This window comes from Lepidochelys olivacea, assembly GCF_965140295.1.
Source record: "Lepidochelys olivacea isolate rLepOli2 genome assembly, chromosome: 1".
NCBI lineage: Eukaryota > Metazoa > Chordata > Testudines > Cheloniidae > Lepidochelys > Lepidochelys olivacea.
The window spans coordinates 176528021-176672199 of record NC_140411.1 but is presented as its reverse complement, the minus strand read 5'-3'; the positions used below and the strand labels follow the sequence as shown (position 1 = coordinate 176672199).

Below are 144179 nucleotides of genomic sequence, written 5' to 3'. Positions count from 1 at the left end.
AAAAGCAAATTTGATTCCAGATCTTCAGAGATAAAAAGCTAGATCAGCAAATCACTATGATACATTATGATCTGCAACCTCCCCAACATAAAGTTTTCTAAGGCATTTTTGCTGCAACCAGAAGACAAGATATTTTTAAACATCTTGCTAAGCTCCAAAATGTCACTATTTTTGTGCCTTAAATTAATTATTTTTAAAAGGATAATAAAAGATACATGCTGCAGCACTTCTTTGTGTAGGATATCTTTATCTGTTCATCTGTCTATAGTTATATAGGATTGTTTCTTCTTTTTACAGTTTTAGTTTAGAAAAAACTAAAAAGAAAACAGCATAAGCTTTTTTCTATTGTGTATGTATCTTCATTTGCATTGTCTTTTGTGCTACCCCAAAAGGAAGAGGACGAAAGCATAACTGAAATGTGAGTTCAACTACAGTTCAAAAGGTTTATGACTCAGTTCTGCATTCCTGGCACACTCAGAATCTGATCCAAAGTCCACTGAATTCAATGAAAAGATTAACATGGTCTTCAATGGGTTTTGGATCTGAAAGCTGAAGGCAATGGAAATCTTGGATGCACAAGGAATACAGAACTGAGTCCACAGATTGATCCTGATGATTTACACTTTTGACTACACTTAAGCACATAAGAACGGCCACATTGGGTCAGAACAAAGGTCCATTTAGCCCAGTACAGTGTCTTCCGACAGTGGCCAATGCCAGGTGCCCCAGAGGGAATGAACAGAAGACGTAATCATCAAGTGATCCATTCCCTGTTGCTCATTCCCAGCGTCTGGCAAATAGAGGCTAAGGACACCATCCTTGCCCATCCTGGCTAATAGCCATTGATGGACCTATTCTCCATGAATTTATCTAGTTCTGTTTTGAACCCTGTTATAGTCTTGACCTTCACAACATCCTCTGGCAAAGAGTTCTAAAGGTTGACTGTGCATTGTGTGAAGAAATACTTCCTTTTGTTTGTTTTAAACAAACAAATGATGTTGAAGGTTTTGCTTTTATATATAGACATAGATATAGATGGAGGGAGTGAAGATGTGAATTTACTGATAGACTTGAGAAAATCAGACTAGAAGTGCTCATTAAAGTTGGATGTATTGTAGCCAAGCTGTTGTGCAATTTTCCCATGCGCAAGTCTGAAATTTACCTCATGTCCACCAACTGTGCATCTTTTGAGAAGAGATTTGAGAAGAAAACTTTTTAAGTTCTTAGTTATAGGAGTTATGTATCTAAATCTTTGTGCATGCAGATGAGGATATGCCGCTATACACAGATAGCAGAATGATAGAAATGGTTTCCATATAAGATGTTACAAAAGGAGTAATAGTATAATGATGGCATGTTTATAGAAAACATTGATTCATTTTTAGTTTTTATTTATTTTGGGCACGCTTATCTTGGAGCTGAAAAGTTCAGAATCTCTTTTATCTTATCATGGTGCTAAGTACAGATGCTGTGTGCTGATACTTGCTGCGAGTCAACTGGTACCTATTTGAAGCAAGATGATGAAAGTAACTGTAGCATGCTTTCATTTTTTTACACCATTAAAGTTTTTTTTTTTCCAGGAAACAAGGCCCAAGATGCCATACTTTGGAAGTTCTTGTTATTTGAAAAGTCACACCCAGCTAAAGGGCATTCTAAGATGCACTACTTAAATTTGCATTGCAATCAGAAAGTTGAACTAGTAGCTTTTGTGTATAGATATGAATAAATGACCATGTGTTCTATCATAGGTGCCATCTGGAAACTGAATAATTATAACTGCATTTAGTTTCCATGAGTGTTTCTTTTGTGTTATTTTTTTTTCTAAGGATGTATGTCCCGGACAAGATTTGAGCACATAATCTTCAACAGAACTATATCTTTTAATGAAATTTGTGACTATAATTCATAAAAGACCATCTGTGTCAATAATGTTTTTAAAACCAGGCTACAGTACCTATATTTTTTCAAACTGTGGTTCAAACCATTGTTAGATTCCTATTGAAAGGCACACTTACAACACACTATTTGTCAAACATAAAATTAATCTCTTACGTGATTACACTATATGGGGTTATTTGTGTAACAAATACATAAGAAGATTTGAAGCCAGCTGCAGAAAATAAAAACATTAAGGGTTGTACTGGGGTTTCAGTAGTCAAAGCTAGCTCAAGTGTGCAGGCAAGCACTATACCAATCAGCAGTGGCCAGAACATAGAGGCAGACAAAGTGCCTCTGGGGTGCTGAAGGGAGACTCCTCCTTTCTGAACAGGGGCCTGCCCTGCCACATACACTAGAACTGTCTAGTCCTATTGGCAGTGTTAATACTCCTTGACACTCAGGAAACAGAAGCACCAGCAGAGGTGTGTAGGGTGACTGTACCATCCTCCCCACTTCCATCTTGCATATCTGCCTATGAGCAGCAACAATTTGGTCTAAGACATATATATGCATTAGTCTAAACTATCACAGAAACAGAACTTCAGATGGCAATGACAAGAGGAACTGGAAAGTTATTAACTTTCGTTTTAATACATCACCTTCTTTAGGAATTGTGAATTTCCCCTCCTTCTCATTCCCTCCCTACATCAGTTACATTTTTCCAAGAACTAGAATAGAGAACATGCTTCATTATGGGTTTCATGCAATGCTTACTCAAGTCCATGGAAAGACTCCCACTGAGTTCAATAGGTTTTGGATCAGGCCTAGTAATAACAGTTACATATCCACAAAGGGGCTATGATAAATGGCAAAGACTGTGAGATATAATGACCCTTGCTGTATTAGCATAAATGGTAGGGATCACAAAAAAGAATGCTCTGCTTTTTAAAATGGCTTTCAGATTTATGGCTAATGTAGTTCTGTAATGGTTTTCCATTTTTTATCCTTTTCCGCTTTAAGTTAATGTCTCTTATCCACTCGTTAACATATTGTTTTGTGAATAAAATCTAACTAGCTAGAGAAAAGCAATTGGCTTATTACTGTTTTCAGCAGATTCTTCACATTATGATGGCACATTAGCCATAATTATTTTTGATGTGCAAGTTGTTAAAGAAAAAAAATGTAAGTGGTCTTTACTTTTTAGTATAGATATATGGAGATTTTTTGTGCGCTATTCTTACATCCTCATATGTCAGAATGTCTGCAGTTGGCAGAAAAAGAGGTTTTAAAGAAAAGTAACAAAGTAGGGGTAGGAAAAACTGCTGACTGTTACAGGGCCTGCATTGCTGTCCCATGACATCATAAAGCACATGAAGTGATGATAATGCAGTTTGCAAAGATGCAATTACTTTAAGTATCTATTGGGCAGGAAAGAAGCAAACTAATCTTATTACTAACCATTTAACAACCAATGTATTAATCATAGTCATTATACCTTAATGACTGATGTTTGCTGTCCTTTTATCTTTGCTTTTTTAAATTATGACATTTTTCTTTACTATGGCAAGGCATGTGACAGTAGATTTAATATTAACATTTTAAAGCAATAAATATATTTATTTGAATGGGGAAGTATTTGGATGTATAAAATATTCCTAAGGTGAGAAAAATTAACATGCACCAGATAAAGAAACAACATAGTTGCTCTTAAAGTCTAGGGCTATTTACTTCATATGTCTTTAAGAATAGTTTTTGTTTATTTATGTAGTTTATGGTCTGATTTGCTGAAATACTACATTCTATGTGTGATGCTCAAAGAGGTTAGATGTTAAAGATGTATATTTTTGAACAGGATAACAAAATGAATAGACATAAAGCTGATCCTTGTGTAAATAGACACAATTTCATTGACTTCAAGGACTTGCTTGCACCATCTCTGAAATTGGCTCACAGGGTTTTAATCAAGATATTTTTGAAATGACAATATCCATTGCTTTTTAATTATCTGCGGTTTTTTTAAGATAATTTTTTGCAAGACTGTTGGGTTTAAAAGAAATTTGAAACAGTGTGTAAAACAGTTTAAAAAAAAAAAGGCTAGTATCCTAGTCGAGGAAAGATATCCTATCATGTCTTTGGTATTTTTCATATTGGTGAAACGATGGTAGCTTCAGGGCCTGGCCCATGGGAGATATCACTAGCAGTACTGGATGGTCTTCCAGGGAGAGCTGAGTGATTTTCACCTGTAGCGGAAGAACCCACCCTATTCTATGCAGTGGCATGGCTGTTCCTATTGAATAGTGCCCACCCGTGCTTCACCAATTAACAACACAAACTGCAGCTTTCTTGTTGCAGGTACCTATTCAACTAATTGCTTAAACTGGAATTTTCAAAGGGGTGTAAGGGAATGAGGTGCCCAACTCCCACTCAAAGGTGGGCACCTAACTCCCTTAGGCCCTATTGGAAATCTTAGCCTTAAACACATACTTCAAACATTGACTTCATTGGGACTATTGACATGCTTAAGTATTTTGCTGAAACAGGGCAAAGACTGGCGAATCATTTAGTAAACAAAAATACTTCTCATAAGTATAACCAAGGAATAAGGCAACATTATTTGGCAAGGAAGCTTATGCTAAGTGCACTGGAAATGTCTGTACTTTCTTCCTGCAAAATATGTGGAGTATATGGATACTATACCAAAATACATAGCTTGTATAACCTGAGATGCTTTGATGAGGGGGTTACGTTCTGGTTGGGCAAGTTAGAAGTAGGGTGACCAGATAGCAACTGGGATAAAATGGGACAGGGGTGAGGGGTAATAGGCGCCTATATAAGAAAAAGCCCCCCCCAAAAGGACTGTCCATTTAAAAACGGGACATCTGGTCACCCTAGTTAGAAGTATCCTCCTCAGGGAGTTTTTTGATGCTTGGTGCAATCTGTTCTATTCCCAAAGTGAACAGATAAAGTATTTTAAAGCGATATTTACGTGAGTTTCAGGGATCAGTCATCTTTGTCAGGGATGGTTTTGCAGTATCAGGACTAAAGGTGAACCCCATCAGAGGATGGGAAGTCAGCTTAAATGCTTACTCCAGTTTAGTGGCAGAGACTTGAACAGGAGCTCCCAAAAGTCATTTCCAGTTCTTCATGGCACAGTAATAGTTAAAGCATGTAAAGATGAACCTGGCTATGTGGGATACTTGTGTATGTGTTGGTCATTTTACAGCAGCTATGCTCTGGGGGTGAGGTAAAATGCATATAATTTGACTCAAATGAGAAAGTCACATCTCTAGAACAACTTTCCCTTTTGAATAATCTCTCCTCACTCTCCCTTGGATGAACTACATTGCACACTAAGGCTGGGAGGGAGGGATAGCTCAGTGGTTTGAGCATTGGCCTGCTAAATCCAGGTTTGTGAGTTCAATCCTTGAGGGGGCATTTAGGGATGGGGCAAAAATTGGGGATTGGTCCTGCTTTGAGCAGGGGGTTGGACTACATGACGTCCTGAGGTCCCTTCCAACCCTGATATTCTATGACCCAAGCTAGTGGACTTGGTGTTTCCAAGCCCATACCTGAACAGCAGCACTGCACTGTAAACCTGTTTACAATTGCTGGACCTGGGTGTCACAGCTGCTCTGAGCTGACCATACTGCATTATGCAGATCTTCTGGCTTGGGTCTGTGACTTGAGCTGCATCCACCCTACAAAGTAACAGGGCTTAGACCTGAATCACAGCAGGAACTGTGCTCTGACCCACCCCTCAGCAGAGTCCTAGGACCATGTCCTGAGTGCTTGCTGACCCAAGTTAAACTGATTTACGTGTGGGCAGAATAGGGGCTTGGGTTGAAACCTGAGTCAAAGCCTGGGCTTAGTGTGCAGTGTAGACATACGCTAAGGCGGGGTGCCCAGCCTTATTACACAGCCACATAAGCCTAAGCACAACCTTGCGTCAGCCAAACAGAGTCTACATATTTTAATAAGATTTAAAGTCACCTGTATTGATTTATATTTTAAGTTCAGCTTGTTTCATATGTATGTAGATAGGTTGTTTCTATGTATGGTATTGTCTATTTACACACTTGTGTAAACTAAAATGATGTAAACATGACAACAAAAGGCTAATGAATCGGCCAATAGTTTTTTGTATTGAAGCAGGCAGCGGGCCTTATGAAATACTCTGGTGGGCCTTGTAGGGCACCCCTGCCCGAAGGGGTTAGCAGCAACTTCACCTCAAGTGTTTCTGCAGGGTCCAACAATCTTCCCCAGAGCTCGTTAGATTTAAATGAATGCTTAATATTCCCTTGCTTGTAGAAAAGTCATACCCTATTGCCACTGACAAAAAAAGTAGGAACTTTTAGCTCTACACAACAGTTACTGTAAACTGAAGGAGTCGCTGCCTTACTATCATAAAAGGCCATATACACATTGTTTTAGGTTAAAAGTTACCCCCCTACCTGAGTTTTGGCTTTATTACTAAGGGTAACTCAAACAAAACATAACAATATAAACTCCAATCTATGCCTTCTCCCCAGATATGACTTCACCAACATTCCTACCTTGGGCCCCATCTGCCTGAGGCTCTAGCTTCCCCTCTAAAGGGCTATTTCCACCTCTCTTATGTACACTGTGGAGTTTAACAAGCCACACCTGCATCATTGAGTGAGCAGGGATTAAGTAACAGGGCTCAGAACCTCAAAGGTATGCAGACATCTGACTCCAATTGATTTCACTGGAAGTTAGAAACCTAAATAACTTTGAAGCTCTGGGTCCAGCTACCAGGGTAGAGTCACAGTAGAATCCAGCCAACCTGTCACACTCCAGGATCATAGTATATTCCATATTCTTGCTGGATAAAGCCAAACCCATGCCCCTGCTCGCATGCACAGTCAGTGTGGAGCTGACTGTGTATGACATTTCACACATCTTTCAGATAACACAAATATGCAAATGAAAATGCTAGTATTTGGGGCTTCATGCTAGTTTATGTTATGCCCTGGAGAATGTTAGGTTCATAAACCCTGGAAGAGATTGTACTAATCCTCATATATTTTACATGCATGTGCGCCTACACACTCACACAATATTATTATTTTATCTGACAGACATAATGTAGATAACATTTATTTAATAAATAATCCAGATTAATTGAACTCAAATTGTTAATAAGTGGAAAAATCATTTCTATTTCAGTGAAACGAAACCATGCACAAGGCAACTCAACAGAATGGATGGTTCTCATCTGAAATACGACATATATTGAAAAATGTTTGATCACCTACATTAAAGATAATGGCTGGGATTTTAAGTACTATTTGCTTGTAAAAAGCAGAAAGAGGGAATAAGAAACAGGTTTTGATACTGCAAAAATGTACACAAGTACCTACATTTATGCATGTGACACGTCCTATTGAGTGAGATTACGCAGCCATGTAAAATTAAACATGTAGGTAAGTGTTTGCAGGATTGGGGCCAGGGGAATAAATATATTCACTGCTCCCCTGAGTGTCACACATATGTTGTTTAAGCTATTTAGATCCTGCAGTTTCTGCCAGTGGCTTCTCCCATAATGCTTACCACAAGCTATTATGCAGGCATGCTATGTCTGGCTAAAAAATGTCTCGGAAGTTGGTTCTGGAATGAATTGCTACACTGAGATGTAAGAGATGGAAAAAGACCTATTTTGTCAGTCTCTCTGTCAAAGCAAGACATTTCCATGAGAGTTTTTAAGTGTTTTCTCCAGGCTTTAGTGTTAAATGGCTCAAATTATGGGGGCTTCCATAGCTTGTCTTTGAAATTTATATCATGGCCTAATTCATCATTTCCCAAACTTTTGAAAGCCGAGACTCCTTCAGGAAAACAAAATGAATCGCATTTCTGTTGAACCCTGCCATGTGTTGCTAAAGGCCTACCCAAAATGAGCAGTCATTAAGGAGAGATCATATCGATGTTCATATCTTATGATTTTACCTCTTATTTCTTATATGCTTTGATAATTAAAAGATTATCATTAGCATCTGGGCTAGTACCCATTGAAATGAATGGGGCAGTTCACACCTCAGTTGTATAGTTTCAGGCTCTCCGTAAACTTTGGCAGACATTGCTGCATCGGTGAGACTTTGGGAAAAAATTGTCAATGCTTTCCTCCCAAATGTAATTTTTTAAAAAGGGAAAGCTGAGATACTGGAAAACAATTTAGAGAGGAGTCTACACCACATGCCCACACCTTTAACTAGTCCTTCCCATCCCTCTTGGGGTGTCGGGAGGAATGAGCAGGACTCATTGAGCACAAGGCTATGCAAGGCAAGCATCTACAGTGGCACTTTTCTCTTCCAAGGGGGCAGGGAAATTATAAGGTATGAGACTATGGGATATGAGTGTATAAGGGTTTATGAAATTATGAAGGCATGAGACTCATTTTCTCTACAGGATGCAGGAGAGCTGGACCTGCACATGATGGTGGAGAGCACACGCTACAGTTTGCACCAGGCTGGTGTAGCCACTGTGCTCCCAGAACTCTGGGAGGTGTTTTGACTGCGTGAGGCACAAGAATCTCAGGGTTCCCCCCCCAACAGGGATGGTGCTGCTGCACACTGGCCCTTTATGTGGTGGGTGTCTGTCATGATCAGTCCTATGATTTATAATCACAAGGCCCATTTGGTCAGAAGGCAGTAAAATGTATTTATTACAGCTAAAGCTAAATGGGTCTCACATTTCTAATTCATGCAATGTTAAATATATGGAGCAGAACAAATGCCAAAAAAATAGACATTTTCCACTTAGATGAAAAAGCAAAAGTGTCACATTTTAATAGATATGGCAAAAAAAATGCTATCAGGAAATACCTCATGGATTCTTTTTCTTCATAAAGCATACCTCTTACACCAATGAATAAAAACCATGTTTAATTTGTTCTTTCAAAATAGATATCCATTTCTTAGTTGAGGCAGCATTTACCTTGTATTGATTCAGGTAACTGTAATGGTATGCTTTTTCTGCAGGAGAACGCTGAAATATTGATTAGCTTGTTCTAATAAGAATTAGACATCAAGTCACTTCCTTCCATCTCCTCTAGATGTAGGTTTAGACTTGCACAACATGTCTCTGTATTGAGAGTTTAAGGTGCAAATGAAGTGGTCTAGTCTTCCCTTTGATCAGCGTGCATAGCTCCCATTAGTACTGAGGGGAGATCATTATAAATAGGGCCCTACCAAATTCACAGCTATGAAAAATGCATTGTGGACTGTGAAATTTGGTCTTTTGTGTACTTTTACCATATACAGCATTTCTCAAACTGGGCCTCCCAACCCAAAGGCTATTGTAAAGGAGTTGCAGTATTGTCATCCTTACTTCTGTGCTGCCTTCCGAGCCGCATGGCCAGAAAGCAGCAGCAGCAGCTGCTGGCCGGCTGGCCAGTTCTGCAAGCAGTGACACTGCCAGCCGCAGCACAGAAGTAAGGGAGGCATGGTATGGAGGGGTGTTGTCACCTTTTTTGGGGAGTGCTATCGAATGTTTATATTTTGCCATTTAAAAATACATATTCATGCTTTGTTAAGATTTAAATATCTGAAGCCGTGAAATTCAAGATTTAAAAAATGTTGACTGAAATTTACGAAAATGGACCATGAATTTGGTAGGGACATGATTATAAGGTTTGATATTACTCCTTTCAGCATGTGGTGTGCGTGTGTGTGTGTGCACAATGCCCTGTATCTTGGGAAATTACATACTGCATATCTTCATGCACAAAGACCAGCTAGTGCTGGAATCAAACCCTCCCAAACTTTGAGAGTTCAGATAAAGTGGAATCTGGATTGGATCCAAATCTTTTTTGTTCAGCAAAACAAAAACCAACCCACAAACCACTGAACTTTTGCAAAATGAGACAAACCTTATCCTTGGCTAGCTTCTCTCTGATATACACAGTAAATGATTTCTCAAGATCTATACCAATGCACATTGCAGACAAAGATCTGTTTTGTTTTAATATAACATGGCAAATGCATTTTTAGGATGAAAGTTCCTCAGTAGCATTCAGAAGTATGTTCCTTGCTGAATCTAGCCTGTACGCATGCAATCTTATTCAGTAATCCTAATGGGTTTCGAACTAAGCGGGGCTGGATGAGGCCAGTATGGGGATGGCAGAATCCGTGGAACAGCTAGGTGCTGACGAAAGTGGTGTTGGTGACTACAGAACACACTCTGACACCTGAGTCAGTACTACCCCAGTGCCCCAGGCAGTGAGCACTAGTGTTAGAGGACACTGTACAGATGGAAAGTTCATCTTTCAGATTCTTTTACATTGATCACCCCATCATATGCTAGGAGCCTCACAACAATGAGTAAGGACAGCTGCCTGTCCCTTGACATAATAAGTGAGGATCACAGATAAAAAGGGGAGAGAATAAGGATGTGGGTGACAAAAACCGATTGGGGTGATAATATGAAATTCAAGTCTTGATCCATTTGGGGGGTATTAAAAATTCCATGGTATGTTTCATAAAAGGAGGAGGTGTTGATCTGACCTCCTGACCACATTGCCTCTTGTGAAGGTATACTTTCTGCCTATCAAAAACTAAATCCCCTCTGCAGTGTCAATGGGACACAGTACTGTTTTTCTACCTGCTATCTTTAGCCTTTGTATAGAGTATTGCTCCGCAAGACTAAACACTTGGAGTGGCACCTAGAGTTGGCTGCGTTTCACTGGTGCTAGGTGATTTTTACTACCTATCTCCCTTTCCTAATGCACAGGGGTATCATGAGGATTAATTGACTATATTCAGATTGTGGCTGGACCTTGCACTGGGGAAGAGAACAAGAAGACTTACCCTTCTGTATTAATCATTTTATTTATGGTGGTATCTAGGGTCAATCAAGAACAGGGCCCAGTTGTGCTAGGTACTTTACAAACACAGAACAGTGACCACTTTCTAGCCTGAAGACCATACAATGCGCAGGTACTATTATAGACTTTGTTCTTTCCTTAGCTTAGTGACTGTTATTTACTAGTAGCCCTGAGGTACAAGCTACCTCAACAGTTGTTGAGGGGAAGTGACACCATGGTCCTGCCCCTTCTCAACGCAAGCCATCTGCAGTGGCTACCCATGGAAGGTAGCTCACACTGTAACCTCTTAAGGGGGTGGGTTGTAGCACCCCCTTCCAGGAGCTGCAGGAGGCATTGTGCCTCCCTGAGACACAGAGCCTCCCAGAGCTCCTGCACGATTGCCCCAAAAGAGGCCTGTACTTTTCAGCCAGATTCTGATCCCCAATATATGTGCAAAACACTTTGAGATCCTCTGATGAAAAGTTTGTACAGAAATAACAACTATTATTATTATTTTAAAGCAACTTTACTGAGATCAACATGGTGACAATTTGTGTTATTCCCTGGACCAGAAACCACATGAGCCCCTAGTGATTCATCTACCTTAGCAAACCCAAATAGTAAAAGATGCTTCTCTCCCCACCTCCCTGGGGACAGGAAGTTTGCTGTTAAAATACTAACAATGACATTGACTACTGTGGTATTAAAATCTATTTACCAGTTTGCAGCTGTGTGTCAAAATGAGTGACACTGATTTTCTTACATTTGTCAGGAGCATAAACTAGGCAGCATTTGTGAATTGGACATTGTGACTTAATAACAAAGGGGAGATATGTCTTTGGAGACCTATAAACCTTGGCAGTCGAGATGGGATTAGTCTCCATTTGTTTCCATTGCAAATGACGACAGAATGCAATTATGAAATCTTATTTCAGTAGTAATATTATTTTAAAAAGTAGTAATGCAATATGATTCATCATAAAATCCAAATTAAATTCAGTATACTGGCTAGCCGAGAACATGATACAGTAAAACATCAACAGTAGTAATGCAGTATATCAAAACAAGACCCAAATTAAAGTGTGAGAGGATGATACAAAGATCAGTTAACATATGATGCATCAGAGTTGGATCATAATGTGATCAGAAAGATTTATTACTTTTTATCAGCTTAGTGGCTACATTCTAAAGTGAATTATTAGGACTCAGCTTGGGACTGAGTACGACACATGAAAAGGTGGGGAAAAAACGTGGGCCAAATTTTTACTCGGTGAAAATCGGCATAATGCCACTGAAGTCAATGACGTTATACCGATTGATACCAGCTGAGGGTCTAGCCCAACAATAAGTCATCAGACAGTGAGGGCAGCAAGATCTATGCACTATGTAGTCTTTTGTTTGTATGCAGTTCTGTCTAGGTTAGGTTTTCATACTGGTACTTCAGCCAAATATAATTAATTATCCCCCTGTCCCTGTGTGTGTTCTTATTTACATTATTTTAAAAAGTCTACCATGTGCCTCTGTCTGGTCCTTGTACCTGCAGTTTTTCAGAGAGAGAAAAAGAGTGATCTACCATGTCCAGAATGGACAGGAAATTACCATACAAATCATATCGAGGATGGTGGGATTAGAATTGGGTAGGTCATTTTTTCCCCCATGTGTGTGCGAGCTGGTTCTCCTGGCTGGGGAGGCTTTGGGGGTGAAAAACCTTGTAGGGCTTGGGGGTGGGGCATTGCTGGTGTGGTTATGTTAGGGGGTTTTGAGGAGTGGGAGGCTAGTGCTTCTTTCTTCTGTCCACAAAGCACTCAGGTGCTTCTTCAGGCTGTGACTCAAGAAGCAACTCTGACTGAAGAAGCAACTCTTCCCCTGCCTAGAGCTGAGCTCTCTATAAGCCAGGGGAGGGGAGATCTCCAGTGTGATTGGCTTAGGCCAGGGACGGAAAAGATGAGGCACTGGGTGGCAGAAGGGGTGGAGTGGAGATGGTGGGAGCTGTTTTCTCCTCCCCATCTTTGCGTTCTAGCTGGTCTTAATGCTGCAGGACTTGGCCAGAGGTTTTTTTAGCCATTGTCAGCCACCTGCTGGTGACTCTTTTCCAGGTCCTACCAGATGGGCGGTAGGGATCTATACCAGTGACAGAGCAGTGGGCCTGGGGAGGACATGCGCCATTCCCATTCCAATCTACACATTTTTTCAGATGGTTTTGACTAAAACATTCAGGCCACGAGAACTAAGTGAACAATCCGTAATAACTAATATTCCAAACAGATTTAACCTTTTTCTGGTCACAAACTGTCTCCAAACATTTTCCCCACACTGAACTTCCCACAAGTCCATGGTCATTTGCTGTCTGCTCATAGCCCTTACTGACCTCTGTTTCTCCCCTCTTTGCTACTTCTTGGCCTCTTTCAGCTCTTGGTCCTGTTTTCTCTCCTGAAAGACTGCAGCCAGCTCCCCATTTCTTGCCTCCCTCTTTGTCATTTCCCAGTGCCCCTGCTCCTCCCTTCTCCATGTAGGTCCTGATCCTGCAAACTGTGGACATTGGGATCCACCTCTGTAGGTCATTTTGTAGGGACTTAGTTCTTCCACTTTTGCATGGTCCTCTCTCCCCATCTGGATTCCTCATCTTGAGTCTCTCCAGTTGCCCAGACTCTTGCTTCCTTGGTCTGTTTTCCCCATTCCTTTTAGCCCATGACTCCACCCGTCCCAACACTAGTTCTTTCAGATGGTCCTTCTTCCTTTGTGATGGGCTGTGACTCACCACTGTGGTGCCTTCTGCTGGCTGATTTGGGAATTAGCTCTGGCTCACCTTCATTTAGTGGCATCTCACTGTCACTTCTGTCATTAGGACCCATGTCGCTCTCAGGACCGCGGTGTCCTCTTATGGACACAGCCCTCCGCTGTGCCCCACTCAGTTCTCTTCCCCCACTTCCGAGGGCCCACCAGTCCTCTCTCCAGCTACTTGTCTCAGTGGCAGGCTGCAGTCCAGGGTCTAGCTACCTGTGTCAGTGGCAAACTGCAGCCTGTACTCTAGCCACTCCCCTCAGTGGCAAGTAGGGCCAAAGGAAGGGAGGGGACCCGGGTCCACCTGCTACTCCAGGTCCCGGCCCAGGGACCCTCTAGCCGGCAGCCACATGCTGTGTCACTTCCAACCCCCAGCATCTGTTTCCCTAGGCCACTTCCCTGCAGCCCTACCACCTTCTCCACCCTTGTATCGGGCCTCAGTCTGGCAGTGGTCAGCCGGGAGCTCACTCATGCTCCCCTGGCCCCTCCCAGCACTGCTCAGACCATGGTGCTATCTCTTCTCCCTCCTTCAGTGCAACCAGTTCTCCCTCCTTGAAGTCCAGGGAGTGACTGCCACTGCTCTGTTCAGCAGCAATTTCTTATATGGCCCATCTTTGCCCTGATTGGCTGTCTCTCTAAACCTTCCTAATTGGCTGTCTCCTGTGCAGCCTCCCTGGAGCTGCTTTACCTCCCCTTCTGCCAGTGTGGGGCAGATGCCCTATCACACACCCTTCCCCCTTAAGACCACACACCCGGGAGGGGAGGTGTCTCTACTTTCCCAGCTTCCCTCGCAGCTGGGCCTGCAGGCTGTCCCTCTCCTGCCCTCTCTACCAAGAAGAACAACCTGCTTCCCTCTTCCAGGGTCTGGGTCCCCACTGTAGCCTGTCTTGCTCCTGTGTGGGTTCCTCTGTTTGTCTGGATCTCTTTTGTCCGAGACATCCTATCCATCTCCTCACTACCTCCCCCTGCTGAGTATGGGAAACGGCTTTCTGCCAGGTACTCAGTCCTCACTACCCCCTTGCTCTGGGCAGTCTCCAACTGAGCCTGGCTCTCAGGCATCCCCTTCCTTCTCTTCAGGGGGCAATGCCTTTTTATATCACCGTCCTTATGGCACTGGAAGCATGTCCTTTGCCTCCCTTCGGCCATGGCCTTCCTATAGTTCTTCTCTGGCTCAGCCCCATACTCTGGGCTAGCCTGGGCCCTGCAGTTTTAGGTCGGGCACTCCCTCTTCAGGTGCCCCTGTTGCCCACAGTCCCAACATGCCCATTGCCTCCCTATTCGCCTCACAGGGGGGACTCTCCTGGGCTCTTTCTCCCTTCCATTCCCCAGATGATGTTTCTGTTCCTCTCTCTGGTAGGGGCACTCCCTCTTAAAGTGTCCCTGCTGCCCACAGTGTCTGCCGGCGTCCTGGTCCTGGTGCCTGAATTCCCCTCTTGCTCCGTGCGATTCTTTTGGACTCCCCCTCCCAGTGACTTAGTTTGGCCATACAGGTCTGCAGGTACTCATGTGCTTCCCATTGTCTCTGCTGGGCTCTGAGCACCTGCTGTAGCAGGATCTGAAGTTGCCCTTGCTGCTTGTTGGCCCCTTTCCACAGGGGTACCGACTTTGGAGTCCAGTTCGAGAAGGCCGCAAAGCCCTCCACAAAGCAGGCCTCTGATTCCATTTTCTCCACCTTATGTGTTCCTTAGTCTCTCAAACGTCTATACCAGGCAACAGTTCCCACAGTCTTCTAACTTCCCCTTGTATCGGGGATAAATGTTTGCCGTATTCTCCACTGCATGTGACGGGGCACGACTCACCACTGCTGTGGCTCCTGCTGGCCGTCCTGGGAATTAGCTCTGGTTCGCCGGTGCGCCTTCATTTAGTGGCATCTCGCCACCATTGCTTCTGTCATCAGGACCCGTGTTGCTCTCAGGACTGTGGTGTCCTCTGCTGGACACAGCCCTCTGGCTGTGCCCCACTCCATTCTCTCCCCCTACTTCCGAGGGCCTGCCAGTCCTCTCTCCAGCCACTTGTCTCAGTGGCAGGCTGCAGTCCAGGGTCTAGCCACTCCCCGCATGGCAAGTAGGGCCAAAAGTGGGGGGCCGAACTGGCCCCGCCCACTACTCTGGGTCCTAGCCAAGGTATCCTCTAGCTGGCAGCCACATGCTGCATCACCTCCAACCCCCACCATCTGTTTCCCTGGGCCACTTTCCCGCAGCCCTAGCAACGTCTCCGCCCTCGTTATCAGGGCCTCAGTCTGGTAGTAGTTGGCCAGGAGCTCACTCATGCTCCACTGACCCCGCCCAGCACTGATTGGACCATGGTGCTGTCTCTTCTCCCTCCTTCAGGGCAGCAAGTCCTCCCTTCTCAAACTCCAGGGAGTGACTGCCACTGCTCTGTTCAGCAGCCCTTCTTACATGGCCCAGCCTGGGCCTGTCTCTCTAAACCTTCCTAATTGGCTGTCTCCTGAGCAGCCTCCCTGGGGCTGCTTTAACTCCTGTTCTGCCAGTGTGGGGCACACACCCCACCACATCCCTCTATCCCATTCCCTTGATCCCTCCTCCTGCCCTCTTGCTCTTCTGGATCCTCATCCCTTTTCTGCCCAGTGTCCTCACCTCCTCTGACCAGTTGCTGTACTGAAGAACTGGGGAGTTTTAATTAATGGATTATGGACACAGTAGGCCCATTTAGATCTGAAGGAACATGGTGATCTTGACTTAAGGCTCAAGTGGGGAAAGGCTGGCTTTAGGCCACCTTTGTGCCTCCCGAATCCCTGGGCCTGCTGCAGGCTGGTTCAGCCCCCAGTGGAAGCCAGAGCGCTGCCAACAGTCACAATTCTGTCCCGTGTCTCATGATATTTGTGTTTTATTTCTTAAAGCCCTCGTTCCTGGAGTCATGTTATTACATGGGAATCAGAGATTTCAGTATTTGTAAGTAAGTTTTTAGGTGTCATGGTAGCAGAGAAAACCATGAAAAAGTAACCCCTTAAGTCTCAACAAACAGAAGGCAAAGAATTTTGAGCCAATCTCAAGATTTTTGGGGCCAGACTTATGATTATTGAATGTTTGGGGGTGGGCAATACTGAGTAGCCTAAGGGCTGCTTTAACTACTGGTAGCTGTGGTAGTTCTCAAGGGGTTATAGCATCTGAGGATTGCAAGGTCACAATATGCCCAAGCCATGCCTTCCCCCAATCCCCTACATAAGGTATTGTAGAGGAGTGACATAAAGCTGGCTATGCTAAGACAGGGGAAAGCTCTGCTGCTGATTCAGAGGAGATACTTTGCACCACCAAACCAGTGGAAAACAACCTCACTGCAGAGGGGGATGTAGTCCTGATGTATTAATATGCTTGATCTATAATATTTAATACAATAATGCATGTGTTCTAAAAATCCTTCAGAAAGACTGGTCATTGCATACGTCTTTGAAAACTCAGTTACTTAGCTGTTTGTGTGATGCATTTTGTAAAATGACACCTCCCTGCCCCCCCATCCCAAATGCACTAAATCACATGGACTGATGGATTAGATAAATTGTGTGCTTTAAACTGGAGCCATTGTTGACTTCTGCGAGTTGAAAATAAAATAAAAGAAAAAGAATCTGAAGCCACAAATATTTTTCATTCATCTTTAAACGTAGCCAAACTAATTTGAGATCCCTATGCCAAGTTTCAGTCAAAAAGAAGCCTTTATATTCATGTTATTAATAGGTGGGGAAACTAGCCTATTATGGAAACTCTTGCACCATGCCAATTGCATCAGCAACAGTTGATGCAAGTTTCACGTTAGGGCATATGTCATAAATATAAAGGCAAGGGTAACCACCTTTCTGTATACAGAACTATAAAATCCCTCCTGGACAGAGGCAAAATCCTTTCACCTGTAAAGGCTTAAGAAGCTCAGATAACCTGGCTGGCACCTGACCCAAAATGATCAATGAGGGGACAAGATACTTTCAAACCTGGAGAGGGGGGAAAGACTTTTGTCTGTCTGTGTGATACCTTTGCCAGGAACAGATCAAGGATGCAAGCCCTGTGAAGTTAGTAAGTAACCTAGCTAGAAAATGCATTAGGTTTTCTTTGTTTTGGCTTGTGAAATTTGCTGTGCTGGAGGAAATGTGTATTTTTGTGTCTTTTTGTAACTTAAGGTTTTGCCTGGACGGATTCTCTATGTTTTGAATCTGACTGTCTGTAAGATTATCTTCCATTCTGATCTTACGGAGTTGTTCTTTTATCTTGTTTTGTTCTTCTAATAAAGTTCTGTTTTTTAAGAATCCGGTTGGGTTTTTAGGGTCTTAAAAATCCAAGGCTGGTCTGTACTCATCTTGTTTATTCTCAAGGCTCCCCAGGAAAGGGGCTGTGAGGACTTGGGATATTTTGGGGTAATAGAAACTCCAAGTGATCCTTTTCCTGATTGTTTGTTAAATCACTTGGTGGTGGCAGTGTTTTACCAAATCCAAGGGCAAAGAGTTTGTGTCTTGGGGAAGTTTTAACCTAAGCTGGTAGAAATAAGCTTAGGGGGTCTTTCATGCGGGTCCCCACATCTAAACCCTAGAATTCAGAGTGAGGAAGGAACCCTGACATATACGGCAACTGCTGAAAAATACTAGCAGTATGGGATCTCATACTGGGGCACATTACGTAGTGGAACCCTTCTATCATGAATGCTCTGACTTAGGGTCTTATCCTGCAATCACTTTCTTGTAAGCAACTGGGACTTCTTCTGATAGTAAAAAGAAAAGGAGTACTTGTGGCACCTTAGAGACTAACCTTAGAGACTCTCCTTCTGATAGTAATCACAACACTTAATAGTAAGTGTTTGTAAGACTGGAAACAGTGGATGAAATTCATCTCTGTGCAGAAAGCCAGCATGAGGCCTATGCATGACTAAGTTCCACTTAAACCTGTATTGGCTCCCTGTACAGGGGTAAATTTCATGATCATTTTAATATTTCCCCTTCACATGATTTAGTGCATCAGAATCTCTGCTGGTCAACATGTTTTCTGCTCTAATAAACCAATGTCATAATAATATAAGATATCTCAATGGCACAAGATTTTAAATGAAAGTGTCACTAATTATTAGGCAAGGAAAAACATATGAAAGTCCTATGAGAAGTTATCACATTAAGTCATCTTTCCACAGTAGTACAGCTACAAATGTTTTTTTAATTTGAAATTCAACAAGAAGGTACTTTGATTAACATTATTAAATAAAGAAATATTTATATGTGTGTCTCTATACTTCATTCCACGCTATATGCCTATGTTACAATATTTTCTGACATTTCATACCTAAATTAGTGGACCAAATTTCTTTGATCTAATGAATATTTCATGGGAAAAAATTCATGCTAGAGAGGAAGTATGGTCTGTGGTTAAGGCAGTGGTTAAGTGCATTCAGTTCCAGGCTCTGACATAGTTTCCCTACGATACCTTGGACAAGCCATTTAAATTGTCCATGCCCCAATTTCCCATCTGGAAAACAATACTTCCTCCTCCTTTCACTGTCTTGGCTATTTAGATTGTAAAGTCTTTGGGAGCAGGGACCATCTCCGAATACATGTATGTACAGTACCTATCACAATGGAGCTTTGATTTTGGTTAGAGAGTCTAGGTCAGTGGTTTTCAAGCTGTGGCCCGCGGGCCACATGCGGCCCAATTAGCACACATCTGCGGCCCAGCTCAGCTGTGTGCTAAAGGCTGGGGTCAGGGCTCTCAGCTGGTCTCGTGGAGTCAGAGGTCTGGAGCTCCTAGGGTGACCAGACAGCAAATGTGAAAAATCGGGACGGGGGTATGGGGTAATAGGAGCTTATACAAGAAAAAGACCCCAAAATCGGGACTGTGCCTATAAAATCAGGACATCTGGTCACCCTAGAAGCTCCCAACCAGCCTCGCGGAGTCGGAGCTCCAGGGATCCTAGCTGGCCCCAAGGGGTCAGGGGTCTGGGACTCCCAGCTGGCTCTGGGGAGTCGGGGGCCCAGGGTCTGGGGCAGCTGCCCAGCCCTATGAGTTGCAGGGTCTGAGGCAGCTGCGTGGTGGGGGCCTGGGGTCAGGGCAGCTGGCTGGCCCCATACAACAGCGGTCCAGGGCTCCTGGATGGCCCCTCAAGCTCTGGGGTCCGGGGATGGGGCAGCGAGCCCACCATGCATGGTGGGGTCCAGGGCCCAGGGCAGGCAGCCGGCTGGACCCGTGTGGTGGGGTTCGGGGTTGGGGTCTGGGTTGCCACTGCACATGCGACCCACAGTGTGTAATAAGTTGAGAACCACTGGTCTAGGTGCTAATATAATATAAATAATAATATGATTTCACAGTATTATCATGCAAATTTCCTTATTTTCTCCTCAATCCTTCTGTACAGGGTTGTATTTGTTAATGTCCAATTCATGCTAAATTCACTATCCTACTCAGTAGTACATCAGCTGCAAAATGTCTGAGATGCTTGAAAATGATGTACCGGCATTTCTGGTCCTCTCCATAGACTGATATTTGGGTGGTATATGTATCTTAATCTTTCAAGTTAAAGCCTATTAATAATGGTCTATATTTTTTATCTTTTTCATACAACGTCTATATTTCCCACATCTTATCACATGCGATAGTACCACAAAAGCAGGCCTTTTTTTTTTAAAGGATATAAAGAAGTATTAGCCTATGGCTAGTCAAGTGGACAGTTGCCTTAATACATACAATGTACATCCTTCAAAGTGCTAAAGTGCTTAAATTCTGACCAAAACTGTCATGTGCTGTTTTAAGTGATCAGACCATGAATTCTGCCACATGGCTAATTCCGTGGGATCCCACCAATAAACCATAAAAAAGGGTTAAAACTTTCAAAAATTACTAATGCAAACTAACTTTTCACTACTCATATAGGGACGGATTTTGAAGATATGATAGTATTTAACAGTTGCAAAGAAAGCATTTTTCCTTGTCGGTAAGCAAAGGTACTTATTTTATAGTACAGTAGCCCCATTATGCTAGGTGCTGTACAAACAGGTGCTATACCACCCTGCCCCTAGGAGTTTACACTGTAATGAGATAGGATCTTAAGGACATTGGAGAATACTAGGGGTAGTTTCTATTAAAATGCTATTTCTTTTGGTGTAGTAAATTAATATACTAGCCTCTCACTTTTGAAGACCTCTAGGGGAATCCTATTTTGGTGATAATTCAGAGCATTGTTGGGATAGCTTTCACAAAATCTGACTTAGTTATGCCTAGTAAGCTCTAGGCAATACAATTACTCATTCACTTTAATAATAATTGCATTGCCCACAATTTTTAAAAGAAAAACCACTCTCTTATTTTGTTTTTTTCCAATAGATAATATAGCTGAGGTAAATGAAATTCACTGTCAGTAGAAAGAAAAGGAGGACTTGTGGCACCTTAGAGACTAACCAATTTATTAGAGCATAAGCTTTCGTGAGCTAGCTGTAGCTCACGAAAGCTTATGCTCTAATAAATTGGTTAGTCTCTAAGGTGCCACAAGTCCTCCTTTTCTTTTTGCGAATACAGACTAACACGGCTGTTACTCTGAAAACTGTCAGTAGAGAAAATTTATGCCTTTCATATGAACTTAATTAAAGTCTTCCACTCAAACATATGTGCTGGGTTTTAATTTGAAAATTAAAAACCTGTAAAGCCAGAATAACTTCTCAAATGATTTAGATGAATGCTTTCTCTTTCCTGACTTTTAGTGACTAGCTATCCATCTGTATATTTGAAATACACTCCACATTATTTATTGGTTTGGGATCACAAAGGTCTCATGAATGCTTTCAAAGTAAAAAATAAGATTCATATACCCATTCTGTCCAGGAACCATATTTTAGGGCAGAGATACTATAATTCATTTTAAAGTGTGCAAATAGTCTCCCTGATTGTGATGTTTTATCTGCAACAAAATTAGTCCCTGAATTAATTTTAAGGGAGCAATTATGAATTTTATAGTAGTCTTTTTCCAGCATTTGTATAGAATATGGAGGGGTTCAGTGGAATTAAAATAGAATATTTTAGCTCCTTTGCGCCTCGCCACATTCAGTGGTTGGCAAAAGAATTAAAATGAAGTGGTTACAGGGAAAAAGTGCAAGAGGACCCATACCCTTGAGGGTTAAAAGCTCTGAATTGCAACTCAAGAAATCTGGGTTTAATTCCCAGGTCTGCCACAGACTTCCTGTGTCATCTTGGATAAGTCACTTAATCTCTCTGTGCTTCAGTTTCACAGTTGTCAACTAGGGGTAATAATGTTGACTTGTCTATTTAGATTGTAAACACTTTGAGGCAGGGATTATCCTTCACTAAGTGGATGTACACTGTCTGGTACAATGGGGCCCTGGTCTCAGATGGGACCTGTAACAGATTCTTACCTTTCTGACATCAGTTTGTATATTCTTACCTCAGTTTCCCTGCTATGCCTCTGGTTCCCTTCTGATAATATAGGCTCCCTCTGACCGTAAAATAATTCATGTTTCAGTTTCCCTGTGACTTTTGGTGTTTTTGTTCCTCCAACCAAGCAAAATTCCTCCTGTTCCAGGGTAAACAAAATAACCTTCAGCCCCTCTTCCCTGGATCTCCCCTGGCTCAGTAACCCTCCACCCTTCCCCAAGTCTTCACTCTGATGCAGAGCTGGTGGGGGAGTTTTCTTCCATCCTAGTTAGACGCCCCAGCCTGGAGCTTTTTAAACAAGGACTGGTGCCAGCTTCATCCCTCTCTGGAGTCTTCTGTCCCCTGACTCTCGTTAGGCTCCCTCCCATTGCCTTTCTGGTAGCCAGCCTCTCCTTGCTCTTTCTCCAGCCCTCTTGATGAAGAGGAACCTCCCCTCACAGGTCTTACCTTGACCCTAATCTTCCACTCCTGAATAGAGAGACCCAGAATAATTCTGACAGCTCCTTGAAGTATCTTCTTCCTGTGGCTTTATATAGACCGGCTTCCAAACTATAGTCACATGATCCCTGGAGCCTGGGGTTACATCCTCCATAGTTACCTTCTGGGGAGAGTGAAAAGGGCATGTGCTTTTGTTTAAAGCTAGCACATAATTTCCCATGACAGATGCACTGTGGCATATTTACAAATGGCATAACTATTGTATTGTATAACCAAATATCTTCAAGCTGCCCAGAGCATGTACTGCTTATTATGGACTATACGTATGTAGGGCTTTTGTCTGTTTGTTTCGTTTTTTATGATGTAAGGTTTAGATATTACAATTTCAGTCCCAAAGATGGAGGGAAGGTAGAGAGAGATGCAAATGGAGGTTGGGAAAGAGAAGGACCAAAGTCTTTGCAAACAATGGCAACTTTGCTCACCAAACACCAGTTAAAGTGATAAGAGGCGAAATGTAATGACGATGTGGAAGAAGTTGGGTGGTTGAGGGGGCAAAGGATGAAGCAAAATGCTTATGTGAATACCTACAGCAATTAGGTTTCAGAGTAGCAGCCGTGTTAGTCTGTATTCGCAAAAAGAAAAGGAGTACTTGTGGCACCTTAGAGACTAACCAATTTATTTGAGCATGAGCTTTCGTGAGCTACAGCTCACTTCATCGGATGCATAAAGTAGAAAGTACAGTGAGGAGATTTTATATATACACACAGACCATGAAAAAATACACATTGTAAGGAGAGTGATCACTTAAGATGAGCTATTACCAGCAGGAGAGTGGGGTGGGGGGAGAGAAAACCTTTTGATTTGTGCTAGAAATGGCCCACCTTGATTATCGTGCACATTGTGGGGAGAATGGTCGCTTTGGATGGGCTGTTACCAGCAGGAGAGTGAGTTTGTGTGTGTATGGGGGTGGGGGGGTGAGAAAACCTGGATTTGTGCTGGAAATGGCCCACCTTGATTTTCATATACATTGTAAGGAGAGTGGTCACTTTGGATGGGCTATTACCAGCAGGAGAGTGAGTTTGTGTGTGTGGGGGTGGAGGGTGAGAAAACCTGGATTTGTGCTGGAAATAGCCCAACTTGATTATCATACACATTGTAAGGAGAGTGATCACTTTAGATAAGCTATTACCAGCAGGAAAGTGGGGTGGGAGGAGGTATTGTTTCATGGTCTCTGTGTATATAATGTCTTCTGCAGTTTCCACAGTATGCATCCGATGAAGTGAGCTGTAGCTCACGAAAGCTTATGCTCAAATAAATTGGTTAGTCTCTAAGGTGCCACAAGTACTCCTTTTCTTTTTACAGCAATTAAGCCTTGGATAAAAGACTGCAAATAGCCCAGCTTGAAAGGATGATAAGGCAGTTTTAACCACATGTTAGTCAACTTGCTAGGTTTTTAACCCAGGGTGTTCACTCAGGAAGATCAGCTCACTGAATTTAACAACAGAGGTAATACAGAGCCAATGGACAGAAGAAAGTAAGAATTCAGATATAAGAGGAGCACTAGAGCCAATGGAAAATATCAGGGCTCAATGAAATTGAGAGGGAGAGGGAATATTGGGAGGGAGAGGGAATTCAAACACTGCTTCCTGCTAATACTCCTGTGAGTGCTAATGGGGGAAGGGAGGGTGAAGTGAGGGATGGGCTCAAAGGAAAGGGAGCACACCATTCTTTGAAATGGTATCAGAGCTTCTGGTGTAGCGTGCATTTCCTGGGAGGACTTGTGTGAGCCAGTATTCTTCATTGCTGCAGCAGGATCCCTCTGAACATCCATGGCCACAGGCAGTGGATTAGTAAATAGTGTGAGTCCAAGCAAAGACTGTCCACGATTTCCAAAAGTGACTAGTAATTTTGGGTAATTTTGAAACATCTAAAAGGTACCTTGTTTCAGAAACCGCTGAGTCCCCACCCTCTAGAAATCAGGCCATTTAAGGTGTCATAAGTTAAGCATCTACAAATTAAATGCACCTCAAATCACTGAACACTTCTGAAAGCCTTGGTTACAATTCCTAGAGCGGTGCAGTTCTTATTGATGACCCTGGTTCTCAGCAAGATTTTGGCAGAAGTTACTTATAAGTGCAGACTTAAAAGCATTTAGTATTCCCATTTAATAATGCATTACTATGCCAATATGAAATTAATTGACCTCCTGGAACTTAAATATATAAAAGCAGTACTGAATTATTTTCTTTGTTTCCTGTTTTTTTTTTTCTTTCAGGGAATTGCTTTGCTGACATTAGTACTGGTAGAATTTTTTAAATTAAATTTAAAATATTCAGATGACAATTGCTTTTTTTTTTCTGATTGGTGTTTGTCTTAAAAATATCACATCATTGTGCTGGTACAAGAGTGCCAGGACAGGAAACTGACTAGCTTTTTTGCAATAGTTCAGTTTGAATAAAGTACAAAGAGTGAATAATGTAAGTGTTGGAAATATAAATTGGATGTTTTTCAAAGGGTTCCAGTTTTAGGAAAGGAAGGTGTTAATAATAGGGGTAAGAGCATTTTGATTTGTAAAGCAAGTTTCAGTAGGACAATGTCTGTTTCACAAGCATGTAGGATGAAAAAAAATTATTCTTGGGGGAAAAAAATAAGGGCAAAATCCAGTGCTTGCTTCTCCCAATGGTGCAGGGTTAGTAAGAATGGAATGTTTTGAGCTATTCTGTCTGCACAAGGTAGGATAGCTCAGGGAGCGGGGTGGGGTGGGCGCGATGTAACCCACTCCAATAAAAGGAACTGTATACGTTTCTGTTCGTCTGCCCACAGTACCTGCTGCCTGATGGGAAGAAGCCAGGGGCCTGTCTATAACCTCAAGATGGCTGAACATGTCATATGATAATAAAAAGAATACATATTTGGATCTTAGCTGGTTCATTAGCCAGCCTAGTGTTCAAGGGAATACAAGATCTGCATACTGCCCTATCCCTGCCCAGGCGCCCAGTTGGGGATGGAAGAGATTTCTTGTGTCCTCTTCCATCATTCATTCAACACAGTCTAGAATTTTGCCCTAAGGTAGTAAGGGCCTGATCCTGCTACCTTTACTCAGATTGAGTAGTATGTTACTTTGCAGTAGCCCCCTTCATTCCAATGAAACTACTGCAAAATTAGGGATGAATTATAATGGTGGGAGAATCTGATTCTAAATGTATGATAGAATTATCCGATACATTACTTTAAATTAATTGTGGGTAGTTACCTATTTTAAAGTTTTTGTTAGGAAAAGGTTAAACAGCTCATAGTCAATGTTTTACTACCCATTTCGTCTGCATCCCTGTGTGCGGTACATTCTACCATTTTTCACTGTCAGATCATTTCTGCTTTGTAGATGATGAATAACAGAGAGACAAAATTGTTAAAAATGAAACTCAAGCAGCTGACATCGCAGCGTGCTCCGAGAAGGGCACTAAAATGTCAGCTGATTTACTGGCCATTAATACACAATTCCAGATTTCCATTAGCACATTGAATGACTTCTGATGCAGCAGAAATGATGATGAAACTCTTCTTCAGAAGCAAAAAAGAAGAGGATTCAGAGTAGGTCACTGCTTGAACATCAGGAACTAATTTAGCTAGAGCACAGAGAACTTCACAACTGTCTCTGAAGAATCTAACATCTGATTTCAGGTGTTTCATTTGCATATGAGGGGTTGGATCCCAAAACATGCCACTTACAGCCATTCACAGACTTTTTCCTCTGTGATGTTCTATAGATATTGTGCCTCGGGAATAGCTATTAGCCTGATATTCTAAGGAACAAAACCTATGCCTTTTGCCACAGTTGTGGAAGCTACCAGATGAAGTAGAGGTCACTTTAAAAATTGACTGAGTTAAACCAGTGCATACTCCAGTGTGGACACACATATTGACTAAAGTAATACAAACTGGGTTTAAAATTGGCCTAAGTGTGTCCACGCACAAGGTTGCATGGGTTTAACTAAATGGGTTTAAAAATCTCATGTTTAGTTAAACCTGTGCAACTTTGTGTGTAGAAAAGGTCTGAAGAGCCTGCACATTCCTTTATATTTTGCACACCAGCTCCAAGGGGGTCACTCTGCAACACAGTACAATAGCCTCTGCGGAAGGAGAGGTTCAGTTTATCCATCTGGATATGGATCCACTTAGGTTTCACAAACTGGGGACACAGCAATAAGGGCTGCAGTAGCATCTCCAGAGAGTCTCCACTGTTGTTCCATAGCCTGGGATGGCCCTCTTCCCATCACGGCCCTCAGGAAGCACCCCCTATGTGCCAAGCCTGGCTGCTCCAGTTTGATAAGGGGGATGCCTTTGACCGTAAGTGATGAAGTAACTCTCATGAAATCATGATCATGAGTAATCTCTCATCACCAATACACCTCCTATTAAGGTCTCATAGACTTTAAGGCCAGAAGGGACAATCATGATCATCTAGTCTGACCTGCACATTGCACAGAGCCTCACCCACCCCTGCTGCAGTAGGCCCATAACCTCTGACTGAGTTACTGATGCCCTGAAATCTTGATTTAAATATTTCAAGTTAAAGAGAATTCACCATTTACTCTAGCTCAAACCAGCAAGTGACGCATGCCCCATCTGCAGAGGAAGTTGAAAAACCCTTTCTTTCAATGTGACCTTTACAAAATACTGTAATTCATCCCTTCCTGACCCCAAATATGGTGATCAGTTAGACCCTGAGCATGTTGGCAAAACCCACCAGCCAAACCCTGGAAAGGTTTCTCTGTAGCAACTCAGAGCCCTAGCTCTCTACTGTATCATCTGTGGCCATTGGAGATATTTGCTAATAGTTGTAGTGGATGGGCCATATGCCATTGTAGGGATCCTCATCATACCATCCCCTCCATAAATTTATCAGTCTCACTCTTAAAACAAGCTAGGTTTTTTGCACCCACTACTCTCCTTGGGAAGGCTTTTCCAGAACTTCCCTCCACTGATGGTTAGAAACCTTTTGTCTAATTTCAAGCCTAAGCTTTTTGATGGCGAGTTTACATCCATTAGTTCTTGTGCCAACATTGGTCCTTAACTGAAATAACTCCTCTTCCTCTCTGGTGTTGTTTCCTTTGATGTATTTATAGATAGCAATCATATCTCCACCCAGCCTCCATTCTGTTAGGCTAAACAAGACAACCTCCTTAAGTCCCCTCTCATAAGGTAGGGTCTCCATTTCTCTGACCATCCTAGCAGCTCTTCTCTGCATCCAAATTCACTGTCTTAAACATGGGAGACCACAAATGCACACAGTATTTCAGAACAGGTCTCACCAGTGCCTTAAATAATGGTAATAACATGTTCCTAGCTCTACTGGAAATACCTCGCCTGATGCATCCTTGGATTGCATTAGCCTTTTTCATGGCTGCATCAGCAGCTGATAGTCATCCTGTAGTAAACCAATACACCCAGATCTTTCTCCTCCTCTGCAGCTTCCAACTGATACATCCCAAACATATAGCAAACATTCTTGTGGTTAGTACCTAAGTGCATATCCTTGCACTTTGCATTATTAAAAGTCATTCCATTTCTGCTACTCCAGTTTTCAAGGTCATCCAAATCTTCCTGTACGATATTCTTCCTTCTTCCATATGATAGTCAGGTCCTTCTCCATATTGGCAATACCTCCCAACTTGGTGTCATCCACAAATTTTATTAGCAAATCCCACTTTTTGTGACAAGGTCATTGATGAAAATGTTAAATAAGATTGGTCTCAAGATGGATGCCTGAGGAACTCCACAAGTAATCTCCCTCCAGCCTGACAGTTCATCTTTCAGTATAACCCACTGTGGCCTTCCCTTTAAGCAGTTCCTTACCCATCTTTTTATTCTGATATTAATCCCCATTTTCTCCAGTTTGACTAATGAGTTCCCATGTGGAACTGTATCAACTGCTTTACTGAGCAGATTAGATCTATTGCATTTCCTTTGTCTAAGCAATATCCCAGGAGAACCTTTTTTACCTTACTTTCCAAAGTGATTGGGACCCAAACAGATTCTGTTTCATCCATTCCATCACTTCTGATTTCTTTACAGTCTGCCTCATCGTTAATATACAATGCTACTCCACCATTTTTATCTTTATTTCTGTCTTTCCTGAACAACACATACCCTTCAATACCTGTATTCTATTCAGGACTACTATTCCACCATGTGTCTGTTATCCCTAGAATAGCTGGTTTTACTTCCTGTACTAGTAGTTCTTGTTCCTCCATTTTGTTACCCAGGCTCCTTGCATTGGTGTGCAGACATCTTAGTTGTTTCTGTTTGGCTTCACCCACATTTCTCGCCCTATTAGGTACAATCATTTAATGGCCAGTATCACCTACCTGTCTGTTACTGTCATTGGTATTGGCACCATCTTTCCTCTTGATGTCCAATCTCCTACCCTCTGTTGTTTCTTTTTTTTAATGCTGTATCCTCTCTTACTTGATTTTCTTCCCACTCAATGTTAGAGGCATGGCAATTACATGAGCATCTCCCAACTGTCTCCCCAAATTCCTAGTTGAAAGCTCTTTTAATCAGTTGTGACAACCTCCATACCAAAAGTTTATTTCCCTCCCTACGTAGGTGGAGTCCATCCTGTGAGAAAAGTCTTCTGTCCATCATTGCCTCCTAGTTGTTGAACATCCCAAAGCCCTCCTTATAGCACCACTGCCTGAGCCATCTGTTGATGATCATAGACTTGTCTTGTCTTCTACTCTCCTCCTCTAGAGACAGAATCCCACCGAATATCACTTGAGCCTCCAGACTGGACCTCTGGAGTCATGTGCAGAATCTGGGAGGCATTGTAAGAGCAAGTCCAGTCAGAATTTCTGTCCCCCAACTCTTGAGGAAGCTGTCTTCTTGCAGGGTTGTCTGTGTAGTATGTGGAGCTGGCATCAGCCTGGCCTTAGATTAGAGCAGGGGTCTCAAACTCAAATGATCACGAGGGCCACATGAGGACTAGTGCATCACTGACACCCCCTCTTGCTTCCCCCATCCCCGCCCCCATTCCACCCCTTCCATGAGGCCCCACCTCGTCCCACCCCTTCTTCCTACTGAATTTCAAATGCCTGCTTCAAACAATGGAAGTATTAGGGCTTTTCAAGAAAGGTCACAAGAATAATTTATAATGTAAAGAGGTAGGCAAACTAAATATAAGGGTCATCCCTACTCACTTAATGGGGGGAAATCAGACCCACTGTGTACTCACTTTACAACACAGAGGAGCCACATTTGTTTTTCTTTGAAAATCTGTAGCAATGGGAGTTAACTTTGGATTTAGCTAGGATGGATTGGATCATACTAACTATTGCTTAATGCAACTTGAATACAATTCTGGCCGTTAGCCAGAGTTTCCAAGAATTATGCTGTATAAACCTTTAAATGGAGACAAGCAGCTACTATGAAGTGTGCAAATACAATCTGCTTATGTGAATTAAGAATAACTTAATGGAGGGAAATCAGATCCACTGTGTGCTCACTCTTTCATGAAGACCTACTTTTGTTATTTCTTGTTTTGTCATTCTCTTAATATCGTATAAAGGCCATTTTGATTGAAAGAATATGGTTACACTTTGTGTATGGAAAAACATTTAGGGAAAATTAAATTTAAGTTGCACGATGATGTTTCTGCATCCTAATTACAAAAAATATACATTTATCAAGCTAAATAGGATAAAACTTGTTCAGATATAAAGTCACTGGGGTGATTTTTAGATCGGTTAACATTTATTATGGTTAAAAATTAGTATAAAAAGAGGTGGATTTTTTCAAGTAAAAACAATCATTTATGCTCCTCTTCAACAAATATGGCTTATGAACAGCTTATTTTTACAGGTTTAATGGTAAAATTGTTTTCTGCTTGTGTTCAAACAGTCTAGATAATTATAGTAATTTCTTATTACTTCTTTAAGGCCTATGTTAACTTTACAAAATGCTGTCATTTGCACATTTTCTATTTTGGCATTGGAACAGAAAAGAAAAATGATTCTTTGATAATGAGGCTTTTAGTTAGTCCAACGATGAGAAGTCTAAAAGAAATTGTGTAAAGTTTTAAGATAAAAGCGAGATGACTATACATACAGCGGGTACATTTTTAAAAATGAATGGGCTTCAGCAGCACTCACCACATTATATATACAGCTGACACCACTGATTTGCTCTGATTCCAATCATTTGTCATTTTAGATTCAAAGCATAAGTTCTAAAGCAGGTCAATAGCAAATACAATATGGTAAGCACACATTTCAACTGCTTTTGGAAGAAAGTAAATATATAATAAGTGCAGTTTCACTTTCTTTACCTTTCAGTTTCTTTAAAAAAAGAGCCATTGGATTGTTTGGTTTGATCCTTTAAACAGATTTATCAAACTGGAGTTTAAGTAAATATTTGTGTGAGCACATTAGATTTGATGCTTTCTGAGAATATTTTGATTATATTGTTCTGCTTGGCTATGTATTATTATGGTCTCAGGTGCCGTCTGTAGTTTACACTGACTGCATCGAACATACTTGGACATAGGGTAAAACTATAAATACTGGAGAATCCAACCAAGCAGGAACCAACTGACCCAAGACACTCATGACCTCCTTTTGACCCTGGAAATTTAGAGCCCAATTTTGTGCCGATTAAAGGCAAATAGAGTTTTCGCCATTCGTGCCAATAGAAGTGGGATTGGTCCCATATACAGTATTTAAAAAAAACAACAACAAAGACTACTTTTTAGGAAGGGGCCCAACCCTGCAGTCCTTAAGCAGGGAAAATGCCCATAGTTGCCAAAGGGATTCTCAATGGTTTTGATGGGACTTTCACCTGCTTAGGGATTTTAGGACAGGGACCAAGATGTGCATGACACCAGCAGTGTTAAAATTAGAGATAGGGGGTTCAGCAACATTAACCCAACCAAAATAAAGCATGGCTTCCTTCCACACGTGGCAAGGAGAAATATTATTCATCTTCTTTGTCACTGCATTTATACTGAACTATATTTTTTCAGTGATTGCTTTTCATTTGCATTCTCTAGCTGATGCTGTGTGTGTATATATATATATATATATATATATATATATTTTTTTTTTTTCAGGTCAAAAAGTGTGTTACGGAGATTTCAAGCATCCCTGTTACAAGATAGCCTACTTCCAGGACTTGTCAAGACGTGTGGGCTTTCAGGAGGCCCACCATGCCTGTGAAATCGACGGTGGTGTGCTTTTAAGTCTGGAAAATGAAACTGAACAGAAGCTCATAGAAAACATGTTACAAAACCTCACCAAGTCAGGCTCTGGAATTTCTGACGGTGACTTCTGGATCGGATTGTGGAGAAGCGGAGAGGGGCAAGCAATATCAAGTGCTTGCCCTGAGCTCTACCAGTGGACTGATGGAACTGTTTCATCATTCAGGTAAAAGTCTGGGAGATTGCCTATAGTTTAGAGGGTTTATGGAGGGAAACACAATGTGTGCAGCACCCAAAAAAGTAAAATGTTTTGTGAATTTAAGCATATAGAAAAGTTGTTCAGTGGGGCTAATAACAAAGGGGAGGCTGAGCCAATGGATTTGCACTTAGAGATGTGGAAGGATGAAGTGCTGTCTCTGTGGCATGTTTGTCTCAGTCCCCCACCCCCAGCTTCATAGAAGTAAGGGCTCCACAGGATTCCAGCTCTGTGGAGTTGAAAGGAGCGGAGGTGTGGGGCGGGGGGGGGTCAGAAAATGGCAACCAAACTCTGCTGGATTCTGACCCCAAACTAGAAGGCCAACAGCTGCGTAAATTAGTGCAGACTGTTTAGAGTAACTCACTCTGCCCACACCTCAGATTTTGGAAATCCCATTAGATTTCCTGGTTCAGCTAAAGACTAGTAGAACAAATGGTAAAATTCAGGAGCCATAATCTGCAGGGCGTCTGTGGGTAGGTGGCAGGGGAAGCAGGCATCAGAAGGGAGGGAAGGAACATCTGCACGGATGCTCCTTAACTGCAGGAAGATGCTCCAAGACCTGCAAGACTGGTAGTAGACCCCCAACTCTGTTCCATGCAGGAGAGGGGGGAAATGCGGCTTATTCTGCTTTAAGGGACAATGGAGCCTATGTACTATAACCATCGCTAGACTATGGCATTTCTGGATGCTTGCAAATGGTTCCATTAGATGATACGGTGGGCCTTTTAGCTGCAATTTTTGAACATTTTGATTTATATGCACGGCTAGAAACTGGTATACGGATGAGCCTTCCTGTGGAAGTGAAGCTTGTGTTGTGATGTATCATCAGCCAACTGCAAACCCTGGTCTAGGGGGGGCTTACCTTTACCAGTGGAACGATGACAGATGCAACATGAAGCACAATTTTATCTGCAAGTATAGTCCAGGTAAGAAAAAGCTAAAGTCAGATTTCATATGTGGTATATGTTAACAGAAAAGGCACTGCTTTGGCAGAAAATGTTGGGGATTTTGGGATCCTCAACATTTTGCAGAAAACTGTACTGAAAGAACTTGAGAATGAATGATGAGGATGAAATGAATTGGCCAATGTTTTCATGTGAAATGTTGCCAAAATATTTTCACCACTTTCAGGTAACACTAGTTCTCGCCCTTTAGCTCTGTCACTGACTTTCTGTGAGGTCTTGGAAATGTCACTTAACTTATCTGTCCCTCACTTTCCCCATCTGTAAAATGAATACAGGTAAATGGAGATCAGGAAGGTTCAGCGCAACAGGAAGAAAATTGCACACACACACACGCGCACAGAGAGAGAGAGAGAGTCCAGTTCAGATGAGGACACAAGAGGCCAGGGATTTTTCCGTTTGGCTTAACTTCCAGAAATGACATGTGTCATAAAAATAAAGGGAAGGGTAAACCCCTTTAAAATCCCTCCTGGCCAGAGGAAAAATCCTCTCACCTGTAAAGGGTTAAGAAGCTAAAGGTAACCTCGCTGGCACCTGACCAAAATGACCAATGAGGAGACAAGATACTTTCAAAAGCTGGAAGGAGGGAGAGAAACAAAGGGTCTGTGTCTGTCGGTATGCTGCTTTTGCCGGGGATAGACCAGGAATGGAGTCTTAGAACTTTAGTAAGTAATCTAGCTAGGTATGTGTTAGATTATGATTTCTTTAAATGGCTGAGAAAAGAATTGTGCTGAATAGAATGACTATTTCTGTCTGTGTGTCTTTTTTGTAACTTAAGGTTTTGCCTAGAGGGATTCTCTATGTTTTGAATCTAATTACCCTGCAAGGTATCTACCATCCTGATTTTACAGAGGTTATTTCTTTACTTCTATTTACTTCTATTTCTATTAAAAGTCTTCTTGTAAGAAAACTGAATGCTTTTTCATTGTTCTCAGATCCAAGGGTTTGGGTCTGTGGTCACCTATGCAAATTGGTGAGGATTTTTACCAAACCTTTCCCAGGAAGTGGGGTGCAAGGATTGGGAGGATTTTGGGGGGGAAAGACGTGTCCAAACTACATTTCCCAGTAAACCCAGTTAGAGTTTGGTGGTGGCAGTGGATATTCCAAGGACAAAGGATAAAATTAATTTGTACCTTGGGGAAGTTTTAACCTAAGCTGGTAAAAGTAAGCTTAGGAGGTTTTCATGCAGGTACCCACATCTGTACCCTAGAGTTCAGAGCGGGGGAGGAACCTTGACAACATGGGAATCTTTTCTGGATCCTGCATATACCAGTTGTGGAGACTTAAAACTGGACAGCCAGAACAAGGAAATTGGAAGCAAGCTTGAAGTTGAGGCTATAACTTTAGTTATCGTAGTTATGCTTGGCAGTAGATAAACACCATGTCTCTTACCAGGATTATGGTACTCAAAGCATTACTGAGTCTTAAATTGTCCACTGTGGCCACAAAGAGAACATACAAATACCAGGATAAATTTAGCCAAACTGCATACAAAAAACAAACAGGTTGTAAACCAGCCTCATCAAAGCCAGGCTGCATGTAAAAACAGAGTTTTACACTGAACCAGAGTTTCAGTTGCATAACCTGAACCTGCAGAGATTCCCATCCAATAGCTTCCCACACAATCAACCTCTAACCACAAAAGTGACAAGATGTCCATTACAAACTAGAATGTTTTACACCTTACAGACCGTACATCTCAACAGTCTGCATGCAGATTAAGGTGACTGTTTCAATCTCAGCGAGATTTACAAATTTAGAAAAATCAGAGTAGGAGAACCAATTGATCTCCATTCCTCAAACTTCCTACTTCTGAAGTACTTAAACATGTCTTGTTTTTTCATCTTTATGATGGAGCTACTGAAATTCATGCTGTGAGTAGAGTTCTGTGACTCATTAGGCAATGAGGCTTGTCTACACTACCCACCAGATCGGCGAGCAGCCATCAATCCAGTGGGGGTTGATTTATCGTGTCTAGCGTAGACATGATAAATCAACCGCTGAACATTCTCCTGTCAACTCCAGTACTCCATCAGAAGGAGAAGTGCAAGCGGAGTCAAAGGGAGAGCGTCAGCTGTCAACTTACAACAGTGAAGACACCGCAGTAAGTAGATCTAAGTATGTCGACTTCAGCTATGCTATTCACGGAGCTGAAGTTGTGTATCTTAGATCGACCCTGAGTGGTAGTGTAGACAAGCCCTTACTCAGCCAGCCTCCAGGCCTAATCTGCATATGGTCACTTGCAATTTTTTGTTTTCCATCTAAGTAATATCTTCAGTTGGGGGCTGGGGGAGATGAGGGACCTCCCTTGATTATGTTTAATGTCACAGTACTAGCTGTGGGTTTGAATCTCATTCACCTTGAAAGGATGTGGATCTTAATTATATAATGGTAGCTATAACCACATTTAGTTTGAGCCAACTCCTCCTGCATCTTGATTTTCAGATCAAATTAAAAATTAATCCACCCTTTTATGTTCCAGAATTAGCTACTTCTAGAAGCAATAGTTTCTAGTATTTTGACATTTTTCTCCAAGCCATGTCCCAATGTAACCAGTTTTTATCAGAGAAGCTGAAGTAATTGTAGTAGATTTTATTACCTCTTTGAACTCTGAGCATTACTGTTTTGAGCTAAAGACCAGTAATACAACTGGTGTTCATAATCTTATGGCATGGGAATGGTATCCAAATAACCATAAAAAGAAAAGAAGGACTTCTGGCACCTTAGAGACTAACCAATTTATTTGAGCATAAGCTTTCGTGAGCTACAGCTCACTTCCACGGATGCATTCGATGAAGTGAGCTGTAGCTCATGAAAGCTTATGCTCAAATAAATTGGTTAGTCTGTAAGGTGCCACAAGTCCTCCTTTTCTTTTTTGCGGATACAGACTAACACGGCTGCTACTCTGAAACCTGTCAAATAACCATACAAATTCTACTTCTGTGATCATCCTCTCCATTCAAAATAATTTCAATAATCTATGGAATCCTTTAGACATACATAACCCCACTCTCCCATTTCTACATCCTAACTGGCCTTTGCTGCATGTCTTATAGTTATAGTTTCCAACTGGTTATTTATAATTAGAAATGGAACATTATCTTCCTCTTCTGCAATGATTGCATTTCCTTACCATCCAATTTCTAATCATTCCCTGATGTATCCTTTTTTGTTTTTAGGGATGTCTGTAGCGAAAAAATAAACAAACAAACAAAAAACCCCTTGATATCTGCCCTCAAAACATCTAGTTCATACTTCTTATTGCTCCACAGCTAATTTTTTGATAATCATGTTGGAAATAAGAAAAGGTTTCTTTAGCCCACACTATTAAGACAACTGCCCATTTTAGTATGTTCTAGGGTCCTCTAACTATCAGAGAAGTGAGATGTTAAGAAAAGTTGTATTCAAATTAAATCTGACACAAGAAAAGGGTGGGTTCAATTATTCATCCAACAAACTAGTAAATTCCACCAGAAAAAAAATGGGTTTAAGGCTAAACTGCAGCATTCCTATTTATATAGATTTGTACAGAAGTATGGACTAGAAGTAGTTTGATACCAACTCTTAACTTGAATGTTTTGTGTCAAACATTCTTCAGAAAGGTGCTTGCCAAATATTGAAATATGAAGTTAAAGAACTCTGCAATAATTGTGCTTTTTAATGAACATGGGGGCGTAGTTTTGAGCTGTGGTACTAGGTGTAAAACAATGTAAAAGGTGTCTGTTTTATTACTCTTACTCTTTCATTCTCAAACTATTGATTTAACAGATAATGTCCTAGAAAAAGAACTAGGCGACAGATCAGAGACAGATTATGGTAAGAAACTTTAAAAAAACTTTTAGCTTGAGTTGTAATGGTAAAGACACAATCTCATGAATCATTTACAGGCTCCAGGAAAAGTTACATAGTTTTTTATTTTTTTAAACAGACTTGTGTTAGTAGTGGAAAATATTGAAAAAGAATCCTGCAGAGAGGAATATTTGCAGCTGTAGTTGCAAACATATAGATGCAGTTCAAAACACTGCTGCTTTTAATTCCTATTCCATATTTAATCCTAACAATACACTAAAGTTCTGTAGACACATTTACTTCCAATAACTTATTCAATGCTGAAACAGTTCAGATAACAAATATGAATCTGTTTTAAACATAAAAAACTATGAACAGATGCTACAATATGTAATAACCTCTCTTTATACAGTTGCTATTTTTCTAATCTGTTTAACTTCTTTTGCAGAGGTTTTCCCATCAGTGGCAGCAGGAAAGCCTTATGATGAAAACAAACGAGAAGATAATTCTCATGTAGTTGTTACTGAAGCAGGTAATTTATTCATAGTGTTTTAATGTTCAAAGTAAAATAGTAACAGAGGATGGAGGGAATTAGATTAGATATGCAACTTCCCTGTTGATGGGAATTGGACAGTTTATTCCTAAAAGCTCTGCTGAAAATATACCTGTAAGGGGTGGCACCCACTTCTCATGAGTGTCCCCTGGCCAGGTGCATGTGCCTTCACTCTTTTAGTCTGCAGTGACCTTTGTCGGTGGTTTCTTAGGCAGGTTTTCAACACCTCAGCCCTCTGGCCAAGTCACACATGCAATCTGTATGTGAAACAAAATGGACCCCTTCTGGTGTGTACAATCCACCAGGGGCCTATCCCAGTATGCCTCCATTGGTATCTCTGTAGCCCTCCCTAGGCTCAGTCTTTAAATAATCCCAGCCCTGGTATGGGGCCAGACCCCCCAGGGCTTCCTCCCTGGAGCCACTGTCCTCCTGCAGCCCTCCCTGGGCTCACTCCTTAATCAGTCCGACAGCCCCTTCTGGGCTAGCCTCAAATAGTCCCTCAATCCTGGTATGGGGCCATGACCCCAGGGCTTCCTGAACTCTTCACCCTTTCTGGCCCCAGCTGTTATTCTATCTTCAGTCCCAACAGCCAGCCAGGAGCTCCCTCTTGCTCTCTGGTCCTTGCCAGCAACTGATCTGTCCATGGTACTGCTGCTGCTTCTTCAGCCAGACAGGAACACAGTCCTCATTCCTTTAGCTCCAGACAACAACTACCTGACTCTAGCTCTGCAGCTCCTTTTGTATCACCCTCCTGGGCCATGATTGGCTGCTTCCTGCAGCCTCTCTCGTTGGCTGCTTCTCTCCCCCACTCCACAGCCTCTCTAGGCCAGTTGGAGGACTCAACTCCTCTCTGAGATGGAGTGTGGTAGCACCTGGAGGCCTCCAGCAGGGGTCCTCTGGGCCTAGTCCACCCCATCACAATACTCTTGACTAATAATCCAAGACTTCTGATCAGTTTCTTTTAGTTGTTCTTGCAGGAATCAATGGTTATGATTAGCTTTCTGGGAGGGAATACTCAACTATTTCAAATATTGCTACTGTGTCTTCAACCCTGCAATTGGATCTGCATGAACCTGGATCAGACCTTTGCACCTCACCAGTGCCCCACTGAACTCAGTGGATCTCTACCAGGGCACAAGGTTCTGCCATTGTGGATCTGATTACAGGATCAGGCCTCAAATATCTCTGATAGAGTCAAGGCCAGCAATGTGTAAAATGGTCTAACACAAACATAAGACACTTGTTTTCTCTTTTAAAACTGAATTTTAGTGCTCACAAAAGGTGCCAGACTGATAGGTCTAGGGACTGAAGTGTTGTTTTATCTACCCAATAGCCCTATGGTAAAGCAAGGTTCCCCATGTACCCCAACCCCTATCTGGAGGGATCATCTCTAGGTTGAGAGCATCTGAGAAACTGCCAAGAAAAGTTCCTGCTGTGGTGTTGTTTTTTGGGATGGGGCCATCTACCCTCTAAGAACTGCTCAGAGACCCACCAATTCATTTAATTTAAGGGTTGATATTCTGCATGGTTCCAAGCAATTCTTGAGAGGTGCTAAGTTCCCTCAACTCTCACAAATGTCAGTGGGCATTGAGGCACGCAACATCTCTCTGGAGCAGCTCAACATCTGGCTCACTGATCAGCTGAACTTTCCACTACTATCCATCTCAACTGGATTTGAATCAATTCCCTTGTTGTGAATGCCCACATGTCCCATTACCAGCCCCCCCCATATACTTTTACATGAGTCAATGGACTATTTTGTTGCCATTGTTGTCATTTAAAAGAATAACATTTTATTTTAAAATGTCATCATTATTGTGCAGCTCTCTGAATATATAACAAGAATGCTAATAGGCCAAGAAAGAAAAAAAGAATCCTGAAAAATGCTAGATAATGGAGAGGTAAAACATGGGGCTTACAATGGTGCATGGGAAAGATAAGCAGCAGCAGCCGCAACCAACCGTGGATCTCCATTTGCACCTGCTTAGTTTCTCAGAGCAATTTTTCATCTGAGCACTCAAGGGCAGATGCTGTTGTTGTAAGTAAGTAAGTAAATAAATAAATAAATAGGTACTATGCTTTTCAATGCATGACATACAAAGAGACTGTATTTAACACTAGTGCTATGGTATATAGAAAGCCAAATTACGATTAACAAATAAACTGGCCTTAAACATTTGCTCTTGCAAGTGAAAGTATATTCAAAAATAGTCGGTAAGAAGTACAGTATCCAGAGTACGAGCTTGTGGGTCAGGTTTAGACAACTATGAGTACTTTATCTTATGTACGGTAATGAAATGTGGGTATAAACCTATTTAAAATGTAATCACAGTTTCTCTCTTGAACCTGGAAGCTGATCCTATTAAACATAGCTGTACAATGATGATTGCTTGTTACTACATGGTGGTCAGTAAGCAGCAGCATGTTAAGTCTATGGTGGCATATTAATGAAGGGGCAAAGGATGGTTCCTTCATTATACACACAACAGCTGTCTCTGGAGTCTAAACATCCTTCTTCTTGAGCCCACTGTAAGCATTTGCGTGGACAGGGCCTCACCTCTTCCTATCTCAAAGGAGACTTAATGCTTCAGGAATTGTTTTTGTTCTTTAACTGCTATACTGAGAAAAAAAAAAAGTTCAAATGACATAAGGGCAGCCTGTAACTTTTCAGACTGTAAAGGGGAATGGGGGTGGGGAGTGGACCTGGGACTTATGCCCGCTTACTCCCTTGCATGGCTGAATAAGAGCTGTGTCTATTCAGCCCATAGCATGTAATCAAGTGTACATTGCTACAATAGATGTACATTTTAGCTGCAGTGTAAGTATAATGAGATATTAATCTTATACTGAAAACTACAGTATGCACCTTCTGGACAGCTTTTGCATGAAATATTGGGGGCTTATTCTTACATTCCTAATGCATTCATATCTTCCTTCTAAAATGATTAGCAGTCTTTCTGCACAAGGAATTCAGAATTGAACTCTGTGGGCGTACAGAGAGATACAGTGAGATGGGACAGCATCTTTCAATGCAGTATGCACTAATGAGAGACTTTTTTTCCTTGTAGGTATCATTCCAAATTTAATTTATGTTGTTATACCAACCATACCACTGCTGTTGTTGATATTAGTGGCCTTTGGTACTTGCTGTTTCCAGATGCTACACAAAAGGTAAATACTTTCAATACACTGATATGAAATTGTCTTACAATGATGAATTCAGGTTTCCATTAGCAAGCTCTTCAAACATAAAGAATGCTTACATCTCTCCCCTGCTTCCTTCTTAGTTGTGCTGTATGCATCTTGTTGTCCCTGAAAATCCAAACAACTTATTTATATCTGACAGCTGAAAATTCATGTTCATGGCTTTTCACCAATGAAAAGGCTCTGGCCTAATGTAGATCCACAGATCCCTTAAGACACACTATGCTGCCATAAGGAATTTTTCCAGTTCCAATGAGGACAATTTTTTCTGCCCCTACTGTTGCAATTTTCCTTTACTTCCTCCAGCCTGATCACCATCTATATTAGAACTGGTCTCTTGGGAATGACATTGGGAAGCTTCACTGACATGGAGTATGCACAAGAAGCACCCCTCTCCCCCAACTTTCTGCACAAAGGGTGAATTCTTCCCTGGCTGAATGGGCATAAGTTGCTAGGAGAAAAACTTAAAGGGGTAGCAGCCTGATATGTCTTGATTCACTAGCCATCCAGGAAGAGCAAGAAAGACACTGCCAGAGCAGAAGAACTTTACAAAAACAAACATGTTTATGGACAGTGTAATTACCTGGATTCCAGCACTCAGCACTGAAATCACAGCAGCTAACATTTAAGAATGCATCTGTTTTGACAGTAGCAGTTAGCACTTTTGTAGCATATTGATTGGTGGTGGAGCCTCCCTCCTCCCAAGCACATACATATGACTGTGATGCTAGTACTTCATTGCTGGCCCTCTTCTGCCCCTGAATGTCAGCTTTGGTGGGAGGGCAGGATCACTAACAACTCTGAGGACCCAGGGAATAGCCGATGGGAGAGTTTCGGCAGTAAAGTGGAGCGATGTTCCACGTGGGCTTTCTTTTAGATTTTTTAAAATTTGAAAGGCTTAATTTTCTCTGTTTTGGTGGGGTTCAGTTTTAATTCTTCCTTGTGAAACAGAAAACAAAATAAAAGATAAGCAATTTCTGAAACGTTAAAAAAAATATTGCCCCAAATGAGAAACAATCTCCTGATATTTATATAAACTATCACTGCGGTATTCCTTGGCATCACACAGTTATTTAGTAAACGTATCCCTCCAGATGCATGAGGCCTACATTAGAATGTGTACGGTATCCTAATGACGTGCACTTCCACACAAAGAAGTGGAAGATTTGCATTTCCCAGCCTCACCAATAGTAACGTGTCAGGCAAATCCATACCTCCATACAACCACTGTGATTCCAATGCTGACCAAAAGGGCCTTGGTAGATTCCATGAAGGTTGTGATGAAGGCCATCCATCCATAACATTGTAAGGATTAGGAGATATATCTCACCTTGCATAACAGTGGGATTGGCCTTCTAGGTAAGTAGCATGGCAGGTACATTCATGATCTTTTTTTTTTAGCAGCTCATTCTACACTCTCCGCTACCATGCAAAGGGTTCTAAAAGGCTGAGTTCAGGCCTTGCCTATCTTTCCAGATAGACCATGCAAGAATGTGAGTGTGTGATGTCAATGGAAAGACTTGTTGACTTGAGTGGGTTTCAGATCATGACCCTGAAACTGTAATAATTCATCCAAGAAAAGGACTTTGCACTTTCCAAGAGCTAGAAAGAGCAGAGCACAAGAAGTTGGGAACTCCAGTGCTTTATGTGAGGAGTTCTACCATGAAAGGAAGTTCCCAACTTACAAATGAGTCTCTTCTTCTCCCTTTTTTCTTTTGTGGGCTTTCATGGGAGGATGACCTTTCCTCTGAAAGGTTAGCTTGCTGTGGAGCCATAACCCATGGCCTTCCAGGACTTGCTTAGCTTGGAATAACATGGGCAGTTTTGGATGATTTGGGCTCTTCCAGGGTAGTGGTAAAGGGAAGCAGAGCATCTCTCCTGTAATTAGTAGCAACACTCAGCTCATTCATGCTTAGATGCTCTCCTTTTCCTTTCTTCCAGGGAAGCAAGGAGAAACTGCTTCACAGACCCATCTCCATTATCATCCGAATGCCTTGCAGAAAGTTTAAATTCCAACCTGGTATATGTCTCAGTTTCTATGATTGTATTTCACAATCAAAGCAACAATTCCAGACAATATCCTCAAACTATTTACTGCTCCTTACTTAACATTGTTCGCAGAAATTGCATGCAGAGTCAGATCCTCTGCTGGTGTCAATAGTCACAGTTTCATGGAACCCATTGAAGATATACAGCAGCTGAGGTTCTGATCCATGGTATTTAGATATGTTGTACTGTAGAGTGCATATTTTTAACTGTTTTTTGGTTAGATGACTTTCCATTCAGGGTACCGCAGACATAAATGAACAAAATGGGCTGGATTCACTAGTGTAAAATTGGAGTAAAGCTTAGAAGAATACAGCCCAGCTCCAAAACCCACTGAAGTAAATGGGAATCTTTTCAATTACTCCAATTACCCCCCTCCCCTTTGGGAAAAAATAAAAAACTGAAATATTTTGTCTGGGAACCAAAGCATTTGGATTTTGAACTGCTGCCATGGTGTAACATAGGCATTGTAGTTTGCTCCCTTTCTCCTGTAAAATCTGGGCTTCCTGATCTGATATAATCTCCCAGGATGTACCATTTCCCCCTCGGGGTGAGGGGAAGTGGTGCATCCTGGAAGTCCCAGCCCCAGTAGATCATGCAAGATGAAGTCCGGCTGGGGATCCCAGCCCACAGAAAAAAATGGGAACATGAGGTACTGTGGCGACATTTCAGAATTAATTTTTTCAGACTTCCATTTTTTGATGAAAAATATTTTTTCCTGTAGAAAGTAAACACTTTTTATTACTCAATAACCCAATTTTCCAGGAAAAACCAATGTTGTTGGAAATTTTTTTGACCGGCCATAATTAGGACTTTTCTACTGTGGTCAGTTCATCATTTCATAGAATCATAGGATCATAGAATATCAGGGTTGGAAGGGACCTCAGGAGGTCATCTAGTCCAACCCCGTGCTCAAAAGCAGGACCCATCCCCAATTAAATCATCCCAGCCAGGGCTTTGTCAAGCTTGACCTTAAAAACTTCTAAGGAAGGAGATTCCACCACCTCCCTAGGCAACGCATTCCAGTGTTTCACCACCCTCCTAGTGAAAAAGTTTTTCCTAATATCCAACCTAAACCTCCCCCACTGCAACTTGAGACCATTACTCCTTGTCCTGCCCTCTTCCACCACCGAGAATAGTCCAGAACCATCCTCTCTGGAATCACCTCTCAGGTAGTTGAAAGCAGCTATCAAATCCCCCCTCATTCTTCTCTTCCGCAGACTAAACAATCCCAGTTCCCTCAGCCTCTCCTCATAAGTCATTGGACCCTCATTTAGGGTCTTCTCCAATGCTCATTGATTTCAGTAGAAAATGGATCAAGTTGTAACGAAAGATTTTGTCCCACTTGTTCATATGGAAGAAAACCTTGCCACTGGGACTGCTGTCAGCATAAGGTACTGCTCAGCGTAAGGAAGGGTGGCAAAATCTGAACCTAAACAATATAGTACAGCATGGACAATCTAAGTCTACAGGGAGACAAAATAATTTACCCTCCTTTCAAATATAATTTAGTGGTTTCTTTGCCTTTGCTGATCACTGTGGTGATGCATTTAGGCAGAGCTTGTGTATAACTTTATTGTAGGAGGAGAAACTACATTAAATCAATAACAGAGGCAACTCTGAATTAATGGATGGATGCAAGTCTGACATACCCTGACCTAGCCGCATCCTAAATCTGAGCCACAGGGGGATCAAATGAATTGAAATTATTTTATATTTCTATTTTTTAGTAAAGGAAGAACAAAAACCAGCCCAAACCAGTCCACATTATGGATTTCAAAGAACCCCAGGAAGGACAGTACCATGGAGGTATAACAATTTAATGACTGAAAACAAAGCAAAAACAATATTTGACAGTCGGGCTCCATTATAATGTCATCTCAGCACATTAGCTTGGAATGGCTTGAGATTGCAATGGATCACCAAGATGAACTGTAAGCTCCCCCTTGAGGCAACTATTCCAATCATTTTTGTATGTAACATTTGATTATTAATTAAACGAAACATGTGATGCTAAATAAAGAAAGAGGATGTGTCTATTTTGCTAAGGGAAGTAACTCGGCTACAACTTAGCAATGGAAGGGACAACGCATTTGAGGTTTATAGGCGGAAATATCTACAATATTTGTCAGTTTTAAAATTGTTTGTAGTAATCATTACATTTTTGTTTCCTGTAGTCCCTCATACATTCCACTTTAGTTGGTGTACTGTAAATTGAATGGACATAAATTTACAGTGTAACAAAATAATTTATCTTTGCATAAATATTTGATATAAATGGATTGCTCAGTTATTTATTTGCACATTTTTCAAGACCGCTCTTGATTCTTTAGGCACAGAATTTATTTTTATCCTGTAGCTCAGAGACAGTTTCCAATGCTGTGAAATTGATCTGCAGTGGCAAAATTCAAGTATCCAGGAAAATCACTTGATGCTGCATAATGAGTACACTTTGCTAGCAGATGGCCCTATCTTTTTGATATATTTCTCCAGAGTTGACATAAATCATTCTGCCAATCATAAGGTATGATTTAAATGCAGCCTTTAATAGCTATACTATTAATTTTTGTTTCCTTTGAAAAGACAAAAATGATAAGTATCACTGCAGTATAAAGTCTGAGATGTCAGTGAATATTTTATATAAAAATTATGCTTAAAATGAAAGTCAAAAGTTTATAAAAAACAGGAGCTAATAGCTTTTGCAAGTAATAATGCATTTTAGGATCACACAGGAAAACACATATTTTTAAATAACATTGATATATTAATATCGATATTACAAGAAAATTGCTTTCTCCTAATATGCCATGGTGATACCTAAATAGGAGTTTAGGAATAACTCTGATGGTGTTAGTATCTTTAAATTCTGTACTTTTAGGCATTTTTAATGACATTAATGTCCATGCTTTTTTATTTTGTCCTTGGTTTCACACCAATTATCTTTGTCCCTCATAAATATGGTGTTGTCTGTTAATTTGAACCAGAATTTAGAAAAACAGTTGGGTCATCTGTTAAATTTTGTTTCTTAAAGTTCAGAGGTAAGTTTTCCATTGACTGCTCTTATGATAAACAAAAATGAAAAGCCCACAATAACCTCACAATTGCTAGTGCACACACGAAGACATTCGGACACTCAACATCAGAATTAGCATTATTCCATGGGTTGTGCTTACTTCCTTTTCTGGATAACAACCCTCTTTTACAACTCAGATCATTATTTCCCTTCTAGTGTTATTTATACATCCTCCCACTTGTTGATAGTCTTCCCCATCTCTTGGAACCTCTCTCCTGGTTTCACTTTCTCCCCATCCATTACTTGACTTTATCTTTAATTATTATAACAAAGAAAGCATGATCCTACATGACCTCAGAGTTCATACTTCCTACTTACCTGAAAGACAGCTGAACCCAGCTAACACAGAAGAAGAGAGAGATGTCTTTCCTGAGGATGCGTGTTATAAACAATATTTAGAAAGATATGCAAGATTTCAAAGAAAGAACAACTTATTGAAGAAAATGGAGTGGTGATGTTGGGGGGAATGAAGATTTAATAAGTCCCAAATGGTCTCACTACTTTGCATTTCTCTCTGCTTGAAGTGACCACTTAAGGACATACCAATATCTATTGGGATCAACACAATGTTGGTGACTGAGGAGGAGTTTCCACATGGAGGTTTGGAGAATGCAAGTACCTTTTCCTTTCAAGTTCTTTGGCCCACAGGGTAATGAGTAATGGGGAATGTTGGGCATTTAGCAGCAACAATAAGTCTGAAAAACTGTGTTGAAGGGGCAAGGAGGAGAGGGAATCAACAGCTAACACTTTGGTATGCGAAGGCCTTCAGGCCCCTGTATCTCAGAAAAAGGGTCCCTTAGACTGTGGACGTAGTGGTAACAGAGATATTTTGTCCCAGTAGTCACAAGTTTGTTATTCATCTGTATAGACTGGATTGGGGAGACGATGTGTTTCCATAAACCCTGTTTTAAGACATTCCATAACTCCAGACAAAAGGGCTAAAGGAACTTGAAAAATCATTTAGAAGCAAATAAAATTATACATAAATGCAAATAGTGCAAAAATAAACTTAATGATGCAGTGGACCAGCACCTGGTCAGGATTCAGCGCTTGGCCAGGATTCAGATTCTTGGAGTGGCTCATGAGACTCCTTACGTGGGCCTGAGTCTCTGAAAGGAAATTGTTTCCTTAGGGAAACCTGTAACTCTCAAAGCTCCCAGAATGCCTTCTTTTACAGGGATGATACTTTTATGCATCATATACACAAGTCCAATATGTGTATAAGTACTGTTCTTTTTTCTCTGTATTTTATTTTTTATTTTTAAAGTTAACTCTTTGGAGCTCACAGAGGGGGAGGGCAGCGGGTGGTGCAGGGAGTGAAGGACCAGTTGTGAAGCCATGGGGGAGAGAGAAGAACCACTTTTTCATTTGCAAAGAGAGTGCGTAGCAATTGGGCGATACCAATAGTTCCCAAGGTTTCCCTGGGCAGACGTGCTGTCACCCTTAGAATCCAGTAGTGAGACTATTGGTAATTATATGCTATTTTCCATGGTTAACAGAAGAGATGCCATCAAAAGTCAAGCAGTTCTAGCTATTCATCACCTCTGCGGTCTAAGCTGGTCAGAATTGAGGAGGGGCGGTTAGATATAGGTGTTGACTTACTGTGTCACATTCCATTCTGCTCAGCCCTCTCCAGCCTCTTTTGTCTTCACAAAGAGGCAGAGGGCAGAGAAACAGCCACAGCAGAAGAAGAGAAGAGAAAGAGTAAGGATTCTATTGTTCTGAGGCTAGATGTTTGAAAACTTATGTCCCCCCCTAACGAAGTGCCTTCTCACTCCTCCATAATTGCCCTGGCCATTTGCCAGAAGCACCAGCCACAGCTCCAAAAGAATACTGTCCTACCAGTTCCTTGAATCAGTTAGCATCTCAGCAATGTGAGCCTGCTCAGGCCCATATCTTCCATTTCTGCCTTTTTCACAGCTTCCAAGAGCACGCAAAATGACCTGAGATTTTGTCTAAAACAGTCTATGTTGCTTGCATATTTAAAGGTAGTAGGGACACAATATGATTTAAAGGCTTTATCTGTTATTTTAAGGGGTACTGTATGTGCATCAGAGTATCTGCTGCTTGCATTTGGAATTCAAAACTATGCAATGAAAAAATAGAAACATGCTGCAATGTTTCTGGCAAGCAAGTTTTCCAGCAACCAGGGCCTCTAATGATCTGGCTGTTATAAATCATTAATGGAGTAAAACTTACAGCATTTATGGTAACATGACACATAGTACTGTCCATTGGAAATTACACCAGTGATTAACTTTCTGAACGTGCATCTTCCACTGAATATAAGGACCTTAGAAAAATCGACAGTAAGAATCAACACCTTAATTTTTTTTTTACTAATTGCAAATTTATTTCACATGATTTTAACTAGGAATAACATTTTTTAAAACATTTTAATAATTGCTTCACTCACATCAAACTTTGAACTTGGTATAGAATGCCCTGTGTGTCTCAGGGGCTGCATTTCATTAGAAAGAAGAAAAGTAGAATCGGAATGTGGAAAACACGTTCTGCTATTAGTTGGAAAAGCTGGAGTTTTTGACTTTGACTTTGACATTAACAATTTTTCCCCACATCATCTTAATGATTGATTCACAACCAAAGGGATAGCAATGGCTTGTACTTTAGCAATGATAGAAAGAAATTGTTCTTCTGCATATATTTTTAAGTCCATTTGGGGCAGCTATTCTCCCACAGAGGTGCAAGGATTTATGCTGGTAATGTCTGTTGGTGCTAAAGTTCTGAATTTTCTATTGATGGGAGAAGAGACTCCTTGGCATTACATTCTTTCATATCATGGTCACAGCAATTCATGGTTTTGTAATCCCAAAGCTAGATTAATGCCATGCACTTGGTTTGAGACTGCCTTTAAAAAGGATTGTGAAACTTCAACCAGCATGGAAATGTGTGGGTCCACTATGGGTGAGGTGAGCTGTTATAATCCTACTGATATGTGCTGATTATCTATTTGCTTCTTGGTGCAATTCATAGTATCGGTTGTGATCTTTCATAGTGATTTTGTCCTGGTCGGGGGACAGGGGTAGGATTTACTTGGTCACTTTTGCTGGATCACCTTGTACAGCAAGACATTCCAGAGTGGGCCACAGGCCCTTTTCACTGGAGAGCCCACACCTCTCACACCTTCCTTTTGTGGTCTGCTACAGTCAAATCAGAATAGCAGCACTTTAGGTTGGCATAAATGATGTCACAAGGTGGGGGCAACAGAGGATCAGGTTGATTGTCTGGCAAGATTCCAGGCACAGTATAAGGCCAGACTGAGTAAGGCCTAGTGTTACTTCAGGTTAATAGCAAGGAGTTGGGGGAGAGAGGGATGAGGTCTACGAGACTCTTATTCTGAAGATTTGATTGCCCTTGTTAATAGCTGTACTCAGTGATGGAAGGCACCTAGGCAATGGGCATCATTACATGTGTCTATATAAATAATTACAATTCTTTTAGACTTTTACGTAACACCATGGAATTAATTAGATTTTAATTGTTCTATAGCAGGCACTAAGCAGAAACAAAAGGAACATGTCATATTGTAGTAGAATGATTACATCATTAGATACAAACATACATACATTGTGAGTACACAGTTATTTATGTTTACATTTAGAAAAAAAATCTTATTTTGAAAAGAACCCAAGAAATTAAAGCAGTCAGGCTATTTAATATTTTACACAATTGAAGTCCTCTAGTGGGTGATTCACCCTAATTGTTAAAACAAAACAATCCAAAACGTTCTTTTAAAGTCCCTTGTATTGATGACTGAAAGTAAACATGTGATGTACCAAGCAGCAACTTGAGTGGCATGTTTATTTTCCTTGCAAAATTGTCTGAGGATGCTTGTTGTTAGATGCTTGTTGTTGGGGGAGGGATAGCTCAATGGTTTGATCATTGGCCTGTAAACCCAGGGTTGTGAGTTCAATCCTTGGGGGGGCCATTTGGGATCTGGGGCAAAAATTGGGGATTGGTTCTGTTTTGAGCAGGGGGTTGGACTAGATGACCTCCTGAGGTCCCTTCCAACCCTGATATTCTATGCTTTTAAGAGCATTACAGCTTATAACAGAAGAGTTTGTTTTTTGTGTGCACAACTGTCTGTCTATAATTAGATAACTTAGCAGTAATTTCCAGGATGTTTGCCAGAAATAATCATAAAAAATGGTACTCTGTTCATCCCTGGTGTAACTTCATTAATTCCAAAACAGGGACACCAGGGAAAAAAATTGGCTCCAGGTCAGTTTAGCCATTACAAAGCAGCTAGATTGATTTGCACACCATCTCCATGTATAAAACATATTCCAGAACTGTTCGTAATAGGAACAAAGGAGCTCTCATGATCTCATAAACAGTTAGGGTACAGCCCCATTTTGATGTATGGAGATTATTAAACAACATTCCCTATGCATTGAAATGGGAATGAATATTGGGAAGGAAAGCATGAAAACCTTGAAAAGCTGTTCAAATGTTTGGCCTGGGATTAATAATTTATATAGCTGTTACTCAATAAATAGTGTATCCTGTGCACATCACAGATTTTACTCCTTCTAAATCTTTGTGCAGGTTTCCATAATGTACTGGGCATTGGTATTTTTTCAATAATATGTCTGTAAGGTGGACAAATAGTAAAACAATATCTCATAGAGCTGTCAATGTAAAGTGGTAAGAACCAGTGGCAAAAAGAGACAACTGGGGCTGTTTTGAAATATTGCTTTCTGATATGATAGAGTTTCTTAATATTTAATGTTTTCCTCCCAAAAGTTTGGTTATGTCTAAATCTCATTTTGAATGACAGGATTTTATTCAGTTTCTCTCACCAGTAGCTTTGAATGCTATGTGGTATATTATAATCTTGCTTAGTATTTGCCTTTACATTCTATTTTTGTTTTTTAAAATCAAGCTAACGTATGAATTGTTTTATCCAGTCCACAAATTGTGTGACTCGAACGTACACTCCAGGACGCTGGGGCAATGCACATTGATAGCCAAAGGATGTCACACCTGCCAAAAGCCACCTGTTATTGTCTTGACTCATCAGGGGCCCTCCTGAATCTCCCTGCAATATTGAAATTCAAAAGTTAAAAAAAGAACTGCTCTTGATCTTAAAGTAACTTTGGATCTTCAATCTGTTTTGCATGTGTGTATCCCAGTTTTGGTGCACATACTCCTGATGTGCCCAGAAGGGGATCCACATGGAGAAATACTCAAAAGAGAACACTGTTTACTAAATTTTTTAACATAATGTGTGATCTTAAGCTCTTAGACACCTGTTAGTCATGAACTGTATCAACCATGAAGCATAGTAGAACCCTTTGCATTAATTGTTTTACTTATCAACTTTAGGTTATATTCTCTTACCCTGCACAAATCCTGTATAAGTGGGGTTTGCACCGGGGACTTCTGAAAAAGGTCTGGGGGAATAAAATCTCTCTCTCAAAGGCTGAAGAGGAGCTGCAGAAGGCTACAGGCTGTCTGCACTTGCTCTATCCTTCCTAATTCATGGTTCTTTGGTTATTGTTTACAACACTGATTTGTTGCACTCTGTATAGTATTAAGGCCCCGCTCTTCCCTCTTCAGTGTGGCATTAGGGGAAACAAATAAAAGCAAAACAGGTAGGGAAAGCCACACAAGCTTAAGGAATGTGGAGTGGAGCCAAAGCAGTATGACCTCCTTTTTTCTGGGAGTCTGCTGTAACTCCCTAAAGGCAACTTCATTTGGTCTAGTCTTGCAGTTATGGGGCACAAGCCAGAAGCAGCACAGTGTAGATCCAGTGAGAACCACATTACGTAGCATGCTCCCATTAGAATGTGATGAAAACTGTCAGCAAAAACAGAGTTCATGCCGCTAGAACTAAGAGTTCAAGCAGAACTAAGTGGAAGCTAGACACAGAATTCAGTGCTGCCTGCCTTCCCATAGAGAGGGAGTGCATTGTAGGCTGAGCTGGGGTGGACAATGGCTCCTTAGGAAGCTATGCTGCTAGAGGGCAGGAAGATCATAAGAGAGCAATTTAGTTGGGGATTGGTCCTGCTTTGAGCAGGGGGTTGGACTAGATGACCTCCTGAGGTCCCTTCCAACCCTGATATTCTACGATTCATGATTCTAACACTGTTGTCTTGTCACAGAGAAGGGCAGCCCCTGCAAGTTGTTGGAGCTTCCATTTCTTGAGGATCTATGGGGTCTAAATGCTTGAAGGTAATGCCCCCTTGCTGCTCTCCATCCATCCAGCTAAAGTCTTTCTTAGGCTTGTATCAGCTTGGTATTTAAGCTTCACACCTCACATTTTCACCCACAAACATCTCTTCCTCTTGAGGAGATTGCTGACCAGAAACTGTGTGAAGTTCAACATGTGGCACTTCCAACACCCCATATCGCTCTGTAGTGGGGTTTTTTAATATCAGAATGGTTCCTTCGGAACTTAAAATATATGAGCTTGTAATCTTTGAAGCATGTATCTTGTTACAGTATGAAATATGTAAGGCTCTGAGTAGAAATTATATTCTGACAGCGAGTGGCTAGTTTTTAATGATCAGAGGACCAACCAGTGAGCTGTTCAGTAATTAGAAGGAATATAATATTAGCAATGCAAATGGGTTGTTTTTACTTACCTGACAGGAATCTATTCCTCCTTCATCATAGCCTACACACATCATATTCTCTGTAATATTATATTCTGGCATCTGTTGTTGGCATTTCTCATTTGTTATAAGAGGGACCTCTGCTTCTTGCAATATGTTTGCAGTGGAACCTGATCAAAATAGAGAGTATACACAACCAAACTGATCAAAATGCATAGCATAAACAACAGCCATTATTCTTAGTGATTCAAAAATTTCACTTTAATTACACAGCACTATCGAGGGCCTGGGTTGCCATGTCATTACTTCAGTTTATACCTCATTAAAATGTATCTAGGAACTTAAAAGGCCCTGGCTCACTATCATTAATAGATTTTATCCTCTGTGAGGTAGAATTTATTAACTCTATTTTACAGACGGGGAACTGAGGCAGGGTATATTATGTGACTTGCCCAAGGTCACAAATTGAAATAAGGCTGAGCTAGGATTTGAATACCCATCTCCTGAGTCTCAGTCCAGTGTGTTGTGCACTAGGCCCCCCTTACTCCTCAGTCATTGGAGTTATTCTTGAGTAAACAGTAGTGAATGACACCCTGAGCTTTTATAATAGGGATCACCACTAAATTTTGTTTTTCAAATAACTTAATGAAGACCACTAAAATAAATGAATATTATGATGCATGGATCTAAGGATTAATTAAAAATGTGGCTTCGACTATCCAGATTCTTTGAGTACATTGTATGATTTTCAGTTGGTCATTTGAACCCCTTACACTAATGTATGTTATTAATTATTAACCACAGTTTTATGGCGCAATTGTACTCTGAAAGTAGGTCAGCAAAAATGGCAGAGTTGTTCCATGTTTATTGCTCTGTGACACCAGATCAATAGGATTGATTTACAAATGAAAATGTAAATTCTCAGCTCTGGAAATTCAGCCTAGGCTCTAACAGTCAAGCTGCATTCTTTCCTCTGCATGCATCCTTACCAGTAATAATAATATCCTATGAGCCACATTCTGCCATCAGATTCCCCTGTGCTACCTCCTTTGTCTTAGGACAGAATTTGGCTCCATCTGCAATAACAATCTCTGAAAAGTGGAAATCTGCTTTATTATGAAGTACAGTATAAATACATTTCAGGGTGTGTTCATTTTTAAATGGCAATTTTTATTTTGGGTGGGTTATGTAAGGAACATAAAAATTGGTTGCAGGCTGAAATTTTGGCAAATTTTAAATTTTAAAATAATCATTTGGGACATTTTAAAATGTTTGCCACTGAAAACATGTACGTGAGAATTCTCTGTCATTGATGTGGTTGAATTGGGCATGGCAGCATGTATGTGTCATGGCCCACAAGTCATAAACCTGGGTTTCCAAGGTTTATAGCAAGGACTGGCAACCTTTGGCACACAGTCCGCCAGGGTAAGACCCCTGGTGGGCCGGGCCAGTTTGTTTACCTGCCACAACCGCAGGTTTGGCCGATCGCGGCTCCCACTGGCCGCAGTTTGCCATCCTAGGCCAATGGGGGCTGCGGGAAGCGGTGTGGGCCGAGGGATGTCCTTGCCGCCACTTCCTGCAGCCCCATTGGCCTTGACCTAGGGGTTACAGTGGATTCTGCAGAAACGGACCAAGGGGTTACAGTGGACGAGAAGCCGGATGTGAGTCAACAGTGTGCCCTTGTTGCCAAGAAGGCCAATGGCATTTTGGGATGTATAAGTAGGGGCATTGCCAGCAGATCAAGGGACGTGATCGTTCCCCTCTATTCGATACTGGTGAGGCCTCATATGGAGTACTGTGTCCAGTTTTGGGCCCCACACTACAAGAAGGATGTGGAAAAATTGGAAAGAGTCCAGCAGAGGGCAACAAAAATGATTAGGGGACTGGAACACATGAGTTATGAGGAGAGGCTGAGGGAACTGGGGATGTTTAGTCTACGGAAGAGAAGAATGAGGGGGGATTTGATAGCTGCTTTCAACTACCTGAAAGGGGGTTCCAAATAGGATGGCTCTAGACTGTTCTCAGTGGTAGCAGATGACAGAACAAGGAGTAATGGTCTCAAGTTGCAGTGGGGGAGATTTAGGTTGGATATTAGGAAAAAAATTTTCACTAGGAGGCTGGTGAAACACTGGAATGTGTTACCTAGGGAGGTGGTGGAATCTCCTGCCTTAGAAGTTTTTAAGGTCAGGCTTGACAAAGTCCTGGCTGGGATGATTTAATTGGGGATCGGTCCTGCTTTGAGCAGGGGGTTGGACTAGATGACCTCCTGAGGCCCCTTCCAACCCTGATATTCTATGATTCTATGATCCCTGGTTTATAGGAACAGCCATATTCCAGCCCTCCATCTGGCAGCCTGCTAAGGCTTGCTTACCTGGGATCCAAGAAGCCCAGCCCCAGTTTGAAGCTCTGCCCTTGCAGTACTTTTGGTGGCATCCCAGAGCAGCTGATTGGCCTGCTGGTCCAGCAACAGGCACAGGAAACAGCTGGGCTCCACCCTGTTCTGGACTATGTGCCCTCCTGCTCGATTTCCTGTCATGTGATTCATGGTTCTGACCTCCAGTTTGTCTTCTGACCCTGATTCCTGTCTAGTGGCTCTGGCTCTGGCTACTAGGTCTGGCTGCCCACAACCCAGCCATGACAATATGGGATCTTCGTTAAGAACAGGCAACAACCCCAGAAATGTTCACACTGGGCCTAAATTTCAGCCTTTTGTCTAAAATGAGCCTAAATATTTTTTTAATTTAAAAAAATTTAGATAAACAGCCCTCCTTCGCTGAAGTTTCTCAACAGCAGAAAAGTCCCCTTTTCTTTCCCCCACTTCTGACGAGCTTGTGGTATGGCATATGAACTGCCTGGTGCTCATCCAAACTGAACAATCCGATTTTATGAAAATGGCCTTCCTCTAGAGAAGGACTGGAACCAACTTCTTGCACCCGAATGCTCCTGAAGGCAGGGATGTTCAAAATCTGGATCTGAATTTTATCTCTCTCTGCATCCTCTGTTGCTTTAGCAAGATGGAATGAAGTGAAAAGCAGGATTTCAGCCTTAAATCTACAAAAACAAGGAAATGATGGACATTTTTTTCCATATGAAGAGTACTCCATTATAGTGAATGGCAAAAAAATCAGTCACAGTATATGACCTTTTTCGAGATCTTTAATGTCACAGAAGGTGGCTGAATAAAGAGAGCACTGGACTGGTACTCAGGATACCTTCATTCTAGCTGTGGCTTTGCCACTCAACTGCTGGGTGATATTGTGCAAGTCATCTCACCACTCTGTGACTCAGTTTCCCCACTTGTAAAATTATTATAACACTTCCTTTGTAAACCGCTTTGAGAAATACTGATGAAAGATGCTATTTAAGAGGCAGATATTACTATTACATACAAATCCCGCCCACAAATATGTACAGGCAGTTCACATTGATTTCTATTGTGTGCACACAATCAGAAACATGATAATGGAAATCAAACTGGAAATAAGACATACTTTGTTAACAGGGAGGGAAATTAGCCATTGGAACAACTTCCCAAGCGATGTGGTAGATTTCCCATCACTTGAAGTCTTTAAAATGTAAAGTAAAAAATACATCTCTGACAGCAAACAAAGTTTTCTTCCTTATTTTGTGTGGTATTTTTAAAAGTGTGGTGACTCACCTTGATTTGTAGTTCTACCCCAGCCAGCAACAGAGCAATTAATTCCTGGCAAAAACTGTTGACTTGCTTCTGGTAAGCAAATAGGCTGTATGTAATCTGTGAAAGAGAAATAATTATTTTCAGCTTGATTCCAGTATTCTGGTTTTTGTGATGTCAGTTACCAAAATGCACATTGATCCAAACCCTCTCTTCCTTGCTCAGGCAAAATGTCCAACAAGTGCAGGATTGGTTTTCCCAAGGTTATATCTAATTTATAAGGACAAGTCCAAGTATCCCATAAACCTGTCATTACTGAGTAAAGTCAGGTTGACTAGTCCACTTGGAGCTAGCTCAAATTAATTCATACAGAGTAAATAAATGTATAAGAGAAGATCAACAATCCTACCTGTATAATTCACTTTGAATTGAAGATGCATCATAGCAATGTCATTATTTTTTGTGCGCTTGTTATAATGAGGATTTATGACAATTTGATCGATCTTTCGAATTACTGTCTGAGGATATGTGAGATTCAAAGTGGTATGCAAGCCGAGCACTCCTTTCCACTGAGATGGTATTAAATTCCTCCTAGAGATTGCAATGAATATTCACAATTATTTATGATCAAATGAAGGACTTGAACAATTTGCCATGTATAATTTGTATTAATCTTTAATCCCCTCAAGAATATATATTATTTTACATACGCACACTTGGTATATTTTTTCAGATTAAGTGGAATAGCATAGTATCATTTGAAATTGCCTCTGGTTTTCTGACAGCACTAGTGGCCTAAAGTTTAGTATCACAGAATCATCAGTTCATTTTTGGTATTAAGCCAATAATACATTTATACCGAGATGCTTGGACAATAGTACAATTATTGAAGAATCATTAATTATTATGACCCTTTAAACAGCTGAAATTAAAAATTCCCATGCAATTAATAATCATCCCTCAGATAGAAAATTATGAGCATGAAATACCTTGGGGATGGTAGACTGAGGGTATGTCTACACTGCAACTGGGAGGTGTGATTGCATCACATATAGACATACCAAAACTAGCTTTAATTTAGCTAGCTCAAAGCTAGCTCAAGTTACAATAGCAGTGAAACCACTGTAGCATGGACAGTGTATGTGTCCAGGGTTCAGGGTGGACAAGACTAGTCCCATGCTGTCACACCTTCACGGCTATTGTTACTCAGGCTAGCTAGATCAAAGTTAGCTCAGGTATGTCTAGACATGCTGCAATCGTACCTGATTGCAGAGTAGACATACCATTAGAAATCTGATTTTTAATTTTTTTTTTAACCTACAGCTGAAGAAAAAATCTAGAAAATCAGAAGTTAAGACTATCTGAACATAATAGAAACACAGCATTTAAATGAAAAAAGAAATATGACAAGTTTGTTCTTCTACAATCTGTATTTATTGTTAAGCTGTAAAGGATGTACTTTAGTTAGAGACCTGCTTTATAGCTGAAGTTGTTTTGAATCATCAAATGTCCACTGAATGAACTGATTTACAAACAATATAAATACTTATGAGCTGGTGGAAGCTGAGCACCCAGATTTCCTTCAGTTCTCTATTGTGATTGAAATGCAACAAATATTGGTATCTGTAAAAACACAGTGATGAATACAGACTCTCTCTGAATATGGTGAAAATAAAATTCATGTACATCTACACGATTAACAAAAACAAGATGCAAGCAAACACCTCAATTAATGCTCAAGATGTAGAGATAGTAAATGATTTCAGTTATCTGGGATCATAAATATCCAACCAAGGAGGCTGTTCTAAAGAAATTGGAAGAAATGTAGGGATGGTTTGCTCTGCAATGACCCCGTAACAAAAATTCGGAAAAAAACCCATAGAATCTTAAAACGTACAAAGTTTCAACTGGTGAAAAACTTAATTTTCTCAATAGCAACCTACGGATGTGAATTGTGGGAAATTAAGGCTTCTGAGAAGAAGAAAACTGAAGCCTTTGAAATGTGGTGCTGGCAAAGACTTTTGCATATCTCCTGGATGGAAAAGATGAGGAATGTTTATGTTCGGAACATTGCTGGAGAGAAGCAGACTCTGTTGTCAGAAATCAACCGGCACAAACTTATGTACTTTGGTCACATCAGGCACAGAGATGGAAATAACTTTGAGACAGTTATCACAAAAGGAATGGTGGCAAGTCATTGTAAAAGGGTATGATAACTGAGGAGATGAATAGATGATGTGTAGCAGATTATTGGGAAATCATCTGCTAAGTGCTCATAGGTAGCAATAGATAGAGAAGGCTTCAGTAAATTCTGCCATGTCACCAATATTCAGACATAAATAAATGGAATTTAGTTACTTACAATAGTGATAGCTCTTCCATGATTTTTTAAACACTATGTTTTCCTATTCTTGGTCCTCCCTACAGCACTTTAATTGTAGACATCATGGTGACATATTGTAGGAAATATTTTAAAATATACCTCATCTCCTCACATTCTGGGTAGTGCACCATAGAGACTACTTGAGTTGATTAACACATCTATTCAGACAAATTGAGATTCATTCCAATTGTATAGAGTAGTGTAAATCTTGATCAGTCTCTCATAGTGTATGGCAGAGAGTCATAATTACACAGGCAATACTAAATTTACCTTTATGAGATAAGATGTCATTCTTTACTCTCACACCATTGGGAAAGCTCTGAGTGAGTAATGAAGACACCCAACTAATTACGGATAAACTGCAAATGCTTGATGAGGTATCATATATTTAATGTATACTACCTTCCATTTTCAAAAAAGTGTCTCTTGATTTCAGTGACTCCTTACTGGAGTCATTGAAATGTGGGGCTACTAAAAACTCCAGGAGCTGTGAGCTGGACTCCATCTCTTATTAGGTGAATGAATAATTCAGTACATAATAATTAAATGATGAGCTGGGTTGTTAACTATACCTATCACTAATTTCAGGATTTTCCCTAGTCTGGTGCAGACTTCAGTGGTCATGTCATTTTTATAAAACTGGGTCCCTGCTGTATATGAGTTTTCACCACAATATTATACATTGGGGGATGGGAGAGAGAGAAAGAGAGATTACGTGTTTGAAAAATCCTACAGAACTGTCTCAAGTCCCCTACATTAATTTTTCCTCATACTTTCTGTTGACTCTGGCTATTCTCCATTTGAACAGTTTTGTTATTGGGTATGATTTTCAAATACCTAATCTGAATCATTTATCTGATGGGCCTTCAGACCACTGAATAATTCTTTTTCAACTTTGAAAATAAACAATTAATTTGGCAAAACAACATTATTCTAGCATGAAAAAGTCATTTTACTGAGGCAACAATAACAGAATATTATTAAAACCATAAATGTAAGCCCTGATTCCGTAGTCAGATCCATCAGAACATTACAATATAGGATTGGACGTACCTCCTGGTCAATGAGTTCCGTTCCCTGCTATCAAAGGCAACCACATCTATTCTCTTTCATAGGATACATAAGGGGAGATCCCTGTGAATATGTGGTTCCTATTGACTTCAGTGGGACTTTATGGGTTTGTTTACATTGCAATAAAAAACCTGCGGTACCAAGTCACAGAGCCCATGTCAGCAGGGTCCAGGTTGAGGGTCTAAAAATTTCAGTGCAGACTTTCAGGCTTGGGCTGGAGCCTAGGCTCTGAGACCTTCTCCCCTTGCGGGGTCTCAGAGTTCGTGCTACAGCCCAAGGCTGAATGCCTACATTGAAATTTTATAGCCCCGCAGCCTGAGCCCTGTGAGTCCAAGTGAGCAGACCAATGCCGCAGGTCTTTTATCACAGTGTAGACATACCCTATGTGGCTAGCAGTGTTGCCCCATGCGTATCTGATTGACAGGTCAGGGCCATTCCGTAACCCAGCTTTATGAATGAGCATCTTTCCATCATTATACATGAACATTTGGGAGTGCCAACATGGTATATGTATTAACTTAAGGAGAAAGTAAACATTACCCATATACACAGTGCGCTGCTGAGACTAGCCATTCATCACTGATGAGGGAAGCTCCACATATAGGTTTTTCATTAAAAAACAGTGAGACTACCCAAGGCCAAGCTCCTTCTTTGGCATCACTTCCACCTACAATCCTTGCACTGATCTCCTGAGTTATGAGTCGTTTTCCACAAGCTGAAATTTGAAAGGGGAGGGGAGATCTGAAATTAATTTATGCCGTATTTCAAGATGTGCCCAAGATGCAAAGTTCCAGTCTGGAACAGGATCTGATCTTCCCTAAAGTTCAGGAGGGTGGGAGGGTGGGAGGAGGGGGTGGTGGATATCTTCTTTTTGTTTGCACCCGTTGTATGCAAACAACTGAACATAGTAAATGTTCCTGCTTCATGGTTTATATGAAAATACAGTTTATATTTCACTGCCAAAATCTTTCAAACAATATACATGAAGTTTATGGACCTAACAATTTTATTTTTGAAGTGGAAGTTTCTTATGAAACACTTACTTACGTTTATTGTTGCATTGTAGATAAATCACCAGATTACTGAGACACTGTTTGCTAGAATGAAAGCACAGTTGTTAAAAACACAGGTATCTGCATGCCAGGTGACATTACATGAATATGTTTAAGTGCAGTTTAGAATCACTATAAAACTTCTTTTGTTTTGTTTCCTTATTCTAAAGTAAAACCATGGTGTTAATATGCAGTAATTTGCCTGTACTGCCCAATGCTTAAATGGATATTGCACATATAATTTCTCCTTTGCTGTACATTTGATTAAAAACAGCGTATTATAGAAATAAAAGTAGCTTAATCTTTAGGGGGGGAATGTCATCTGCTAAAATTCTGAATCCAATACAAACTGAATTCACTATGGATTTTTTGCTGCCTTCTTAGGTGTTTTCAGGAACTTGCCACTAGAGATCAGTGTAACCAAAGAATTAAAAAAATATATATATTAGTCTGATATCAGTTTAGCTTTCATGGAGATAACACTGCACTGTAGAATATATATAGACACATATAAAGGCTTAGGAATTATTTAGAAGAGACATAAAGCCAGAAGCCTGAAGAGCACAAGGCCACAGATCAAAACTACTCAAGCATTTCTGACACCCAGAGGTTTTAAGATTATCTTCATAGCTTGTAATGAATCTGAACACTGGGGACAGTGCCTGTGCCACCAATTAAATTTGATATATACAAAAATATACTGGGAAAGAATATCACTGGAGGACTAGTTTAATGCACAGTTTGTTTTTTAAATGTATACAGAGTAATATAGCATGATTGTATAAATGTAGCTATCAACATTTCCCTATTATACAATAACATACACTCTCATATTGTAATCCAGAATCACTGTATAGTTTTCACATTGCAAATATCTCCTATTTTCAGTCTTACATATAACCCCAAGGATGTGGTTTACACCATTGAAGCCAAATTCTTCAGTCTTTACTCAAACTCCCATTGAAAACTCATAAGCCCTTGTAAACCAGCTGTACATTGGGCCATCTGGCAGGGAGGATGAATAACATGGCACAGAAAAGGGTAGGGCAGCGAACACACCGGCTCCCAGCAGGATTGCACAGTAACTGGGAACTTTTGCATAGGAGCTCCATCTCCACCAAACTGCCTTACATGGATTCCATGGAGCTGCAGAGGGTGCAGGAACTAATGCAGCCCACTCCTTATGCAGGTCCAGCGGGAGGTGGGATAGAACGTTAGCTCATCTGGACAGGGCCCATGCCTTCTATGATGGTGATACAACATCTAGCATCTCCCACTCTTTAATCTATAGCAGGGAGCTATGGGTAGGAGTGGCAACTCACTGAGATATTTCTTACACTGCTGACACCCTCTGTTTGCCATGATCAGAGGGACTTCAAGCTAGTGGGCCTCCACCTTTACTTCATGTTGGAGCTGTCAGTCTGGAGACTGGCTTTGGACTGTTCATCCCATTTGTCATTCCAATTGATGCCAGCTGGGTAGCTGAGGAGGATCCATTCCCCTTAGAGCTGGATGAAAATTTTCAGTTGAATGGTTTATTTGCCGAAATATGCAGTTTGGACCAGCCTGAAAGTATTCCTGATTTTGAAACAAATTTGCCAAATGCTTTTGGCCAAAACAATGATTTGGGATTTGGTGCGATTCACAAAATGGACAGAGAGAAGGTGGTGCCACCAACCTAATAACTTTTAGCCAGTGTTTAAGGCATTCAACTGAATCCAATTGCCCCACCGTACCTGATGTGGAGAAGGGATTTGAACTTGGGTCTCCCACACTGCAGAAAAGTGCCCTAACCAATAGAACAGCTTCAATAGGAGAGACTGAAACAGCCCCACGGAAGCATACGCTACAGTCCAGTGGCTAGGGTTACACTCCTGCAATGTTGGAGAGCTGCGTTCAAATCTCTTTTTTACATCCGGCAGAGGGGGAGAATGAACCTGGGTCTCCCACATCCTGTGTAAGCACCCTAATCACTGGGATAAAGGTTATAAGATAGGCAGCACCAGCTCTTTCCCTTCCCCTCATTCCCACATTTGTGAATCTAGCCGTTCATTTCCTTTGCTATTATTTTTGAAAGCATCTGGAAAGGAAACAATACATTTTATTTTGGGTCAAATGAAATGTTCTGTTTGATACAAAATGAAACATCTCTTGACATTTTCAATTTGCCAAAATTTTTCAGAATTTTTATTTTGGTTTGATTCAAACCAAAATTGTTTTTCAATGTTTCAGAGCTGCCAATGAGCCAGAAAAATCAATTATTTGCCCAGTTTTAATCCCCCTCCTCTCCCATTGAAATGTCAGGGAGGCCTGGTGCATGCTGACTGCTTCCCCTGCGTGACCTCCAAAAGGCCCACTTGTCACACTGTATATAGAAGCTGGGCTGGCAGCAACTCCTGCGGTGGTGGTGGATGACTTTGATGGCTGCTTGCACCATTCCTCCTGTCCTCCCGGTGCTCCAGCTGGGCAATAGGGGAAGCCCCTGAACCCTGACCCAGCTTCCCACCAGGAGTTTGTGGGGGGGCAAGCCCCCATGCCCCTACCCCATTTCCCTGGTAGGAGCACTGGCGGAGGAGGAAGGGGGTGGAGAGGGGCCCCCACTTGCTCTGACCCAGGGCCCCCCAAATCTCTAACCCATCTCTGGCTGTGGAGCCTGCCATGCCACAGAGCTGCTTCGTGTTAAGCCCCACCAATGCTTCTAGGGCTAGGATCTGGCCCAATGCAAATGTTATCCTTCTGTCAGTAAATAAATTCCCTGTGTGTCCCGGATGTGAACAGTGGTTTCATCTCTGGGTCACATTTTACTATCCTTAATCAGTCAAAACTCCTGCAACCTTCAAAGGGAGTTTTGACTGAGTAAGGACTAAATGCAGTGTGGGATCTGGCCTTCATGTATTGATTATCAGTTGACTTTTATTATTATTAGTTTATTTTACTAAAAGAAAAACACTGTCTAATCGTCCTCTCATTCTGTAACATTACGACTTCTGTGAAACTACATGAGGGTATAATGGTATCACCACAATACAGTGACCCTTATCAGGAGTTCAGATGATAAACAGAAAAGAAATCTCTTTCTGCAGTAGGAATGCAGTTAAGATGAACGGTCTTCTTCCTTTTCCTCTTGTTCTCCTCATTCTTTAGTGTCTAACTGATAGTAATAGAAGACACCTTTAAATCATAGGCTGCTCTTTAAGATCTCTCATGGCAATGCTTGTTTAGACATACATTTTATTAAAAAAAGAAAAATAGCTTTTAATGATCCTCCATTACTCTAAGATGTTTTTTTTCCCCCACCACCAGTGAGACTGATAAATATTTGGTATTAACAGAATAGAATTAGAACAGAAAATGTATCAATCAGCTCCCAGCAGGGAAAAAGAAAACTCTGCAGCAAATTAAATATTCTCTATAGCTTTACTACTGTGCAATATGGCTCATAAGTGAAGCCTACAAGACTATTGATGCATCCCATCTTCAATCCAGTCTAAGCAACTGAGCAATTATATGGTGATTTTCTGTGTCAGTGCATCCATCAAGGTTCCAGGAAAATGTAACTGTTAATGTGATAGGACTACTAAGCTTTCTTAGCTCCTTTAAGGCATTGTTTTAACTGAGGTGTGAACTGTCTTGCTAGTCAATGGCAAGCACCTCTCCTTTTATAGGTGTGCCTAAAGCACGGGCACCTCTTGTGAACATAATTCTTTAAAACCATTAAATTCAGGGTCTAGAGTCAAGAAAAGCTCCCAGTTATTCCAAACCCATAGGAATCCTTCAAAGTCACATCAGATACGATATAAGGTAAAAGAGATTAGGGGCTAGGATATGATTCTGAACAGCTCCTCGCTTAATGAGCTGATTTCCATAAGAAAGATATGGAGACAAAGCCAGAAGCACTATACACGCCTCATTTTATTTTTGTTACTACCACTTGCCTTAAAACATAGCCAACCAGGAAGAGAAGGACATGCTTTTTTTTTTTTTCTAGCTGGCTATTACATTTGTATTGCTCTCTGTTCTTGTTATGGACTGGTCACAAATCACCAGTTTTCAGTATTTTCCTAACATTTTATATTTAATATGAGAAGCAGTGTGGGCTACAAAATAGGACACTGGACTGGGTTAACAGATCTGGGTTCTTCTATTCTTGCCATCAATCTGAGTGATGATATTGGCCAAGTCACTTCACTTCTCTGGACCCCTTATTCTCCATCTGTAAAATGGGGTTAATGATACTTAATGTAAAAACTTTGAGATCTACGGATACAAATGCTATGCAAGAATAGTACTATTTATTACTGTAATCACAGTAGCACCTAGATGCCCTAACCAAGATTGTAACATACAAACAGATAGAGACAGTCCCTGCCCCAAAAGCTTACAATACACAACACATGGCAGGGGAAACAGAGACATGAAATGACTTGCCCCAGGTCACACACAAAGTCAGTGGCAGAGATGGAATAGAATCTAGGTCTCCTGGCTCCCAGGGCAGTGCCTTATATACTAGACCACATTGGATTTCAACTAAAGTAAAGTAGAACAAGACATTTATTATTATATTTATTTTTATTTACCACTATAATCAATTTGATCCTTAATGTGAGAAAGATGCATTGATGCCTACCTTGGTGTAAGTATTAGGCTCTGGTTAGCTGCTTTGGTGATTTTTACAAATGGCCCATTTCCAGTGGATAACATCGCTGATGATGTAGTCATTTTTCTAGGAAGAGGGAAAAAATGAGACATTTTTAAGATACTCATTGTGTTTCTCTGACTAAATAACATTTTAAAAATGATTATGCCTGGTAGTACTGGTTCCTAGAATAGTGGGTATTTATTCAAAGATTTTTTGAGGTTTGAAATCTAAAGGAAAAAGAACAGAAACAATGCCACCACTCAAAGGTACTGCACTACCATTTTTAAAAGATAGAGAGTTAAATTTTATTATGCAATGTTCAACAATAGTCAATTGAAACTTGTGTACTACAGTTCTGTACTTTGGGGGGAAACAGTATTATGTACACTGGGCTTTACAGAACAAATAGAGGTGCATTCTCTATGGAGAAGAGTTTAAAGTCAAAGGCCTTGATGGAGCTATTTGTGAAATAAGATATTACTTAATGTGAAAATGGCAGAGCCTAGCGCTAAATTAAGAACAGAAAAGACAACTACCCAGAGGGACAGCAATGGACAAGAACAAGTATAATATGATTGTCAAGTTACTTGGGAGGCTACTGTGTATGTCTTGGTGGTTAGAACTTTTTTTCTAAAAAAACCTCAGTGTTTTTAAACCTGACTTCAGAATGGCATATAAAAACCTAGCCAGCTTGAGAATTTCAGCTGAGCAGAAAATAAATGCATTTATCCTCCGTTGACTCACACTTTGTTTAATTATCACATCTGTGCAATGTCAGAATAATATACGGCCATTCTAATATGGGAGCATCTTACATGCACTTTGCACTGGGATAAGTGGCTGCCCAAGACGCAAGGCAGAGGTGAAGCAATTCTACAGTACTTATGTATGCAGTTGGGAGAGAACTATAACTAACTCCCCGCAAACTAATGGTAAATTCTGATCTGAACTTCTGCATCCTGAGCCAGTTTCTTTAATGAGCTGAACCAGAACCCAGTGGGTGTGATTCTCCACTGCCACATCAGTTCCATGCCAGTTGCACGTTATTGAATTTAACGGAGCCAGGCTAGTGTAAAAGTGGTATAGGGCTGTGAACACTAAACCCCCTACATTTGGCAGAAGGTTAACTCTGGATTCAATTCAAGAGGCAATCTTAGTAACATGGGTCTGTTCATAGTTACAAGTCCATTCAAACCAACTTGCCTAAAAAGCAATCTGGAAAGGGAATACACCCTTATTACACACCCAATGTTCAGTACAATACAGTACAGTAGCATTGTTTCAGATTGTTTTACTGTAATGACATATTCATGTACCTGAAAAATTCCATCCTAGCAGTTACTTGGCCTCACAGGCATTTGCAGGAACATAATAATGAATTATACCAAAATACACTGAATCAAAATTCTTCCCTGATTTACACTCTGTGCAACCTCCCTGACATCTTCAGCTTTCTCGAGGACTGGGGAATTTCTCTAATGGCTAGTAATAGGGGAGGGATAAGCTGGTTCCAGTGGCACAGATCTTCTGGCGGAAACTTCAACATCCTCTCTTTAAGGGTTTGATTAAACTGCTCTACTAACCCATCAGTCTGCAGGTGATACACGGACATTTGGAGCTTTTTCATTCATAACAGGTCACAGACCTGTTGGAACAGTTGTGAGGTGAAATTGGTACCTTGGTCTGTCAGGACTTCCTGTGGGAGAGACACCCAGGGAAAGATTCTGTAACCACAGTTTTTGCTGTGACTTTCTGGAGGGGGATTGCCTCCTCAAACCAGGTGGTGTAGTTGAGGATTGTCAGGATATATTGGAACCCCATGACTTTCTTCAGGAGGGGTCCTACCAGGTCCATTGTGACTCTCTCATAGGGGGTGTCGATCACTGGCAGGGGAACAAGGGAAGCCTTCAGTACCCCTCATGGGGCTGTGAGTTGACATGCTGGACAGAAGTCACAAACAACCCTTTACCTCCTGGTGTACCCTGGGCCAGAAGAACCATATCAGGATCTGGGCTAAGGTCTTCTCATGCCCCAGATGTCCCGCCGTGGGAATGATGTGGGAAAGCTGCCAGGTGGCCTGACAGTGGCATCGGGGGACTACCAGCTGGGTCTGGATGTCCTGGGTCTGGGAGTCATGATCGACTCGCTAGAGGCAGTTGCCAGTCAACTAGAAGCGGCGATACTGCATTTCCTGGGGAATGGGTTCCATAATCTTCCCATCAACATGAGCCAACTGCTCATAAGCCCATCTGAGGTTTGGGTCCTCCCACTAATCATGGTTAAAGTCTGAGTCTAAACCAGGGGGTTCATCATGAGTGGGAGGCCTGCGATCACCCCCTTCATCAAGAAGGTCCTGGTCAGCCTTGAAGTATTGCTGGTTGCTTGGGTTGAGGTTCCTGGGTGCCCAGTCTGTCCCTTCCAGGACCTCTCCCACAAAGATGCCCTGGGGCTGTTGGGACTCGAGGCTCATGGTGTGCAGGACCCCCAAGAAGCTGCTCCAGTCTCGACCTAAGATCATGGGCTAGGCCAGCCTTGGTGACAGATCCACTATCATAATCCTCATATCCCCCCTCACAGTCAAGGTGACCCAGGCCTGAGGATAGCGATCTGTGTAACCCTGCCAACAGCAGCAGCATACTACGTGTCTGGGGGCTTCACAAGGTCCTGACATACCAGAGTCTGTCCACAGAGTTCATGAGGGTGGAGATCCAAATTCCGTCCACGTCTAACAGGGTCATCACTTGGCCCTGGGGGCTGCTTACATGCCTAAGATTCCCTGGTCCAGACTCAGCTGAAACTGAGGAAGGCCTCCAGGTCACCTTTGGGACCCATTTTTGTCAGGCTCCCAAGCACCATGGGGTTAGTCGGGGTCACTGCTCCCCCAGGATTGGAGCTGCTGGGTGTCAGTACCAACACAGCCAGCTGCTGCAAGCACTGCCATTCTTGGTGCTGGTGTTGGACCCCCAGCTCTTGAATCAGTTGCTGTTGCAGGCATTGCTGCTGCTGCTCAAGCTGCACCACATGCTTCTGCTGTTGGCACTTGGTGAGCCACTCTGTGAGCTTCTTGACCTCCATCCTTCCTGGTTGGAAGGTTCCCCGTTCCATCATCCGGCACATGGGGGGGATTTGATATGCTGCTTTTCTGGGCTTGTCCCCTTGTTTCAGGGGTGGGATGATGCCTGAATTCTTCAACAATTGTAGTGGTCCCTCACTCTGCCTCATTACAGGCAGACAGTAATCAATAGTCTGTGGGGGAAGCTCTTGCCCTCTGGGAAGGGCCAGGCACAAACAGTCTTTAGCCCACAGCCTCCTGCCTGGGATAGACCGCAAGTAACAGTTTATAAGGGTCTCTGGACCTCTGGCCAGGGTAGAGCACAGATAGTCTTTGGTGCAGGCCTCTGGGTCTAGAATTAGTTTGCAGCCACCCTGGGTGTGAGAAGGCAGTGTCTCATGATCCTTTTGAATACACATTTTAAATCTGATTGGTTGAAAGAGATCCTGTAATAGGGCAAAAACCTGCAATCCTTTCTAACTCAAACTCCCACTGACCTCTGACTATCTACTCAGTGCTTTTCTTCTCCTACATTTCTTGCTCTTTTCTCAGCAAAGTGAGAACTAACTATTTCTACTTCTTGCTCCTCTATTTGACTAATGCAATGCTGTCCGGATTACTGTTCTAGATTTCTCTCAATTTTTCTCTAGTCTTTGACACCTCCTCAAGATAATAGTCCCCTCACTTCCTGAAAGCAAGTTTAACGTGCTTCTCTGAGTTAACCCTCAAGAGTTTCTCTTGATTTATCAAATTACAGCAAGTTAGTTGACTAAAGGTTCTTAGATATCTTGTTGGAAGACATAAAACTGCAAATTCCAAGAATTTATGCGTGACACATGAGATGTGTACTGGATTGTAATCTGTTGAATAAAACACCACCTCATTAAAAATCAATGAATAGCTTTTGTATTCTTTCTTCCTTTTCAGTAAAGATAAAAGGAAATCAAGTGCCTTTATTGGAAAGCTATTATTGTAATAACATGTTTCATTCAGTAGAGCCAGGATTTCAGTTATATAGCAACATTATTTCCATTATGCAAGAGAACATATACATGGTGATGCAGGTCATGTGTGCCCTGAAAGGATTCAGGGAACTGTTCTGATGAGATTCTTCTATTGTTCTGTCACATACTGATCAACAATTGGAAACAGAGAAAAATATGATTTAAAATGAAGGAAAAAGCCATAAGCATTTAGAAATATGTCTGCTCTTACCTTTGCTAATCCAAACTCCTTTCTTGTATGATTTAATTTCTCAACATAATGGGCTGAATCTTAAAATCTGGATTTGGGATTTAATATTGGAACCTCAATTGATGAAAGCAGTTTATTGGAAGTTTCCCAAACTGTGATTAAATGCTTACAGTCAAAGAAAGGAAGTCCAGGGTGCTTACTGGGACTTGGGAGATCCTGGTACAATTTCCTGCTTTTGCACAGACTTCCTGTGTAACCCTGGGCAAGTTGCCTTAGTTCCCCACCTTTAAAATGGGAAAAATAGCACATCCCTATCTTACAGGGCTCCCCAAACTCCTTCACTTATTAACAGTGGAGATACTGGCTCAGAAGATATTATCAGGTCCTTAGGGACCTGAATTCTTTCCGTACTGACAGTATCAAGGATTGGGACAAGTGGGAAACTGTGGACGATGGCTTTAGTACAATGCAGCTGGCACCAAGCACTTGGCATGGGATTCCCTTGGTACCATAGATAGGTGAGCAGTCTTTCTGGTTATTGGTAGTGAGTGTTGTTCAGGGATGGACTTGGTTTTTTCAAGCCTGTTTCTGCTCCTCTGGGTATGGGTATCTGAACTCTGTACTGAGTCTGTCTTAGATGACTGATTCCTCTTTGCCTTTGCTGTACTGGCCTCACTCAGATCTTGCACAGAACACCTCTCAGGACTTGATGTCTCCGTAGTCTTCTTGTGGGGTGGTGACTGATAACTTCTTGGAGACTTCCTCCTCACATACTTTTGCTTAGAGGCAGATGTAGATGAGGACTTCGGCACCATAAATGTACTCTGTGTCATGGTAGTGCCTACCTCTCTGCTGGTCTCTGGTGACTGAGATATTGATGCGGATGGGGCACTAGCTGTACTGGGAGGTCTATGTACAGTGGGGACTCTCTCCCAGATCTGAAGCTGGATGTAAATCTTGCTCCATCACAAGGAGTTTAAACTTAATTTCTCTGTTTTTGGGGGATCTCCCTTTGAAGGAAGTACAGATCCTCCACTTGCTGGGGATATGAGACAGCAGAGGTACTGGGAGAGTCTGTCACTTGTTGGAATAACTTCACAACAGAAGAGGCACCTCTTGAATCCTGGGCAAATCCCAGGCATTCCCGAGAAAACCTAATGAAAATTTACCCCCTAGAAAGGGAAATCTCCTAACTATGTAACTATCTCTATGAATAAAAAGTTTTTTTTTAAGAAAGAAAAGAAAAAACAAAAAGGAACAATTGTTCTAGCAACTATAACACTATAAGGTAAGGAATTACAAGGAATCTGAGAAAAAGCTAAATATTAGAGAACAGGCACGCAGTTGACTACATCTTGGGCCAAAGGTGGTTGAGAAGGAACTGTATGGGGCATGAGGATGTGTGGGGTGCATGAGTGTACCAAATTGGCATTACTACCAAAAATCTCTGATCAAAGGGACAGGGTGCAAGCGCACTGAAGTGGAGCATCCGCAGAGGCGCTATTCGAAGAAGAACTAACAAATAAGAATCTTAACATGATGGGGTTTGTTTTAAGATAAGTTTGCTGTGAAACTGTATGCCTAATATGCATATACAATTATTATATTTGCATGCATCAATCAGGTAATTGCACATGCAAATTGCCATCATGATTTGTACATCCAGATACCTGATGTGTACACAAATGCAGTGATTGTTCAGGCAAAAACAACAGATTTCCTCAGCTAATGATGAAAAATAAGACCCTGAATATTTTCTTTAAGGGCTCCTGATTAGATTGATTTCCGTAGTTTGCTTATTTATCACAAAGGAACATTAGGCTGTACTCTTGTCAGATCTTACAAGCTAAGATTTCACTTAGTAGTTAGATGAGTGACATCCATTGAAAACCAGCCTGCTACAAGAAATAGTGCTGGTTATTCAGTGATGTGCCAATGATGTCACTAGAATTGCTCCCAGTGTAAGTGAGGCTAAAATACGGCCCATAAAACTGCACTGTAAATGTTGAAAGTCTAAAAGAGCAATGCTCTCAGCGTTCCCTCCCCACTCTGAACTCTAGGGTACAGATGTGGGGACCTGCATGAGAGACCCACTAAGCTTATCTCTACCAGCTTAGATTAAAAACTTCCCCAAGGCACAAATCCTTCCTTGTCCTAGGATGGTATTGCTGCCACCACCAAGTGAGTTAGACAAAGATTTAGGAAAAGGACCACTTGGAGTTCCTGTTTCCCCAAAATATCCCCCAAGCCTCTTCACCCCCTTTCCTGGGGAGGCTTGAGAGTAAACAAGGTGAGCACAGACCAGACCCAATCAGATTCTGAAAAACAGAAATTTATTACAAAGAAAAAAGTAAAAGAAGCACCTCTGTAAAATCAGGATGGAAGGTAATTTTACAGGGCAATAAGATTTAAAAACACAGAGGATTCCCCTCTAGGCAAAACTTTAAAGTTACAAAAAACAGGAATAAACCTTCCTCTTAGCATAGGGAAAATTCACAAGCTAAAACAAAAGATAGTCTAACACATTTCCTTGCTATTACTTACTATTTCTGTAATTTTAGATGTATCATTCAGTAGGAGCTGGATTACTTGCTTGGTCTCTCTCTTTGTCTTGGAGAGAACAACAAAGAGCCCAAACACCCCGCCCCCCACCAAGATTTGAAAGTATCTTCTTTCCCCATTGGTCCTTCTGGTCAGGTGCCAACAAGGTTAATGGAACTGATTAACCCTTTAAAGGTAAAGGAGGGATTTTATGGTACCCTTAGCTGTATGTTTATGACAAATGCGTTCAGGATCTTACCACACAGAGAATCTCAGGTACCACTGATTTAAGCCATATTTAATTTTAGAGTCACTGGGCTATATAGGCCTAATTTTGTTTGTGTCTCCATTTTATGGCAGCAGCACTGAACAGATCCTCTTCTTGGATGAAATGAAGAAAAGGAGAACATAGGCCATGAATTATGATAGACTGTGGAATAGTTTCACTAAGGAAATGGGGGGAATACCCTTTTGTCATAATACGAAACTGGACAAAGTAACAGAAAATATACTAAAGGGAGCAATTTGGCACTGGCAGGAGGATGGACAAAATGACCTAATAGGTCTTATACATCTCCAATTTCTTTGATTTTATTATTCAATCTGCCCAGGCCACTTTACTGAAGTATTTTCCCAGCAGCAGGACCCACACACAGCTTTGACGGGGAGGTCAGAGTTTACCCGAGTTCAGTTTACTATGCTACAGTAGGTCTCTTTAAAGAGTAAGAATAGAGTTCAGGAGACCATCTTCTAACTTCTCAAACAGCAAGGTGACAGAGGAAGTTAATTAAGTCATACATAGAGGGATAAGAAAGCTCAACTTCTTTTCCCTTGTAAGTTTGATGCCAGACAAAAACTGTCCTCAGGTCACTATCAAGGGAGTTGGATGTAAGAACACTCAGGCCTCTGACTTACTCCTCTTTGCCACTGTGGGAAGGCCAGACTTTTCTATTTTCATCGGTGGTTGGTCTTTTTCCTTCAGGCAATAAGTTGATGTGGGAAGAAATCAAATTTCCCTGTGGACCTTGATTGCTGAAGCTTACTCTTTTAAAAGATGTTCCTGCTTTAGAAGAGGAGCTGCTGCTGGCTCCTCTCTTCGCTCCCTGCTGCACTATTGAGTTTACATTTTTATATATCCCCTTTTTTACAATATCTCTTTCAACATTTAAAAATAAGTATTTTATTTCTCTACTGACTGCCTTCTTCCATTTAGGGTATTATTCCCCCTCTTTGTCCCTTATTCCCCAGTTTTTCTAATGTAGCTGAAATTAGCACTGCTTTTCTTGTTCACCTCTGCCAAGTGACAGCCAGAGCCAGATCATATAAACTACATTGTTGCTGTTTCTGTGGGTCATCCCCCGCCAAAACAGTGGCTTTTGCAAAACCTCTCTAGCCATAGGGTGCTTTTTTTTGCTTTTTTTTTTTAAAGTACAATGTTAGATACTTCTAGAGCTGGTCAGGTCACAGTACAAATTTTCGTGAAAAATTCTTCACGTTTTCATTACAATTTCCAATTTTGACTTTTTTTTAACAGCTCTATAGCTGATCAAAGTAGGATGAATGTTCACATTTTTTTTCACAAATCATAAAATTTCAAGATGTCTTTATATTTAGAATTTAGAAGCTATTTCCCAGCAGATAAGAGGCCAGATTTTCTGCTGGCACAATGAAGTCAATGGATTTAAATTGGCAAAGAATTTGGCCTTAAACCTCAATCAAATATGATCTGTTTTCAAATGTTCTGAAGAGCTGCCATTACATATCCAAATGACCATAAAGAAGTGCAGTAAGATGGGCCATTATTGCACAGAACACTGGTATATTACAAATGGACACTGGAGTTTTTGGGGTTCTGTGATAGCTCTTGGGAAGTAAGGAGGATGAAGAGCCAATATTTTGATAATGGGGACTAATATTTTGCCCATCCCTTAGTTACAGAAGATAAGAGAGGAACCTGGAGAAGTAGGGGACAGGATACAATGGCAGGACCCTCCACCACTTGGAGGCCAGGAAGAGGAGTGCTCCCACTCCTGAGTAAGCACTGCAGAAGGATTTGACCTGAGCTAAAAAGCACGGTGCAAATGCCAAGTAATATTATTAGGACTGATCCTTGCCATTTGAAGAAAGACTAATGCTGAAAGAACCTTGGAGAAAGCCTCAAACAAATAAAATGCAATTTAAAAAGAGATTTTAGTGGGTACAGAAGGTAGTGACTTGGAGGACCAACTTAAAAAACTTTATTTTTCAACTTATCAAGTGAAATAAGTTGGAAGTGACTTGAAAGACAAACATAGAAGCAGGAGTCTTTATTTTTTTCATCTGTGGCTTTCCAGAAAGATCTTAGGAAGATGACTCAATTTTTTTCCCTGGCGTTCTTACACATTAAACTGCTTAAAATAAATTTAACCTACATTTTTTTCAGAGAACTCTTTCTAATGGCTGGCAACATACTACATGAACTCTCATGGGACTTTAGGAAAATTTACCAATACCTATAACATATTTTAAGTTTCTTTGATTAAATATATAAGAGCTGGTTCCTTTTCCCCAGTTGGAAGTGGGTATAAAAATGTTACATTTTTTGACAGATGCAATAAAGAATATTGGAATGATCAAGCCACAGGAGGTTCATTTCAAGAAAGTGCTATATATAATAGTTAGAAACTTTCCCATACCACAGAGATTTGGGCATCAGGCTGGAAATCTCATGAAAAAAAAAGGCTCTCTCATGAGATTTCTGGATTTCCTGGTTTTGGTGAGGTGAGAAACTGACAACATGGAGACAGCCTCTCTGGCAGTATTTTAGTTTTTCCAGCATTTTATATCCAGCTAGAACTTGGAAATCCAAAGGATAGTCTTTTAAAAATATATCATTGTCATGCTCCACAGCAGGGATCGGCAACCTTTGGCCCGCGGCCCACCAGGGTAAGCCCTCTGGCGGGCCAGGCCAGTATTTTTACCAGCCGCATCCACAGGTTCGGGTGATCGCAGCTCCCACTGGCTGCGGTTTGCCACTCCAGGACAAAGGGGGCTGCGGAAAGTGGCGCGGGCCATGGGCCAAAGGTTGCCAATCCCTGCTCCACAGATATGTGCATGCTTCCTTTTTTGGACAATCCTGAAGTTGTTCAAACCACCTAGAGAAGAACAAATATGTTTCATATGCAATAGATGCATAAATGAGGTGCTGACAAAGACAACACACAACATTACTTACCCTAGTCCTAGCAGCTGACAAACTTTGTTTAGAATCTGCTCACTCCAGTAATCTGCACATACTGTAGACCAATTATTCTCAATCCTGAACTGTACCAATCCATTGATGCTTAGCGAACCATTAAACAGACGCACTGTAGACCAAAAAACAGACACATGGATTGGCAGCTAGGCTTACAATACTGGAAATATAACAGACAGCAAGCCAGATTCACTAGTGCTGGCAGAAGAAAGTGTAAATTACACAGTTTAGCAGCAATGAGGAACCCTGTGCCGCGGAGGTGACACAACCCAACAGGAAAAAGGGCATGCTACTGCCACTTCCTCTGGCATTTCTGGCATGGGACAGAGTTTTAGTTTACAGCCAAGGGAATCTTAGGAATCTTGTCAATGGAAGCTATTGAGTTGATGTGCTGAAGCAGCAAATGCTCCAACCACTCTATCCAAGGCCCCTTCCTGGCCAGTATCATCCCCTTTTTCAAACTATTGTACAATGATTTAGCTACTCAATTTTCATGAAAACCAATTGGAGATTAAGTTAAAACCAGAGCTGACTGAAAACTGGAATTTTCATCCTGTGAGAAATTCTGATATTTCAACATTTGCTTTCATTGTTAATTGGGACTAAAAGTTGTAATGTCAGATTTTTTCACAGAGCAAAAAGTTAAAAAAATATTCAATCTGGAAACGCTGAAATGCTTCGTTTTGGTTTTGTTCAACATTAAACTGCATCTCCATGGGTTGCTGTGGAGGCTCACTGGAGCTGTAATCTGTTTAAGCAACCTTGTCCCTAGTGGAGAAGAACAGCATGAAGACTCCGAACTATGACTCTGGGCAGGCACTGCTGCAGCTCAGGCAATGAAAAATTATTGTCAGCCTGACCTGAAATGAACCATTACATTTACATTTTCCCAGTGGAAAAACAAACATTTTTCTCCCCACAAAATCAACATTTTCCGGTGAAAATTTCTGATTGTGTAGAAACCACATTTTCCATTAAAAAAAAAATCTGCTAAATATTCCTGACTGGCTGTATCTAAAACATCACACAGCAGAGCTTTGAGAATGTCTTCTTCAGTATGCAATTAGTAGAGTATGATCCTTCTGGTATTCATATTGGCGAAATATATCATTGCAAGGCAGAGATGATGTATAGTAACTAGTGACTGGCAAACCTAAAACATCAGGAAGCTTGGATAAGCCCAGAAAACATTAGAGGCATCTTCACTGGGAGAGCTCCCTTTCCCTCTCTTCGGTCTCAGTCAGAACTTTCTGCCTTTCTTTTGACTCTCTTCCTCTCTTCCCCTTGAATATCCCCTTGAAATTCTTTATCTTCACATGAACTACAATTCCCTTTCCCCCATCTCCAACAAGCCCATGTAATCCCTGATTCACGCATGACTCTTAACAGATTCTCCTATTTTGGTAAGGGATGAAGGGAGTTCTGATACTGGGACCCAAACAACTGCTACTCTCAATCTTCAATATATTAATAAGCTTCTCTAGGTGAGAAAGGCTTTGGAATATGTTGACTTTTCTGTGATCCTCGAGAAGCCCCAGGAACTAGAGTATTTGAAGATGGCAGTTAGTTTAGCTTGATTGCCACAGCTGATGAGATCTTGAAATGGGTTTCAGGAAAATTAGGAAAATTTTTGGGGACTAAATGGGGGCTAGTTGACTTTTCACTTCCTTTTGAGGCTTAGACTGAGGATAAGGCCAGTTCTTGGGGCGGTGGGGAGGGGGGATTGTTTTGTTTTGGTAACAGCTCACTCAGCCTTAGAGGTCTAACTCAATAGAAGGTGTAAAGCAATCTGTGCCAAAAACATCTCTTTGGGATCAAGTACATATAACAGGACAGGAAATGACTGCTTTATCCATATTTTAAATCTGCAATATAAATGGTTGAAAACCTTTTCCAGCTGTTCTTAGCTACATAATTATGTTCACAGCTTTTCCTGTAGGTGGAGGCTGCAGGTCAGTTTATTTTAAGAAATTAGAAAAAAAAAAAAAGACAACGACATTCTCACACTCAAAAAGAACACAATGAAATAATGGAAAGAGTCAAATTCTGCTTTTGGATGCATGCACACAGTTCTAGTTTAAGTCAATGGGAGCTGCCAGCACATGTCTGTGGTCATATCTTGGCCCTAGAAGTCTTCCTTAAACCAACCAAAGGCAACAAAATGTGTATCTGAGTCTAAAAGCCTGCCCTTAAGTGTTACCATTTGTGGTCTACAGCACTTTGTCAGAAATATCAATTTAATTTTTTGCCAGACGCAACATGATTTTAACATAGTTTTTGCATATAAATGGTCATTTGGGAGCTATTATTTCCATTTTATGTGAAACAAAACTATGTACTGTGCCTTTAATTTTTTATTATCTTCACTGATGGTAGCATGTCAGGAGCTGTTGCTCTTGTTGTCATGGTAACCTGCACACGTGAGCAGCTGTGAAAAGCAGTCATAATGCTGCTCCAACACCTGTATGAGACAGAGGCTAGGCAAGCTCTGTGGGTCAGGCTTGGGAGCAGAGGTTTGCAAGCAGTAATTACGTTGCAGTAACCAGCAGTCAGACTGGTTTTCTTAGAAGAGAAATCTGCCTGCTTACTGTGGTAGAACTAACTGTACAACTGAAAAAGAATATCTCCTGGCATTTTAAGTAGTCTACACCTTAAAGTGTTGAGGACACTCCCTGCTTTCACAGGGATATTTGCCCATTCAGATGCAATGTCACAGAATGACTCACTTTGTTCTCTCTCTCTGACTTCAAGTCAGACCTTCAGCTTGTGTAATCTGGCACAGCTCCATTGAAGTAAACGGAGCTATGTCAATTTACATCTGCAGAGGTTCTGCCTCTTTACATTTGTTCTTTCTTGAATGCTTGTTTCCTTCAATAAAAAAGTAATAAAATAAAAAGAAAAGAAATTATCATTACTGAAAATACATGTAGTGCTCTTTGGGTAAGAGGAAAACAAACACTTACCACACTCTGCTTCATCAGAGCCATCTTTACACTGCCATTGTTTGTCGCAAAGGTTAGCAAGGGGTATACATTCCCCACTTCCACACTGATAATCATTGGGTCCACAGGGTTCTACAGAAAGATTTGGTCAGTGAAGGAAACAAAACCATAATCAGAGAGTAAGACTAATCACGCAGATCATCCAACCTGACTGAAGGGACAAAACTGTGAATCCAGTGATGAAATGAGCAGGGGCTCTTCACTGGTATCTTATTGTTATGGAAACACATGGGTTTTTAAAATTTATACAAAGAAGTTAAATGGAAACAACTACATGGTAACATCTCTTAGAGTTATGGTTAATACTGTTTAGTTACTGGTGTTCAATTGTTAAATACGATACACGTCTGAGGGGTGAGAAAGGAACATAGACCATGGGTGACATTCTGGTCCCACTGAAGTCCCAAAAGTCCCATTGACTTCAATGGATTTAGGACAGTTTTCAAAAGGGACTAGAGATTTTGGTTACTGGGTGCTCTGCGCTTTCCATAAATCAGGCTTCTTTAAGGCATCTCAAAAATTGGGCACCCAAATCCGGAGGCACCCAAAATCATGAGTCACTTTAAAAAAAAAATTGTTTGGGGAGAAGTATTGCGGGGGAATGGAGGGGATAGGAAGAAAGGATGCATGGACCAAGCTAAGTGTAATCTAGTTCAGTCTACTACATACCAGAAAAAGGTTACATTCCTTCAGAATATACAGCACCATTTGTTTTCTCTAGTTAATATCATTTTTTTTTAATTGCATTGCTTACAGATTAAATTAGGGAGCAAGGAAATGGAAAAAAATGCCTAGTCTATTGACAAGCGTGTTTACTTCAGTTTACTTTGCCTTTCTGGCTACTGTAGCTGAAATTTTATCTCTCTGTTTAAGGGGAATCCATTGTTTTGTCTTTTGGTAAAATAAGGGATATAATAATCAAGGAGAGTCATGCAAACACGTCTGACCTTTGACACAATATTGATTAAAACAATTATACACATTATACACACAATGGGCCAGGTTTCCAAAAGTTCTTTGGATCAGATTTTCAAGTGTTCAGCACCCACAATTAGGGCCAAATTTTGAAAATAGCTCAGCTGCTGCTCACTGCCAAAATCTTTTGAACCACTTTTGGGAAGAGCAGTTATTTGCCCATTCCCAGTAAACAAAAAGACCTGGATTTTTAAAGGCACCTTAAAATATAGATAGGCACCACATAGGATTTTCAAAAGTGCCTAAGCACCAAACTCCCATTGATTTCAATGGAGGTTAGGCACCTAGACACGTTTGAAGTGGCAGTTAGGAGATTTTCAGAAGTCCGTAGGCACCTATTTGCACTGTTAAGCACCTAAATACCTTTCAAAATCTGGCCCATAGTTACTGTGTACACTAATCTGTTCTTATTTATCAGGTCCACATTAAATATTTTATAAAAGCTTCCTAAATACAGCCCATGATGGACCAAAATGACTCACAAAGAGCTATTCTGATTATTGGGCATGAACATAATTAATACATGCTGGTAACTTTCCATATATTTATTTTTATTAAAAAAAAAGAAAAAAATTATTGTAAACTTGACAATACTGAGTCAAATTCTGCCCTAAATCCAGTGGTACTGCACAGAGTTCTAGACAGTGCAGAATTTGGCTAAACTTATTATTCTGTTTAAATGATAAAAGAAAAGGAGGACTTGTGGCACCTTAGAGACTAACAAATTTATTTGAGCACAAGCTTTCGTGAGCTACAGCTCACTTCATCAAGTAAAGTGATGCTGTATTTGTGGTCAAATAAATTTGTTAGTCTCTAAGGTGCCACAAGTCCTCCTTTTCTTTTTGCAGATACAGACTAACACGGCTGCTACTCTGAAACCTGTTTAAATGATGTTACAGTGACAACAGCTGTTTATGATCAGATACTCCAAAGTTTAGACTGATGTGCTGCATGCTGCTTTTGCTGTTCCCAATTTCATATAACTTTTTCTACAATCTTAACTTTGTTAGAGCGTAATTGTGCCTGTTTAAATCCAACAGATAGTGAACTTTACTCACGAGGCATGCCAAGATTATAACCAGAAGTGAAATTTGCAAGAAATCCTTTCTGAGTTCCGAATTTGTCAGTAATGAAGAGCAGTGTCATCTGGTTAGTGGTGGAGAAGACATCTGGAACAGGGTTTCGTCCAGTATAGACAGCTATTCTCAAGGAAAAGATAAGTACATTGCAGTGATGTGTTAGATGGATTGTCAGATGTTTTGGGATGCCGTAGGATGAAAGGTATTACATCTTCAAATTGAGAGATAGCAACAGCAACATATGGGTAGTAATTATTTCCCAAGCCTCCCACATCCTTGCAGTATTTATAACAAGGAAGGTATATTTTCCAAACCTGACACATTAATATAGCAGCATAAGCCTTGATCCTGTCAACACTTACACGTGTGCTGAGCTACAATGGGAGTACTCCTGTGTGGAAAGTTAAGCATGTGCATAAGTCTTGACAGGATCACATAATCAGAAAGCATGAGGATATATTTAATTTAACTCCCAAGTATCATGGATCATCCCAAAATACAGATAAAATTAGAGACACCTAATTCCTTTTCCATCATGTTGATCAGATTGCTAAAATTGTCCCTGATTTCATTCATCATATAATTCAATATGTGGTACTTGCCTAAAAACAAGGAATCCGCTCCTCTTCCATCTCTGATTTCAACAACATCATAGATATTTTCCAGCTCAAAATATTGAAAATGAAGCTGAATGTTTTTTCCTTTTCCAGCATTTAAATACCACACACCTAGAAAACAACTCCAATTAAAAACAAATAAAAACAAACAAAAAAAAAAAACCCACATGCTTTATATTTACAATAGTATTTGCATTTTGACAGGCCATGAGGAAAAAGATCTTGGGTAAAATTTTCGAAAGCACCTCAGTGATTAAGAAGCCTAAATCCTATTTTCATCAGTTACTAAGGGTCATATTTTTAAAGATATTTAGGGGCCTAATTCCAAATGATTTTTCTTGTCACTTAAATTCGGTGCAATAGTATCAGCATTATTTAATTAAGAGAATCAGATGGCATAGGTCTGGTCATTCCAATTATGCTCCTTCTATGGAAAAAGCCTTTGCAGCTTTGGGTGTATTGAAGGGAAAGATTTGTTTGACAGAAAACAAACAAACAAAAAAAGATTACATGTACTCTTTCTCCACAAAGTGAGAACTCGTGACCAGAATTGCTCAAGGACATATAGAGCAACATAAGTAGGATGTAACTGGCAATCTTTTTCTGAGAACCATGCAATGCTCAGAACGTCTTGGATCCCATACTAAGACCCAATTCAACAAGGTAATTAAGCCCATACCTAACTTTAACCATGGCCTCACCATCAGTGACCTCAGTGTGACTATTGCACATGCTTAAAGTAAGGCCACGTGATTAAGTATCTTGCAGAATTAGTGTCTGAAAGTAGGATACCATACCTTAATGTGACCAAAAAACCCCAAAACAAAACAGGATTTGATTTCATGTGATTAGCACACCAGAGAATTCACACAGCTCTCCTACAACAACTGAACAAAATTTAAATTTAATTGAAAAGCAACAACAGTGCTTTCTTCTTCACTTCAAGCATCAGCAGCAAATATTGTACATTATCAAAACATCGTGGCCTCATTTTCTTCTGACTTACACCAGTTTTACCTCCATTAACTTCGGTGGAGTAACTCCTGATTTACACCACTGCGAGAGGAGAATCTCCAATCAAAACCACTCACAAAATGCACATAAATGTTCTTCCACATAAAATATTTTAAAATTAATTATTTTATAGGAGGTACGATTAAAACGCTGCCTGCAGGCCACATACAGCAAGCTGACAGAGTTCTCCAGTGTGGCCTGTTGCTACCCTCACTGCTTTTAGACAGACTACAAAAATGACAGCTCCCATATTGCTGTGGTGTGTGCACCAGAACTGAGAGTGGATGCAATCTTCTTCACAATTTATCAGCTAGCTAACATCCAGTACCTCAGCCTCCTGGCAAGTTGCCAACACGGCTCTCAATTAACAGTTATCCAATTATAAAGCAAGGGTTCTTCTCCTTCCTCACAGCACATAGTTCCTATAATCTATTTCCATTTTTATTGTACTAATCCTCCCTTAAGATCTGGGGGAGAGGAGACTTACAGGAAGCTTTGTGTGGGTAGTTGTTCGGGAAATTTGTAGAGCTGAATGTAGTATTTGGTTCCCAGAGTTCAAATGGTCCCCCACAGTCAGCTAAAAGAGAAAGAGTTTCAGAAATATGTCACCTATTGCCTCTTTGTGCAACCAATTACCTAGAAAGACCATGTTCCAGTCTATAAAATTACAGGTCATACATTTAATGGTCACTTAATGGTATTTCCTTCCGCTTTATAGACCTGGAAAGAACAGCAACATTTTTATAAAGAGAATGAACTTGCATTCAGCTTTACAGTAACAGTATGAAGGTTCAGAGCCAGATGGTGCTATTAATACACAATTGTGAACCACGGGCAGTGAGGAGTCAATCAACCCCAGTGCGACCACTGAGTCTCAGGGAAGCAGAGTATCTAACAGAGCTCCTAGGGAACACAGCATCTGCTCTTCTCCTTAAGAAGATATAATATGCACTACTGTCCAGAGCCAGTCAGTTCTGCTGGCTGATGCAGAGCTGGGCAGTACTGCGCTTCCATCAAAAGCCTTTTTGTAGATTCTGTTGCTTATGTGCTTCTTGTGTTCTGGGGAACACAAGTGCTGCAACGGTGACCACTCTTGGTGAAGCCCTCCCCTTGAACTCTGGCAGAGGAAATGGTCACAATCTCTCCCTTATTTGTTGATCAAGGATTCCTAAGATTACAAGAGAGCAGAGCTTGAAGGCTTTATACATGAAAAGTTTTAAACATACACTGTATTGTTTGGCTGTACAATATTTTAAATGCTTGTCATTCAAGATTTACAACTAGAAAAACCCACAAAAAATTAATGCAAACCTTGGAATTTTAAAAAGAAAAGGAGTACTTGTGGCACCTTAGAGACTAACCAATTTATTTGAGCATAAGCTTTCATGAGCTACAGCTCACTTCATCGGATGCATACTGTGGAAAGTGTAGAAGATCTTTTTATATACACACAAAGCATGAAAAAATACCTCCTCCCACCCCACTCTCCTGCTGGTAATAGCTTATCTAAAGTGATCACTCTCCTTACAATGTGTATGATAATCAAGTTGGGCCATTTCCAGCACAAATCCAGGATTTAACAAGAACGTCGGGGGGGGGGGGGAGATAGGAAAAAACAAGGGGAAATAGGTTACCTTGCATAATGACTTAGCCACTCCCAGTCTCTATTCAAGCCTAAGTAAATTGTATCAAATTTGCAAATGAATTCCAATTCAACAGTTTCTCTCTGGAGTCTGGATTTGAAGTTTTTTTGTTGTAATATCACAACTTTCATGTCTGTAATCGCGTGACCAGAGAGATTGAAGTGTTCTCCGACTGGTTTATGAATGTTATAATTCTTGACATCTGATTTGTGTCCATTTATTCTTTTACGCAGAGACTGTCCAGTTTGACCAATGTACATGGCAGAGGGGCATTACTCTGCCTTGTACTGTTACCCTGAAACCTGTCATTATGCAAGGCACTGCATTTAGCCGTATGGAGTGGAAATCTATCAACTGCATGAAAAAACTTGTACAGATACAGACAGACATCATCTTCCTCTCCAAATGCAAACAGATGGACATTGTACCAAAAGGACTGAAGGTAAAAAGTCCATTACAATCTACATACCACACAGACTATGCTGACAGCTTGTGCCACACGCTCTCAAAGAAACTGCGGAATCACCTGATCAACATCCTCTACAGCAAACAGGGAAAGATTAAGAATGAGCTCTCCAAAATGGATACTCTCATAAAAAACCAACCTTCCACACAAACTTCCTCGTGGTTGGACTTTACTAAAACTAGACAAGCCATTTACAACACACACTTTGCTTCTCTACAAAAGAAAAAGGACACTAAACTTTTTAAACTACTACATGCCACAAGGGGCCACAGCAATGGTTCCCTCAACCCACCCAGCAATATTGTTAACCTATCCAACTATACTCTCAGCCCAGCAGAAGCAGCTGTCCTATCTCGGGGCCTCTCCTTCTGCCCCTCCACCCCCACAAACATGATACAGTTCTGTGGTGACCTAGAATCTTATTTTCGACGTCTCTGACTCAAGGAATATTTCCAACACACCTCTGAACAACATACTAATCCACAGAGACCTCCCTACCAACACTACAAAAAGAAGGATTCTAGGGGGACTCCTCCTGAAGGTCGAGACAGCAGACTGGACTTCTACATAGAGTGCTTCCGCCGACGTGCATGAGCTGAAATTGTGGAAAAGCAGCATCACTTGCCCCATAACCTCAGCCGTGCAGAACACAATGCCATCCACAGCCTCAGAAACAATTCTGACATCATAATCAAAAAGGCTGACAAAGGAGGTGCTGTTGTCATCATGAATAGGTCGGAATATGAACAAGAGGCTGCTCGGCAGCTCTCCAACACCACTTTCTACAAGCCATTACCCTCTGATCCCACTGAGAGTTACCAAAAGAAACTACAGCATTTCCTCAAGAAACTCCCTGAAAAAGCACAAGATCAAATCCGCACAGACACACCTCTGGAACCCCGACCTGGGATATTCTATCTATTACCCAAGATCCATAAACCTGGAAATCCTGGGCGCCCCATCATCTCAGGCATTGGCACCCTGACAGCAGAATTGTCTGGCTATGTAGACTCCCTCCTCAGGCCCTACACTACCAGCACTCCCAGCTACCTTTGAGACACCACTGACTTCCTGGGGAAACTACAATCCATCGGTGATCTTCCTGATAACACCATCCTGGCCACTATGGATGTAGAAGCCCTCTACACCAACATTCCACACAAAGATGGACTACAAGCCGTCAAGAACACTATCTCCGATAATGTCACGGCTAACATGGTGGCTGAACTTTGTGACTTTGTCCTTACCCATAACTATTTTACATTTGGGGACAATGTATACCTTCAGATCAGCGGCACTGCTATGGGTACCCGCATGGCCCCACAATATGCCAACATTTTTATGGCTGACTTAGAACAACGCTTCCTCAGCTCTCATCTCCTAACGCCCCTACTCTACTTGTGCTATATTGATGACATCTTCATCATCTGGACCCATGGAAAAGAAGCCCTTGAGGAATTCCACCATGATTTCAACAATTTCCATCCCACCATCAACCTCAGCCTGGTCCAGTCCACAGAAGAGATCCACTTCCTGGACACTACAGTGCTAATAAATGGTGGTCACATAAACACCACCCTATACCGGAAACCTACTGACCGCTATTCCTACCTACATGACTCCAGCTTTCACCCTGACCACACCACATGATCCATCGTCTACAGCCAAGCTCTGCGATACAACCACATTTGCTCCAACCCCTCAGACAGAGACAAAGACCTACAAGAGCTCTATCAAGCATTCTTACAACTACAATACCCACCTGCGAAGTGAAGAAACAGATTGATAGAGCCAGAAGAGTTCCCAGAAGTCTCCTACTTCAGTACAGGCCTAACAAAGAAAATAACAGAACGCCACTGGCCGTCACCTTCAGCCCCCAACTAAAACCCCTCCAACGCATTATTAAGGATCTACAACCTATCCTGAAGGATGACCCAACACTCTCACAAATCTTGGGAGACAGGCCAGTCCTTGCCTACAGACAGCCCCCCAACCTGAAGCAAATACTCACCAGCAACCACATACCACACAACAGAACCACTAACCCAGGAACCTATCCTTGCAACAAAGCCCGTTGCCAACTGTGCCCACATATCTATTTAGGGGACACCATCACAGGGCCTAATAACATCAGCCACACTATCAGAGGCTCGTTCACCTGCACATCCACCAATGTGATATATGCCATCATGTGCCAGCAATGCCCCTCTGCCATGTACTTTGGTCAAACTGGACAGTCTCTACATAAAAGAATAAATGGACACAAATCAGATGTCAATAATTATAACATTCATAAACCAGTCGGAGAACACTTCAATCTCTCTGGTCACGCGATTACAGACATGAAAGTTGTGATATTACAACAAAAAAAACTTCAAATCCAGACTCCAGCAAGAAACTGTTGAATTAGAATTCATTTGTAAATTTGATACAATTAACTTAGGCTTGAATAGAGACTGGGAGTGGCTAAGTCATTATGCAAGGTAACCTATTTCCTCTTGTATTTTCCTACCCACCCCCCAGACGTTCTTGTTAAACCCTGGATTTGTGCTTGAAATGGCCCACCTTGATTATCATACACATTGTAAGGAGAGTGGTCACTTTAAATAAGCTATTACCAGCAGGAGAGTGCGTTTGTGTGTGTGGGCGGGGGTGGGGGTGAGAAAACCTGGATTTGTGCTGGAAATGGCCCAACTTGATTATCATACACATTGTAAGGAGAGTGATCACTTTAGATAAGCTATTACCAGCAGGAGAGTAGGGTGGGAGGAGGTATTTTTTCATGCTTTGTGTGTATATAAAAAGATCTTCTACACTTTCCTCAGTATGCATCTGATGAAGTGAGCTGTAGCTCACGAAAGTTTATGCTCAAATAAATTGGTTAGTCTCCAAGGTGCCACAAGTACTCTTTTTCTTTTTGCGAATACAGACTAACACGGCTGTTACTCTGAAACTTGGAATTTTAGTTAGCAACATCTCTCTGTCATTTACTCTCTTTCTAAATGTCTTTGTATTTGATTTGCTAGCCTTGGAAAATACTTGTTGTTCTTAGACACAGAGGTCCTTTCCTTTCTTTGTCCACTGAATAAATTATTAATGGACACCATGTGGAACTAAAATGACAAAGTGGGTCAGATAATTAGCCATTTAAAATTTGTCATATATATATATATGTATATATATATATGACAAATTTTAAATTATATATAATTTTCTATAATTATATATAAAAATTTTCTTGGCATTATTTTTCACACATATATATAATTATATATATAATGACAAAATTTCATATATATGTGAAAAATAATGCCAAGAAAATTTTTTGGGAAAAGATTTCATGCTTTTTCATTCAGCTTTGGCCATAATTAAAGCATTAGCCTACCACAATATCTTGAATGATTTCCTATACTTCTGTATTGCACTCTTGTTTAAATACCACAGTAAAATTCTAGGGCTGAGATTTTCAAAGTCGCCTAAGGAATTTGGATACCCAATTCCCAAAGGAATTGAGTTCTGACTCTTGTAGGCAGCTTTGAATACAGTGAGCTATTCCAGAGCATCCCTTACCACACTGTACTGCCAATCACTGGTATTACCTGTAAAAAGGAAAAGCCTGCCAATCGTTGGCTAAGGCCATGCAAGAGATGGAACAAGGGATGTAAACTGTGCAGTGAGCTCTGGAGCTCTGTTGCCAGCACAGGGTAGGATAGTTCCAGATGATGATGAGAGTGAGAAGAGAACTGTGTTCTGGAACTCACTTTAGTGCTCATCCAAAAGGATCACTTGCAAACTCCTCTACCCCTCTATTGCAAACTACTAACTGGAGCATGTACCCCAAAAATCAGGGACCTGACTATACTGCCAAACTGGTGGATCCTGCCCTAAGAGACCTGTGTGGCAGCAGATGTACTGACCAAGGCCTGTGAAAAGCTTAGAATTATTATTAGGAATTGTTATAATTGTGTTCAATAGAGCACTAGGAGTGTATCCTTCCTTACTCCTATGCAGATACATTGGTGGGTGAAAGGAAGAATTCTTCCCCAGTGAGCCAATGAAACACAGGGAAGATTTTAGCCCAGACCACTTAATATTACAAATTATCTAATCTAACCCTATAGGAAAAGCTTTAGCAATGCTTTCAATAGACCTTCTGAACCTATTTCAGTGTGTGTCTCCCTGCCACAAAGAACATTTCCTCAAGCCATTAGATTTTCTCTCCCCTCTGTTTTCTGTGCAGCTCCTTTTTTCAGAGCTTGAGAGGGAACCTAGCTGTCTTGCATGGCAGTGCATAAAACTAGCTCTGTTCTTCTATTTTTAAGATGAATAATTCAACAGGCCACAACTGGATTATGCTTTAAAAGAGAGCATTGAAGATATGCCATTATTATTATTTCTATAGAGCCGTAAGTGTGTATACCACCATGAACCGTTGGTATACCACCATAGGACCATTTGCTGATGTGAGCTTTTATTTGTTTTATGACACTGCACTCTCCCTTTGTTCCTGGACGCACAGCTAGAACAGAGGACTCAGGTCAGGAGACTTAGGCTGTAGGCAAGAAAGGTAAGCAGCAGGATACGGACCCTGGACTTCAGGAAAGCAGACTTCGACTCCCTCAGGGAACGGATGGCCAGGATCCCCTGGGGGACTAACTTGAAGGGGAAAGGAGTCCAGGAGAGCTGGCTGTATTTCAAGGAATCCCTGTTGAGGTTACAGGGACAAACCATCCCAATGAGTCGAAAGAATAGTAAATATGGCAGGCGACCAGCTTGGCTTAATGGTGAAATCCTACCGGATCTTAAACATAAAAAAGAAGCTTACAAGAAGTGGAAGGTTGGACATATGACCAGGGAAGAGTATAAAAATATTGCTCAGGCATGTAGGAATGATATCAGGAGGGCCAAATCGCACCTGGAGCTGTAGCTAGCAAGAGATGTCAAGAGTAACAAGAAGGGTTTCTTCAGGTATGTTGGCAACAAGAAGAAAGCCAAGGAAAGTGTGGGCCCCTTACTGAATGAGGGAGGCAACCTAGTGACAGAGGATGTGGAAAAAGCTAATGTACTCAATGCTTTTTTTGCCTCTGTTTTCACTAACAAGGTCAGCTCCCAGACTGCTGCGCTGGGCATCACAAAATGGGGAAGAGATGGCCAGCCCTCTGTGGAGATAGAGGTGGTTAGGGACTATTTAGAAAAGCTGGATGTGCACAAGTCCATGGGGCTGGACGAGTTGCATCCGAGAGTGCTGAAGGAATTGGTGGCTCTGATTGCAGAGCCATTGGCCATTATCTTTGAAAACTCGTGGCGAACGGGGGAAGTCCCGGATGACTGGAAAAAGGCTAATGTAGTGCCAATCTTTAAAAAAGGGAAGGAGGAGGATCCAGGGAACTACAGGCCAGTCAGCCTCACCTCAGTCCCTGGAAAAATCATGGAGCAGGTCCTCAAAGAATCAATCCTGAAGCACTTGCATGAGAGGAAAGTGATCAGGAACAGCCAGCATGGATTCACCAAGGGAAGGTCATGCCTGACTAATCTAATTGCCTTTTATGATGAGATTACTGGTTCTGTGGATGAAGGGAAAGCAGTGGATGTATTGTTTCTCGACTTTAGCAAAGCTTTTGACACGGTCTCCCACAGTATTCTTGTCAGCAAGTTAAGGAAGTATGGGCTGGATGAATGCACTGTAAGGTGGGTAGAAAGCTGGCTAGATTGTCGGGCTCAACGGGTAGTGATCAATGGCTCCATGTCTAGTTGGCAGCCGGTATCAAGTGGAGTGCCCCAAGGGTCGGTCCTGGGGCCGGTTTTGTTCAATATCTTCATAAATGATCTGGAGGATGGTGTGGATTGCACTCTCAGCAAATTTGCGGATGATACTAAACTGGGAGGAGTGGTAGATACGCTGGAGGGGAGGGATAGGATACAGAAGGACCTAGACAAATTGCAGGATTGGGCCAAAAGAAATCTGATGAGGTTCAATAAGGATAAGTGCAGGGTCCTGCACTTAGGATGGAAGAATCCAATGCACCGCTACAGACTAGGGACCGAATGGCTAGGCAGCAGTTCTGCGGAAAAGGACCTAGGGGTGACAGTGGACGAGAAGCTGGATATGAGTCAGCAGTGTGCCCTTGTTGCCAAGAAGGCCAATGGCATTTTGGGATGTATAAGTAGGGGCATAGCGAGCAGATTGAGGGACGTGATCGTTCCCCTCTATTCGACATTGGTGAGGCCTCATCTGGAGTACTGTGTCCAGTTTTGGGCCCCACACTACAAGATGGATGTGGATAAATTGGAGAGAGTCCAGCGAAGGGCAACAAAAATGATTAGGGGTCTAGAACACATGACTTATGAGGAGATGCTGAGGGAGCTGGGATTGTTTAGCCTGCAGAAGAGAAGAATGAGGGGCGATTTGATAGCTGCTTTCAACTACCTGAAAGGGGGTTCCAAAGAGGATGGCTCTAGACTGTTCTCAATGGTAGCAGATGGCAGAATGAGGAGTAATGGTCTCAAGTTGCAGTGGGGGAGGTTTAGATTGGATATTAGGAAAAACTTTTTCACTAAGAGGGTGGTGAAACACTGGAATGCGTTACCTAGGGAGGTGGTAGAATCTCCTTCCTTAGAGGTTTTTAAGGTCAGGCTTGACAAAGCCCTGGCTGGGATGATTTAACTGGGAATTGGTCCTGCTTCGAGCAGGGGGTTGGACTAGATGACCTTCAGGGGTCCCTTCCAACCCTGATATTCTATGATTTTAGTCCCAGCTCAACTACTGCTTCACTGTGTGATCTGGAACAAATCATTTCACCTCTCTATGCCGCAGTTTCCCCATATGTAACATGGAGATGAGAATACTTATCCACCTTTTTAAAACACTTGCAACTTTTTGGATGAAAAGGGCTATGTACGTGCAGGGTATTATTATAGTGTGACTATACTGAACAAGTGTAGGGGTTACTTATAAAGGTTTTTTTTTTAACAGAGTTTTGAGAGCTCTGCATGTGTATCTTAGCCTTTCAAAATATATTTTAATAAAATATATGTTAAGGTGAGTAGTCAGGATCCTGTGAAAATACATCCAGACTTCAGTGGCATTAGTGAGCCTGCCAAAATGGATAGCACTCATAGTATTTATACACTAAATGGAAGAGTTTCAAAAGGGTCACTGCTTTTAAATATTTACGAGCTACTATTTTAGATAAATTTCAAGTATAATTTCACATTAAACAGCTGGCTAGTAAGACATCTTTTATACTTGGTCTAGCAAGATATATTACAAGCTGTCTAGAGACAAATGACAGTAAGGAATTGGCAGAAGCACTTACAGTATCTGCCATTCTAATTATGATGATACCATTTACACTAATGGTGGTCCACCTATTTAGAAAAGATGGTATGTATTCTGTAATAAAGCAACAAAAGACTTGTATTATAATGGATCTTTAGTATCCCTGATAAGCAGTGTTATTAGATAAAAGGGCCACAACAACAGAACAAGTGTAAAATGGGTGATAGTTGAATTTCTCAAATACTTATGTCAGTTACTTTCACTTCATTGGATATCTATTAGCTCATTCACATAATCTTTCTAAGTGCTAAAAGTAGCCATTTGTCTTTTCCATGGAACAATTTTTCTCATGAGTTATGATCTGACAAAAAACCTACTCTATAGACAAGACATATACGAATTGTGTGTGCATGTGTGTAAAGAATAGAATATTTGAAGTGATAATATATATATCTTCTTGGTTGAAACTGGCTCTCTGTTTCTCTAATAATACTATTTTATCTGCACAGGATAAAATTCTTAGATCCCGCAAGTTGAAAAGAATGCAGCATCCTGCACACCAAGAAAAAAAAACATCTAATTAAAGATTTTGGCTATAATAAAAAGCTACATTTGTAAATCAGTCGCCAATTCTAGGGTTTATGATTAATGCCAATTGACTAAGAAACTTGCACGCCTTAATTTTTTATGGAGATGAGGGATTTGGAAAAAACAATACATATTGCAATATTCTGTTTGCTTGGCAATATCTATATGATCTTTGTTTGTTTTACAAGATTTTATCTCTTCTAACATTCACAGGCCCAAACTTTGCCCTTAGTCACATCCCATGCAACCCCACTTAAGTAAGTGGGGTTCTTTTAACTATGGGCAGAAATTGAGCTTCTGTCTCTGAGGATGTGAAACTTACATCGTCAAAACTATAAGGGACCAGCAGAAATACTTGGAGGTCATTCTCCATTAGTGACTGGTGACCCTACAAAGATTAGTACATTCATTTCAGAGAAGCATCTAAACTTTTGGCATCAAAATACATTTACCTCTTCAGTCTGCAAAATTGAACTAAACATCTCCAGACAAGAAGCTCTATGAAGTGAAGAAAAAGCCCAGAAGAAAATGGCATTTATTGGGATATTTCAACATTTCCATTTTGCAAAATTCATCTGAAGAACTAAAGATGAGAATGATAATGAAGGAGAGGTGATAAAAGATGGTTTCTGTCTGAAATGTATTGTTGCCATATCTTTTAAGTATACCTCATTTTGAGGGATTTTACTTATTTTTGTCCCAGAGTTACCTATGATTAAAACAAATTTGGTGTCTCCTCACTTCTATTGTTGACAATTATTTACAACAAAAATAAAGAATATTGAAATTGAGGTTACAGGAAGAGTCATTTACCCTAAGGGAAGGACTCCCACTATACTCTAATTTTCCTGCATGGAGAATTGTTTTGTGTACCTATTTTTGGTCTTTGCCACTCATTGCATTCCACATTTGGACCTCAGTGGTTAGAGAGGGATGACCATTGTAGAAGGGCAAACAGTGAAAGAATGTGATCTTAATTACCTAATATGCAGAGCACTGTTTTTTTCATTGCAAGTTTAGCAGAATTAAGCAATGAATTCCTCCACAGCCACTTAGAGACCGCCTGCACAATGGGAAAGTTCCTGTTGAGATTGTCCACAAAATTCTCTCAGGAGGAAGCTCTGGAACATAAGGAATGGCTTAATATTTTCCTTTGATAGCCCTACTAAACGGGTTCCTATTTGCCTATTATTCTTGGCAAGAAATGTCAAAAGCTCTAAAAGAGAAAAAATAGTGCCAGGAGTCTCAAGACAGACATTTTATGTAGAAATTATGTAGAGTTAGAAAATATGTCAAGTTAGAGTTATGGTTCAAAGGGTTTATAGGGAAGTCTACTTTCTATAGATAGGATCAACAACAAATGATGACACTAGCATTCTATTATGAAACACACACACACACAGAGATTTCAATAGTTAATTGGCTTTCTGAATCAATATCATCTGATGGTTTTAGCAGAGCAACAACGGCTACCTTAAAATGGTATGGCTTGTTGTTGCTTGGGGCAAAATTTGATCTTGTGAAGTCTAAGCATAAGACACATTCTTCACAATCCTCTAAGCACTACCCTGGTAAGGAAATACAGTAGAAAAGTAATTGATTTTGCTCATGTTGAGAAAAAATATTGGCAACATCCTGAGTGGGGTTTATAAAAGTATTATGCAGTTATTTTGGACTTTATGCTTGATGCTAGTTACCAGTAACAAACTGCAATCACACATTTTTTTTCCGCTGATGATGACACTACAGCAGACATGCCAAACCCGTGGAAAAAAACGCAGAAATTGGGCTTGGTTTTGGCTTAATTGGCTTGTGAGTTGCTTGTTGGCTAGTTTTTGGCTTGTAGCTTGTTTGGTTTGTAGCTTGTTGTATCTTCTTGCTTTTTTTTTTTTGATCGGCTCCTGGCAAGCAGGGGCAAGGGGCAAGCAGGAGTAAGCGGGGGGGACAGAGTCAGGGGTGCACAGCAGGCCCACCACAGTCCCACAGCCCCCCACACCGGGGGGATCTAGATAGAGTGTTGGAGTCACATAGAGTGTTGGGGTTCTTAGGGATTGGCTTGTTTTGGCCTTGCTTTGAAATGGGCTTAGCTTGATTTTTGGCTTATTGTGAAAGTTGGGATGCTTATTTACCGCGTGAAAGTTGGCAACTGTGCACTACAGAAGATTTTCTGAGCACTTTTGAAGACAGCTCTGTTAATTAATCTAAATGGGCCCAGCCCTGAATCCTTACTCACATAAAGCTCCCTTGTGCATTGGCCATAATCATAATCTAGATGGATACAACCAACTCAGTTGCAAAAACTACTCTTAGTCATTTCCACTCTATTTGTGTGTTATGCTCAGTGTCAAAACATGATTTGAAAATGAGCATTCACAGATTACAGCAATGAATATTGCAAATAAAAATGTAGAACTGACAGTCATGCAAAAAAGCTACAGAAATGCTTGGCATTTCAATAGTGTTTTGTGCTACTGCAAAAGACAACACCACATTTTACTGAAGCATAATGCCTAGCAGAAGAAATTGACTCAACTCAGATTCCTCTCATCTCTTGTTTTCTGACATGAAATTTGTAATGAAATCAGTATCAGTACTAAACTTGCACAAAGTCTATTTTTGTAGTTCAATATTACTTTGAAGCACTCAGGACCTTTGACAGCTTAAAGACAAGATAGTTTTTAGTATGCCTTAGATATAGGAATGCTATAAGAAAGCAAACAAGATATGCTCATAATTTTCTACCATCCTGTGTCCTCAGAAAGCATGCTTTATTTTCACTGTGAAGGACAAGATGATCCGATCGGGGTGCTCACCATCAGTTCCATGCATTGTATGTTACATGTTGGTCTTGATACTTTAGATATATGATTAAATTTAATATTTCAACTGTGCAGAAATGTTCATTTCTTGTGTAATGGCATAAGAAAAAGGATAAAACTCAGCTTTGGAAATGTGTTATAGATTTAAAACCAGGTCAGCACATGGCTGTCAGTGGTAAAACAGAATTCTTATACTGATTCCATCATCCCACAGATGGAACTGAGCAGTGTATTGGTCATTTATTTACCATTAGAACATCCTTCAACGTTCTTTTGCATTATTTCAAAAACTGGTGGAAGTTTACTCATGTGCTTCAATCTCAAAAACTTTCAACTTCTAATGCAGCTCAAATGGAAAAGGATGTATCCAGATTGAAATAGATTAAGATAGCTCCATCACACTGCTCCATGAACCAAGAATGATCCATGTTCTCACACTCAGTGAATACCATATTGCTAGATAATATTATTGAAAACTCACTGAGAATTTTACATAAATGAAGGCCTACAAAGCAAAGAACAAAACTAATTTATTATGGTGATTAAGATTAATTTGTTGTCCAAGTTTAACTTTGGACACAAACTTTCTTTTGAGCTTTCCTTTCCTCTTATATTTATTGCAAGGAAGGTTTAAAAATAATCTTTTATCATAAAAGTCAAAAAGTTTTAGTTTGCTTTCCATTACTGACGCTTTACATTTAGATGTGATGGGATTTTTAGTGGAATGTCAATATTAGTAAACAGTACTTTGTGTGATTGGAAACACAGCCAATAAATTACCCCCGTTATTTTCATTTAAGACCATCATTATTTACTATATGTTGCCAAGTTAGCAACTAGAAGGATTTATAAAGGACAGTAAATCCAGTATGAAACAGGATTCTCATGCACTTATTGTTCATTTCAATTATTTCAGACCTTCTGGGCACACATAAAGCTTTTTTTCTTTTAATTATCAAAATTCCCATGACTTTTTTTCCACAAAAAAATGCAAAAACGTCTCCAAAACAAAATAAATTTTCACCATTTTTTGACCAGCTCTACTCATATGTTTATAAGGCACCTAGAAGGATCGGTGGGTCTAGCCCACTGAGTTAATATCAGATATATTGATTCTACACTGTGTTATATGCATGTTCTAAATACAAAGTTATGGTTGCATTAAAGAAAAAGAGTTTAAAAACCTGCAAACAATATAAATTCAGGAATTTTAAATCTCTGTGGTCTCCACACAATGTCTCCCTGTGAACTTTCTAGGAATGATATAGACAGAGGAGTCTGGTGCACCAGAAAGGAGGTTTACAGCCACGGATTTTAATAGTTCATGAACTTTAAATTAAACTGTTGTTTGGGAGGAATATTTGGATGGTGCCCCTAAACTTGGGTGGTCCTGCCATGCTGGTATTTGACTCTAAAACCAGGCTTGGAACACTAGAGGCTTGCCCATTTGAACAAGAAAGTTACCTACCAAGCACAGAGTTTTCAGCTCTGTTAAAATACAGATGTAGATACACAGCCAGAGCTCCATGAAATTTTAGCCATGTAATCCCTTACTGATGTCAGTGTGTGGCATGGTCAAACCACCTGGTTATTCTGTATTGCTTTCAAAATGTAAAGTCTAATATGAACATTAAAATAAAATTCCAGGAAACCTCCCTTTCTACATATTTTTGAGATGGGATTAGAGTTCTTTAGTGGGCCTTAAAAATGTAAATGATTTATTCTTTGATACTTTCAAAATCTAGGCCCTGATCCTTAATGGATGTAAATCAATATAGCCCTGTGCATATCAACAGAGCTTTGATGATATATGCCAGCTAAGATTTTGACCTCTGATTTGTAACTACAAACAAAGGTCTAAGTAATCAAAGAGTTGAAAATGTTTACAAACAAATATACTCATAGAAAATAAACATATACTGTACTTTACTTTAAAACTGACTTACTGGGAAGTGAAGGTGGAGTAGTGCTTGTTGGAACCAAAGTTGGTTCTGGATAAATGCTTTCCTTACACTGTCCACTTATCAGGCCAATGTCATCCAGGGCAATATCACTTTGACCTGGGTTTTTAAAGGCATCAATAATAACCTGAAATTCATGAAAAACACAAATTTAGAATGTAATGCTAAATGATCTAACGATCTGTGCCTTCTGAACAGATTTTCCCTTGTTTCATGCATTTTTTTAATTTCTACCATAATCTCTGGTCTGACATTCCATTGGTGAGTCACTAATGACAAGAGATAATTCCCCGCTAGAAAACTTTGTGAAACAGCGCTACCGAAGACTAGGTTGTGGTTCATGCTTACAAATGGAGAGATCCACTCATCTATACCCTATATATCAAATGAGTCAGAACACTGAATATGCAGTTCAATAATTTCATTATTTATTATAATGAAGTTTCCACACACAGAATCTGAAATCATTATGGTTTAAATTCTCTGCTGGCCTTAATTGGCTTATCTCCTTTTATTTATAAGGAGGTGAACTAGTTTAATCAGAAGAGAATTTGCTGTGCCCCAAACCTACTATTACCTCCAGCAGGCCTATTACCAAATATTAAGTGCTGGTGATCTGAACAGCCAAATGCAATATTCTTCATGGTGTTAAAAGGAAATCCAGGTTTCCTGGAAAACTGACTATACCCACATTACAAGAGCATTTGTTTGCTCAGATGGTAACTGCAATCATTAGCACTCTTTTCCAGAAGTGATTTTGCTCAAATGACTGGTCATCCCTAATACTTATGGAATGAATTTGTTGTCTAATTCAGAATAGCTGAAAAAAACTACCTAGAGTAGTTCTACTAGAGAATAATTCCTTTTGATTTTTGATACAAGTAGAGTCATTTTTTTACCTAGCTGGATATAAAAAAACATTTCCAAAACATTGGAAATTCCAATATATAATTATGTAATTAATTGGATGAACTACTTGGGAATCTAAAGTTTCTGGTCAAATCTCATTAGGGACAAATGCTTCATATGTTATTCACGATCAAAGTATTTCAACTTACAATCAGATTTGGATATGTTCTCAGATTTCCCTTGCTGTGACCAAGAGCTTTCTTTGGATATAAAGCTGGCTGTCCTCAGACAGCAGTAAGTCTCCCTGTCCTACCATAACAACAACAACAATTTAAACCCTAGAAAATACACAGTTCAGTTCTGAAGCCCCGGTCTTCTGCATACTAATAATTATTTGACAGTAAGTGTTAGTAGACAACAAAGGATATTACTTTGGCAGATGTGGAATACTGCAAACGGTTACAAAGGTTGATGGAAAATAAAGTGAAAGAGAGTTAGCTTCAAGTAATAAAAAAGAGTAATAGCTTAACAAACCTTAAAATTAGATGTTTCATTTAATGTTACTTGTCCGTAATTCCAGTTGTTTCCATAATTTCCTTCTTTCTGGAAAACTGTCTTCTCCATGTTACTGCTATTCATGATGTTAATACTTAAACGATAAACATTAGTACCATACATATGATACCTGGAGGGGAAATACCAAGATTTTATATTATCCTATCAGACTGGAATTCATCCATATGAGTGAATAAAAAGAAATATCATACTGAAAATACTAATTCAAGCTTTTCATTGCATAGCTTTACGAATTCAAGACAGGTCAAAAACTAAAAGGTTTTAATGTATTTTCACCCAATAAATGCTGGGAATTTGTTTCTAATATCCCACAGATATTTGCAAATTTCTACAGTACAGGGTATCAAAAGAATATCATATTCAGACTTTGATAACTTCCAGCATGTGTCATTCTGAAGGACTGGCAAAGGGATCGGCAACCTTTGGCACATGGCCCACCAGGGTAAGCCCCTTAGTAGGCTGGGCCAGTTTGTTTACCTGTTGCATCAGCAGGTTAGGCTGATCACAGCTCCCACTGTGGGAGGTTCGCCGTTCCAGGTCAATGGGTGCTACGGGAAGTGGCGTGGGACGAGGGATGTGCTGGCCACCACTTCCTGCAGCCCCCATTGGCCTGGGACAGCAAATCGCAGCCAGTGGGAACCGTGATAAACCAAACCTGTGAAAGTGGCAGGTAAACAAACTGGCCCTGCCCACCAGGGGGCTTACCCGGGCATGTGCCAAAGGCTGCCGATCCCTGGACAGGCATCTGAAAGATCAACAAGGTAGAATGGTATTATAATATGAGTTTTTAAGCCTCATGACTTCATTATGGGTCTTTTTCTCTCCTTCCCACTCAGAATTTCTTCAGGTAGTATCTACATCAATGACAAAGCAGAACAGAGATTCCTTGTTTGAATTAATATATTTAAAAGTCTTAAAGAATTCAAGCTAGATATATAGTTTAGAGAACATTTTTTGTGTTTGTTTTTTTCCAGACAAATAAAGACATTATAGACTAAAGATTTAGTTTTAAAAATGTAAATATCTTGATATTTTAACAGAAATAAACTCTGCAATAAAATCCAAACAAATGAGTGTAAAAGTTTACCTGAAGTTTTCTAAGTGGAAAAAATGGGCCATATTGTTATTATTTTTAAAATTTCTAGTGGTCAGAGATTTCAGAACTAGAAAGGACCATTGTGATCATCTAATTTGAGCTCCAGTATAACATAGGACATAGAATTTCATCCACGAACGAGCAAGTTGTGGTTGAACTTTAGTATGGGTAGAATCTCAACCCTATTGAAGTCAGTGGCAAAACTCCCATTCACTTTCAGTGAGGCAAGGATTTCACCCCATATCTTTTAGACAAATACCAAGTCTTGATTTAAAGACTCCAAGTTTCATTCTTTTAGTAAGCTGTTCCAACAATTAATTACCCTCACAGTTAAAATTTTGCATCTTATCTCCAGGTCTAATACTGAAGTTCTTAGAATCATAGAAGTGTAGGACGGGAAGGGACATGAAGATGTCATCTAGTCCAGTCCCCTGCACTGAATCAGGACTAAATATTATCTAGGCCATCCCTGACAGGTGTTTGTCTAACCTGCTCTTTAAAATCTCCAATGATGGTGATTCCACAACCTCCTTAGGCAATTTATTCCAGTGCTTAACCATCGTAACAGGAATTTTTTCCTAATGTCCAACCTAAACCATCCTTGCTGTAATTTAAGCCCATTGCTTCTGATCCTATGTTCAGAGATTAAAGAGAACATCTTTTCTCCCACAACTTTATAACCGCCTTTTTATGTACTTGAAAACTTATCATGTCCCCGTCCCTTACGCTCCCCACAGTCTTCTTTTCTCCAGACTAAACAATTTTTTTCAATCTTTTCTCATAGGTTATGTTTTCTAGACCTTTAATAGTTTTTGTTGCTCTTCTATGGACTTTCTCCAATTTGTCCAGAAATAAGGTGCCCAGAGCTGGACACAATACTCCAGTTGAGGCCTAATCAGCACACAGAGCGAAATAATTACTTTTTGTGTCTTGCTTATAACACTCATGCTAATACCTACCAGCATAATGTTTGCTTTTTTTGCAACAGTGTTACACTGTTGGCTCATATTTAGCTTGTGTCCACTATGACCCCCAGATCCCTTTCCACAGTACTCCTTCCTAGGCAGTCATTTCCCATGTTGTATATGTGCAACTGAGTGTTCCTTCCTAGATGGAGTACTTTGCATTTGTCCTTATTGAATTTCATCCTATTGACTTCAAACTATTTCTCCAGTTTGTCCAGATCATTTTGAATTTTAATCCTATCCTCCAAAGCACTTTCAATCCCTCCCCGTTTGGTATCATCCACAAAGTTTATAAGTGTACTGTCTATGCCATTATCTAAATCATTGATGAAGATGTTGAACAGAACTGGACCCAGAACTGATCTGTATGGGAGCCACTCAATATGACTTTCCAGGTTGACTGTGAACCACTGATAACTACTCTGAGCACGGTTTTCCAACCAGTTACGCACCCACTGTAGAGGGCTGGGACTCACCCCTGCGGCGCCTCCGGCTGGTTGTCCAGAGAATTAGCATTCCCAGCCTCCGGAGCGCCCTCTGTAGGCCAGTGTCCCACTTGCCCCTGGGCCTGAGTCCCTCCTGGACCCCGTTGCCCCTTTCAGGCAGTACCCCCACAGATCTGGGTCTCCCCTCACAAGGGAACCCCCACCCTCTATCCCCACCTCACTTCAGTCTATGGTCACTGCCAGTCATCAACTAGCCTCATTTCCTGGGGCAGACTGAAGTGTATGTGCCACTCATCACCGGCAAGGGGGGTTTGGATCTGTTGCCTCTGCCTACCCTTGGGCTGCCCTCTGCAACCCCAGTATCTTTCTTTGGCCTTTAACAAGGCCTGCAGCCTGGCGGCGGGGGAGGGGAGGGGAGGTTCCAGGCCGAAGCTCCTCTGCCCTTCCTTGAGCCCTGCTTAGCTCCTAGCAGTCAGGCCCATCCCTCTCCACATCTAGAGAGAGAGTATCTGTGCTTCTGGCCCACTACCCTCTTATAGGGGCCAGTTGGGGCCTGATTGCACTGGCTACAGCTGTGGCTGCTTTCCCCATCAGCCCAGCTTTTCTCTGGCACAGCCTTCTCCTGGGCTGCTTTACGCCCTTCCAGGCAGGAGTGGGGTGACCACCCCACTACACCCACCTTATAGTAGCTCCATCTAGGTTGTATTTCCCTAATTTGTTTAAGAGAAGGTCATGCAAGACAGTATCAAAAGCCTCACTAAAGTCAAGATAAACCACATCTACCAATCCCCCACATCCATAAGGCTTGTCAAAAAAGTTGTTAGATTGGTTTGAGATAATTGTTTCTTGACAAAACCATGCTGACTGTCACTTATCAACTTATTATCTTCTAGATGTTTGCAAATTGATTGCTTAATTATTTGCTACATTATCTTTCCGAGTAATGAGGTTAAGATGACTGGTCTGTAATTCCCCAGGTTGTCTTTATTCCCTTTTTTATAGATTGGCACTATTTTTGCCCCTTTCCAGTCCTCCAGAATATCTCACCTTTTTCATGACTTTTCAAAGATAACTGAGGAAATATATGAACCATTAGCAATTAACTCCTTGAGTATTCTAGAATATATTTCTTCAGGGCCTAGTGACTTGAAGACATCTTACTTGTCTAAGTAATTTTTAACTTGTTCTTTCCCTATTTTTAGTCTCTAATCCTACCTCATTTTAACTGGCATTCATTAAGTTAGATGTCCAATTACTACTAAACTTTTTGGGGAAAACTGAGAAAAAAAAGTCATTCAACACTTCTGCCATTTCAAATTTTCTGTTATTGTCTCCTCCCCACATTGCGTAATTGGCCTACCTTGCCCTTGATCTTCTTTTTGCTTCTAACATATTTGTAGAATGTTTTCTTGTTACCTTTTATGTCTCTAGCTAGTTTAATCTCATTTTATGTGTTGGTCTTTCTCATTTTGTCCCTACATACTTGTGTTATTTGTTTATATTCAGACTTTGTAATTTGACCTAATTTCCACTTTTTGTACACTTTTTTGAGTTTCAGAAAATTGAAGATCACCTGGTTAAGCTAGGGTGGTCTCTTGTCATACATCCTATCTTTCTTATTCAGTCTTATTCAGTTGTTTATTGATATTTTCAGTGGAAGTTTTGCACTTGAGTAAGGATTAGTGACCAGTACATTTAACTGATTCTTAATCTGAATTCTCCATTAAAATCAACAATGGTCCCAAACAAGACCTTTTGGGACTGGATTTTAGGCTGTATTAGAAACAATAGGATAAAAGACATTTTATTTTGAAGGCAATTAAATACTGAATATTTGTCATAGAATTCTAATATAACAAATATTACCCTTAATAATCCTTGGTATACTCTAGTTTTTATTTCAAACAAGACAGAAAACCTAAACCAGAGAAGAAACTGTACAAGGATAACATAACTTTTTCTTAATTACCTGGCTACTCTCTTCCTTGTGAGCTGGTTTTATCGCCAAACCATAGGACCTGATCCAAAGCTCACTGAAGTCAATGAAAGATTCCCATTGACTTCTGTGGACTTTGGATCAAGGCCCGTGTTGGAATTTCTTATGGAACTGGATAGTTAGAAAACTGGAGTGAAATCCTAACTTCACAATTCCCATTGACTACAACACGGCCAGGATTTCACCACAGGAATCTCTATTTTGTCCTGGAATCCAAACTATTTGTAGAACTGTGCTGCACTCCTGCTGCTGCATGGTCAAGCCAGGTTCTAGACTTTGAACCAACTGACCAAATAATTTATGACAAAAATACATTTACATATGATATCATTCTTAATTAAAAGGTGATATTTAGCAATTATATAACTTGCAGATGCTTTCTAACATACCAAAAACTTAGACAGAATTGATCTGAAGCCGGAACTAAAGGCAAGCTAAAAAGCCGAACTCTCTCCTGTCTTGCTGTAAATCCTGTGGGTGTTGAAATATAAAATCCTGTAAAACAATAAATATCTTTCATTGGCTATCAAGTTGATAAAGTTTGATGATGACACTAAATTATTATAGTCAATAAAAAGAATCTGGTTAGTAAAAAATATCAGAAACAGCAGTGTTAACTGCAGATAGAGCGAAATACACGGGAAGAGTGGGGAATGTCACAATAGCAGATGAAAATGTATGTGTAAAGTTATGCATGTTGGTAAGCAATAGTTTTAAAACTTGTATATTTTAATGGGCCCTTAACCTACAAAATGACTGAGCAACTACTCAAGGGGTGAAAATCTGGTCCCATTGAAGTCAATGGGAATTTCACCAGGTGGGGCAGGATTTAATCCAAGGAGTTTATAGTGAATGAATCAAAGTCTGCCCTTATGACAATTGTACAGGCTTTTGGAGGGAGATTATTTCCCGCTCCGTACCCTCCATACCACTCCGAACCCTTCATACCATAATGGGATATGGGGGGGAGGAAAAAAGATTGGGACAATAAGTCTTAGGTGGAAGCAACATCAACATGGAACATACATTGTTTGGTAATGTGTTTGCTAGAGTTGTCTACATTAATTCGTTGAGGCTAGGAGCTCAAACTTTCTTTTGCAATGTGAAAATGCTAAATGGGGTAAAATTAAGTGGAGAAACACTTTAATTTCAGATCAGAAAGACAATGTTAGCCACAGAATTAAGAGTCCTAAAGGTGAAATTCTGGTTCCAAGAAAACTTACAGATGCCAGGATTTCACCTTTGTTATATAGATGCTTCATGTCTGCAAGATTCATTAAAATACATAAAAGATTGGTTTGTAGAATGAAATCCAAATCAGGTTGTTCATTTCTGTATTGATTTAGAGATGCTCATAATCATAGATCAGTAGAATCTAAGTCCACTGTAATCATCAAATCTGACCTACTGTATAACACAGGGCATAGAACGTCCCCTCCAAAATCCCTAGAGAATATCTTTTAGAACAACATCTAATCTTGGTTTTAAAATTGCCAGCAATGGAGATTCTGCCACAACCCTAGGTAAATTGTTCCAATGATTAATTACTCTCACTGATAAAAATGTATACCTTATTTACACCTTTGTCCAGTTTTAATTTCCAGATATTGGATTGTGTTATACATTTCTCTGCTGGATGAAGACCCCACTATTGAATACTTGTTCACCATGTATGTTAATCAAATCATCCCTTAACCTTCTTGTGTTAAGATAAATAGATTGAGCTCCTTGAGTCTATGCACAGAAGACATATTTTCTAATCCTTTTAATCACTCATGTGGTTTTCCTCTGACCCCTCTACAATTTATCAACATCCTTCTTGAACTCTGGACACCAGAACTGGACACAATATTCCAGCAGCGATTGTACCAGTACCGAATAGAGAGAGAAAATAACCTCTCCACTCCTACTCAAGATTTCCCTTTTTATGGATCAACAGAACCTTTTAGCCACAGAGCTGCACTGGGAGCTCATGTTCATATGATTATCCACCATGATGTCCGAATCTTTTTCAGAGTCACTTCTTCCCAGGATAGAGTCCCCATCCTTTAAGTATGGCATACATTCTTTGTTACCAGATGTATACATTTACATTTACCCATATTAAAAATCATTGCCTATTACCCAGAATGGGCAGGGATGTGTCCCTAGGCTCTGTTTGTCAGAAACTGGGAATGGGTGATAGGGCATGGATAACTTGATGATTACCTGCTCTGTTCACTTCCTCTAGGCCACCTGGTATTGGCCACCATTGAAGACAGGATACTGGGATAGATGGACCTTTGGTCTGACCCAGCATGGGCATTCTTATGTTGTTATTGCTTCAGCCCAGTTTACAAAGCAATCCAAGTTGCTCTGAATCAGTGACCCATCCTCTTCATTATTTACGACTCCCCCAGTTTTTGTGTCATCTCCAAATTTTATCAATGATGATTTCATGTATTTTTCCAGATCATTGATAAAAATGTTAAATAGCATTGGGCCAAGAATCAATCCCTGCAGGACCCTATTAGAGACACATCCTTTTGTAGATAATTCCCTATTACAATTACATTTTGAGACCTATCAGAGTTAACCAGCTTTTAATACATTTAATGTGGGTCATGTTGATTTTATATCACTCTAGTTTTTTTAATTAAAATGTCGTGTGGCACCAAGTCAAATGCCTTACAGAAGTCTAAATATATTACATCTACACTATTACCTTTACTAACCATACTTGTTAATTTCACCAAAAATGATGTGGCTAGCTTGACAGGATCTATTTTCCATAAATTCATGTTGAATGGCATTAATCATATTCATCATCATCATGATCATCACGTTCCTATTACACCTCTGGCATTTAGGGCAGTGACGAAGCTCCTCCACTCCAATCTGTTTCTGGCAAGTCTTTCAATGGTTCCCCAGCTGTGCCCCAGGTTTTTCAGCTTGTCTTCCACAGCTCTTTGCCATGTTGTTTTTGGGCTGCCTCATTTTAGCTTGCCCTCAGGTGCCCATCTTATTGCCACTCTGGTGATGGAATCAGTTTCTCTCTGAAGCACATGACCAATGTGCTCTGAAGCTCCAACACCTCCTGGCAATTATGGTTCTCAAAACCTCTTGGATGCACTGTGTCAACAGATCTTGGTTTGAGATTGTTCTGGGCCAAAAGATACAAAGGATTTTTCTGAGGCAGGTTGTGTGGAAAGAAGACAGTTTGGACATGTCATACTTTCTCATTCCCCAGCATTCTTCACTATAAAGTAATGTTGAAAGTATGCAGCTATGATAAATCTTGAGTTTGGTTTTGGTTTTGTGTGTTGATGATTTCCAGACTGTGTTTAAGCTCCTGAAGGTGTTCCTGGCTTTATTGATTTTTTTCCGGATGTCCTGGCTTGTTCCACTGTCCTGGCTGATGGTGCTGCCCAAGTATGTGAATGTTTCTACATTGGCGACAACATAATCCTCTATCCGTACTGATGATGGCGAGGAAATATTAAATGTCATGATATCTGTCTTATTGTGGTTGATTTTCTGTCCAATTTGTTGGCTAAATGTATTGAGTCGAGTTGTTTTTTTCTTGTATATGGTGTTGGGTATGTGATAGAAGAACAAGATCATCTGCAAGTCCAGGTTTCAAAGGATGAGAAGGGTGTCCATTTAATGTCTCTTGGCATGTCTTCTGTTATACGCTGCATTACCCAGTCGATGGCAACGTTGAACAGGATTGCAGACATGAGACACCCTTGACGTACTCCTGTTTTGACTTCAAAACTGAGTTTACTGTGATCAACACTGCATGTAAAGTTGAAATAAAAGCTTTTGATGATGTTGATTATATGGAAAGGGATTCCATATGCCTGCAGAATGCACCATAGGCTGGTCCTGTGAATGCTATCGAAAGCCTTCTCAAAGTCTATGAAGTCTATGTAGAGCAGCCATTGCCATTCTAAGCATTGTTCTATTATGTTTCATAGAGTGAAAATCTGGTCTGTGCATCCATGCACTTTCCAAAAACCAGCTTGCTCTATTCTGAGAACGCTATCGACTGCCTCTAATATATGCTGGACTATGATTTTACACAATACTTTGCTTGGCACAGATAAAAGTGTGATACCATGCCAGTTATTACAATCACTGAGTGTTCCTTTCTTTGGTATCTTCACTTCATTTCACTTCACCCATTGGTCCACTCATCCAGCACTTTTTTCCCTTTTCCAGACTGATGTAAATAGAGGTGCCAGGATAAATGCTGCTAATTTAGGATTTACCTTGAACAATTCTGCATTTAAGTTATCCTTGCCAGGAGCTTTTCCATTTTTTAAGGATTTGATGGCTTGAATGATCTCTTCCTTATTTGGGGTGTCTGTGTTGATATCAAGTTCTTCTTCTGCCTCCTGGATGTTTGCTTCCTCTTTAGGTAGCTACCTGTTCAACAATTATTTGAAATGCTCTGTCCAGCACATTTCTTGTTCTTTTTCGGTTGTTAGTAGGTGTCCTTGTTTGTTCCTGATGAGAGTGTTTGTTGGTGTTTGCCATTTACCACTGATAAGCTGCTTCATTTTGTAGACAGTTCCTTGTTCACCACAAGCAGCTGCATCCTCTGCTTGTGTTGTCAGATAATGAATATAATGTCATTTGTCTGCTCTTACAAGGCGTTTGACCTCCCGATGTGTCTTGCTATACGGCTTGCGGTATTTGTCCTTTAGCTTTTGGGATTTTGTGTCTACAACTTTTTTCTTCTGGGCTAGTCTGGTTTCTATGGTGTTCCCTGTGCTGGGTGTAATCCACTCATTCCTTCTCTTCTGCCTGTAGCTGGCTTCACTGTCTGCAAGTGCTTGAAACCTGTTCTTTAACTGCAGAACAAAGGCTTTCTGTATTTCAGGGGACTTGTCAATGTCATAATGTCTATGTCCCTTGTTTGGTGGACCCACACTTCTCAGCTTTAGCTTGATGGAGGCTGTCACAAGGTGGTGGTTGCTGCCAACATCTGCACCCCTTCTCACTTTCCCATCTGTCAGTGAGCACTGCCATTTGCCATTGATCATGATATGGTCAACCTGGTTCTTATCTCTGCCATTTGGAGAACACCATGTCAGCTTGTAAATTTCACAATGTTGAAATAGGGTTCTGCCAATGACTAAGTCTTTCATATTACAGAAATCAACTAGCTTCTCTCCATTTTCATTCATGATGCCACACCCATATCTTCCCATTGCGCTGTCATTTTTTGTGTTGTCCTTACTGACCTTGGCGTTCAGGTCTCCCATGACGATAGTTAGGTCATAGCATGGTACTCTCTATAACTCCACCTGTAGTGTAAGGTAGAATTTTTCCTTTACTTCTTCATCACTTCATTTGTCAGAGGATAGAATTGAACCAGGGTGATATTATTATGTTTCCCTTTCAGTCTGGCTCTCATAAGTCTGCTGCTGATGGACTTCCATTCAAGCAGGTAATGCTCTACTACCTTCTTCAAAAGGATGGCAACACGCCTCATGGTGTTGTCCATCATCCCATCCAGAATACAGCAAAGTTTCTCCCGAGGCTGCTGTTAAGCTTCCTGATGCAATCCATCGGCTCTTGCTGACACCCAGGGTGTATAAGCTGTAGAATTTAATCTCTGCTGTGACCTGGGCTAGCTTCCCTGTTTCGTACATTGTCCGTACATTCCAAAAACCAAGTCTGGTTTTTGTCTTGGTGTTGTGCACTTCAGTCTTCATGCCAGTGGCTTCCTTTTGGTTTTCACCACTGGCAGCCATATGGGTCATTGACTCCTCCAGGCTATCACACACAGTAAAGGTCAATTTTTCCGTCGCTGTTTCCATAACATATTTTGTTTTTTTTACGGGACAGGGTTGTTAGCTCTGTGCCTAACCCCCAACCTGGAGGACCAGGGTGTCTGTTTTGTCTGGTCCCTCCCCCACAGACCAATCTGGCATGGTTGAACCTACCAGAAGCAAAAAGCCCTCGCAGACACAGACTCTGGGGATCATTAGAGCATGCAAGCTGTCTCACCACGACAAGGCATGGACACCAGAGGACCCTCCTTTAATTATTTATTAATCAAGTCCCATATCAGCCACTCCATGATCCTCAACAATATTGAAAAGGTTTTCTTTAGAAGTATGTGAATGAGAGATGAAATGGAAACAAGTCATCCCTATTTTGAAAATGTCTGCAAATATTTCAAGCAATGCACTTCTTTCTGATCCTTGGTTCATTAATTCTCTGAGCAATCTGAATCAATTTGGGAAACATGTCTAATAATACATATAAGTTTTCTTTGGTGCTTGTGCTGTTTATATGTATTATTATGTAGCATGCATCATTTTGGCATGAGGAATGGCACTGTATAATACAATATGATGTGAAGAAAGTGAGCAGAGGTTTAAGTCTAATTTAAGTTGAAAGTAAATCTTTTCTAGTGTACGTTTGAAGTATTATGCTGATTTGGTTCTGAGGCTTGTTGAATGTGTATTATCTTTTTTGCTTTTTTTTTGGAGAGAAGCGAACAAAACAGAACATTTTTAATATCTGTGTATAATGATGCCAGCTCATATGTTTACATCAAACTGAGGCAGTAGAAATCTGAAAGTTGAATAATGGCAATATTGCATCTAAGAACTGTCAGTTTAGATCTAGTGAGGTGAAAGAGGAAACATCTAGAATAAATGAAAAATTCAGAGTTGAAAATCACTGTCAAATGTTTTACTAAATGAATTCTTTGTTATTTCAACTGATCTGGCATGCAGAATTTGAGAATGAAAATAAGATACTGTTCTCAACATTGATTAGGGAGTGTACATTTATGTATTACAGTCAGATGAATACTTTATACCAAATAATGTATTAGGCAATTTTGCCTCTTTTTCTATAAGTAACATGTATTTCAGCAGATTACAATTATCTGTATTTAATTAATGGCTGAATAAATTCTGAATAATTCTCAGTCTCACAAACAGTTTGTTGTGATTATTCAAAGTGAAATTCAAACTACATTGATTAGCATTGATTGGGTGACAGATCATATGGGGATATTTTTGTTTTCCCATTGAATAAGCATATACTTCAGATTCAGGTTTCTAGGATGAGTATTCACAATTACTAATTCAAAATTTGCAGCCCATGAATATTCTCCAATTGTTTAAAATTATTTTTTTTCTTTGGATGTTCCTTCTATTAAACTCTTTCCTATAATTTGTTCTTACCTGACAAATTGCCGTATGTATGATCATAATCAGGGCCAGACATAAAGGGAAAGGTAGGCCCACTAATTCTCTCCCATTCACTATCATCTTCTAAACTTTGAATCCAGTAACAAAAGCCATCTTCAAAATTGCAGTTAATTTTTTCATTATCTGTGAATAATATTAGATAAGAACGTAAGAGTGATGGTTTCATCAGCATGTCCAACTGTGCATTTCTATGAAAAAACAGTTTGAATTTTTAAGAGTGCCTTTGAGGACTGCAACATATGGCTATTTTTGATTCACTCCTCTCAGGAGCAACATTATAAAGTTAAAACAGTGTATATGTTTTCCTAATAAGCCTAAACTCCTTTATGTGCTGCAGTATCTCTGGAGTTGACACTAAGTGCTCAGGCACTTAAGAATTCCTTTGATGCTCCACAGGTCAACAATATCCCATTCTCTTTTCTTCTACTTTCTCTGTGTTCACTCCAGCATTGTTCCTTTTGAAGGCTTCCACAATTCTTTTTCTTTCCCACAATATCTTGCTCAATATTATTCCTCTTGTCTTCTGGCCATCATACTTTCTATTGCAGCTCACATCTTATGCAAGGGTTCCCAGAGCACAGGAATCTTGGCCAGACAGCTGCCTCGTGTAGCCATATTCTCCCCCAGGGTCATGCCCTCCTCACCCCCATTACTCAAAATGTAGCATCCTAGATGGCAGCCACCTGTCCAGCCTATGTCTAATTTTTCCCCTGAATATCTGGAAACACCTAACCTTAACTCATGTAGTTGTCCTTCATTTGTCACAAACAGATTGGCTACAAACAGATTTTCTTCCAGTATTTCTACTGACTGAAGCTGATATGCTCCTCCACTTGCTTTAACTGTTCTAGGACCATCACTCATTGCAATGAGTTAGGACACCAGTAACTCCACAGTTTAATTCACCCTCAAGTGAGCAGATACTGAAGAACAAATGGTAACGCCAATGATTTTCAATTGCTTATTCTTAAATATATTTCTTATGATGTATCCCCGAGCTTTAATTTTTATTAAACCTGTAATATAAATAATATCATAATGCCTTGATACTACAATCAGTTCCACGTAGGCCGATCTTAAGGCTCATGTTGAAGTAAATGGAGCTTCGAAGAAGCAGAAGGATCCACCCAGTTGCAGAACTGGGCCATAAAATGTAGCAGTTCCTTGCTCTCAACATCTCCACTTTCTCCCTTTATCAAACACAAAATACAGATTCATCAGCCTTTGCTGTTGAGAAATAACAAAGGACAAAAGACACTTACTGCTTAGCTCACTGGTACTAAAAATGGTATATGTTGCATTGAATCCATTATAATTTTCAGAATAATCTGTAATAAACTCTGCGGTAGCCTCATCAGAAAAAATGTAAACTGTTCCAGGATTTGTCCCCCAGAGCGAAGCTAAGAATAAATAAATAAAAAAGCAACTGTCAATTACAGAAGGTAATTCGATGTCACTTAAAATGAGTGGTGCTATTATAAAAAGAGAGTGAGTCTGACTGTTTTTTTCAATTCTGAATAAATCCCTCTTTACAGAAGTGGTGGCTCTATCTAAAAAAACAAAACAGCATTTTTCTAATTAGCTAAAATATAATTATTTTTGTGAGGTCCCTCAGATCTGCACATCCATCTTACTTTAATTTCAGCACAGATACCAGCTAGTGAATGACTGTAACTAAACTGGTTGTGCTTTAATTGTATTTTGTAATATCTAACTATTCACATATTTCAGAGTAGCATTCATGTTAGTCTGTATTAGCAAAAAGAAAAGGAGTACTTGTGGATGAATGCATCTGATGAAGTGAGCTGTAGCTCACAAAAGCTTATGCTCAAATACATTTGTTAGTCTCTAAGGTGCCACAAGTACTCCTTTTCTTTATTCACATATTAGCTCTTCAACTTCACACTTATTTCCCTCTAAATATTCTGGAGTTTTTGACACATGTATAAACTCCAAACCCCTAAGACCAGAAGGTCGACTACATGATTTCATTACTTGAGTTTACCTCCATGGTTTGGTAATTAATACTTTTATTTTTAGAATCAAAGAACTTTAAATACACTATGATTACATTGTAGTTTAATTTTCTTAATAATGTATACATCATAAAAGTATGAAAAAATAACAAAAGCAATTACAGTGTAGTCAAAAACCACATATGACTGTGAGTTCTAAAATTTATTTATGAAACTAATGGGGTAATACAATAAGTAACTTAGTCATGTAGTTAGCCTCCTGGTTATCAGCATGAGCCAATACCCAAATGTGGTCAGTGGAAGGACTCAAATTAACTTCAGTTGGCATTGGGTCAGGTCCTATTTTATGAGTCACTGCATTATAATATATCCAAGGGGAGGCAAATCCTGGACTCCCAGTTTCCATTATTAAGTGGAGTTTAGGCTAGGCTCTCTTCCTCTCTCAATTTTTAGACAATTTCATACAGTTAGCAAGTGTGCGCTCTGCTGCAGAGGAACTTTTTGCCCATTTTAATTCTATAAATCTTAAAAAATATGTCAAAATGATAATTAAAAACTAGAATGACATAGATATGTATAGGTTTCAGAGTAGCAGCCATGTTAGTCTGTATTCGCAAAAAGAAAAGGAGTACTTGTGGACCTTAGAGTCTAACCAATTTATTTGAGCATAAGCATAAGCATGCATCCGATGAAGTGAGCTGTAGCTTATGAAAGCTTATGCTCAAATAAACTGGTTAGTCTCTAAGGTGCCACAAGTACTCCTTTTCTTTTTATAGATATGTATGTACCAAATTCTTCCCTTCCATAGTTTTTTCCTTCTGAGTGGAATGGAAACTCTGTGTGGAAATCCCTTATAATTCTTCCTTCATGGGACATGCAGTGCCCCTTGGAAGAGACCAAGGTTTTATCGCCTTGATCTACAGATTTTGGAGAGAGCTAGTGGTGGTAACATGCATTAAGGTGTCCAATGCCTTTATACTACCACCAGACCTTTTCCCCAACCATTCCTTCACCTCCTGGGAAGCACAGCTGCTGCAGAAGCAATACTACCAAGGGATCACCCAATTGAAGCTTCCTGATCCTCCACTAAGGAACCATGTGTGTATAAGGGTGAGGTGAGATAATGTCACAGAGACAGAATTTCACCTTTCTTCACTATATATCCCCTTCTCCATCCAGACACTATTTGTAGCGCACATTTCCCTTCACTTACAAAGACAAAGACTATAATGATAAGGAAACCTCCCAACTTTTTCTCTAAATATATATTAAAACCCCGCATCAAAAGTTGCTTAAATGGGTTTATTCAAGTAAAATACAGGTAGAATCTCACTTCTTTAAAATAGGACACAGTGGTAAATAGTATGCATTGGTGATCTTCAGATTTACTTAGACCATAAGTCAAATAAAGCATTAAAAAGTGACTATCTCCTTTGTATCTTAGAACAACATTTAGCAAGCCACTTTAAATGAGTAAGCAAATATATTTAGATCAGAAATCTTCAAAGAAAAAGGTAATCTGGACAACTATATGCATGTATTTGAGTCACCTCAAATATAATAATGACTGAAAAGTAATCTTGTCTTACCTCTTAAAATCTTGCTTGGTCCTGTACCTTCATAAATATTTAAAATGTCCGCATATCGTTGGGTATCAAAGGAAGTGAAGTTTAGTTTAATGGATAATCCTTGATTTGTACTAAAATAACAAAAAAAACCAAAAGAAAAAAAGTAAGATTATATGCTTCAGTAATTTTCCTTGTCTGTAGTAAATGAACTGTTAGTATGAAGACTGTTTAATGGATAGTGCAGAAAAATTATGGGAATTGCATTATCAGCTTTTCTAATCCGTGCTAATCATGGTGAAATTTTAGATGAAGCATTACACTTTGTACAATAGCAAAAGAGAACAGATGGGAAGCCTCTTCACCTGTGGAAACTGTAGGAAACAAACCTCACTTAAGCAACTGCTTAATTGATTATCCAGACCACCTTTTTTAAGGTTCTCTTAATTTTGATTGCTTAACTAAAGAAATGGACCTGAGAGTTGAATTTTAGTTTATAGATTTTTATTAAATATCCTTGCCAGTAGCAACTAATATTATAGGATATAGGAAGACAAAACTAGTGTTGAATTATGATTTGGATAACACAAACTAAAAAATTGGTTGATATAACCATTCAGGTTTTCAGAATCAAATTAAACAACCACAATAGAAAATAATATTTATCCTCAATTACTACCTTGGGAAGGTGATTTAGTTTAGATATTTGATTCAGAGTCCCTCAGAACAGGGCCCCCCTTGAGTCATTTGTTTCTCAATTCCGATGTTGCTAACAGAGAGGAAAAAACAATCCAAAGCTAGATCACAACACAGTTTTATCAGTTACTTTCATAACAATTCACCAACATCTCTTTCCCAATGGATCTATAGTAGTCAACTCTTATTATCTATTTCCCAATTAATTATATTAGCCCCAGGATTTAACTAACACTCCTAACCATCTAACAAACTCATACCTTTATGACAAACTGTACAGACTGAGTGTAGTACAAGAAGCTTGTACACTTGGTCTCATTTTATGTCTGTATACACCTAGAATTTAAAAGGCAGTATGCAACCATTCACTATGGTAGCTGAATGCACATTTCTTTTACAATCTTAGTTAACAACAGAAACGTTTTCATTTCTAAAACTACTTTACAATAATCTTGACTAGCACCTGTTACAAAATAGGGATACACACACTATAACTCTGACAATCCTTAAAGCACATATACAAGCATGTACACATCCTTACTACGTAGGTACCTAGTTTCAGGAAGTGGTCAATTGACTAATTTGGGTCATCACCTAAGAGAATGTCTGTATCACCTGATCTTTGCTTAGTGGTCAGCTTTTTAGTTCAGTTTTCATTCACAGTAGGTGTTCACTTTGCAAACACAGATGGAGCAAAAGACAAACACAACCATAGTTTTTCCCCAGTGCGCTAGTAGGCAACCAGAATTGCTGGAAAATAGAAACATTCAGTTAATGACTTCTATCTGAGAGAGATACTTAATGTCACCAGGAGGAGTCCTTGGTGGCTGGTCCAGGACCTTAGTCTTCTCTGGTCCAGAGGTCTTTGGCTTTCAGGAAGTGATGTACTGAAAGAGATAGGCCCTTTGATCCCATTTCTGCTGGGTGGTTCAACTTTATCCTTTTCTTGGAGGTGCTGGAATGGACCAATCAGATGGTGACCCATACTACTTCTGAATATTAGAAATGGCCAACCAAAATAAGAGTTCTCATCATCCTCTCAGGGAACAAGACATAAGCTTTTGAGTTCTTGCAACTGGGATTGGGATTTTCCAGGCACTTTATGAAAAAATGCTTTGTTACACCAGTTTGTGTACAGCAAGTTAGGTCATAGCTGTTGGTGCAACCAACTTGAGTTGTATCTTGAACACTAGCTTCACTAGTTTTGCAGTTATGCCTGCTCAAGTTGCAGCTTCTCCAGCAACTCTCTGCTAGCCACTGAAATCTCCAAAGTTCATATCATTTATACAAAGTCCCTCCATATTCTTTGATACTCTTTAAACTTGTTATAACAGTCCATTATACAATGCAAATCAGTTCAAGAACTGTTGTTCTCCAACAGGTCAAAACAGCGGTATAAATCTTCCATTTCTGTTCTTCTTTCAACAACAATGGTGAGACCTTGGTATGTATGGCTGAGCTGAGCCCATGCATTATATATAACCAGTTACATTTCTGATTATTCTACTCTGTGCTCAAGTGTCCCTATAAACTCACTATTTGGTTTCAATTTCTTTTATTTATTGTCTCTCTCACTGCAGGTGTATTTCACTAGCTTGACAGCATAAGCATGCTTGATTGCAATCATTAGGCTTATTTTATCACTTAAGCTAAAATTGATCAGTATGAACACAACCACTTTCTTTCATAACAATACCACCCATGAATAAACCCTGTCACTAAAGTCTTCAATATTTTGCCCAAAACTGTATCACCTATAGTTGCCTTTCCTTTTATATACATATTAATCATAATATTAGATTTAATCCAGTTTCCTATTTCACTGCTGTATCTGGCACATCATATAATATCAATGTTTGATGTTAAATACATTTTTCATTCACTCATTTATTCATTCACAGACAGGAAAAAGGGGAAGTCTCTTTAGCTCCATCAGCGGTACACTCTTGCAAAAGGCTACAGCAACTTCACTCAGGGCACAGTCAACCTGTGCAACTCCTTGTGAAGGTTAGGACTATAACAGGGTTTAAAAGAGAACTGGATAAATTAATGGAGGTTAAGTCCATTAATGGATATTAGCCAGGATGGGTAAAGAATGATGTCCCTAGCCTCTGTTTGTCAGAGGGTGGAGATAGATGGCAGGAGAGAGATGACTAGATCATTACCTGTTAGGTTCACTCCCTCTGGGGCACCTGGCATTGGCCACTATCCGTAGACAGTATCCTGGGCTGGATGGACCTTTAGTCTGACCCAGTATGGCCATTCTTATGTTCTTATGTTACTCTGATTTTTCTCAAACTATTGAAGAAACCTAGGTGTTAGACCTTGAGTTTTTATTCTCTTGGCCATTTGTTCTATCTTTTCTAAGAGGTGTTAATGATTGGGCAAATTCTTATATAGTGATAACTCATAACCTTGGTTACTACCAGAGCCTACAGATTCCTTACATACATAAAACATGCACTTCAGGGTTTGAACCTTCTAATAATTTGGAATCAGAGGTAGAAATGGGTAGCTCTTTTTCTTAAACTGGTTGCTAATTTGTGGCCCTCTTCTGATACTTGGCTCATGATGAGTATCACTTTAATTCCCAAGTAGCTTCATTTAAGTCAAATGAACTTTTGTGGAGCATTTCAATAATCAACAAGAGAAAGGATTTCAGAATCTATGACTTAGTCCATGCTACCTTCCTCCTTGTTCCAAAACCACAATTTAAGTTCAGGAGAACCGGAGCTGTCCAACCTATGAGTTGGCTCTATGTCTTCACTTCTAAGCGTTGCACAGCAGTCTGTTGCATCAGTTCAATATCACAAGTGCTGCATCCTATTCCTCCCCCTCCATCACATTCTCCATATTTTTTCTAAATGATTCTCTCTCTACTCTCCCCATCAGAAATACATGGTGGTCCAAGATCCATAAGTCCACTGCCAAAATCAATTAATCATTCCAACAGAACCATGGATTTGTTGTTCTCTGTGGTTGTGATTCCCAGCGGAAATCCAAATACAGATTTGAAAGCAACATGCCTGTCATAACCAGTTAGGAGATACACATGGAACAAGGTTTCATACAGCTTGTAATCCTTTTTATTTTTCTTTTGTGGCTGTGCACAGATACAAACATAAATATATATATTTATGAAAATGAAAAGATGAAGAATGCTGTGAAAAATAAATACACTGGGGGAGGACTGCTTGTGTAATTAAATATGATGGAGGGAAATTGACCACACTGTTGCCATCATGTTATTTTTATGCTTTAGGTAAAAAAAAGATGAAATTATATCTTTATTAAGGAAACAACTAGAAAAGGGAACACAGAAAACATCTTTTATCAGGGGTCACTGCTGAACTTTCTGGTTACTTAGTAGAGAAGGAAAGGATGGAAAAAGATCAAACTTGGTTGTGCTGCAGGTTGATTTTTTTAAATAAATATTTTCTAACAAGAACAACATAAAATGCATCCCATTGGTGACTGAAAAATTCAAAAGATTCCCCAAAGAAACAATTGCACCCTGAAGGAAGACAAGTGTCTGAGTTAGAAGATACCCAGCTGATCTTTTCAGGCTTTCATTGTGAGTACTTAGGCTTTTCTAAGGCAGAGAACTGAAGAATAAAACTAGACAATTATTTTTCCCATTGAGAAACATGTAGCTACACACATTTGATGCATCATTACTGTAATGTTGGACATAGTAGATGAACCTTTAAAAGGCCTTTGACTCAACTACACCGGAGGGTGTGGCATCCAAAGGTTAACCCTTAGATACAGGACACTTCCTCTTATGTTTGCATGTTATCTGTGATGCTCCTTTATCTATCAATTCACTATGCAGCACAATCTCATCACTTCATGACGGAGAAGTGTTAGAGAGCTACTATATAAAGGCTAGGTATTATTGTTAGTAATAACTGATGGGATGATTTTGATTCAGGTTACTGACATGGGAGTATTTTAATATGAAAGCATTCTCATCCAGACCTACTCTGACCTTTGTGGGATGATGTCATGGGGTTCACTCACCACTAGGGGTGCATCCTCCTGGCTGTTCTGGGGATTAGCTCCTTCCAGGTGCTGTCCCCACCTGTGGTGGTCTCCCCACTCATCGTCCTCTTTCACCTTGTGGCCCCTCTTACATCAGCAGCTACAGCTTCCTCTTTGTGTCTTGGACCTCCCTTTCTGGGGCATCAAAGTCTTTCAAGGCAAACTGTCCAAGGGAGTCTACTCACTACTGCCTGGTCTGTGACACTTCCCCATTGGCTGGCAGGGGAACCCAGGCTCATCCGCTACTATGGGTTCCAGCTCAGGGACCCTCTAGTCAGCTGCCAAGCTCTGCTCCACCCTGGATCTTATTGCCTTTTCCCAAAGACTTTCCTTACCTTTTGACTCTACCCCCTTCTCTGGGTTTGTCAGCCACACACCTCCTTCCTTCCTAGGAAGTAACTTTCGGCTACTTATCTCTATACCCCCAAACACACCTTCCTTCTTCCAGGGAGTGACTAGAGCCTACTTCCACGTATCCCCTTTCTGCTCTCAGCTCCTGGGCTTTACGCAGGCCCTGCTTGTTCCTGTTCAGCTGAGCCTTGCCTAATTAATTCCTGGTCCCTGCTTCCTCCTCCAGGTGCTGCCTGGGAAGCACATTGGCCCTGATAGCCAACCTTACCCCTTCAAGCCTTGTCTGGGATGGACACCCCATCACAGAGGGGTACTTTCATTCAGGCAGAGCCCCAATGACTCTAATAGGGGCCTTATGCCTTATTCCATTTTTGTAGGTATGTGGGCCATAATTTATTTCATGTGTTTAAATTGGGTAAATTCATCACCAAGGCCTATATTTTAAAAATTAGGTGGCTACAGTTTGGGTCCTAAACCCTTTTTAGGTACATGATTGTTAAAAGTGCTGAGTACCTACCTGTTTCCACTGATGTCACTGAGAGCTGTTGGGTGCTCAGGCTACTTATTTAGGTGCCTTATTTTAGTCACCCAATTTTGAAAATCTTGGTCCAAAATCGCTAGATCAGTGGTTCCCAACCTTTCCAGACTACTGTGGCCCTTTCAGGAGTCTGATTTGTCTTGCCTACCCCGAAGTTTCACCTGACCCTTAATATATAATATCTACTATAACTGATAATTAGTGTTTGCCAGCAATTATCAGTGAATGGCACTGCAGATATCAGAAGCTGGAGAGTGATGAATGTGTTTATAAAAAGGAAAACAGAAGACTTAAATACACTGCTGACTAGTTGAGATAAATGGGCAAGTTAAGTACCTGCCCTGCCAGAACAACCTCAAAAACTGGGACTTTCAAAGGAGCCTGTGTGATTTAGGATCCCAACTGTCACTGAATTTCAGTGAGAATTGGGTGTCTAACTCCCAAATTAATCACCCTCATTGGGTACATGAGGATCACAAGACTGCCATTTTACAAAGACATTACAAGAACCTTTGCTTCTCAAAGTACTTTTGAGTGTGCTAGTTGGCATAGAGTGGGATTTTCAGAAGCACCTAAGGCCCAGATCCTTGAAGATATTTAGGCACATAAGTCCCATTGAAATCAGTGGGAGTTAAGTGTCTAAAAATCTTTGAAGAGCTGGGCCAAAGTGACTTAGGAACAGAAGTCCCATTGACTTCCAGCAGAGACTTGTGCCCCTAAGTCACTTAGGCACATCTGAAAATCCTGCTCGTCAACAACAGTTATCTCTTTCTAAAACTATTGCTTTGAAGGTAATATTTCCAGTAATATTTTTATGAAAGATAACATTCTGTGGAATGGAGAGTCAACTGAGTGGTAATACATCCAAATTATCCAGAGCAGACAAGTACTTACATATATAGAAAGTGAGTACCCGAGGTTTCTCACACCATCCCTACCACCTCATGCATCAAATATCTTAAGTGAAAAAACTGATGGTATATTTGACTCTTGAAGTTTGTGCCTTGTTTTAAAGAAAGCTGTGTACATAAATGGAAGAAATTTCTATTGTACATTTTACATGAACATCTTAACAGGGAATACAAAACACAGGGAGTACGTTCTGATATACAGGAAATGAGAACACCTTACAATCAAATAGATGCTAGGAAACAACATGTTTTGAAGCTACTTACCGTATAATCCATTGGCAAACAATGTTTGAATTATAAGGCTTTGGATAATTAATAGAGTGGAAAGATCCAGAGGAGCCAGTCAACATAAATTTTCCATCACAAGTTGTAGCTGTAAAGAAATAATCATTAATATTTGCCATAGTACAATATGAAATTTGAAGGTATTGCCTGAATGAAACTGGGCTCAGAAACAGACTTATATCCACAATTTGTAAAATGTATTATAGGGAACAGTCCTGCATTGACAGGGGGATAAGCTAAATGACCCAATAGATCTTTCCTATTTCTAACTCCTATAACTGTATGATTTCACAGTACAAGCTTGACTTTTTTTGTCTCACTGACATATTATGGAAAACATTGTACAGTAGTCAGAGACAACACTGCTTATCTAGCCATTCATTTTTTGTATTCTCCTTCCCTGTTTTATTATTATTAAGTGCATTCACATAGACACAGGATCTTGCCTTCAGAGTTCATATTTCCTACTGCTCATTCATCCTGGAGCTCATGAAGGATGTGGTTCACACCTTTTTTAAAAATCAGTGAATTTAACCAAAAACACAAATGCAAAAAGCCCAGTAAGAACATGAAAATGGACAAAGTTTTACATTTGCACATTTTGAATTCCATAGGGTATTTTTTGCTAAAACAGAGGCATTGTCCAAATCTAACATTAAATACTTTTCCTGTATCCTCACTGACACTGATCATTAGGGTAGTCTTATTTTTAAAATAACATAAATGTTTTTCCCTATGCTTTCCATTTACCATTTAGATATTTTACTTGAAAAATGGACAGCTACTATATTTTAAATGCAATGCCACATATTACTCAGGGAGCAAGAGAAAGTTGCTCAATTTGATACAGATCATAAGAAGTTATATATTGTTAGTAAGATATTTTTGTCTTTATTAATATGGATGTGACTATTACCCCATTATTAATAATAATAATGTGCTAAATTTATCAAGTGCACAAAGGTGTGGTATTTTCTTATAGATGTGTAGCAAAATAGATGCCAGCTTCGTAGAGTTATCACCCCATAATGACTAAGGCAAAGTTTGGCATGTGCTTTGTTTGTTCAACAATTCCCTTTTGCTGGTCTCCCATCCCCCTTTCCTTTATCTGCTCTCTCACACTATCTGCCCCTAATCCAACCCTCCCCATCACAGATCTTACTGACTGTAAGAGGGCTACACAACACAAGAGCATTAAAACATAAATCCACTTATCCAAGCAGGAGATTTCCCCAAACAGTCACAAAGAGTTAGTGTTTAAAGGTACTGGCACAGGGCTAATGGTGTTGTCCCTTTGGATTTCCCTAGCCTCCTCACCGGTGACTCCAGATTGCTTCAACTACTTCCCTTGCAGAGAAAGGAGGCACCTCGGGTCAGGGTAAGGCAGAGTCTGAGCTGTTCTTTTGACTTCTTCTGTTGCATTGCTGGAGCCCCTGGGTAGCTCCAGCTGCTTCCCTTGCTGGGACAGAAGAAGGACCTTTTGGTCCAGTGTGGGGTTTCCTAGAAATTGCTCTTGTTGCTTCTCCACCCCGCGAGAATCTGGACAGCTCCAACCACTTGTCTTGGAGGCTGGGTGCATTTAGGATTTAATCCTGCTCTCATTTAAGTCAATGACAACACTCACATTAACTTCAAAAGAGTAGGATCCAGCCCATCTGTTTCATGTGCAGAGCCTTTACTTGTCGATGAAGGTTTATTTCTTCACTGCTAACGTAGGTTAATCTCTGTTAGCAAAGTAGCGATGCTGTGAAGTAGGTTTATTATGGTAGACAAAAACAGGGGTCTTCGCGCCCGTCATGAAAAATAATGCCCCCAAGTGCTGAGCGCCCAAACTCCCTCTCTTTAGACTGATGTGCTACATGGCTGCTTTTCCAACAAAATTAATTAATAAAAATAGTTTAGGCTTTCCCTACTTCTCTGGAGACCCCTTAAGTACTATTTCTAACTGCCCTTCAGTATTGCCTATTGCTGTTGCTGCCCATAGCACAGCCAGAAAGAAATATTTCATGGAAATTTTATTGATAAAACTAGAAAATGAATGTATCTTTCATCATCCGTTGTCTGAATCTCTGCTTAAAAGCTTATGGATTTCACTACAGTTTGTCAAAGGCAGGAAGAAACGGTTAGAATTTCACCTTTCCTGTAATGTATCTATACATCTCTAGCATATGCTAAATTCAGTAATACTAGAGGGAGAAATAAACTGGGGGGAGGAGAGGAGGAATCAAGTAGTTTAGTTGTTTAAGTTGTTTAAAGGGAAATAGCACATTTTGTGTGCCAAAGAACTTGAACAAGAATTATAAATTGTCTGTAAATCTCATTGTAAAACTCTGTGGCACTTCTGAAAAGCCAGACAACTTTAGCTATTATACAGCTGTATTAAGTCACTCTGGGGGATGGGACAGGAGTGAAAAATCAAAGACGTAGAAAACTTGGCAGCTCTCCCAAATGTGCACATTGCTTATTGCCTTTCTGTACACTGGCTCTGCAAATGTTGCTAAGAAGCCTAAATATAGAAGCCTGGAAAAGCTCTTTACTTTTGAGCATAAGATTTAAGATTCAAAATCTAAAATAAGGGTGATGGGCTGAATAACATGTTATCCTGAAACCAGACTTTTATATTCCCCCAGGTTGTGAAGAACAGCTTTCAGTGAAAATGTGAACTGAAAAGAATAGGTTGGATGCTTGATCCACCAGCACAAATGAAAAGGAAAAGGATACCACCAGTAACTCCCTAGAGCAGGCTGTAACTTCTGGATTTTGCTTTGTGAATACTCTACATCAAGCTTCTGTGTGACATAATTGCACATCATCTCTGTCCTAAAGACCCAGGCAAGTTTGGACTCAGTTTTATATATTCAATGCAATCTAAATAAATGTTGCTTTAAGTAAGAAATAATGTTCTGATTTTTCAAAGGAACTGAGCAGTCAAAGATTTCACTGAATTCTCCCTTATTTTACAAGTGTTTCTATTAGTTCTCTACAAAACATAAGCAAAATCTGTGAGCAAAACTGACCTCACAAGCAAACTTGGTCCTGCCTCAGGGCAGGGAGCTGGACTTGATGACTCTCAAGGTCCCTTCCAGCCCTGCATTTTTATGATGCTATGAAAAAGTGTTATTTATTCTAATAAAAATATGCAATTACTGTTAACCATAAAAAATGATTGGTTTATTTCTTTAAATGTTGCAGGTAGAATACTTTGTATTACACATACCGTGGAATATTTATGTACTGCTTCAGACCGCTGTACAAACTTTAGCTAAATCATTGGCAGGTGCTATTGCATCAAACTTTTTCTGAGTCAAAGGCCCAATTACGCAAACTCCTGAATTCCTTTTCACTTCCACTGATTTAATGGGAATTGATGGCTGGAATGAAATTTATTTGGCTAAGTTTGTAGTGAAGTGCAAGATTACAAGAGATTTAAGTATGTGTGGCGGCTTTTTTTCTCTAGTGCTTTGTTCCAATTGTAAAAGAACTACATTTTTTCCCCAAGAAGGTCACTAACACTGGTCATAGGTTTCCAAAAGGAGGAAACTCAAGTGTCCAAAACTCTGACGGACCTGCAGAGTGATAAGTGGTGGTTCCCAGAAGGGAGTATAACTTGGTTTTGAGCTAAGTGTGAGGAGAAGAATGAGATTCCACCTGAAGACAGGTACAGGCAAGGGACCAGAGAGACAAGAAAGGGGTCAGAGGTGCAGTTAGCACATAACAAGAGCAGTCAACAATTTGAAGAAGGGGCTCAGCACCATTTGAGGTCAGACCTATTCTTTAGATGTTCCTGAGTCATTTTTGGTAATATTTGATCAGTTCCATTGCAAACATTCTAGTAAGATGGAAACCAGGTTTAAGATAATAAAGAGAGACCTATAAATTGCCTCAGTGCAGTAGAATCCCGCTGTCAACAGTATTAAAAGCTAATTGAGAACAGTGAGCAATGGAAGAACATCAGATTGAAGTAGGATACCATTATCAACTATCACAAGGGACATCTTTGTACTGGTTCCACCAAGAAATTAAGGTTAATGCATTCTGGAGATGGCATATGTGGTTCTGCAGCTGCATAGCAACATCATTTGATAGCACAATGTTGGATATCATTGGTAAATTATTTGACAACGGCTTTTCCATTAGATGAATAGAGCTGGCTTATGCTGCTTCAGCATTAAAGCATACAAATATTCATAAAAATATCAAGCTAATCTATAGTTTCATACATTTCTTAAAGAGTAAATTATCTTCTTGAATTCTATTTTTCACTTCTAGTGGGATTGGTTTGGAAGATACTTTTACTGCTTAATATATTGACAAGTACAAGCAGATTTAAAGATTGATTCAGAGCTTTACATTCTTACCACATATTTTTTCAGATTCATCTGAACCATCTGGGCAGTTTGGTACTCCATCACAAAATAAGTCTTTACTTATGCAGTTTATGGCATCAGCACAAGGTTCTTCAGGAGGCAAACATATCACTGAAATAATAATTGAAAAAAGAAAAGGGGAAAAATAAAATTATATTAGAAAGGAGAACTGACTTGCCTTTGGGACTCCATCACAAACCTGATTACACAACAATTATGTGAGTGGTATGTCTAACTTGCTTATGGTTTTTTACATCCTCTGAGTCAATAAATAATACCTGAAAGGTGAATATTAGTACAGAAGGGTGAATAAGTTCAGAAATATGAAAACTGAACATTCACTTCTTGTTAGAACTAAGCTCAAAAGGATGGGTTGGTGGAAATCTTTTTATCACTTTTTTTTGCAAAATGAAAAAAAATCATTTTTATTTGACTCAATTGGAAATTCATTTTTTTCACCTTCAATCATTTCATAAAGAATTTAAAATTTGTCATGGAAAAAAAATTCTCACATTTTGAACAGCACTAATAAAAAAGCCCTTTAAAGGACAAATTTTAGTAATATTATAAATCTCTGAGGAAAAAAATCTATTTTTGTACAATTCTCTGCCCAGATTCTGCAATCAGCTCCCTGGGGGTGGACCCTTAAGTCTGTATAGAGTCACACTAACAGCACTGCCCAAGGGTGTAAGTGTCCCTCCACATGGGTCTAATTGTTGGATCAGGGCCAAAGAGTGCAGTCCTGACCCCATTTAAGTGAATAAAAATTCTGCCAATGGAGCAGGATTGAACCATAAAGACATTTTGGATAAGCATCCTGGAAGTACATACCTCACGGGATAGAGGTGAGGAGAAGGGTAATCACTCAGTTCTACGTACATTTGTTTTTGCTTTTGTTAGTAAATGCATATGAGTGAAGGTGGAAAAGATCTGACTTAAGAAAAAAGGGGCAAAATACTTATAAGAACATAAGACTGACCACACTTGATCAGATATATGGTCCCTCTAACCCAGTATCCTGTCTTTTGACCATGGCTGGTGGCAGATGCTTCAGAGGGAATCAACAGAACAGAACAATTATCTATCTTGATAATCTTGACAGTGATCTATCTTGTCCTCCACCTTCTGAGAATCACAGGTTTAAGGAAACCCAGAGTAAGGGGTTGCATCCCTGACTATTTTGGACTAATAGCCATTGATGAACCTATCCATGAATTAATTTAATTCTTGTTTGAACCCAGTTATACTTTTGGTCTTCACAACATCTGGCAATGAGTTCCACTGGTTGACCATGCATTGAGTGAAGTACTTCCTTTTCTTTGTTTTAAACCTGATGCCTATTAATTTCATTGGGTGACCCCTGGTGATTTTGTTATGTGAAGGGGTAAATAACACTTCATTATGCACATTCTGCACACCATTCATGATTTTGTAGACCTCTATCATATCCCCTCTTAGTCATCTCTTTTCTAAAATGAAGTCCCAGCATTTTAAATCTCTCCTCATTTGGAAGCTATTCCATACCTCTAATAATTTTTGTTGCCCTTCTCTGCAACTTTTGCAATTGTAATTATATATAGTTAAGCTGGAGAAACCAGAACTTCACATAGTATTCAAGGTGTGGGTATACTATTGATTTATATAGTGGCATTATGGTATTTTCTGTTTTATAATCTATTCCTTTCCTGATGATTCTTAACAATCTGTTAGCTTTTTTGACTGCTGCAGCACTCTGAGCAGATGTTTTCACAGAACTATTCTTGAGAGGTAACAGCTAACTTAGACCTACCATTTTGTGTGTACAGTTAGGGTTTTTTTTCCCAATGTGCATTACTTTGCATTCATCAACACTGAATTTCACCTTTTGTTGCTCAGTCACCCAGTTTTCTGAGATCACTTTGTAAATCTTCACTTTGGACTTCCCTATCTTGAGAAATTTTGTATTGTCTGCTAACTTTGCCACCTCACAGTTTACCCCCTTTCCCAGACTATTTATGACCATGTTGAACAGCATGGGTCCTAATATGGATCCTTGGGGGCCCTGGCTATTTACCTCTCCCTGCTGTGAAAACTGACCATTTATTTCTACCCTTTGTTTCCTATCTCTTATCTCTAGTTACTGATCCATAAAAGAACCTTTCCTGTTATGCCATGACTGCTTACTTTGCTTGAGAACCTTTGGTGAGGGACGTTGTCAAAAGCTTTCTGAAAGTCCAAGTACACTATAACACTGGATCACCCTTGTCGGAATACTTGTTGACACCCTCGAAGAATTCTAATAGACTGGTGAAGCATGATTTCCCTTTACAAAAGCCATATTTACTCTTCCCTGACATATTGTTGTCACCCATGTGTCTGGTAATTCTATTCTATACTATAATTTCAACCAGCTTGCCTGGTACTGAAGTTAGGCTTACCAGCCTGTAATTGCCAGGATTGCAACTGGAGCCTTTTAAAAAAACCTGTTATATTAGCCCTGCTCCAGTCATCTGGTAGACAGACTGATTTAAACAATAGACTATATACCACAGTTAGTAGTTCTGCAATTCCAGATTGGAGTTCCTTCAGAACTCTTGGGTGAATACCATCTAGGGTGACCAGACAGAATATGTGAAAAAATTGGACAGGGGGTGGGAGGTAATAGGAGCCTATATAAGAAAAAGACCCCAAAATCAGGACTGTTCCTGTAAAATCGGGACATCTGGTCACCCTAATACCATCTGACCTGGTGACTTATTACTGTTTAAATAATCAATTTGTTTCAAAACCTCCTCCACTGACACCTCAGTTTGAGACAGTTCCTCAGATTTTTATCTAAAAAAAGAATGACTTCTGTGTAGGAATCATCCTTACATCCTCTGCAGTGAAGCCCAATTGCAAATAATTAATTTAGCTTCTTTGCAACAACCCTGTAAATAAAATATTTGCAATACAAAGTGAAGGTGTAAGAAAGAAAATCTGCCATTTGCACTCAAGCAATAGGCCATACACTTCATAGCCTTTATATCATAGCCTGTTTTATGCAGAATAAGAATGTTGGACAGGGCACTGCAAATGTGAAATGGGAATTCCAACTTTCTCCACAACAACCACCAAGGATAAGTAGAAGAACCTTAAACATACCATTCAACTCTAACTCTTCACTGACTTATCAGCAAAGGGAATGATCACAAACCTTGGTGAGATGCTTGAACTTAGTACATTTCTAGACACAATGAAAAAAACACGAACAAAACTACACCAAATATCCAGAGATATGCTTTGAGTGAAATTAATAGGCAATAAGAGAGTTGTGTTTACAAAAGATACCTTCAATTCCATTTTTATTCCTATTCAAAAAAACAAACTGTACTGCTATCTTCTGGGCATAAGAAAACTGGTATTTTGTTTGAAAATGCTTCTTTTTTTTTATTTTAAGACTGAAAAACAAATTACCTCTAAATCACAATCCATAGAGGAGTATAAATTGCTACTGTACATGTAAAAATTGCAGATGCTTAGACATATCTGAAATGCATTTGTGTTTCTCATACTTTGCACTAATTAATGATTCTGGGAAATATTTTCAAAGGTACACATGGCTCAAAGGTGGGACTCAACCCTGCGGCACCTCCTGCTGGTGTCCTGGGAATTAGCTCCACTTCCAGCCTTGGAGCGCCCTCTTCAGGCCGTTGTCCCGCTTACACCGGGCCCTCGTGTCCCTCCTGGACCTGGTGCCCCTTGTATGCTGGGGTGCTGACCCCTGGCAGTAACCCCTCACTTGCAGGGTCTCCCCTCCCTGGGGGACCTCCCACCCCCTATCCCTACCTCGCCTCAGTCGTAGGCTCCTGCCAGTCACCAGCTAGCCCCCAACACCCTGGGGCAGACTGCAGTATAAGCCACTCATCACAGGCAAGGTTGAGTTTGGACCTGCTGCCTCTGTCTCACCTTGGGCTGTCCCCTGAAGCCCCAGTACCTGTTGGGCCTAATGCTAGGCCGCAGCCTGGGGCTTTTCTGGCTGGAGCTCCCTAGTTCCTTAGGCCCTTCCCCAGCCCTGCTCTAATCTAGGTACTCTGCTTAGGTCCCTGCAGCCATGTCCCTCCCTCTCAGAAGCTAGAGAGAGTCTCTTGAGCTTCAGCCCAGCAGCCCCTTTATAGGGTCAGCTGAATCTGTTTGGGGCGTGGCCATATCTGAGGCTGCCTCCCAATCAGCCCAGCCTAAGGCTCCCAGCCCCGGCCCTCTCCCAGGACCATTTTAAGTCCTTCCAGGCAGGAGCGGGTGACCACCCTACTACAGGCAGATAGGTACAAAACTTCCACTGAAAGCCAGTGGGAATTAAGCACCTGACTGTAATTTGTGCTTTTCAAAATATCCCCTGTAGTCCACGATTTGCAAAAATAGCTCTATTAATCCAACACCGTATACTATATAATATCCTTTGTGTTTAGGGCCCAATCTTGAAAGGTCTGCTCTGTGCATGGCTCTCCCTTTTCAGTCAATAGAAAGTCTATGTATGAAGTATTTGTAGGCTCAGGCCCATAATTTGTACAAGTGAATGGATACCAAAGTCTTCTATGTAAAATAACAACCTTTTCACTATATTTAAGTTACCAACTGAAGACTTGCTTGTTGTGAGTGGTTCTGAATTTATATAAACAAACCAACCTCAAGATTAAAACATTTCAGGAGCACTTTTCCTATCCCTTAAAGGCCTAATAAAAATCTTCCCACTATTGGAAAAGTGTTAATTATTGCTTTAAAGAAGCCCATATTTGCTACTCTGACATTGTCCAGCGTCAAGCAAAGCCACCGACTCTCATGAGTCTCAAAACTCCAGCTCCTGGAGTCAGGTGAGAATCTCAGTTTTGATTTTCTAAATAGTTAAGTTTCTGTTGCTCCTGGCTTTGTAGAAAAGCTTGAAAATGTTAACTTTAAAAGGTCAACAATTCATAACATAACATTAAATAATCCAACATATGTTATTTTTAAATCTCATGATTTATTAAGCTAATCTCATCATATATTTGTGTATGCATGCAAACCGAGAGAGAGAGAGAGAGAGAGAGAGACTTCAGGTAGATACCAGGTTCTTCCATTAACAAACAATAGCATTATCTTGTATTCTCATGATATGCAAAGGTTCTGACCTGAAGCTGATGGAAGGGGACTTGTAGTGAGATTCGCAGGCTCTGCTAGAACAAAACATAGTTGAGATAACCCTTAGTTTAGTTCTAATCTATATCTGTAAACACTCTAGTGTGTAGATTTACTTTTTTGATGGTTCTCAAAAAAAATCTGAAAAGTTTGGGTGCTTATCTGTTGGTTATCCCATCAACACCTTCCTCCTAACCTTTCTAACAATAGTCTACTTTTTTCTTCTTACCCAACTCTTCCCAAAGCACCTTCTTCCTCTACCATAGGCCCTTGGCTGCTGATTAAGGTATTGGTTATTGTGCGTATGTACTATTGCCAAGACCTCAGTGTGATCATCTCATCTCAAAAAAAGATGTGTTATCACAGCCAATGAAGAGCATCTTTCAGCTCAAGAGATAGAGGCTTTGTTTTTGGAGGAAGAACAGACCTGAGTTGAAAATCAGGTGCAAAGTGTGTGGTGTAGTTAACAACAAGGATGCTTGTGTGTACATAGTGATTGATCATTTAGGGTACAATTTTCTCTCATTACAATTGCATGCAGTGTTGGAAACTCAGTCTCTCCCTTTGAGCCTCTTCCAACTGGCTTTAATTGCTCACCTTTGATTCTAAATTTGTAAGGCCCAGCAGCTGTGGCAGCATCCCCGTGTCCAGCGAAACCTAAGTGTGCCTTTCCCCATAAGATTTCCATTGAGAATGGAATCAAAGCTTAGGAAAGTTGTTGCACTAACCATCTCTCATAACATAAGGATGGATAGCTCTGGCCTTATCTAAACCAATCTGAATCTTTACAAAGTTTTTGTTTGGAGTCAATGGGTGGGCAAAGATTTATGCTTGTTTTTATTTTTTTTCCAGACTGGTTTAAATCACTAGACTCCAAGGACTTCCATACAAAATACAAAAGTTTGTCTCCTCATTATAGGTGAGTTCAAATCCAAGCGTCTTAGATTATCTAGGGTATTACTTCAGGTGACATATCACTTTATTGACCAGCTCCCCAGTTGCTGTACTGAAGTGCATCTCCAATGAAGTCAATGCAGCTATGCCAATTCACACAGGATGAATATCTGGCCCTACATTTGTTATTGTACCTTACTTGGGCACACAAGCTAGTTTTCATTTACAAGAAGTACTGACCTGATGATGATAGAGGTGGGCTTGTAGTCAGAGTTTCAGGAGCTGTTGGAACAAAATCAAGTTAAGTGTAAACTTTCTGTATAAAGTATTTTGGAGTTTCACATTAGTGTAGGAATACCTCAAATATTTTTTACTTGAATGTTCCTCTGAGCCATCTGAAATTTTCCAGTTCTCTCCTGGTGAATATCCTACCTCTCTTGCAGCTTTTCCTCCCACTCTGCAAGCTCACCAAGGATTACCATTCCACATCAAGCCCTTTCTCCCAACTCTCTCTCATGCACACAGGCTCCTCAATCTCTATTCCTTCTCCTCTTCAAGAAGGATTTTATAGAGAATGTGTGTCTGGGGTCTCATGGGGACTCATCTGTGACTGTCAGAAGGGACATATCTTTTCAAGCAGCCATCTTGAGTCATATTACCATTTATATCACAGTACTCCTTGAGGCACCTGCATCGCATAAGACAATATTTGGATCAGTTAAATGAGCTGAAATTAAAATGTGGTATGGCAGCAATTTTCCAAAAAGAAAGTTACTTTCTATCACTATGGAAGCTGTGGGATGATGGACAAATCACTTCACCTCTGTGCCTCAATTTCCTCATCTGTAAAATGGAGATGAGACTTTTCTTGCTATAGTATGTTGAGCTTTAGGAAGTTAAAGTGCTATGTACAATTTTCATTCTAATGATTAATTGGATGTTCAATTACTGATATCATATTGTTGCAGTAGTCCTGGAGGAATACACAGCTGTTATCTCATTTTAAGTCAGACCTGTTAATCTCTCACAGCAACAAAAGTTTGGCTACTCCGAAGCTCACAAGTAGATATATCACCCTTTCAGTTCATAATTTTCTTCTACAGAATTTCTGGGATATAGTGGTCAATCATTTCCCACAATGATGTGCTGTTTTATAGAAAAAAAAACAAACTTCTAGATGGTGCAAATAGTCAAGATAAATAATGATGTCATGGCTCTGAATTTAGTCATTGAATACCTAAAGCACCTAGCATGAAATGTGCCTTTAGTATATAGAGTGTAAGAAACTTTATCCACCAGATGTCTCTCTCCCCTTATGAAGGCAATCAGTAGCTACTTAATAGTGTCTCAAACAAGGTTAAAAATGTGAGTTAATCAACTTCCACTTCAAGGGATTCAAATTAATTTTTTATTCTCTTCCTCACTGTCAGCCTGTTCCGAAACTCATTGAAGTCAATGGGAATATTCCTACTTATTTCACTGGGTTTTGGATCAGGTCTTATCCATTACTCATACACCTCTTCCCTCTGGGTATCGAGGGTCCCACCACCACTTTTTAATCATATTTATGATGCTTAGAATCACCTCATCCACTTATTGACAACTCAGAGTTTTTCCTTTCTGGTTAAATGAAACTGAATCATCAAATCCTTTTAAATTCCATTCTTAATGTTTGTTTCCACTTACATGAAATTCCACTTCCTTCCCTTATCTGCCTTCACAAGCAAAGCAGAACATCTCACTTTCTATGAACACTAGAACCTCTCACTACCCTTGGTCCAAATGTTGGGAGAAAGAATTGCATTTACTTATGAAATAACATTGTTGGGCCTTAATTACGTTACCTTGAAGGACATTGGTAGGTATCATAAATGATGGACACCATAAATAAAGGATTAATATTATGGAATTTCACTGGGCTTCCACCATTATTTTATCCTCTTGTTTCCCTTTTAAAGCGTATATATCACACTGACACACCCTTCTGTGAAGATGACTGCATCGCTCCCAGTGTGGTTTGTGAATGCTCCTTCCAGGTTGGCTAAAGGAGATCACTTGTGAACAGCTCACAGGCTATTGGTCAAGATTTTCCAAAGTATTTAGGTACCTAACTCCCACTGAGGATTTGGGCCTTCTTCCCTACAACTTATGTAGCCTCTGTTGTGCCAGCTAGTAAAGGAATCTCCTGTAATGGAATTTTCATGGGTGGATTTGTATACCTGCATATATGCCATTGCAGGATTGAGTGCCAATGTCTGCAATTGACTTACATTTCAAGGTTTCAAAGAAAGCAAATAATTTTCATAGTTACCTGTGATTTCTATGCTGTTCACATCAATGTTAATAGTCTGCAAAAGGCTAGTTTTATTTGCTTTAGTTCCTAAAACGAGTTCATTCCTTGTTTTCTCATTAGATACCCACTGTGCAAAGTATAGGTTGAATATTACGATAATGCTGCCATTTCTGCCAAACAGAAAACACCACAGAAGAAAAAAACAAGTTAATTACACAAAATACCAAGTGAATAACATATTTGACATATTGTTTTTTTAAAATCAAGATTACATTTTTTTTCTAAAAGATATATACTCTAGTTCAAACAAGAATTATTTTGGTGAAGTTCTGTTGCCTGTGTTTATATAAGAGATCAGACTAGATCAGGGATCAGCAATGTTTGGCACGCGGCCCACCAGGGTAAGCCCCCTGGTGGGCCGGGCCGGTTTGTTTACCTGCTGCGTCCACAGGTACAGCCGATCACAGCTCCCACTGGCCATGGTTTGCTGCTCCAGACCAATGGGAGCTGCAGAAAGTGGCATGGGCCGAGGGATACCTGTGGCAGGTAAATGGACATGGAAGGTAAACAAACTGCCCTGGCCCGCCAGTGGGCTTACCCTGGTGGGCCGCGTGCCAAACATTGCTGATCCCTAGACTAGATGATCACAGTGGTCCCTGTTGGCTATAGAATATATGAATCTAATGAGGATCTCATTCTAATAATAGGTTCCATCCACCAAACTCAAACTGTCAGGGTATAATGGATGAGCAACTAGAGATATGGTGAAGGGAGATAATTTTTAAAAAGTACTGAACACCTTAGAAACTTGAAGCCTGATTGTCCTTTCACTTACATTGCTGTAAATCAAAAGTAACTCCATTTAAATCAAAGGAGTCAATTGTGTTATACCGGTGTAAATGAAAGGAGAATCAGGACCTGTGTTTAGCTAAACCCACACTGAGTCTTGATTAGGTCTCGCATTTTAGGCTTTATAACAATGACAATAGCCTTGAAATATCCACATGATAAAACATCATGTAAAGTACTTCTTTTTGTGACCCCAAAGTTAAGTATGTTTGTGTCACAGGTGGATTCAATAAGCACTGGGGCTGTTCGCATGAAACAATACAGGGTGAAATCATGTTTTCACTGAAGTCAATGGCAAAACTTCCATTAATTTCTTTGGGGACAGGCTTTCATTTAAAGTGATGCCCTGGTAATTAGAGCAGGGCAAAATTTTCTGCAGAAACATTATTTCACTAATAAATAGAGATTTGTGACAACCAAAACGTGGTGAATTTTTATCGACTTTGGAAAATCGTCTCACTTGAAAAAAATATGAGAAATTTCAAAATGGTTCATTTTGACATGTCCAAACTGAAAGTTTGATTCTGGGGGCTAGATTCACAAGGTGACTTAGGTGCCATTCCCATAAGTCAGAAGGTGGTGGTGGCATCCCCTTAAGACCACTAGCAATCACACTCAAGTGGACTGTAGGAAACCCAGGTTTGAATCCCCACTCTGGAGATGAAACTTGAACCAAGGCCTCTTATATCCCCTGATAGCTGTCCTTACCACCAAGATACTGGGTCTTTCCCCTTGAAGCTGTCCCACTTTCAAAAAAAAAATATTAACTGGAATCTGGGTGTCCCCCTTCCCAGGTGAATACTCTAATCACCAAGATAGAGAGTTTCTTTCTCTCTCTTTTGCCCAATGAATAGTTCACTATTGAATACAAAGTGGAACAGCTTCAAGAGGCAAAACTGAAGGGATACCAAATAGCCAGGTGGTTAGGGCAGTCACCTGGTGTATAGGAGACCTGGGTTCAAATTCCTGCTCCAGAGTGGAGACATGAACTCAAGTTTCCAACACTCCAGGTAAGTGCCCTTGATATTAGGGAGGACAGCACCCCATCCTCCTTCTGTTTTGTGAGTGGCCTTAAGTCCCTTATATTTCTTTTGCTTTTATTAAGAAACATTTAAAGTTGTCTGCAATTGGAAAAAAAAAACCAACGTGTAGTTTAATCTGCAACAATTTTTTCTGACTTTTTGATTCACCAAAAATTGCCCGCAAATTCAGTTTCGAGTCAGCCCCAAACCATTTCCTCCTGATTTTTCAGAACTGCTATCAAACTGAAAATGTATATATTCACCCAGCTCTATTAGTAACCCCTGTTATTCAGGTCTATACTTATAGCAACATCTTGGTTGAGTTGAATATATAATGTTGCTTATTGGAGAAAAGGACATTTTCTCTCCCTGCTGAAAAACAGCAGTGACCGCCCTTATTGCAAAGTATTTGTGCTAGCAGACTGCCACTGATTCAACAGCACTCTTTGATATGAGGTGATTAATCTTATCACTGCACTGAGCACAGTTTGCAATATATTAAAAGACTAATGTCTTAAATGATTCTGATAACCCCTAGGCCATGCTGAGTAAACAAAAGCTTTTATTGCTGTCTTTGTTACTCAGCCGAGTTCCAAGGGTGAGACAATAATCAGATTTCCCAAAAGGGTAAACAATTTTTTATGAAGAGTCAAGTAGAAAATAATTGCTGAGTCAAAGTAATAATTTAAGTATTTGCACAGTGGACAGGAATAGAGATTATTCCAAAGAATGTAGGGGCCTGATACAAAGTCCTTTGAAGTTAATGGAGTCTCCCTGTGACTTCACAGAGGGTTGGCTCCCACTTTACCTGTACAAAAGGAAAAGAAAAGGAAAAAAAAATCTATTTTGCCATAAAATGTCTAGAGGGCATAAGTTAATAGGAGTGTATTGGGGGGAGGGGAAGAGGAAGCATCAAACCTCAGGAAAATCAACCCACTTAGGGTAAATCTACATTGCTCCGGGGGTGTAATTTCTGTCTTGGGTAAATGTACCTGTGCTAGCTTTGATTGAGCCAGCGTTGGCAAATAATAGCCTAGCCATGGTTAGTGACCGAAACTATAATGAAACACCTCTCCATGTTATTTTAAAGCTCATAAAAATAGAAATAATATTAGATATGTAATCATCTATGATTAGGAAAATGGTTGTGGGAGAATATTTCATGCTCACTAACATCTCCTCCTGTATGCTTATAAATGGAGAAAACAGCTCTTTACAAATATATGAATACCCTACTCTTTAAATACATATTCATAGTGCTGCTCTGGTATCCTCTCTCTCTCTCTTTCTCTGTTTGTCTCATTTCAGTCTCTCACAGTTGTATTAAAAGAAAGGAAAATGCAGTGTTGGGTTTCCTCTCTTTTCTTTACTGAAAGCCTGATTCTCTGTAGTCATTTATGCCAATGCAGAGTGGGTTTATGATGCTACTAGATCAGAAAAGCAGTGTTGTACACACACTCTGCAATGGAGTAATGGAGAATCAGATGCTTTATTTTATTATTTTGGAAGATTGTGTGGGAGAAAGTACTGTTAGGGGCATAGTAATTACATACTCCTCTGTCTGTCTGATACAATCCCTGAATGTATGGTACACCTACAAATATTGTTCAGGAGCATTACTTTCTGCTTCAATAGCACTGATGTCTCCTGCCCTGTACAAGTGAACATTGTTTGATGACCTGATTTTGAGCCTGTTTTGAACTCTCAGGCTCTGATTCAGCAATCCATCCCTAAGCATGTGGTCAAGTGCTCTGCTGTATACCTTTGAAGCTACATTGAAATGTTTGGGACTTGAGCATGTCCTGAAGTTGTTTAGTGAATAGGGATGGTCCTGAGCAGATGCTCTGCTGAATCAGGGCCGCACTGAAACATGAGCAGACTGGACTGAACTCAAGTTTAGTTAGGCTTGTGGCATAACTGGCATGAGGGAAATAAAGCTAACCATCCTTTAATAAAACAGAGTATACCCCACATGTTTTATACTGTTCAAAATGCACGAGGTGTGGGTCTGTCTGGGTTATAATAGTAGCCTAATCTCTATCACCACCAAGAAGAGCTGATCCTAAACTGTCGTACATTGAGGTATCTCCATTGGTGCTAGGTCAGTTTAAACCAGCTGAGGATCTGTCCCTCAATCTTGAACTTGTCTCTAGTTCTCTAAGCCGCCAGGGTCTGGGACCACTCTGGATGAAGCACGCTCAGTAGAGCTTGAAAAAAGGCAAACACATTTTCTGTGAAAAAATTTACAGATTTTTAAAATTATTTTTCATTCAAATTTTGACAATTTTCTGGCCGTGGAAGAGAATTACTGTATATTGCTTGACACCCTTTGGCCAAAGCTTCTGAGAAGAATATAACTACACTGTGGAGGAATATAACTACACTGTGCTTCTCACAATAGTGTTCATCAAAGGAAGGGGAGAGATGAAATGTTCTCAATGGACCCCTTTGAGAGACAAAATCTTTTTTAGGCACTGTTGAGATTCATAATCTAATGAGGATTTTTAAATTTAAAAATTATGAACTACAGTATATACCCACTTGAACTGCAAAACTTCAGAGTTCTTATATTCATTCTTCAGCTGACTTGCTTGATAGATTTCATTTATCTATACAAAAATATGAAAAATTCTGAAGAACTACAAGTTAGAAATATACACAATTACACATTACAATTATGATTTTAACACCACACATGTTTTTCTTCCTAAATGAAATATGCTCCTTGAGGTGACTGAAATTGACATTTTTGTCAGTTTCACCGCTGCTATTCAATTAACAGTGGTTAAAGGGACAAGAATCATGTCAATTTCAGTCACCAGCTGCCAGGGCTCCTAGATAGCCAGGCCATGGCATTGAGGACAGGGACCAAGGGATCCCCAGTGTCCTGGTCTAGCTGAATCCCCAGGCAGGTTTCCGATGGAACCATCTCATATTTGATGAATCTGCATTTTCCAAAAATGTTTTGTCAGAAATTTCCCAACAAGTTATAACCGATATTAGATGCCTTTAAGAAATCAATACAGTTAATGGCATGTTATCTGTTATATCCTCTTGAGTTAACCACAGACTCTTACCAATTGTTGAATATCAAAGGCAAGAGCCTTGAAGTCAGCTGATGAGTTGTCTTGTAAACCAGGGCTGAATGATGCTCCTGACAGTATTTTAAATGTTCCTGTGGCTGCATGACTGTTTCCATATACTTCAGTTGGATTATTTAAAGAAAAACAAAACAGTGGAAGTGTTGAATTATGTAGAGATGTAAGCAAGAGGTTGCATTTGACTTTTCCAATAAAGATCATCATAAAATATTGCTACTCTCTCCTTTCACATTCGATTCAGAGCTTTTCTTTGTGTTGCACTGGTTTCAAAAGAAAAGTCAGATTCTTTTCTGCTGCTTAAAGGATACTATTTCACAATGCTAACATCTTTAAATCCATGCTATTTTTTCTAATCCCATTACTTTCAATTATATCTTCATTTCAGAGCTTCCTAGAACCACTATATTGCCTGCTGAAAGAGGCAATGACTGGTCAGCTTCCTCCAGCTAGAGCAACTAACTGATACAAGGGAAGCATGGTGGGCAATGAGCCATTAAAAGTTTGTAAGTTCTTGGACTGCAGGCACCAAGTCTCACCCTGTTGGCTTTCTACAAGTAAAAGCTCTGTGAACTTCTATATACACATACACCCCTTTGAGAAAATACTGCTTTCACTGAACGAATTATTATATGACATGTGTGACTGACCTTTTCTATCAGAACATACATGATTGTGTGGATGAGTTTATAAAAAACAAGTTCAAACAGGAATTAATTCAAGGAATATCCTATGGCCTGTGGTATAGATTAGAAGATCACAGTGGTCCCTTGTGGCTTTATAAACTATGAAAAAAAATATGTGCAAGTAGGTAGTAAAGGCTAGATTCAGAAAAGGACAGACACCTCACTGCCACTTCATGCACCTAAATCCAACATTTCAGCACCAGTGAAGTCCTTGACCCCCCTGACCAGATGCTGCCCAACTCTGTAGGCATCTAAAGCCTCTAGAGCAGCAAAATTTCTGCCATTCATGTCCCCACGGTGCCTACAAATCTACTAGTGAGCATGCGCACAGCTGCCTCAGTCTAGGTACCCAGGTGCCTATCTCACATCCAAGTCTCAGCAGGCTCTTCAGACTAGATGTTTCCCCACCTATCTTTTAAAAAAAAAAGAAAAAGAAAAAAAAAAAAGAAAAGAGGTTCACTGCCACATACCCCATCTAATGATTTTGCAAAAAGTATTTTAAAAAGAAATAAGAAAGTTAAAATGATTCGTTTCTACACTTTCCCATTTGAAATGTCATTGAAATTGACACATTCCTGTGACTTGTTTTGATTTTAGTGAAAGTGCATTTTCCTATGAAAAACTAACTAGCATTGACAGTGACAGTAACCTACTTTGACTATCAAGGGCTTGACTGTGCAATATGCCGAGAACCTCCTACTACCAGCTGAGTGCCCTCACATCTCACTATCCACAAGGTTGGGAGATGAAGGTACTGTGCAGGATGGCACTTGAAATCAAAGTATTACATAAACTAGTAATATTGTTTGTCTCTGAAAAAATGTGATCCCAAGACACGTGGAGAATCTGCAACACTACATGGAAGTCAGTACCTCAGAGGACCAAGCCAGAAGCTTGTCAAATAAAATGGTATTTCGATAAAGGACATTTACAAAAATGATACCGCCTACTTTAATGAAAAACAAAAGAAAACAAAAATACCCCAACCAGTGTAGCTTTTAATTTTTCCTCTGACACATCTGATCAAATATTATAATCTTTACTATTGAGATTAAAGTCCAGGGGCCTGATCAAAAGCCCACTGAAGACAATAAGAGTCTTCCCATCAACTTCAATGAACTTTGGATCAGGCCTGAAGTGTTTAAATTTTTGCATATCTTGTTTGTAATGAATCTTTTTAAAGCAACAATGGTCACAGCAGAGCATGAAACATGAAAAATAATTACAATAACAACAACAGTTGGCTTCCAAGTTTGAGCACTTACCAGAGAGCTCCTTTAAAGGTTAAATCTTGACTACTTACCTTGTTGCAACTCCTTGCTTTGTACCCATACAAGTGCAATTAATCCAGCACAAACACACACAAAAATTGTAAGCAAAACAACAAGACAGATTTCAAAGTCACTAAGAGGGATACTTCTCTTAGGTAACAATTTTTTCAGATTCATTTCCAGCTAGGAAGTTTATATCAATTAAGAATTGCTGCAAGAAACATATAAGCATGACAAAGAGGGCAGCGATCCACATGAACAGATATTTATAGGAGATATTTGTAAATTAATTGCACCATTAATCTTCATTTACACTCAGTCAGTATGATGTAGTTTTTATATTATTCCTGAATGATTATATCAATGTACAGTATATGCTGGTATAAACAGAAAACAAAACTCTCATTAAGGAAGATGATAATGTCTAAGATAAAAAATATCTATGGAGACAGCTACCCAAAGTTGTAAATGTTAATCATCAGCTTTATAATTACCTGTCATTTGCAAATTTTAAATTGAAAATAAATGTTATGAATATAGTTTATTGCGGCTTGGTTTACTATTTTAGGGTAAATACCCAGAAATAAAACTGAATTTAGCATTGCATCAATAAGTAATACAACCAAAGTATCCAGTTGGCAGTCACTTTAAGGGTCCAATCCTGTTCCTGGTTGAGTATCCTCAACTCCTACTGAAATCAGCGTGAGTTAAAAGTGTTCAGCACCTCATTATCTCATGAGTTTTAATCTTTTCAATATTTTAATCTTTATTTTAATTAACCTTTTTGCTGGACACTTTTATTGATTTGGTGCACTCATATATATGTGTCTGATAACTCCGTCTTGGGTAATATATATTGCTCAAAAATATTTTGGAGGATGTCCATAACCCTCTGGTGTATAAAGGCATCTCACAACCATGCTAATTTTGTTAGTACATTAACTTAAGGAAAGCCCTTTAGAATAGCATGGCTATTAACGACCATTTAAAATCGGATTACTAAATTACTAGAAGTTGTGTGAGCAGCTGATGTTTGTGTCTCATAAGTGTTGATGTTTGAAAAGAAATACTTTGCATGGGGATGTTTTAAGATGTCCAAAGTACTTATAAAAAGGAATGCGGAGCCCAAAGAAAGTGCAAGAAAAATGAATGATTTTATATGCTCCAGAGCCAAAGCTTATTAAATTGATAGAAAGGCTCCTATGGATTTCAATGGACTGTACATCAGGCCCAAAATTATTTTAATCTATCACCACCCCATGCCAGACAATAAAAGATCAGATTTAGAATCTGAAGGTATGGCTACACTGCAAAGAAAAACTCATGGCACCAATTCTCAGAACCCGGGTCAATTCTCTTGGGCTCATGGGGCCATAGGCGCAGACTTCTAATGACGCCGGGAGGTGCTTAACCCCCCTCTGCCACCGGCCCTGCCCCGACTACACCTCTGCCCCACCCCGTCCCGCCCCCATTCCAACCTCTTCTCCAAAGTCCCTGCCCCAATTCTGCCCCCTTCCTGCCCCTATTTGACTCCTTCCCCAAATTTCCGCCCCAGCCCCGCCTCCTCCCGTGAGCGTGCCAGGTTCCCGCTCCTCCTCCATCCCTCCCAGAGCTTGTGCTGTTTGGCAGCAGCAAGCGCTGGGATGGAAGTGGAGGAGCTGGGACGTGGTGCGGTCAGGGGAGGAGGCGGAGGTGGAGCGGAGGGGTGGGGCAGGGAACTTGGCTGGTGGTGGGTTCAGAGCACCCACTAATTTTTCTTTGTGGGTGCTCCAGCCCCAGAGCACCCACGGAGTCGGTGCTTATGCATGGGGATCAGATGGTGGAGCTAAAAATATACTTTCCCACTTGGTCTGGAGTGGGGTTCTGAGACCCTTGTTGGGTTTCAGAGCCCGGGCTCCAGCCCAAACAGGAACATCTATAATGCTATTTTTAGCCCTCCAGCTCAAGGCCCATGAACCCCAAACATTTGACTTGTGCTCTGAGACTCATTGTCGTGGTTTTCTTTGCAGCACAGCCAATACCCTATTTGTCTTAGCCCTGGTCTGCACTATGAGTTTAGGTCGGATTTAGCAGCGTTAGATAGGTTTAGCCCTGAACCCGTCCACACTATAAAGCCATTTTTTCTGACTTTAAGAGCTCCTAAAGCCGGTTTCTGTACTCCTCCCCAATGAGTGGATTAGGGCTGAAATCGACCTTGCTGGGTCCAATTTGGGGTAGTGTGGATGCAATTGGATAGTATTGGCCTCTGGGAGCTATCCCAGAATGCTCCATTGTGACCGCTCTGGACAGCACTCTCAACTCAGATGCGCTGGACAGGTAGACAGGAAAAGCCCTGTGAACTTTTGAATTTCATTTCCTGTTTGGCCAGCGTGATGAGCTGATCAGCACAGGTGACCATTCAGAGCTCATCAGCAGAGGTGACCATGCGGTCCCAGAATTGCAAAAGAGCTCCAGCATGGACCGAACGGGAGGTACTGGATCTGATTGCTGTATGGGGAGATGAATCCGTGCTATCAGAACTCTGTTCGAAAAGACAAAATGCCAAAATATTTGAAAAATATATGGATGTACGCCCAAAGCCTTTGCAAAAGGTTTCTGGGGAGGGCAGCCTTATTCCGTCCTTCATGGTAGGACACTTTACCATGGCAGGCCAGAAGCACGCAGTCTGGAATCATTGCATAACAAAGCATGGCAGCGTATGGTCCCGGTGTTTGCTGGCATTCAAGCAACAGCCGTTCTTTATCTCTCTGTGTTATCCTCAAGAGAGTGATATCATTCATGGTCACCTGGTTGAAATAGGGGAATTTTATTCAGGGGACATTCAGAGCTGGCCGTTCCTGCTGGGCTGTTTGCCTGTAGCTGAACAGAAATCATCCCTGCTGTTAGCCACACGGTGGCGGGAGGGGTGAAGCAATCGTCCCAGGAAATTGGGGGTGTGTGTGTGCGTGTGTGGGGTGGTTAGTTGGGTTTGTGCTGCACGCTAACCCGAAAACTGCAGCACCTCCTTTTAAATGGCCAACCCATTTTAAAGGGCCAACCCAACAGGTGCTTGGTATGTGAAATGAGGGCGCTGCTTTTTGAAACCATTTCCACATGTTAGGAAGGTTAAAGAAGCCAAAAGACAGTGGCTTACCATGTCTGCCTGCAAGCCAAATTCTGTTGCCTGCCGGCCCTGCGTGTGTAATCTCTCACACCATACCGGCAGGCCCTCGATATAAGAGGCAAAATGTGACCTTGTAAAGAAAGCACATGTGCTATGTAATGTTAACAACTTGGTTAACCATGAAAGAGTCTACCCATTGTTCTCTAAAATGTCTCTTTTTAAAGACTAATCTCCCTTTTTTCCCTCCCACAGCTGCAAATGTTTCATCGCTCCACGTATCATCTCCGTCCCAGAGGCTATCAAAGATTAGAAGCTGAAAAAACCGCACTTACGATGAAATGTTCTCTGAACTCATGCAGTCCTCCCACGCTGAAAGAGCCCAGCACAATGCGTGGAGGGAGACAATGTCAGAGTCCAGGAAAGCACAAAATGAATGTGAGGACAGGAGGGACTAGCAAGAGGACAGGAGGGATGAGTGAGAGGAGAGGTGGTGTCAAGGTTCCTTCCCCACTCTGAACTCTAGGGTACAGATGTGGAGACCCGCATGAAAGACCCCCTAAGCTTATTCTTACCAGTTTAGGTTAAAAACTTTCCCAAGGTACAAACTTTGCCTTGTCCTTGAACAGTATACTGCCACCACCAAGCATTTTAAACAAAGAACAGGGAAAGAGCCCACTTGGAGACGACCTGCACATTTCCCAGAGTCACTACCCTTGATAGCAGCATCTCAGTGATCACGTTCACTACTTGCATCACAGCAGCCCAAACAGTAGATTTGCCCACTCCAAATTGATTCCTGACTGACTGTCTGGCGTTGCAAGCTTCCATAGGGCTATCGCCACTCGCTTGTGAACTGTGAGGGCTGCTCTCATCTTGGTATTCTGCTGCTTCAGGGAAGGGGAAAAGAAGTCAAAAAGTTCCATAAAAGTGGCCCTATGCATACGAAAGTTTCGCAGCCATTAGGAATCGTCCCAGATGTGCAACACTATGCGGTCCCACCAGTCTGTGCTTGTTTCCCTGGCCCAGAATCGGCGTTCCACAGCATGAGCCTGCCCCATTGCCACCAGGATGGCTAAATCACCAAGGCCCGTACTTTGAGAGAAGTCTGTGTCCATGTCCTCATCACTCTCCTCACCGCACAGCCATTGCCTACTTGTCTGTTTTTGCAGGTTCTGGTTCTGGTTCTGCATATACTGCTGGATAATGCGCATGGTGTTTAGAGCAGTCACAACTGCCACAGTAATGTGAGTGGGCTCCATGCTTGCCATGGTATGGCATGAGCAGGAGAGCATAGTGGCACTGGAAGCGGCGGGTGGATGACAATGCTGACAGCAATATGGCGCCTGCACGGAAAAAGGCATGAAATGATTGTCAGCCATTGCTTTCATGAAGGAAGGGAGGGGGAAGCAAGGGGTAGGCTGGCAGCAGACTGAACTCACAACCCTGGGTTTAGCAGGTCGATGCTCAAACCACTGAGCTATCCCCCTGCCAATATTCCAGGCAGGACTGAATGTCCATTAGACAAAACTTAAAGAAGAGAATGACCTGAGTCACTCCCATTTATGTACAGGCACCCTTGAAAGATTTTACTGAGGTCTGCCAGAAGCACCCATGTCTGCCCAGGCATCCCAACTAACCTCAGTGAGGCAGGCCAAGAGCACCTAGGAGACGATGAGGACGGCTACTAGTCGTATCGCACTATCTGCTGCCACAAGTCAATGAGCTGCTGCTGTGTAGCAATACAGTCCCACGTCTGCCAGCACC

General features: G+C 40.4%; 2 protein-coding genes across 6 annotated transcripts in view; one reads left to right on the top strand and one right to left on the bottom strand.

Moving 5' to 3' along the window:
- CHODL (chondrolectin) overlaps positions 1-44505 on the top strand; it is a 73048-nt gene extending 28543 nt beyond the window's left edge. For 2 of the 5 annotated variants that reach the window (XM_084643674.1, XM_084643675.1), the window contains exons 2-7: positions 31391-31703; positions 32502-32659; positions 36464-36511; positions 36933-37016; positions 40106-40208; positions 44018-44505. In XM_084643674.1, the coding sequence (XP_084499800.1) occupies positions 31391-31703; positions 32502-32659; positions 36464-36511; positions 36933-37016; positions 40106-40208; positions 44018-44102 (791 nt within the window). In that variant the 3' untranslated portion in view covers positions 44103-44505. Of the gene's footprint in view, positions 1-31390; positions 31704-32501; positions 32660-36463; positions 36512-36932; positions 37017-40105; positions 40209-42182; positions 42262-44017 lie in introns of those variants that run through there. The other 3 variants (XM_084643676.1, XM_084643677.1, XR_014713626.1) reach the window with 3 other exon arrangements.
- Positions 44506-50241: 5736 nt separating this feature from the next.
- TMPRSS15 (transmembrane serine protease 15) lies at positions 50242-137559 on the bottom strand (the record flags this gene model as incomplete). Its single annotated transcript, XM_084625767.1, has 23 exons — positions 50242-50422; positions 51972-52111; positions 55600-55695; positions 55985-56166; positions 59570-59744; positions 60077-60126; positions 64709-64804; positions 74722-74854; positions 77706-77816; positions 79778-79918; positions 80401-80526; positions 81917-82006; positions 96171-96312; positions 97569-97719; positions 102503-102608; positions 109307-109456; positions 110596-110733; positions 112899-113008; positions 119679-119787; positions 124058-124177; positions 132405-132556; positions 136799-136866; positions 137335-137559. 23 exons carry the CDS (start codon positions 137557-137559, stop codon positions 50267-50269), a joined length of 2967 nt encoding a protein of 988 aa, XP_084481893.1. The 3' UTR covers positions 50242-50266.
- Between the last annotated feature and the right edge of the window lie 6620 nt (positions 137560-144179).